Genomic DNA, 144,179 nt, shown 5'->3' with positions numbered 1-144,179 from the left:
GCTGACTGTTGCCATGGTGATAATAAAAGAGCTCAGTGTAAACTATTACAGTAGATTCATATTTGAGGTGAGAATGTTCAAGGAATTCAAGATTTATTCTGATTCTCAAAATGTGTTTTAGTTGCATTGTTTCTCTGTGGAAACACAGAAACATGAAACTTTTCTGAAATGAAAATGGCAAAATTTTACATTTTCACTTGAAATTGTTATTTAAACTTGGTGTCACATATAATCACGCATACTCTTAAAAGAAAAGAAAATCACTGTAAACAGAAAATGTGTGCATTATATGTTATTCCATCTGATGAAATTGCTGTTTTAATTCAATTAATTTACTTGTATTTAAATGGAGATGTTTGGGGTGTGCACCACAGACATTTGCCAGAGTGTGATCCATCCATCCATCCATCCATCCATCCATCTATCCATCCATCCATCCATCCATCCATCCATCCATCCATCTATCTATATATATATATACACATCCATATATATATATATTAGGCTCGGCTAAAGGCTACCAAAATGGAGGAGTCGAATGAAACCACACTGGTGGGGCCAATGGAAGAAAATTTTTATTTCAAGAAACGACCTGACGGTAGCCTTGATAAAAGCGTGGTTCTGTGCAAACTGTGCAAAAAAGAGTTCGCATACCACCAAAGCAACTCAACCATCCGCTACCATCTCAATGCAAAGCATATCGGAGCAAGCACAGAAACCACCGGAGCGAGTACTAGCGCTCGCAGCTCCGGTACGAGTACAAACAAGAGGCGTTTGCAGCCCAAACTCGAACAAATGACTGGCTTCAGGACCAAAATGAGTAAGTCAACCTCGGATAAACTCACAAATTCACTCGCAAAATGGGTTGCTCTGGACTGTAGACCACTATCAGTGGTCGAAGATAAAGGATTAGAAAATGTGCTACAGATAGCAACGTGCGATCCAACTTTCCAGCTGGTGTGCAGAAAAACTATTTCAAGCAAGTGTAGCCCTGTGTAAAAATACCCTATTAGATATTATTAGATACCACACATTAGTTGGAATATGTGAATAAAAATATTTTGTTTTGGGTTGAAATTTGAAAAGCACCTTTTTTTTGAGGAGTTGTTTGTTGTCAATGTTTTATTGTTTTATGTTGTTTTCAGTTCTAAAACTTTTTGATTTCTTTTGCTGGTGTTCAGAGATGAAGTTTGTTTTGGTTGACACCCACATTGTGTTGTAACTGCTGATTGGAGGGAGCCAACAGAAAGGGGTGGGGCTAAGGGTGCGGTGCAGGTGAAGTGAAGTGCCTGCACTCAGTCTGTGTGAGAGAGGCATCAGCAGCAGAAGCTCCACCAGTGAACCAAATGTTTGCAAGTCGACCAATCGTGGGCTTAAGGCAAGCAGTTCTTGTGGCAACCACAGAGGCAGAAGAAGGCCAACAACCTGCCACCTGTTTTGGAACGGTCCTGCTGTTTCTTCTACTGGAGAAAGACTCCTGAAAGACTCCTGCCCAGTTCCTGCTACCCCCCTGCTCTCCCTCCATGACAGAAAACCCCCCCCACACACACACCCCACTCATCAAACCCCTGTGAGTACTGCACCGATCATTTTTCAGCTCCTTGAGCGAAGCGGCCAGAAAGTTTGGGCCTCACTGGACCCAGACGTCGAAACAGGCCGGCCACCAACCTTTTGCCAGTGGTACCGGGTGGAGGGGTGGGTGGTGTGATTAACCATTCAATTATCTTGTTTTGGTGGTTGTTTTCGTTGATTGATGATTTGTTTCATAAAAGAAGCACCTTGAGAGTTACAAGGATTTTTGATTTATTGGCAAAGTAGAAGATTGTTTTTGTTCGAGTGAAGGATTATTATTTTGAGTTCGAAGAGTTAAAAAGGTTCTGCGAAACCAGTTCTGTTGACAATAAGATTTAAACCTCATTTTTTCAACGGTTTAGCGTAAAATAGTTTTTTCATTTTAAGAGAACCCTTGGTTGCAATTGTCTTGCTCTAATTTATTTTTGTTTTATAATAAATGTCCAGATATTTTGGTATATAAGTTGTTGTTGTGTCCCATTACTTTATGTTAATATGAACTCAGGCCCTCTCTCATAGCCTTCACATGAGAATTGGGTTACACAAGGTTCAACAGCTTTATGAAACTGAAAAGCAAGTAAAAATGGATGCATTGCAAAAAGCTGAATTTGTGGCTCTGACTGGGGATCATTGGACCTCCGTTAGTAATTTCAATTATGTTGGTGTTACTGCGCAAGTTGCTGATGTCACAGGTGGGACATGGCATCTCCATTCTTTTGCCCTGACTGTGCAGAAGACACACACCAGACACTCTGCTGACAACTGCGCTGAACAGTTTCTCTCTGTGGCAGAGGAATGGGGAATTCAACCAAAGGTCACCACAATTGGAACAGACAGTGCACGGACATGATGGCTGCAGCAAGACACTTCCCTTTTCAACACATGCCTCACATCTTACAGAGAACCATCACTGTTAGCGTTGCTGATAGTAGGTTTAGTGAGACATTGGCAAAATGTCGCAAGATAGTGGGTGACTTTAAACACAGCCCTGCTAATACTGAGGAACTACAGCAGGAACAAACAAGACTGGGCAAGAACGAGAGCCACTTATACAGGATGTTTCCACAAGGTGGAATTCAACGCTTCAAATGATCACTCGTCTGCTGAATAATCAAGAGGCTGTTGTTGCTGCATTAGACAGACAGAAGGACAAGCTGGTCATGTTGACTCCATCAGAGCTGGTAAAACTCCAAAAGCTGGCAACTCTACTTGAAACATGCAGGTAAATCAAAACAATTTTAATGGGTTTTATTGTTACTGTTTCTTTATAATTTACTGTTATTTTGTAGATAAATATTGTTTTTTCCTTTACTGTCTTCTGCAGATTTGTGACTGAGCTCCTTGGAGGTGAGACATACGTCTCATGTTCAGTGGTTTTACCAGCTCTCCGCCACCTGTTTCAAACCATGGAGGCCTCTGATGAGGACACAGCCTACATGGTGAAATTCAAGACTGCTTTCACAAAGGACCTGTCCCAACGTGTTGCTACACTCAACCGTGAATGGCTCAAGATGGCGACTGTGCTCGACCCACGCTTTAAGGATTAAAAGTGTTTTCCAAGGGGAGCGCGAGAAAAGGTTTGGACCAGCCTTGAGGCTCTGCTGCAGGAACAGTGTAAAGATACCACACAGGAGCCAGCAAGGAAAAAGAGCCTCCTTTTCTATTCCTTGTCTTCAGACTCTGATTCAGATGAGGAAGCTATGTGTAACAGGGCCCTGACTTTGTACAAAGCTGAATCCACCATCAGCAAAACAGACTGCCCACTGCAGTGGTGGTCCGTTCGAGCAGCAACCCACCCACATCTGTCCGTCCTGGCCCGCAAGTTTCTGACTAGCCCTGCTACTTCTGTCCCATGTGAAAAGCTCTTTTCACTTGCAGGTCACATAGTTTCACAAAAAAGAGCTTCCTTGAGTTCTGCCAATGTTAACCGGCTGGTTTGTCTGAGCAACTAGCTGAAGGAGAAGAAATAGGCCTAAAGGTGTTGTGAGGCTGATGGGTGTTATTTTTTGCACTAGAATGTTTATCAAGGACTGTTATTTAGTACTTTGAGTTCCAAAGAGATTTAGGCCAAATGACCATTTATATTTGAAATTTTACTTTTTATTGTGCATAACACCTTTACTTAGATTTGTTTCATTTTGACCAGGGCTATTTTTAATTTTATTTTCCACAGTTATGACATTAAAATTGTTCGAGTTTACTGTATTTTTGTCTATTTATTATTTGATTCATTCATCCACTAAAATCCATTTAGATTGAGGAGTGTTGGTTTTTATGGCAAATATTGTTAAGCACTTAAAATGTAATTAATTTCGATTATTACAAAAAATTTTAATCAAGTCCCACCCATATATATATAAGAGATAAGAGGATGTGCTATATGTCAAACTAAGTGACTTATGGCCCTGTTTGATGTCTGACTGAAAAGGGGCGGGGCTAAGAACCGGAAGTGGTCATAAAAGGTGTAATTAAGGGTTTATGTGACCGTTTTATGATGGTTTTATGACCTTTCAAGGGGTTTTATTGCTTTATGAGGGCTTTGAAGAATTTAATAGATGTTTTACAGCTCTTTAAATTGTTTTATGACGGTTTTGATGTAGGCTTTTCAAAGGTTTTATTGTTTTATAGAGGGCTTTGAAGAATTTAATGGATGTTTTACACCTCTTTAAACTGTTTTATGACAGCTTTTGGTGTAGGGTTTTCAAAGCTGACTGTTTTATTTTATAACTTAATGGAGGAGGAGGAGGATGGAGGAAGAGAGGTAAGAGGGGAGGGGTCGCTGGAGGGAGAGGAAGAGGAGGAGAGGTCAGGAGGGAGGGTGGATTTGCGAATCTTTACTTAAAGGGGACATATCATGCTAAGCTGGTAAGCTGTATATAACGCTAAAAAGTGTGATGATAAGACGTCACTGTCATTGTTTTGTTAGCATTAGCAGTTGCACCGTCTTCATATGTTAGCGCTGTGTGCTCGTTTTAGATTATAATGTAACTTCTGTGTTAAATAGTCGTTGTAATACAGGCAGTATTGTAGTAGTGGGCATGGATGGAGAAGTTAGTGTAAATATAGTAACACACCATTGCGTTACATCCATATGAAGACGTTGTTCTTCAGGTGCATCATCGTCATTTTCATCTCGCTCCGCCGGGTCCGACTCTGGCTCCAACATGTATGGCTGGATGGACAAATCTTCCGTTGTTGACATTTTGTAAATAATGTGTGAATATAAAGTTTCTGCGCCGCTAGATCATTGTATCTGTTCTATCAAACTACAAAGATGGCCGAACAGGGTGGCGTTGAACCGAGTGTCACCTCTGCAACCTGGAGAGGAGGCGGGGTATGAAGTGTCTCATTTGCATTTGAAGAGACCGCCCCAAAACGAGTTGCTCTCAGAAGCACATCAGAAAAGGGGTTGAAAAGGGGCCTGTGGAGCTATAATAATGAGGAATTCAGACCCAAGCATTGCAGTTCTGCTTTATATAGACCACAACTGTATGATTTATATGTAAAAAGGAAGGATTTAAAAGCATGATATGTCTCCTTTAAGAAAGCTAAAACCCTATACACATGGAACATATATTCTATCATTGTTTGTCAATAAAGTATCTTTCCCTCACACGTTAGGTCAGTTAAACTTTTGAAACTACGGAAGGTAAGATGGCCGAGAAGCGGGTCATGAAAAAAACGTATTACAATCCTACCCATCCCGGTAGCTTCGGAGGTGTAGACAGACTTCATAAAGCCATTCAAAACTTTTATTGTTAACTTGCTATATGTACCCGATGGAAGCCACAACAAGTTTAAAAAAACATCAAATACAAACAGCTGAAATAAAATATGAAGGAAATAGATGTAATAAGTACGACTGGCTGCAATGCATAGGAATGGGGTGGTAAGTTTTTTTGTAGGCTTTTTTTGTAGGGTGGTAAGGTTTATTTGCATCCGAAGGTTTAAACAAAACAATAAATAAAGTTGTAACTAACCCTGAAGGTCCCACCAGCAGCATTTCAGACGTGGAGCTCTTTGCTCATTTTTCCATTATGTTGTGCGTTTGACTTCTGCACTGTGGCTGCAGCACTTGTTGATAGGTGCTACACTGTAAATGTTAACATACAGATGAATGAAAAAAGATAATTTAACCAAACTCAGTTTTTACCAACCTGTTTAGAAGACTACTTTTAAATAATTAAGTAGTAAATTGGGGTTGGAAAACATGCTTAACTCGATCTATCCCTGTTACATTAACTTAGGATAAAGGATTTATTTTCCCAGTGTCCTTAGCGCATTCTTTCAGACATGCACAGATCTACTTTTATCCAACAGCATGTCCGCACACGTCTACAGTCACCTGGAGCTCCCAACAATCTCAATTATCGTCAGAGTTGTGGGATGACTTGCATTTCGCACACTGATTTGGGAAGTAAATACTTTATTGTAAACCATTATGTTGTCCGATTGAGACAGGGCTCCTAACTTTAGTCATATTCAGAATGTGACCGTGCACAATTCAAAAGCAGTATTTATTAATGTCTTTTTTTTTTTGATACTTAGAAAAAAAGTATTTGGTAGCTCCAGCCCTAATTACATACAATGCTACAACAACCTGGTGTGCTGATGGTTGGTTACATACGTGTCTTTATTTTGAACCTGTTACTTTAACTTTATGTTCTGTTTCACTGTCCCCATTTCAATTGGAAGCAGACGGTCAGTTGTCCACACACACACACACACACACACACACACCCTCGTCACAGCAATTAAAGGTATTCACCTAATGACTCATAAACTGAACGATGAATCCTTCTATTATGTGTATTTATTTAATAGGTAGGATTAACAGACTGTTACAATATCATCCAGCAGACACTTTTATCCAAAGCAACGTATATTTGAGAGTTTATACGTACAACACAAGCAAGGATCAATTTTGGAGATAACAAGATCAGTCAGATTCATGAGGCTAGTTTGAGTCCGGTTGGACAAAAGGTGACAACAGGCAGTACAGACGTATATTAATGTCTCTACAGTTCAATCATGATAACGCCATTATTAAATGGATCGAGTTTGTTCATTCTAATTTTGGACTGTTCAAAATAAAACCTTAGTAGTTTGAGACCATTGAAAATATTTGTTTAGTGCACGTTTAAATGTGTAACTTAAAAATGGGGCGGGAATGTGGGTGGTTGGATAAGAGGCCCCTGGGGATGAAGAGTTGACAGTCCTCCGACCGGGCCCAGCCGAGCCTTTGCTCTTCCTGGTCTGGGGGAGGAGCTGGTCCAGGGCGTGGCAGCTGGATGGGTGGGCCGGCTCCCGGGCGTGCGACGGGCTTCGCCGTCAGGGTTGGGGGGGCTCTCGGCCCGCTCGGCTCGGGTCCCTGCTCCGGCCGGTCTCGGCTTGGCGGCTTGGGTCGGGGCCGGGGGCCCTATGCCCTTTATCTTTCTCTTGTGGGCTCTTCTGGCCTGGGGGGGATTCCTCTCTGCATTCTCCATCTGGTGCTTTCTGGGGTGGTTCGCTGGCGCCTGCCCGGGTCTGGAGGGCTGCCGTCAGCCGGGGTGGCGATGTCCGGGCCCAATGGCCTCGGGCCCCGGAGTGTCGCTACAGGTCCCCCCACAACAGTTCCAGCCACACCCAGTGGACACACACACACACACACACACACACACACACACACACACACACACACACACACACACACACACACACACACACACACACACACTTGGATTTCTGGGTTTTCCGGCAAATCAAACTTGAAATAAAGAATTACGGCCGTATTTTATTTCCCAATTTTTGTTTAAGAAAGGCATATCGGGTAACCGGAAAGGTTCATTCTATTTCCAATGCTGAAATGCAAATCGGAAAACAAAAAAACAAGCATTTTTCTTTTTTCAATATATGTAGCAGATTTTAAAACAAACAAACAAGAGCCGTTTTCCATTAAAATATATCCATAAAATTGGATTTTGTGTTGTTTTCCTATTATTGATTTTTATATTCCCAGATAAACACGAAGAATCCAATCTATATTGATCCAAAATGCAAAAATGCGGGGATATCTGTATTATTACCAGTATTATAAGGAGAACCGGAAGCAGTATTTTAGCTTTTTTCCCCCGCGATTAGCACGTCTTTAGCACAACAGTAGCAGATTCGGTTGGCAGGAGTCTGAAGACTGGACGAGATGGTGTCACTCGAGCCCTATGGAAATTTAATTAGAGAAATGATTGCTCGAAATCTCTCGCACGCGGACATTTCCATGGAATTATTACAATTAGGTGTGCAGCAAGGATGTTCTGAAATGAGTGTCACGAGATTTTGTGCACATCACAACATTTCCAGGAGGGGACATGTATCCGACACACAATTAGAGGTTGCTATCAGCAGAGCAATAAATCAGGTAGGCCAATGTTATTATTTTCTTTGATTTACAGAGGTGGGTAATAACAAGTTACATTTACTATGTTACATTTACCTGATTACGTTTTTGGATGAATTGTACGTCTAAGATAGTTTTACATCATCTCCATACTTTTTACTTTTACTTGAGTAGATTTGTGAAGAAGAATGTACTCTTACTACACTCCATTAGGCTACACTGAGCTAGTTACTTTTTTCTTTACCCATTCACTATTCTACGCATTATTATTATTATCCCCCTACGAATCAATTTAATGTTTTATTTTGTCAGACAGAGGGGCTTCCGCCATAGGCTCTACCACCTGACTGTGTTTCACCAATCACATTTGGAAATATGTGTTTCTTGTGCTGTAATTTGTTATTTTGTAAATATTTAATTTAATTTTCATTTTTATTTATTCTATTATTTTATTGATTGGAAGTACTCGAATTTACCTGAAGATTAGTATTTTGTATTTTTGTCTGATTAAATGCATGTCTTCACAAATTAATCAGATGTTACTCAACAGTTGCTCAGTACTTCAGTAGTCCCCCCCCCCCCCCCCCCAGTACTTTTTTACTCTAACTCAAATATTATTTAGATGACTACTTTTTACTTCTACTTGAGTTATATTATGCTGAAGTAATAATACTCTTACCTGAGTACAATTTTTGGCTCCTCTGCCCACCTCTGTTGATTTATTTCTAGACTACGGATATTTTATGAACTATAAGTCCATCAAGACGAGGCCTACATATTACAGCTTACTTATGTTGATTCATCAGACAGGGTCAACATATGGTCGAAAGATGATGACCAGCAAAGGGAGTGGTTGCTGGTGAATGCCGGGTGGGGAATATTTTGAGAACAACTCATTGTCCCTATCACGCAATGCGCAAACGTGTAAGTATCTTTTGCAAGCCTTTAATGTTGTGGTATATTGTATAATGTATTTTACTAGCTAACTTTTACTTACTTTCCCCCAAAGGGTGCACGTAACCTTAACCCCGTCCCCTACAGTGCTGCATACATGGGACACAAAATCCACATCGACCAGAATGAAAAATTGGTCATGTTCGGAGTGACACACGTTCTCGCAATAGATGGGTACAGCAGTAAGGTAAGGCCCACGCAACCATGCCAGTCAAGAATAACCTTACGATATATGAAGAAGTTTACAGGTTAGTCCAGTACTTCTTAACTTTTTTTTGGCTTCAGTAGCCCCTTTCTCTGATTTCAGAATCCAGGGCAAAAATTCAGTCAGGCATAATTTTTTGTGAAAAAGTCCATGGAAAAGTTAGTCTTTATACATACATACTTTTTTTTTTTTTACTTTGGATGTCAGTTAAAGACTAACTTTTCTCAAAACTTCACTTTTCTGCAAGTTTTTTTGTGACTTTTTTTAAAACGGCTTGTGACTTTAGAAAAACGGTCGAATCCATATAACAAACATATAACAACATACGTTATATGGATTCTAACATTTTTTTTATCTTTTTTATTTGTGATAGGCATACTGACCCGTTATTTCTCAAATGGGGGTCCGTGTACCCCAAGGGGTACTCTGAGGTACATTTTGGATTGACCAAAAGCACTGTAGTTGTTAAATAATAAAATGAATCCTGAAAAATGCCGTGCTTTCGGTCAATCCAAAATGTTAATAAACCTCAAACCTGAAAGTAAAAGTAAGGTTTTGGCTTTCTTAGAATCTGTGTGCACAATTATTAGGCAACTATAAGTGTGTAGAACTATTATGCAACTGAGTGAAAAATGAAAATGTTCCCATCTCACCTGTTTACATTCTTCTGTTAAAGTGAGAATAATAAACAAACAACTCAAAATTTCCAAATAAACATTTCTGACAGTAAAAAAAATCTGTGACCAATATAGCCACCCTTCTTTTCAATAAGTCACAAAAACGGTGCACTAGTAGATTGCAATATTGTTGGTATATACTACATTGCAGACTCAACATTTGATGAGTCAACATTTGATTGAGTCATGTTTCACTAATTTACGGATCAGCAGTTCTTGAATATGGAATGTGGGACCAGGTCAGGGTGGACCATGGCCGGGAATTTTACTTGTCCCTCTACATGCAGGAGATGCTGTCTAACCACAGACACAACTTGCAAAGGCAACCATATTGCCAAACTCAGTCAACAAAGGTGATGTAACGGTCTCCTTAATGTACAAAATGTGGGACGGGGACAGGGGGCGCTACGAGGAGATCTGGCAAAAAAAACAAAACTTTTAATAGAGTATTGTTTTTATATTATCTACCTTTAAGTTAAAAAAAATATCGACCCTTTTCTTCTTTACAGAATCATATGGTAGAGTGAATGTGGGTAGAGATAAATAACCGGGTAAATTACCCAGTGAAGGAGGCCCTCATACAGCTGCAGGATCAGGAAGTCCTCAACATGGATGACAACGTGACTAGATACTGTACATCTAACGTTACTGCTGAGCTTTGCAAGATTGGCATAACAAGAGCTGTACATGCATGGAATGCACACAGAATCCCAGGTGAGTTAAATAAAAAAAAAACATATCACACAATCCAGTCCTTTTTTGATGAACTTTTTATTTTAAAAATTGACAGTGAATTTTAACATTCATTCATTCATTTTCTTCCACTTATCCGTTTCCGGGTCACGGGGGTGACAGTCTGAGCACTGTCACCCAGATCACAATGCACCATTTAAGAATCTTCCTGCAGGTGGTGAGCCCACGGGAAGGTGGCACCTGGCATGGGACACGAACCCACTACCCCTGAGATTGTGAGTCTCATGCTCTACCAACTGAGCTAGCCGGGGGAATTTTAACAATAATCACATTTTGTGACCTATGCTTTGCTTCACAGGCAAAGGAACACCCAATTGTTCGGCAGGAGGAGGATGTCCAAAAAAACTTGGAGTTGTTGCCACATGCCTCCCAAGCAGCAGACATGTACCAGCAGGATGTTGGCTCTTCACTGACTAGAGTCTCCTGCTTAGGAACTGACCCCTTCTCAACTGAAGAAGACAAAATATCAGCAGAACAACTTTTTGCTGTAGAGTACCCTGATATTTCAGTTTTATTTATTATTCAGTAAACATTACGCAGCAATATGCATGAATATGTCAAATAAAGACAAGTTGGTTCTTGATATACTGTATATTTTGTCACTTTCCTTTAACAAATAAAATCAAACACTTGCTAAAATTGCAACAATAGCAATGTTAAACATTACACAATATTTGTCTTAATTGCAACATGAAATATAAAAAATGTATAAAAATAAAACTTCTGTATCCTCTACAGCTGTTGAACAAGTGCAAAATTACAACTGACTTTAGAACAAGGCAATTAGCTAGTTGTAACAGAGGTAATCAAGCTTAACCCTTGTGTGGTGTTCGGGTCTGTGGGACCCTTTTTCATTTTTTATTAAAAGAAAAATGATACAATTAATTCATTTTTCAAACTGAGACTCACTGACTTTGGCTCATTTTCTGTGAAGAACATATATCAGAATACTTATTTAATGACCACACACCATACACCCCCCTTCCCCTTTTCTATTACATATAAGATGTCCGGGTCCACTGGACCCGGGGATAATAGAAGTGTGGAAATTGATGTTCTGTGTACCACACGCACGCACGCACGCACGCACGCACGCACGCACGCACGCACGCACGCACGCACGCACGCACGCACGCACGCACGCACGCACGCACGCACGCACGCACGCACGCACGCACGCACGCACGCACACACACACACACACACACACACACACACACACACACACACACACACACACACACACACACACACGGGAATCTTTATTTTCTCACACTCTATCTGCTACAAATTGGAGGCGGGACACTATAATTATAGCTTTGCCAGTGTGGTTTCTTATCACAACCGATCAAGATGGCCAAAAGGTACTCTGCGCAGATGGCCCTGGAATTGATTTTGGAAGAGAGAGAAGTTTTTGATGATGATGTAGAGGGAGAGGATTCAGAAGAAGAGGTTTCAGAATTTGAGGATCACATTTCTGAAAATTCATAGTCTGACAGTGACTCTGAAGAAGATGATGAGATTGAGCATCAACCAGTTCCAAAACAAAGACGAGCCACAGGACCAGGCCGTCAGCAGCCATCCCCAGGACCAAGCCGTCAGCAGCCAGCCCCAGGACCAAACCGTCAAGAGCCAGCCCCAGGACCAAGCAGTCAGCAGCCAGCCCCAGGCCCAGAACAAGCCAGTCAGCATGGAGCAAGTGAGGAAATATGGATGTCAAAAAATTCTGAAATTGAATGGTCTTCTCGCCCAAGAAAAGAGCCACCCCGCAAGGCTGCCAATGTGATAAGGATGCAACCAGGGCCAACACGGATGGCAGTTACTCACACACAGGACATCAAGTCTTCTTTTGAGCTTTTCATCCCAGATTCCAACCAGGAAATTATTATTGACTGCACTAAATTTGAAGGAAGACGTGTTTTTGGAGAGAGGTGGAAGGAAATGGACCAAACCCAATTACGTGCTTACTTCGGAGTTCTCATCCTTGCTGGAGTTTTCAGGTCAAAAGGGGAATCCGCAGAATCCCTCTGGGATGCAGAAACTGGCAGAGAAATTTTCCGTGCAACAATGTCTCTGGAAAACTTTCACATCATTTGCAGGATTATCCGCTTTGACAACCGTGATGACAGACCAGCTCGACGGCAGAGAGACAAACTAGCTGCCATCAGGACAGTGTGGGACAACTGGGTGCGCCGCCTCCCCCTGCTGTACAACCCTGGGCCAAATGTCATCATTGATGAACAGCTGATGCCATTTAGGGGCCGCTGCCCCTTTCGGCAGTATATACCATCTAAACCTCCAAAGTATGGTATAAAGATCTGGGCTGCCTGTGATGCCACTTCCTCATATGCTTGGAACTTACAAGTCTACACAGGGAAACCTGATGGAGGAGCCCCCGAGAAAAACCAAGGAATGAGAGTTGTCCTCGACATGTCTCAGGGACTCAGTGGACACAACATCACATGCGACAATTTTTTTACCTTGCACAAACTGGGACAGGAGCTCCTGAAGAGGAAGCTGACCATGGTGGGAACAATAAGGAAAAACAGGTCAGAGCTCCCACCTCAACTGCTGACTTCAAAGAACAGGCCTGTCAAGTCTTCCAAGTTTGTATACACGGCTGACACATCCCTGGTATCCTATGTGCCAAAGAAAGGCAAGAATGTGGTACTCATGAGTACACTGCACGGGGATGGAAGAATATGTGACCAGGAACATCACAAACCAGAGATCATCATGCATTATAATGCCACAAAAGGAGGGGTAGACAACATGGACAAGCTGGTGACGGCCTACAGCTGCAAACGGAGGACTCTACGCTGGCCACTGGTGATATTCTTTGACATGTTGGACATCTCAGCGCACAATGCCTTTGTCATTTGGATGGCACTGAACCCAGAGTGGAAACAAGTGAAGCTCCAGAAAAGACGGCTCTTTCTTGAGGATCTGGGAAAGGCATTGGTAAGACCAGAAATTGAGAGAAGAAAACATATCCCCAGAACCCCAGCCTCTGCAGCCATGGTGAGGAGGATTCAGGAGGAGAATGCTGGTGCCCTGTCCACCCAACCTACAGAACCACAATCTGCAGAGCCTGAAGTAAGTGTGTGATGCTGTTGCAGTACATGTCTGGCACTCACGTCTTGTGTGTGAGAGAGAGAGATAGAGAGAGAGAGGTGTTAGTAAAATTCCTGATCTTTTCATTATTCTAGGTTGTGAACACCAGCAACAAGAAGAAGCGTTGTGAAGTGTGCGGACCCAAGATGGACAGGAAAACACAATATACATGCATCAAGTGCAAAAAGTATATCTGCAACACACAGTAAAGCTCTGCCCCTCATGTGTTGTATAGGCTAGTGGCTAAAGGCCATGTGTTCAATGGGGCTGATGTGTTGTCTTGACTGATATGTTTACTCTGTGTTCATGTGTTCAGCTTGTGTTGTGCACCTAAATGGGTTAAATTTCAAGTTCAAAGAAATAAAAGTCAGTAGTTTTGAAAAACCTTGCTTCACTTGTAAATTTGTTTCCACTCATATCTTGATTTTAATTGATTTTCTTTATTATGTTTTAAATAATAAGTTATAAATGTGACCTAACAAAGGTAAAGGGCAAATATTAACCATATATATTGTTTATACTGCTTGTAATTGGGATAAGGTAAACATTTGTTCAGTATTTTAACATAAAAGTGTTTGATTGTGGGACATTAAAAGCCACAAAATGCAACGGGTTCATCAGACCCACAAACGCTGGCTGAGTAACAACAATATGGACATTACACAAGGGTTAAAGCATAGAATGTGATACAATCACACTTAAAGGGTTAATCCATCTTAATTACACCAGCCAATGTGGAGAGAACATTGTCAAGACTGGTCAGCCTGTGTACATTGACAGAGAACTCATCTGCCCTGCATTTGAGGCACTGGTCGGATGTCAGCATCCACTGGTCAACGCAGTTTTTGCAGCCAACAAAACTTTTGCAGCATACGGCCATCACAGGCTCTTCCATTAGCCCTGTTTGATGAAAAAAATTAAAAGGACAATACATATGCAATATTAGAGTTCAATATATTAGCCTGTCTTTACTTAAAGGAACAGTTCACCCAAAAATGAACATTCTGTCATCATCTAACACAGGTGTAGTTTGTCCATATAACACACAAGGAGGTTACAGCGCTACTGGAGAGCCAGTGGGTCTCCATTGACTTCAACACAGCGCATAGAAAGTCAATAGAGACCCACTTGCTACTTGTGTTTTAACTGGCATGAGGGTGAGTAGATGATGACAGAATTTTCATTTTTGGGTGAACTGTTCCTTTAATCTCCATATTACATATGTGTAAAAGCTTGGCAAGGGATAGTTTCACTATAACATGGAAAAGCAAAAATTAATGATTGATTCACTTGAACATTCAACTAGATCCTGCTTAAAATGTAGATTTTAATATAGATCAAACAACAAATTATGTTACAGACCTTTGCATACAATACAACCAAAGGCCTCCTTCATGTGTGTTATCATGGTGTTGGTCAGAACCAGCATGGTGCTGCTGGCATGTGTTGACAGGTCTTTTATGACTGTGGTGACTTCACTCAGTCCTTGAGCAGCCAAGATCACTTCTTCTATTTTATCATGGACCCCCTGAAGACCTGTGGAGCCTATTCCCGGGAATATCGCCACAATGTCATCATCAGTTATGTACAGGCTAGGAGCATATACCTTTTAAAGAAAACATTGAGAAGCCTTAATCAGTCGGCTACTCGTGTGCTATGCATAGCATCCTTTGATTTTAGCATATTCTCCAAGCAAACGAAAAAAGTGTTACCTACCTGGAATATTCTGGCGATTTTGTCTCCAATCATGTCGTCCTCCTTAAGCGTTAGCCTTTTGTTTCCTTTAAAAAGGATATAACTGGTTGAGTCCATTGCGCACGAGGAATTGTTACCGGACCGACACCAAGTTTAAATTAAACTAGACAAGCACCACGAGCACCACGACCTTCCTGACCCTTCCTGAGAAGCGGACCAATCCGCGCGATTATTTATTTATTTCCGGGTCACAGACTGAAAAGCGTAAACATTGAACATTGAAAATGGAAAAACAGAAATTTATGGCCTTTCCCCGAAAACTAAAATTTGAGTCAGAAAATGCAATAGTTTTTTTAAAAAAGGGTATTTAAATAGTTGTCCGATTTTTGTTTCAGAAATGGAAATAGAAAAAATGGCCATAAATTTGTTGTTTGATTTGCGTATCAGCATTGGAAATAGAATGAACGGAAGGTACACGGACCCGGAAACCATCCGATTTCCGTTTTTCGATTTCCAATTTTAAAATGAAAACCTTTTCCCAATATCAAATCGAAAAACGAAAATCAGATGGTTTCCGGTTTTTCGTTCTCGGACATCAAAACGAAAATCGAATGGCCGGAAGGTACACAGACCATTGTTCCCTGGGTTTTAGGCCGGCCGCTCGGGGATGGGGTGGGGCAGCACGGGGGGTCAGCCTTGGCCAAGTTCCTAGTAACGGGGGCACCCCCCCTACCTTACCTTATTTCACTCTACAATAGGGACAGTGAGGCAGTGCCTAGGGTTAGGGGTCCAGGCTACTTAAATCTGGTCTGTGTCCTCCCCCGACTTTGCACCACCCACAACATCAGGGGCGGAGGATCATGGGGTGGGAGTGTGGGTGGTGGAATACGAGGCTCCTGGGAGTGGTGAGTTGACAGTCCTCCGACCGGGCCCAGCCGAGCCTTCACTCTTCCTGTTCTGGGGGTGCGGCGGGCTTCGCCGCCGGGGTTGGAGGGGGCTCCCGACTCGCTCTGCCCAGGGGCTCTGCTCCGGCCGGTCTCGGCTTGGCGGCTTGGGTCGGGGCCTGGGGCCCGGTGCCCGGTGCCCTTTATCCTTCTCTTGTGGGCTCCTCTTGCCTGGGGGGGATTCCTCTCTGCATAGTCCATCTGGTTCTTTCTGGGCTGGGGCATGGCTCTCTTGGGTGGTTCGCTGGGGCCTACCCGGGCCTAGGGGGCTGCCGGTCACTGGGGTGGCGGCATCCGGGCTCGATGACCCTGGACCCCGGGGTGTCGCTACAGGCCTCCCCACAACAGTTCCGACCACACCCAGTGGACAGTGTGATAACTGTAAATAATATATGTAGCATTAACCCCCAACCCATCCCCCCTACCCCCCCTCGCTCTCTTTGAGCGTTCCCCCAAAACAAAAAAATAAATAAAAATGACATCTTGCACTGGCGAATGATAATACATAACAATATATAGTTCACTATAACATGTGAAAAAAAAAATCGGAACCAAAGTACAACATGGAAACAATACCACTACTAAGGTAACGCTCAAAAGTAACTATTCAGGCCCAGCTAGAGACTGAGGGGAGCACACTGCCTGGTATGAAGTGGGTAACTGTAGGAGGGTGTGGTCGGCGGTGAGGAAGCAGGTCGGAGGGCATGTACTGCATTCCGATGGAGGGTGAACAGGAAGCCTTCCGTTGAGCTGTGCCACTGAATGGAGTCACAAGCAGGGGCTTGGTGCGGCAGGGTTGGTCCAGAACTGCAGCAGGTGCAACTAACTGTCAATAGTTTACGGTCCGGCGGCAAGTCTTGATCTGAAGCCAGCTTTGTGGGGAGAGAGGTGAATTGATTGGTGTAGCCACACCCTGCCTCAGGTGAGTGCACTCAGGTAATCAGATGACTGCACTCCACACCTCACACAGCTTGCAGCACACGCCCACCTGAGAAAAAGGAAAGGAGGGAGATGAAGGGAAAACGCTGGCACTAGGCAGAGCCAGAGGTGTTGTAGCTCCTATTAGCACCTGTTTCGTCATGGCTTCCCCCTCCTCTCCTCCTATTTTTTCCTGCTCCAAATGTCAGATGTTTAGCTACACCTCGACCTCAGTTGCTGACACAGGGACCTGTGAAAAGTGTAGCTTTATTGTAGCACTTGAGGCGAGGCTGAGTCAGCTTGAGGAACATCTCCTCTCTGTCGAGCTTAGGGCTAGCCCTGTAGCTAGTAGGCAGCCGCCAGGTTTAGCTGGAGCGGAGCGTTCTAGCTTAGCAGCGCAGGTAGCTGCTAACTCTAGCCCCCCCTCAGTGGCCCCCGAGCAGCCGGGGGAACAGGGCGGTTGGGTGACTGCCAGGGGTGTCTACCGGACACCCCCACTGTTTTGTTGTTTAGGAGCTGGTAATCTATACAGAGGCGTAGAGAGCCATCCTTCTTCCTGACGCAAATGACAGGCGCGGCGTAGGGGGACTTGGATTTCACAATCCATCTTTTCACCAAGAGCTCCTGGACGTACTCTTTTACTTCTCTGTATAAGGGTTTTGGGATGGAGGCATAGGCCTTTTGCACTGGAGTGTCATCCTTGAGCCTAATCTCCATTTGAAGTGTGGGAATGCAGCCAATGTCACCACTGTCAAGAGAGAATGCTCCGGATTCATTAAGGAGTACCTCCTTTACCTTCACTTGCTGTTCAGGGCTTAGGTGACTGATGTCAACAGGCGGCAACCAGGTGTGAGCTGGGGGTTCACTGGGCGAAGCAATATTATTCACTTCAACTGTCACTGCTTTGGTTTGAATGGGATCAGGTTGTTGTGACTCTGGTGCATCTGTTTCAAGAATCTTGGCAATGTGTTGGATAGTGCCTAGCGGAGTTCTTTTCGGCAGGATAATCTCATGGCCTGAGTGGTTGGAGATGGGTACCTTGATATGAGGTCGTCGGGTGTTGGTTATTTCTAGGAGTCCTTCTCCCACACTCAGCTGTTCCAATGCAGTGTTCTCTTCCACAGGTTCATAGAGGATGAGAGAATCAGTTATGTCAAAGTTTGAGGGCACTCTGCACCACACATGTACTGCTTTTCCTGCCGGGATGATGACATTATCTCTCCCAACACGCACTGTTGCCGGGTCACAGTCAGTTCTCTTTGGGGTCTGAATGAAATTAGCCATAGCCACCACTTGCTCTTCTTCTACACCGAATGCTCTACGTAGGAGACTGATTACTGTGGTAACAGCATCACCATAGAGCTCTCGGCTGTTGATGATCGCTTCCAGTACATTTCCTCCCACTAGGGGTTGAGACAGTGACATTTGACTAACCAGAAAGGGGACCTGTATGGTGAGATTGGGGTCATCATTTCCTGACAGGTTGACAGTGAGCTCGACCCATCCATCATAGGGGATAGCTTGTCCATTCACAGCATAAACGTCCAATTCTGTGTCAAGGAGCTCCTGCAGGGGTCTCACTGTGTAGTTGGGGATGCAAGTGTCAGCCCATTGTTGATCAATGATACTCACTTGTGATCCTGAATCAAACAAAACTGTCACTGGATATCCACTAACCTGGCATTTCAGCTGACTTTTCTTCCCTATCAGGGGTACTTTGTACTTTGGAGTGCTCTGAAAGGCAAGGACTGGGGCCTGTCGTCTGTTGTGTTTAGCTTGCTTCAATGGGTGTCCAGGGATCGGGCTTACTGGTTGGGACCATAGTTGTGCACCGGTCTCTGGCTGTCCCTCTGCAGAGACCGGGTTCCGTTTCCCTGAAACTTACTCCGCTTCAAGCATCCCACTGCGCGGTGTCCAACCTCTCCACACACAAAGCAGTGGTTGCACTCCTGTGAGTCCTGTTCTGTGCATTTTGGGCAACAAGCCGTCTTTCCCTTAACTTGGACTGGGGTTTGATTTAGTAGATGGTGGGGGAATTTGGTAAGAGTGGATTGAGGAGAAGGGTGTGGCTGAGGGTATGGTAGTGCTCGGACTGGAGGTGTCTGTGAGTGGATGACGGGGGCATGTGCTGCTTGCTGATCAATTAAAGCAGCCACCATGTGTGTCAGGGCTTCCACCTGTGCAGTGAGGTTTTGTATGGTTTGATCATTCTTTCTGTCTGCAGCTGTGTCATTACCCTGTTGATCTGCTGTCTCAACATTGGCTGATGCTCATTTTCATCACTTATAATTTCCACCACTTGGCGGAGAATTTCCTCGTCAGTGACTTGACTATTCGAAATGAGAGGTCTTAATCTCTGACGGAGATTACCATGTTTTGCTGCTAGGCCCTGGTAGACTGTGTGGAGAAAAACCTCTTGAATGGTCTTTGGCTCATATGAGACGCCTGTGCTGGCCTGTCTCGACTGGAAGAGAAGCTTTTGTTTAAGTCCAATCATTCGATACAAAAACTGTTGGGGCAATTCCTGTTCAGTCTGTCTGGAACACATTAGCTCCTGAAACATCTCAGTCGTTGCTTTCTCACCAAGGTGGGACCTGAGGAATCCTTTGAGTTCAGCGACAGTCATTTCTTCCTTATTCATGAGCATGTCTTTAAAGGTGCCTGGTTTAACAATCCTCAACACACCTCGGACCACTTCTGCCTCTGCAAAGCCCTCTCTGAGCCCTTCATCCATCTGTTTAACGAGGGTGTTATAACTCATCTCTGAGTTTTGGTCTCCAATCTGGCCTCCATGTACTTTGAATTCCCGTCGTTGGAGGTATGAGAGCTCCTTCAGGGGAACCATCCTCTCTGGAGTTGGCGGTGTCATTGAGTGTGTTTCTGACTGAATTTGGTGGCTCTGCATAGTGACCGAAGGGGCAGCTGTCGCTTCACAATGTTTAAGCCTCTCGCCGAGTACCTCATACATTCTCTTTAAATCCTCAACTGATTGTGTGGTTGTGTTACTAGGCGTGTCAGTGTGAGAATGTTGTATGTTGTGTGACATGTTGTCGGAAGGGAGGTATGATGGATGTGTAGGATGTGTAATCTTAATGGGGGGACCAACTTCAACATGTACCACATGACGTACCTTACATATCAAATCATACAACATCAATAATTGACCCATACCTTCATCCTCAAGCGCTAACAAGGTGTCAGACTGCAGGTAAGAAGTGACATAGTCCATGCAGACTTCTTCATCACTTGGGCTCAACTCCACAGTTTCTTGGTTCTCTGCTGCGATGGTCTTGACAACGTCATAAAGGTCTGTGTTTGAGAGTCTGAACAGGCCTTTTTTTGTGTCCCACACCAGCTGCTTCCGCTCTGCAGACATGGTGTGCTGTAGTGATGATGCTGGTTACCTGGTTTGTGGTGTGTATAGTTGTATGTGTGTATAGGTGCAGTTCTCTGGTGACTGGCGTGCTCCCAGTTCAGCGGTGCGGCCCCCTGTTCGAAGCGAAGACCCTTCTCTGCCTTGGTCTCCCTCCTTGGACAGCCACCGACTGGCTCCTGGATGCAGTACTGCCTTGTCACCCTGGCCTCGTGGTTCTATTATCACTGGATCTGCTCTCTCTCCGGTTGTGAAGAGGAGAGATCCCGGACGAGCCCCCACAAATTGTTACGGGTCCCAAAGCTTGTGACCACAATAACAATGAGATTTTGGGTTCGATGCCTCCCTGGAAAACACAGGTAAATGCTTGATGAATTGGAGACGCGAACCGTTGATTTCCTTCCCAAAAGTTCTTCTGATTTATTCAACAAGCTTATAAAATCAACAAACATCAAACTCCTGTGCATAACATATGTATCTGTGTTCCAGTGTCCTTGTGTTTCAGTCACAGTATAAAACAATAAACACATGACATAGAAAAACACTGATAAACTCAACACATTCATTAAATACAAAACCACAAAAATATAACATTAATTCCTGAAGTCTTAAATCTAAACATGACTTAGCAACTGTTTAATCTATTACAAAATGTACTTATGCAAACATTTCTTAAACTTTTCACACATTTATCAAACATTCAGGATTTCAGAGTGTCATATGCTGCTGATTTAATGTCTATATTCATATCAATATGTACAGGAGACTACACAAATACACACACAGTAAACTCATAGCGCGGGATGTCTGCCATGTGGTAAAATGGCGCTGCACGCACACTCGCGCTGCTGCACTGCTGGCTGAACTCCGCTCGTTAACTCACCAATTACACTGAAACACACCCCCCAAACCACTTTTCACTCCCGATACAAAACACGGAGCTTTCTACCATGGTTCTATGTAAGTTTCAGAGTGTACTGACCTGGAAAACACAGGTAAATGCTTGATGAATTGGAGACGCGAACCGTTCATTTCCTTCCCAAAAGTTCTTCTGAGGAGGTGGGCGGAAACCCACACCTAAGAGGACCCTGAGCAAACAAAACCTGAGAACATTGGTTCCGCTCTCTTTCTTCCTATTAAACTGAGCATATAGGTACTGTAATTGTGAAAAAGATATTATGTATTTTATCTCACTCAGTGAATGTTTTTTTTCTATTTACAAAAAGTGCTTAATCATATACTGGTTTTTTCACATTAACATAAATGGGATACACATTTTGAGTGTATCACAATAACATAGTAACTAAATTCAAGGAAAGAATTCCCACTGCTATAGAATCAGTAGTGAATCTTCCTGACCCGTATACTGTTGCTAGTGTGGCAAGGTGTACTAAAATAGGAAATATAAAAAATGCCCAACAGCGACACCTGGGGGATGGTACCCCAGGAAATACTAATGTTACTATAAAAGTGTCTGAACAATAGATCAACAGGCACCCAGGTTCATTCCGGCAGACAGAGACGTAATTTTATGAGTAAATCAAATAGTTTTATTTTTAATAAACAAAAATAGAACAGAACCGTCAGGGACTGGAACTGCGGAAAACAGAAGGGTTAAGAAAGAGACAACTCTTTAAGAAAACAGTGGAATAAAAGTCTTGTTTTATTACAATTACAGTTTTACAGTATTGCACCTGCAGGTATTCCCCCACCACACTAGCTCAGACATTGAATACCTAACAAACAGTCTGACAGATATGCTAAAAACAACGCTAGACGACATAGCTCCTCAAAAAATGAAAATGAAAAAACAGGAAAAGTCATCCCCATGGTTTAACTCATCAACCCGCTGGCTTAAACAACGCTCTGTAGATTAGAAAGAACTTGGCGTTCAACAAAAACAGACATAGATTATATAGCCTGGAAGGATAGCTTCAAAACTTATAAGAAAGCTCTGAGTAGAAGTAGAACTAATTACTACTCATCCTTAATAGAGGAAAACAAAAACAATCCTCGGTTTCTTTTCAGTACTGTAGTCAAACTGACCAAGAACCAAAATAGCGTTGAGCCCACCATTCCTATCAATATATGTAGTGAGGACTTCATGAAGTTCTTTCAAAATAAAATTACAACGCTTAGGGATAACATCCATCAAACCTTACCGTCCGTTAGCCCCATAACAGAGGAACTGGTTAAACCTAACAGTCATCTGGAATGCTTTCAGCAAATACAACTAGTCGAACTAAATTCCCTTATTTCTTCTGCGAAACCAACTACTAGCCTGTTGGACCCAATTCCTACTAGAATTCTGAAAGAGGCACTGCCACTAATCAATAATTCTATACTCGCAATTATTAACCAGTCTCTAACAATAGGCTATGTGCCACAATCTTTTAAACTAGCAGTTATTAACCAGTCATTAAGAAGCCAAATTTGGACACAAGCCTTCTCTCAAACTACAGGCCGATCTCCAACCTTCCTTTCCTGTCAAAGGTCCTGGAGAACGTAGTCGCTAAACAACTCAACGATTATCTGCACGAGAATAATCTGTCAGAGGACCTTCAGTCCGGCTTCAGAATGAACCACAGTACAGAGACTGCACTGCTAAAAGTTACTAATGACCTTCTAATGGCCTCAGATAGAGGTCTTCTATCTGTTTTAGTTCTTCTGGACCTTAGTGCCGCATTTGATACTGTCGATCATAATATACTTTTAAGGAGATTAGAAGATGCCGTCGGCATTAAAAACTTAACCTTAAACTGGTTTAAATCATATTTATCTGACCGGTTTCAATTTGTTCATGTAAATAACAAATCTTCAATGCATGAACGGGTCCTGAGTACCACAAGGCTCCGTCCTCGGACCGATATTGTTTAATCTCTATATGTTACCACTCGGAAATATTATTAGGAAACACAACATAAAATTGAATTGAATTGAATTGAATTGTGGAGTCATATATTTTTATACCCAGTTGCGGACCTGACTTGTTTTACGCCCTGGGCGAACACCCGCCTCCACCAGACACACCTGAGACGGTGATTCTCATTTCCTCTGGAGTGCGGTGCGCTCTGGCGGCTGGATACATCTCTCACAGCAAAATCCACAACTGAATATAACAAATTCTCCCGATTCGGCACATTCCTGACAGATTAATGATAGAAAACTACGATACGCCACGGTGCACAGCAGCCTGCTGCAGCGCACAGCTCCAGTCTGCGTGCAGATCAAACATGGGCCGGTAATATAAAACTAACCTGTTCAGTCCAGTCAGAGTTGAAAAGAAGCTTTTCCTGATCGACTTTGTGCTTTTTCATGCTGCAGCTCGTGTTGTTTCTTTGTTTAATTTTGACTTACTTCGCAGGTCGTAAAATTGAAATTGAAATTGACTGAGGAGAGCGCCTTTGACGTAATTACATCAGACGCGCACAGACACCGGCACCGACTACGGTGTGGGATGAGGTCCAAACAAGTTTGAGCAGCGCATTTTTCCCCCACAAATCCCACTATTTCACGTTGATGGGCAGCTCATGGGCCGGCGCGGGCCAGACAGTTGGCTCCCTCAGGCCCCCTATTGAGGATCCCTGGTATAGAGCAAGAGGAGACCAATTTTTTTGAAAAGAATTCAGAGACTCTTTAAGTACAAAGGACAGCCTTTCTAAAGGTATTACAACAATTTCACACCACATCCAAAGATGTGGTGGTTCTTCATCTAACCATCTTTGTAAGATTGCATAACGGGCAGCAAAAAGTAGAATTCTCAAGATATATTTTTGCTGAGTAGTTGTTTCCAATCCTAAAACCATGTGACACGGGTAAAAGGTGATATTGATAGCCAATACTTGATTAATCTCTGATTGGACAGATTTCCAAAAGTATTGAATCTGAGGGCAAAACCACATTAAATGACTATATGTTCCCATACTGCTTTTGCATTTTGGGCACAAGGGGGAGCTCTCTGTATCATATTTACTATGAATCACTGGTGTCACCTGTCTGTGAATAATTTTATATTGGGTTTCATATGATTTATTGGAACATGTGATTTTCTTTGCATTTAAATATGGGGTTTTCCATCCTATTTCATCCAGGTGGGTGCCGATGTCCTCATTCCAAAGATATTTGGTTTTCATCGGGGTAGGTTTGGCCAACATATTTTTATACAAGTAACTTAAAGATTTCTTTTTCAGTTGAAGCGCTTTAAGTACTTTCTTTCTCTCCACCCAAACCAAGGTTTGTGTCCCCCCATCTATCTCTCTGTCTTCCCTATCCTTTCCTCTCTTAAATCCTCTCTTCCCCCCCACCCCTCTCTCTCTACCTCTCTCTCTACCTCCCTCTACCGGAACCAGGGTCTGTTTCTTGCCGACTACTCAAACCAAGGTTTGTATAAAGTTGAATTGAATACATAACTTTTGCATTTATACACGTTCATTCAGGCAGTGCTCCCCTTCCTCCCTTGGTTCTAAAGTCCATATTCCCCCTGTAATCAAAACCCTCCTCTCTATCAGTAGAAAGATTCTGTATGTTGTTTGGTAGTTGCTTATTTCTAGCTTTGTGCATTAACTTGGCAGTTTGAAATTCTATCAGACCTGGGAGTTTTAGTTGGGTGAAATTAATAAATAAGGCATTAGTGTGGTCCTGGAAGCCTTCTGAACTAGTCTAATGGCTCTCTTCTGAACGATGTGCACGATGATCGGAGTGATGATTTGTAGTAATTCAAATATGGAAGTAATAATGAACAGTATACAATATGTAGTGCTTTAGATAGACAGAAATAGATTTCGATAGACAAAGTACATTTTCAAGTTAAACAAGAACATGACACCACTAATGTAACTGCGTCACATGAGCGCATTATTTATTTTTTCACACCATTTAATTTTGTTTCCTACCCCCAAAGACAGTACTATCTCAAGCGGAACTATATGTCTGCAGTCGTATCCGGGGGGACATAATTAATAGGTGGATGGACGAGAGTGTATCGGCGTTACCTCAAGGGTTTAAGTTTGGAAAAATTTGGAAAGTTTGGTAAAGTTTGGAAATTGTAGCTTAAGAGCAACATATGACAAAACTTACCTACTGTGTTTATGTAATGCTGCCAATGAGGTTAGTATTTTGCCATTTTTGTTGTCTGTTTAGTGTAGTTTTAGTTAAAACCTGAAATGCTAACGGTGCTAATGTTTGCAGCGCTAATGCTGATGATGCTAATATGGCTACAAGTGCATGTAAAGGCATAAGTAAGACATTTCTGTTGTAAATACAATTGTAAATGCTTCATTTCATGTGTATATAATTAATTCATGTGGTGTTAACGGTACAGTGCAGCGTCTGCAGTTATGCGGTCGCTGTATCAGTCCATCGTGGTGAAGAAGGAGCTAAGCCAAAAGGCGATTTACCGGTCGATCTTCGTTCCTACCCTCATCTATGGTCATGAGCTTTGGGTCATGACCGAAAGAACGAGATCCCAGATACAAGCGGCTGAAATGAGTTTCCTCCGTAGGGTGACTGGGTGCACCCTTAGAGATAGGGTGAGGAGCTCAGTCACCAGGGAGGAGCTCGGAGTTGAGCCGCTGCTCCTCCACATCGAGAGGAGCCAGCTGAGGTGGCTCGGGCATCTGTTTCGGATGCCCCCCGGACGCCTACCTGGGGAGGTGTACTGGGCATGTCCCTCCGGTAGCAGGCCTCGGGGCAGACCTAGGACACGCTGGAGAGACTATGTCTCTCGGCTGGCCTGGGAACGCCTCGGGGTCCCACCGGAAGAGCTGGAGGAAGTGTCTGGGGTGAGGGAGTTCTGGGCATCATTGCTTAGACTGCTGCCTCCGCAACCCGGCCCCGGATAAGCGGAAGAAAATGGATGGATGGATGGGTGTTAAAGGTAAGTTTAAGGGCTAATATTGGATATAGTTTGACAGCCAACTTATTCTGTAAACAACAGTGTAGCAGTCAAGCATGCCACCGTTAGGTTCACCCACAGAGGCACGGAGTCAGAAATGCAGTTCTCCAAAATTTATTAAATTAAAATAAAAACAAAACTGAAAACACCCACAGCGAGAGACACAGCTTCTTTCAGGTCTTTTCATGTGTCTCTGTGCTCCCGCCTGTCACCCCGAGTGTCTGGGCGGCTCCTCCTTTATGGGCAGAGAGGTGAGGCAGCACACCTGATTCTCATCAGGACTTAATCACCTCTCTGCCACAAACAGTTTTATGTAAGTGTTAGAATAGCATAAGTTAGGGTTAAAATGATATTTCACAGGCATTATTAGTAAGAGACTTATGTTTAGGTGCAATTTGTATATTGTTTAGTGATTAATGATTAAGTAGTCTGTGTATAATTGTTTATGCATTTGTTGTGTGTCTCACGTTTTGGGGTTTTGGAGTTCAATGAACCCTGAGCAGTAAACATCAAGGACAATTGTGCTGTAGTCAATCATTACACTGAGGGAGGTACAACCAAAGCTCTGTATAATGTAATGTAATGTAATGTAATATAATATAATAGGTTATATTGCACATGTTTTCTGATGGCCATGGCATCTAACAGGTCCACATTTAGCCTGGTCATCCTGTCATCTTCTGTCCAGCAGATCCAGCATCATCTTGTTCAGGCTTGTTCTCCACTGAACACAGTCTCCTGTAAAAATATTGACAAGCATCTATTAAAGATATTTACAAGAGTCATTTGCAAAAGTTCACCTGGACAACATTAAGACTACCTTTGTAATGTATGTGAATGAGGGTGCGTAAAATTTGGGAGTCTCTGGGGTATTTTTATGCCTTTAGACCATGTAGGTGGAGTCTTCTCTTGCTCCAGACTTTCCACTCTTGCTAAACCTTCATGGAGTCTGGCCTTAAGAGCAGCAAGAGAACCCGCAAGGCAGAGCTGTGATCCAGTTTTTGGGCCCAGAGTGCCGTCGTGCTTAGATGTGACACTTCACACTACCTAGAGGTAGGGAGACATGCGCAGTGAGTAATTCGAGTGTGACGTCATCGAGTGCAATCCAACATGGCGGCACCCTGCTTGTAGTACAAACTTTTCCGTCAGACGGAAGGAAAAAACAAAACAAAACAAAATAACAAAAGGAAAATTAAGATCACCCACAACGCTGGAAGAAGAAACCATCGAAGATCTTCAAGCTTACTTGGACGAGTGCTACGACCGTCTCGTCATGCCGAAGACGCCTCAAGGTGCTTCATCTAAAAGAAAGGCCATCCTGAGAGTTCTCCACCCATGAGTTCCTCGCCGTCCAAGCAGTTCGAGGACATCCTGAACAGCATTAACACCAAGCTGTCCAGCTTCGATGCCCTGCTAGCTCTGGTCGAGGTGCTCCACCGCGAGTTTCAGGCTCTCCGGGACTCGCTGGAATTCAGCCAGCGACAGGTGGTGGAACTGATCACTGAGAACCAGGGACTTCGGGACGAGGTGAAGTCCATTAATAAAGGACTGACCGGGCTGACGCAGGACAACAAGAAGATGAAGGAGTCCATCCTCGAGCTCCAGAGTCGGAGCATGCAGGACAACCTCGTCTTCGCGGGACTGCCTGAGCGGGCGGAAGAGGACGCCGAGACGTCGCTGCGGGACTTCATGCAGGTGAGCCTGAAGCTGCCAGCCGACACCGTGAGCAAGATCACCTTCGCCCGCGTCCACCGCCTGGGAGCAAGACGACAGGACAACCAGCGCCCGCGGCCCATCGTCGCCAAGTTTGACCATTTCAAACAAAAAGAGCTGGTGAAGAGTCGCGGCAGGGAACTACGAGGGACTGACTACAGCGTCAACGACCAGTTCCCGAAGGAGATCCTGGACCGCCGCCGCCTGCTTTTTCCGGTAAGAAAGAAGTTAATCGCTTAGGGATCCCGAGCCGTCATCACCTTGGACAGGCTCTATGTCAACGGCCAGCTGTTCCGAGACCCCGCCGTCACTCCGTGGCTCTACTGATGGTCCTCACAAGCTGAGTATAAGCACTCTAACACACACACTTCACAGGTTTACTCAGGTCCAGGTAAGTGTTTAACAGTAACATCAGTGAACATCATGAACAACGTATATTAAAGCGAAGCTAATTAATATTACATCATTAATGTACACGATGTTTGCTATATTACTGTAGTAATAATTAGTATGGACTTGCACTGTCAGCACTGGGATATAAAAAGAAAAAAAAAAAAAAAAAAAGCACTCGTTACGTCACCGCTAAATGTCACCTATGGGTTTGAATTGGTTCTTTTTCTGTTTTTGGTTTCTCACTTTTCTTTTCTATTTCCACACCCCCTCCCTTGTTTTGATAACAATACATTTCCACTGTTTTCACCACAATAAAACCTCAACATCACAATCCAACTGTCACGATATCACACACTCATATATTGGCAGACACACACTCCTATGTTTGAATAGCCAGTCAGACATAGGGATCCTAAGTACACACGCACATTATATGCATCCACACACACTCACACACACACACACACACACACACACACACACACACACACACACACACACACATGCGGACAGACACATACAAAGATGCACGCATGCACACAAACGCATGCACACAAACGCATGCACATAGTCGCGCACACATGCGGACACATATACACGCACACACTCACGCATGCACACACACACACATGCGGACACACACATACAAACACACCCGTACACGCACGCACGCACGCGGACACACACCCACACATACAGCATTAGAGAACCCACCTAGAAGATGAGTGTAGCTAGAAACACGCTCAGGTTTGTCACCTGGAATGTACGAGGAATGGGCACGCAAATAAAAAGACAAAAAGTTTTTGAATACTTAAACAAACTACAGGCAGACATTGTCTTGTTACAAGAGACACACACACCTACAACAGGACATCACAAATTGATATCACCACAATTCCCTCACACATACTCAGCTTGTTATAACTCCAAGCAGAGAGGCGTAGCTATATTAATCAACAATAAAATACAATTCTCTTGTAAAGACACAATCACAGATCCAGAGGGAAGATTTATAATTATTCACATCTCTCTTCAGAACATAGAGATGTGTATCGCAAACATCTATGGCCCAAATGTTGATGACCCCTCCTTCTATCATAATTTCTTCACCACCCTCTCAACACACTCTGACAAAACACTGATAGTGGGAGGAGACCTCAACATCACCCTCAATCCACAAGTAGACAGAGTTAGTAAAGCAGCAAACACCCGACACTGGGAATCTACAGACAGAGTCCGGCAGTACATGAGTGACTATGGTCTTTGCGACGCCTGGCGCACCTCTCATCCCACTCTTAAAGAGTACACCTTCTACTCAGCAGTGCACCAATCCTATTCACGCTTAGATTACTTTCTGGTGAGTAAATCAGTGATTAAAGACATCCTGGACACACAGACAGACACTCTTCACAAATGGACCCTTCACATATATACAAATAGAGAGCTTTCTGAGCACAGTTGACCTACCAAAATTAAAAGAAGAACAGATCCAAGGTCTAGAAACTTCCATCTCAGTTGAAGAACTGCAGGAAGCTCTCCAGCACATGCCTGATGGTAAAGCTCCAGGACCTGATGGATACCCCACTGAATTTTACAAAGAATTATGGTCTTTACTCTCACCTATTTTTTTCAGAATAATTGAGGAAATTAAAGAATCTTCAACTCTCCCCCAACATATGAACTGTGCAAATATCAGTCTCCTTCTAAAACCGGATAAAGATCCCACACTACCATCTAGCTATCGGCCGATATCACTAATCAATGTAGATGTTAAAATAATTAGTAAAACATTAGCAAGCAGACTGGAAAAAATCACACCCCACATCATACACCCAGATCAAACTGGGTTTATTAAAGGACGACACTCCACTAACAATACACGTAGATTAATTAATCTTATAGACCACTGCCACCACAATAAACAAAAAGCCATTATCACCTCCTTAGATGCAGAAAAAGCCTTTGATAGGGTAAATTGGAAATTTCTACTTGCTACACTACGGAAATTTGGATTTAGAGAAAATTACCTCTCCTGGATAAAAATACTGTATACCTCACCCAGTGCCTGTGTTAAAACCAATGACCAAATGTCCTCAAGGTTCAATCTTGAGAGGCACCAGACAGGGGTGTCCACTCTCACCATCTCTCTTTGCAATCTTTATCGAACCACTAGCAGCAGCCATCAGACAGAACAACAACATAAAAGGAATACGAACAGCAAATGTAACACATAAAATATGTCTCTATGCAGATGATGTGCTAATTTTCCTGCAAAACGCACAGACCTCTCTTCCAGAAACAATAGGGTTAATAGACAGATTCTCCTCAATCTCAGAATATTCTATAAATTGGAACAAATCAGTCATCTTGCCTATCAACTCTACATTTCAGCACACACCTAACACCCCACTAAAACCAGGGAACATCAACTATCTCGGCATTAACGTCTCAGCCAAACTCTCAGACTTGGTACACTTAAACTACACCCCCGTTATTAAAGCAATAGAGGAGGACCTCACTCGATGGAGGACACTCCCAATTTCACTTATGGGGAGAGTAGCAACAATCAAAATGATGGTCTTGCCTAAAATTAACTACATCTTCTCAATGATCCCAGCAAAACCACCAAAAACCTGGTTTAACACTCTTGATTCTCATGTCTCAAAATTCTTGTGGAAAAATAAACCATCATGTATAAGTTTAAAAACACTACAGAACACCAAGGACCAAGGTGGCTTAGCACTCCCAAATTTTTATAATTATTATCTGGCAAATAAACTACTTTATGTTGTAAAATGGATCAATCAGAAACCCTTAGATGGAGGCTGGCTAGACGTTGAAAAAACATTCTGTGAAGATCTCCAAGTCAGAGATCTTCCCTTCTTCAGTCCTGTCATTATAAAGCACAGCTGCTTTAAAAGCATCAATATAAACACATCTCTGACAGCTTGGTGGGAATTTCTTAAAATGAATGGATCTTCACTCATTCCCTGCAAACTCACACCCATCTGGAACAATCCCGACATCCTGCAAAGAAAGAAACCAATAAACTTCCCAAGATGGCAAAATAAAGGAATAAGACACTTAGAACAACTTATCTCCAATAACTCTTTTATTCCATTTAATGAGCTAATAGAAACATATGGCATCAGTCAAAACAACTATCTGGAATATCTTCAGCTTAAGTCAATAATACAAACTAAGTTCAAACTAGAACAGATTAACCTGAATTTACCTCAGACAGTGACAAATCTCCTGAAGATCTCAGCACCTAAAACTCTTTCTAAAATTATCTCAATCCTGTCAGGTTCAAATATCTCAATATCCCTTCCCACCTTCAAATGGGAAGAAGATCTCAACATCAACAGAGACCCAACGTTTTGGTCAGAAATCTGTACAAATACATTCAAAATGAGCAAAAACCCCAATATACAGCTCATACAATACAAGGTCCTTCACAGAGTTCATTACACAGGACAAAGGATGTTCAAGATGGGGCTCACTCCCACTAACATATGTTCAAACTGCATAGGTGATCTCCCCGATACCTATTTACACGCACTTTGGCTGTGTACGCCAGTCCAAACGTTCTGGCAAAAGATTTGTGAAGATTTATCGTTATGCCTGGGCCACCCTATTCCAGTCTCACCTTCACTTTGCTTGTTAGGAGATCTCACAGAAATTAAAATAGAAAAAAATGAGTCCTGCATGCTCCTGGTTTCCCTAAGCGTTGCAAAAAAGGCGATCTTCATGAACTGGAAATCCAAAAGTAATCTGAATATAAAGTTATTTAAAAACTTACTTCTAGACCACATCACATTGGAGAGAATGTCTGCTTGTAGGAAAAATCATTTGACACAATTTGAGTCCACATGGTCTCCAATAATTAAATACACCATGTAGCCCTGTGGGGGGGTGGTGGCTCCACCTCGGGGCTCTGGGGACCGTCAGTGGTTGGGGCGTCGTGGCTTTGGTGGTTGGTGGCTCTGTGGGCTCGGGGGGGTCCTGGCGTCTATTCTGGGGGGCTGCGGCCTGGCCTGGGGAGTCCTGGGCGGGGGTGTGGGGGGGGCTCTGCTCTGGGCCGGGGTTGGGCCCGCTGGGGTGTGGTGGGGGGGCTGGGCGTCGGGCCCCGCCTGGGCTGTCGGCTGGGGGGGGTTGGGGGCGGGTCGTCCGGGCCCTGGGGGTGCGGGGCCTCCCCCTTTCCGGTGGGGGTGCCCGCTGCGGCGCTGGGGGTGGATCCTCCCTCTGGCCCCCTCCCCCGGTGGGGCGGGTTGGCCCCTGCTGCTGCGCTCCGGGTCTGCCTCGTTCCCGGATTGGGGGGAGCGGGGGACGGGGGGGCTCCGGGTTCTGGATGGACGGTTGACTGAGAGTGACCTCCAGGGCCTGGTGTGTGTGTGTGTGTGTGTGTGTGTGTGTGTGTGTGTGTGTGTGTGTGTGTGTGTGTGTGTGTGTGTGTGGGCGAATGAGGGGGGGTGCCTTGGCCACTGGCCTCCGGCTGGGCTCGCACTGGGCCCTGCGGGTCTCGGACTCTGCTGTCTGACCGTTGGGTGGGGTGGGGGCTCCCTGCCCGGGTCCCCTTACGGCGCCTTGTTGGGGGGGGGGGGTGGCTCCCCGGGTCCTAGGCCGGCCGCTCGGGGGTGAGGTGGGGCAGCGCGGGGGGTCCAGCTGGGCCAAGGTCCTAGCGACGGGGGGACCCCCTCCCTCAGAACCCTCCCTGCTTTACCTCACCTTATATTACTCCACAATAGGGAACAGTGGAGCGGTGCCTAGGTGGGGGGTCCGGGCTACTTAACTGCGGTCTGGGTCCTCCCCCGACTTTGCACCACCCACAATTTTAACCACACTTAGTCACGCAGGGTCTCGAGGGGGTAAGCCGCTTTCGGGGTTCTGCCGCTTCCCGGGGGTGCGGAGGGACTCGCCGCCGGGGTTGGGGGGGCTCTCGGCCCGCTCGGCACGGGGGCTCTGCTCCGGCCTTTTCTCGGCTTGGCGGCTTGGGTCGGGGCCTGAGGCCCTGTGCCCTTTATCCTTCTCTTGTGGGCCCCTCTTACCTGGGGGGGATTCCTCTCTGCATTCTCCATCTGGTGCTTTTTGGGCGGGGGCGTGGCTCTCTGGGGTGGTTCGCTGGGGTCTCCCCGGGCCTGGGGGGCTTCCGTCTGCCGGGGTGGCGGTGTCCGGGCCCGATGGCCTCGGACCCCGGGGTGTCGCCATGGGTCCCCCCACAACAGTTCCGGTCACACCCAGTGGACAAGCCCCACACACACACACACACACACACACACACTTCCACTCCTCACGAAAGGTGCTTCTGAAGTTGCTTGTTCTCTGTCATCATTTGCTCAAACTTTACAAATCATGTTCCTCTTTTGTTGTCACCTCTTTGTTAATTCATGTTCCTGCTTCACGTTACTGTCTAGATAGAGCTGCTCAGGCTGGTTAATCTAAGAAATCATTTTACTGTCTGGATAGAGCTGCTCGGGCTGGTTTAATCAAAAAACAGTTGGAAAGTATTTGGATCAGTGTGATAACTGCAAATAATATATGTAGCACAACAAGGGTATTGTATGTTATCCCCCTCCCCCTCCCCCTCTCCCCGTCCCCCTCAAACTTTCTTCTCTCCTTTCTCTTCTCTCTCTCTTTGTGCGTTCCCCCCCGGTCATGTACGGCAGCCATGCCAACTTCTGACAGAGAAGGCAACAGGAGGAGACTCCAGGTCTCTCCCTGTTGCAAGACCAAAAACTGTTCTGACTCCGAAGGCTCTCAATCACATCATATTGTTGGCCCAAGCTGCCGAACAGGACAAGGGCGAAAAAATAAAAATAAAAATAAAATAAAAGAGCTGTGATCCTGATAGAAGTTTGGTCCACATCCTTTCTTGTCTGTGTGTCTGTGTGTCTGTGTGTCTGTGTGTGTGTGTGTGTGTGTGTGCAGTCCCAGCTCCAGCTCAGTACAGGCGATGACATGATGCATAGTATGAGAAAACTTATGCGGCCCAATTGTTTTATCTAAGCAGGGCTTGACATTAAGGATTTTTACTTGCACGGACAAATTGTTACTTGCCCGAAGTTTAATGGAAATTTATAAGCTTGGGTAATGTATGCATTCGAGCAATAAATACATTGTAATATGTTTCTGTAATTGTTTTTGAATAAACTTGAGGTATATTTGACTCCAATGAAAACTAACTTGACAAACATAATAGGATTTCACAAATTATTTTTACAATTTACAATTCTTTCCATGAGAGTATCTATGCAGATTCTGAAATAGTACTGAAACATTTAGACATTTAGCCTATCTGAGTTAATTTACATATTTAAGTTATTTACACATTAACAGAGTAATTTCTATTACCTTAGAATAGTTGACAACAACTGTCTGTATTATATACTGTACAAGTACTGCATTAATGATTTAAAGGGAAGAATTAAATTCTTGTGCATACCAGAGAATTAATGACTAGTTTTCGACAAAAAATAAATAGTATCATACGTTTAATGATACTATTTAGTAACTAGAGTACACCAATAAAAAGACACAAAACTGATGCATGACAGAGTCCAGTGATGTGGAACAAAAACGGACAAAATGTGTATCCAGTTTGTTGTCACTAAAATATTTTGAAAACAAGTATTGAAGCACAATTGATGAACATTCACATGTTCTTATTTCAGGTGTCTGATCGAGGGACAGCTTCAGGGACTTGCTCATCTACATTGCAGTACGGATGCACCAATTCACGTTGTTTCACTTCCAATCCGATCCCGATACCCAAATTTGTATATCTGCTGATACTATTCTGATGCCAGAGCTCTGTTTGCTTTAATATTATTATTATCATTATTGTTGACTTTAGATGAGGCTGTAATAAACTTCTCTCTACAGTAAAGTATGAAATGTACTCAAAAGGCAACTTGGGGTTAGTATAAGGTCAGAAAAGGAAGCAGTACAAACTATTTTTGTTCCATTTGGACAATGTGGGGGTCTGCGTGACGTCTGCATCCCAGAATAAACTAGTTCTATCTTTAAAACCTCAGAATCACTTTATTAATCCCTGGGGAAATTCTATAGCAACGCAGAACCAACAGAATATTTCCAGCTTTAGCGCAGCTCCAACCATTGGGACTATTTTCAGGGAGTTTAGCGTGGAGTAGGACGCAGTCCCGTGCAGACCCCCGTAGGAGGCTGATCAAGTACGCGATTTTAGCCCTATCAGACACGTAGGACGTCGGCTGTAACTCGAAGGCGAGTGAAACCTGCGTCAGGAAGGCCTCGCAAGAGCCGAAATCCCCAGCATAGCTCTCTGGCACCGGAACCGTGGGTTCACGGACAACTGTAACGTGCACCGAGGGAGAGCTACTACTCGCTGTCTCTGGGATGTTAGCGTCGGTCGATTGAAGCCCTGAAGCGGCTAGGGGAGGTACTAACGTGGACAGCTGACCAGTTAAGTGTGACACTTGACTAATTAGTGCATTCACACTAGATACAAGACCCCTAAGGAGCTCATCATGCTGTCCTATGATTGCCTCGTGGCTATCTACAGCCTGATGAATGGCAGAGGCAGCGCCTGCCTCCGTTTTGCAGTCTGCTGAGCTCATGATGGCCAAACCGTACTGTCATGGGACGGAACTGAGGCTCAAGTGCAGACACCAAAACAGGGGACACAGAATTTGAATTACGGATTTATTTTAACTAAAAGGGCGGAAACAAAAAACCCTACTAAGGCAAAAACTAAAACTAAGAAGAAAACAGAAAACGATCGGGAAACTCCTGACGGAAAAACTACTAGAAAACAAAGTACAAACGATCGCAGCCAAAGAGGACGGGCGGAGGAGTCTGGCACAGGAGTGGGGAGACTCAGCTGCAGAGTGGGAAGGTTAGAGGGGATCGTAGTTCCAGGCAGGCAGGAGGCAGACAGGAATCCAGTTACGCATAGGACCAGGCTGAAGTATTTTACGGTTTGGCGTCGGTTCATGTTCAACTGGTGTTTATATAGAGGTGCAGGTGGGGAGGCCACTCCCCGCCGCAGCTGGAAGCAGTTGAGTTTATTGGAGGTGAGGTCATGCCCATGAGGCAGGGAGGCCACCAGATGGTGCCAATGGACCAAATTAGGTTTGAGAAGTGGAGGGCATGACAAGTTCTCTGTATGAGATGATAATGACCTTGTTCTAAATCTGGTTATTGAGATTTCACATCCATCTGATCTGTGGTGAATACTGGCCCAGATGGAAACCTCCTATAAACAACACTTTTCATTCCACCTACTGAACAACGGCTAAGGAGAAACAAAACTCGCAAAAAAAACTACACGTTAGATTCGGATCATTCATTCATTCATTCATTCATTTCTTGTATTTTGGTGTGATTAGAGGAGAAACGTGTGGTGCACCAGCAAGTTGAAGCGGAGGAGGCCATGGCAGCATCCTCCTCTTCCTCCTCCTCCTCCTCCTCCTCCTCCATCCAGCCTCCATTTTACAACAAACAGACACGCAAAAATACCCGCAAAAACAGGACCGATTGAGCCAAACATCGACCGTGTGACCGCGTTGCCATCAAACAGGCGTTGATCCTTGAAGAGATGTAACGAGGATACAAAAGGAACGTGTTTGTGCCAATGTGCGTAGTGATGATGCGTAGCCACATGTGATGGCAGAAAACGAGCATCAGCAACACATCTCATGAGCAGTGGAAATGTGTGTGTGTGTGTGTGTGTGTGTGTGTGCGTGCGTGCGTGCGTGCGTGCGTGCGTGCGTGCGTGCGTGCGTGCGTGTGGCCGGAACTGTTGTGGGGGGACCTGTAACGACACCCCTGGGGCCCGAGGCCATCGGGCCCGAACATCACCACCCCGGCGGCCGGCAGCCCCCCAGAACCGGGGAGGCTCCAGCAAACCACTCCAGAGAGCCACGCGCCAGCCGAGAAAGCACCAGATGGAGAATGCAGAGAGAACTCCCCTTGAGGCAAGAGGAGCCCACAAGAGAAGGATAAAGGGCGCAGGGCGCAGGGCCCAAGGCCCCTATCCAAACCGCCAAGCCGAGACTGGCCGGAGCAGGGCCAAGCAGGCCGGGAGCCCACCCAACACCAGCGGCGAAGCTCGCCGCACCCCCGGCAGCCGGCCCCCCCACCACCCCCCGCAACCCAGCAGGGCAGAGAAGGCCCCAGCCGCCACACCCCGGACCAGCCCTCGCCCCCAGACCAGGAAGAGCGAAGGCTTGGCCAGGCCCGGTCAAAGGGCAGCCAACCTACCCCACCAGGAGCCATTTCATCCAATTGAACTGGGAAGAAGACTCCAGACTCGCATAGCAGCCGTACTGTGTCTTAACATTACTCCTTGTCCATCAGTCGCTCGTTGTAAAATGCCTGTGCATCCTCCGGAGTCTCAAAAGTGAACGATTCATCCTTGTATTTTACTTTCAGGCGAGTGGGAAACAGCAGCCTAAACTTGACTCCTTTCTGGTAAAGGGCTTGTTTGACTTTGTTGAAAGCGGTTTGCTTCTTCGCAGTAGCTGCGCTAAGGTCCGGGTAAACTCCCAGCCTCGCTCCGTGGTGCTGAAGCTCAATCTGTATGGCCCAGCAGAGAACCTTCTCCCTCTCTCGAAAACGATGAAAACACACCACAAAGGGTCTGGGGTTACCTCCTGGTCTGGGTTTAGAGACAAGGGACCGATGTGCTTTCTCCAGCTCCGGAGGCTTGGAGAAGACGCCCAGGCCCATTTTTTCCATCAGCAGCCCAGATATAAACTCGGTCGGATCTTGGCCGTTCTCACTGCCCTCAGGGATGTTTATAATCTGGAGATTGACTCTCCGGGACCTGTTCTCCAGATCGTCCAGGCAGTCTTGGAGCAGCTTGTTCTGAGTCTTCAGTAACTCCACTGTTTTTTTGGTGCTTGTGGCGGGGGAAAACTTTGAGCGCGTAACTGTGAATAACTTTAACGGCCATTAGTTATTCACAGTTTCGCAGAGTGCGTCCACCGAAGTCTGTAAAGGTTTTACCGAGTCCAGGATGAATGCTGCCATGTTTTCCCGGAGCAAGGTCTGTTGCTTCTCCAGTTTTGATACCAGCTGCCGCCGCCATCTTAGCAAGTTTGCTCGCTACAGAAGCAGCACCGGTACGCGTAACTGGACATCTTTGAGTGTTGCTCGTTTTGGGTTTGGAACCATTCATTTCACTGCCGAATCAAAACCGTAGCTGTAATCCGACGTTCAAAACACGACTCCAAAACAGAACGTAGTGCTTACAGGTATATGTTTACAGTTCCACCGGGAGACCTCTTATCACCAATTCTCATTCCATCGTCAACCCTGGAAGTCATTAATTGGTTTTCTGAAATGTAAATGTGTTTCGGGACTTGTAAATGTGTTATGTGTTGAAGTATTTTAAGTTGATAATTCTTCCATGTAGTCTGCCATCTTAGCCTCACTGTTACAGAGACAACAGATTTGTATTCTATGATGTGTTTCCCTCCATTTTCTACCATGTGGTTTCACTCAGAGACAATAGCCTTTTGAAATGTTAAACAAGGATCGATGTGACTCCAGCCTGAGAACTGTATGAAAAAACCTTTGGAGTCTCCCTTGAGCAAAGGAGGATAACTGCAGGTCAAGAATCGTCCATTGTGATTGGCCGGAGTGGTCAAGGGGTCAAGGGTCACAGGATAGAGGATAGAGGAATAGAGGAAGTTAGCCTCTCGGATTCAAAAGTCTGTTGGTACCTCTGAATTGTCCCTCCTATCACCTTCTTTATCGACTATTGTTTAACCCTGTGGATGACGTCACGGGGTTAAGGACAGTGTTGTGCCTGAACGAGTTCATTGAACGCTCGTTCATGAACTCGTTTCTTATTTTGGGCGAACATGAGCTGAACCTACTGTAGTTCTGCATGATGAATGTTAAATGTGAGCGGCGCTCATTCTGGCATTTGTGAACGGCGCTCTCACAGTTTAACGTTGTTTAAGAGGGTGCCAGATTTCCGAGCCTTCCAGTTGAAAACCCGGCTAAAGCACACCGTAAACGGGACTTAACATGTAGGGAGAAAACACCCAATCTTGCAACAGCAGCCACCACAGAGTCGCACCGCCGCATACGTCATCATAATGCGAAGCATTGCAGCAAAAACAAGTAGAAGACAGCAGCTCTACCTCAGACTCTGCCTCCACCATTAACACTTCATCTTCGTATGATTACTTGAAATAATATTATGAAAAAGTCAGTGATGATCCAGGTGGGAAACATCTTACCTTTTGTGTAAACTTTGCCCGCCACGTTTCAAGAAGCAACTCCGTACATCAACAACTTCAACATCAAACCTGAGACAGCACATTGAACCCGGCTAGCTTTTCAAGGTATGTGCAAGTAACTAAAACATTCCTTGAGGGTTTTACTATTTTAAGTTGTAATTTGTTTGTAGAACCTGCCTGGTATATTTTCCTTTGCACCTCAAGGACAACTGTGGTTTTTTTTGTTTTATTATTTCCTCATTCAAAAAGACCATTTAAGCAGCAAGTTTTTCCTCATGTTTTTGAGAATCTACTGTCGGGGTGGGAAGCTGCAGCTGGCTACTAGTGTGGACTGAATGGGTGGAAACAATGTTGAAATGCCAGTATTCTGAGGGTAATAGCTCACAGCAACATATTGAAGAAAAAAAAAGAACTATGAACTATTTAATTTTTGGAACTGTGAATTTAGAACTATGAACTGAAATAGTTCATTTTAAAATTTGTGAACTTAACTTTAAACTAGTTAATGTAGAAATTTAACTTTGTGAGGTGTTAGGATGCTTCCTAAAGGAGTTAGTGAAAGGCGATCACATTGGTGTGGCAGTTGGACTGCACTTTCACTTAGTGACGTCATAATAATCCTACAGCGGCACAAGTTAGTGACGTCTGCCATGATGGGGGAAAGAACTACAAGTTTCTGAAAATGGATGACAAAAGCGTATTTCTACCACTTTCCCCTATTTGAGATTAGAACCACTGATATAATCTCAAATATCACAAGTTTTGTATGTAAATCAAAGGAAAAGAGGAACTAAAGGTTGCCAGGGCCTGGTTGTTCAATACTCGGTTACAGTTTATCCAGTTGTTACGTAAATACATTTAACGGACCGCTAACTTAAACAGCACTGTTATCTTGTTGTTCAAAACTTGGTTAACTTTAGCCGGGTGTTATCTTGACGTTAAAGTTAACGCAGCTCCGGACCTCCGCTAACTTTTTAACCGTGTGGTTAACCCTCACCATGGCGTTCACTGGCAACGCTGCGTTCATGATGCCAGTTCAACAAAGGAAGGGTAGGGTGTACTGTGGACTTAACTTTGATGTAAGTCAATACTGTAATGAAGCACCTTTATGGAGCCCTGGAGTGGCCATAGAATAAATTTTTTAATAAATAATAATAATTATATATATATATATTAGGGATTTCCCGATCAGATCGATAGATATCACCGATATTGATGATTTGTGAGTGATCGGGAATCAGCAAATCCAGCCGATCACCCCACCGATCTAAAAAAAAAAAACTGCTGCCGTAAAGGAAGCCCCGTTTATGACCTGCCGTAAACTGACGTTAGCAGCCTAAATCCATTGAGTGGATAAAATGTCAGCAGTCTGGAGGTATTTTAAGGTTGACAACGAATACAGTCCAGCGGCCAGTTGTACTATTTGCTTCGCCACAGTCCTGAGAGGTAGAGCACCAGAGCTTCGTTTAACACAACTAATTTGATAAGACATCTAAAAAGTGAACACCGGCGGAGTTTGCTCAAATAAAGACGATCATCCGTGGGAAAAAAGATGACATAATCGCCCCCCTCCTCCCCCCACCGCGGTCCGCAACGTCACCTAATAACCACAATAATCAGGGACTACAAGCTCCGGTTGAGCTGCAGAAGCTAGAAGCAGTTGGAGCGGGGCCATAGACCTATAAAACTAGAGTTATATACAGTATAGTGGTTTTGTGTTTATTTGCAGAAGTCAACTTCTAAATTTCTATGTGATCTGTCTTCTGCGTTTTTGTTGTGTTGAAAAAAATAACCCAGAAGGTTACGCTAGTTTGAAGGGAGACTGGGATATTCTGAATAAGTTTTTGAGAGAACTATGTTCAGACTACTTTTGTCAAACAGGTTTTACCACTTTGAAGTGGAATTAAGTGTTTATAATTCACATTGAAATGTAAATGTTTTGTGACAATTCAGGTCAAACGTCTCATACAGCTTTAAGTTAAACTGAAATTTAATATACAAAGAAGTTACATTGTAGCCTAAGAGCTTTTATGTTTAAGATTTATTTATCTATTTTTATTATTGTATTTGCACTTTTTTAAGGACTTATTTTCAACCCAACCAGTCAAAGACACTTTGAAGTGGAATTGGGTTCTTCCGATTGGTTTTACTGAATACTGTTTATGTTGTAGTTTTTTTTTTTTATAGTTTATATGTTAGTCAAACTGATTCACTGGGTTGCATTTAAAAAAAAAATGTTTTATTTATTAATTTTTTTCGCCCTTGTCCTGTTCGGCGGCTTGGGCCAACAATATGATGTGATTGAGAGCCTTCGGAGTGATGACAGTTTTTGCTTTTGCAACAGGGAGAGACCTGGTGTCTCCTCCTGTTGCCGCCTCCATCAGAAGTTGGCATGGCTGCCATACACGACCGGGGGGGAACGCACAAAGAGAGAGAGAGAAGAGAAGAGATAGAAGAGAAGAGAAGTTAAGGGGGGGGGGGGGGGATAACATTCAATACCCTTGTTGTGCTACATATATTATTTGCAGTTATCACACTGATCCAAATACTTTCCAACTGTTATTGGATTAAACCAGCCTGAGCAGCTCTATCTAGACAGTACAAGATTTTCTAGATTAAACCAGCCTGAGCAGCACTGTCTAGACAGTAAGATGATTTCTTAGATTAACCGGCAGACGGCAGCCCCCCAGGCCTGGGGAGGCCCCAGCGAACCACCCCAGAGAGCCACGCCCCCGCCCAGAAAGTACCAGATGGAGAATGCAGAGAGGAATCCCCCCCAGGCAAGAGGAGCCCACAAGAGAAGGATAAAGGGCACAGGGCCCCAGGCCCCGACCCAAGCCGCCAAGCCGAGAAAAGGCCGGAGCAGGGCCCCCGGACCGAGCGGGCCGAGAGCCCCCCCAACTCCGGCGGCGAGGCCCGGCCCACCCACCGCCCTCCCCCAACCCGGCAAGGCAGAGATGGCCCCAGCCGCCGCACCCCGGACCAGCCCCGCCCCCAGACCAGGAAAAGCTAAGGCCCGAACAGGCCCCGGTCAGAGGACAGTCAACTCTCTACCCCCAGGAGCCTCATATCCTACCCCCCACTTTCCCGCCCCATGATTCTCCCCCGATCTTGATTGATAAACCCACACACCCACTCACCCCCCCACAGACACCCACCCCCACCCCGACACAGACTCAGACTCAGACACAGACGCAGACGCAGACGCAGACGCAGACGCAGATGCAGATGCAGACTCATACTCAGACACAGACACAGACACAGACACAGACACTCACATGCTCACACGCTCACACACTCACACACTCACACACTCACACACTCACAGACTCACACCCTCACACACTCACACACTTGGGGGGGGGAGTGATGCCTCTCGCCCCCCAGACCGCCAGCCGGGCCCCCACCCGGCCACCGCGATATCCCATCCTCCACTAATCCAACAGCGAATGGGGAAGGAGCAACGCAACCCCAGCCCCCCCTCGAGCGCCACGCCCAAGGGAGTGTGCCCACCGCATTCCAGCCGCACTTAGCGGGAGGTGCTGGGGGGAGCCACGTCTCCCGCCCTCCCCCCACCCTATGTAATGTTGGATGCATGTAAGGGTGTGTCTTTGTGTTTTGAGGAAGTGGGTGCAATGTGTGGGTCTATGGTGCGGTTTAAAATTGAGGGGTAGCAGGGCCCGGGTGTTCTACCGCTGACAAGCGGCAGAATCCCGAAAGCGGCTTACCCCCTCAAGACCCTGCATGACTAAGTGTGGTTAAAATTGTGGGTGGTGCAAAGTCGGGGGAGGACCCAGCCCGGAGTTAAGTAGCCTGGATCCCCCACCCTAGGCACCGCCCCACTGTTCCCTATTGTGGAGTGATGTAAGGTGAGGTAAGGCAGGGAGGGTTCTGAGGGAGGGGGTCCCCCCGTCGCTAGGACCTTGGCCCAGCTGGACCCCCCGCGCTGCCCCACCCAACCCCACCGAACCCCCAAGTTGTTTAAGTTATCATAAATAAGCAATACAAGACTGCAGAGTGTAATTGTTTTTTTGTTTGTTGTTATGACTGAATAAAGTTTAAATAAGTTCTTAAGTCATTCTGAGAAGAATTTTGATTCAATAAGTGAGTTTTACAATAATTTCTAGCTAAACAAAGCTTCTGCCAATAGTGCTTTTAGCTTCAGACATCTTAGTTGCTCCAAAAATAGACTATTGAGTATATTTGCAATAGCAATGTAAGTATCGGATCGGGAAAGTATCGGTATCGGCCGATACTCAATTCTGAAAAATCGGATCAGTATCTGGGGCAAAAAAGTGTGATCGGGACACCCCTAATATATATATATATATATATATATATATATATAAAACGCATGGAAATTAGATAGTAATTAGTGACCTCAAATTAATAACTCGAGACACCGAGTTACTATCTCTTTCCCTCGAATTATATTTTTGCCGATTCCATCCCGTCATATTTGCTGTTATGGATGCTTTGAGATCAAATAATGCGGACCACATTTCAATTCAATTCAATTTTATTTATAAAGCGCTAAATCACATCAACAAACATCTCAAAGCGCTCTTACAATGATAGAGAACAACAGAATCCAACTACATTAGATATTGGTGTCTTCTAACTAAACCATGTGAAGTACAGACATGTTAAACTCACCTTGATGCAAAAAGAGAGGGTATAAGTCTCAGCAGCTCCGAATCATGTATTCCCTTTTCTATAAATGAATGGGGTTTATTTTTCAACATTTGGGCATTACATAGTGAATTTCTGCTCCTTTCACTTATTTCTGGATGTGTCTGAATCAAATGCTTCAACATGAGGAGGAATGGAGGTGTACAATGATAGAACGCAGCTCTACAGCCATTTTCTAATAACAACCTATGTAATCACACGTTGATCTGCAATAAAAGTTCTCTTTCACATGAAGCACTATTGAAGGGCTCATTAGGTTAAAAAGAATCCAAGCTTTCATTTACAGGAGTATGTAGTTTGTTTAGTGGTTACTGATGAACCAAATGTGTCTCTTCATTATAAATAAGTACTGTGGAGCGTCTCATAGCGGAGCGTAACGTAATCTCGCTGTCAGAGATTAAATTATCTCGTTCCCTCACATTATTATTTTTTTCTCTATGGCCACTCCGAGGCTACGTACAGTCCACTTTCTATGTCATCCTCTCGGGTCAAAAATAAAAAAAGATGAGGCAACATGATGCCTCGTCTGATCATCCCAGCTCAGTCTTCAATTTCCACTTTAATATCCTGGTAGCAGCATTGTTTGTCATGTTTTATGGTAGTTTTATAGACGAGAAAAAAACAATTCAATGCCGTCCACCACAACGTTTAAGACAAAACACAAAAGCACGGAGACTTGAAAGTGGGCGGCCTGGCGTGAACGACGCTAACCACTATTGTTAACCTCACTGTTAACTTTGACGGCAACGTCAACTAACGGGATGACTAACCATGTTTTGAAGAATGCATATTTAACGGTCGGTTAGCTAACGGCAGGTTAGGATATAACCGCGGTTAGGGCCTAACTAGTAGTTAAAATATCCCAATTTTGAACAACTGGGTCCAGGTGAATAAATAATCAATCAAACTGAGAATAGGCTGCACAAAAACTTGACTTTAATGTGTTGGTTTTACAACATCTAGAACATTCCTAGTTGGGATCTGTGTTTTAGATGATTTAACGTTGTTCAAGGAAGATTATTGCTTTGGTAACTTACATGATCCTTTTTCAGACATTGTGAGTATCCGTAAAGGCTGTGCAGCTACAATGTGGTGAGAATGTCTACGTTAAATAAATACTTGTGTTAATTCGTAACTATCTCAGGTCTGTTCTTCTTAAGCCAGGTACTGTTTGAAGAACATACAGAATGTAGTGATAAAATATCTAACAAATGGTAATGTAATTTTGTTTTATGACATGTAAAAATGTTTTACAAAATATAAATTTGTCTCACATTTCATAAAAGTGTCTCACGTGTTGTCATGTTTTGCACCTCTCAGCCACCCTAATTTACAGTTATATTTACAGTTTTGTCAATAATCTACATACTGAAGCGAATCTGTCACTCACTCCAGTGAACACCTACATAAAATCCGTTAGAATGTACTGTGGCTTTAAAGGGGACATATCATGCTAAATCCACTTTTTTAGCCCTTAAATGCATTTTGTTGTATATTTAGAGTGTTTAGAAGTACAGAAAAGTTCAAAGTAGTCTCTTCAGGTGCTCCGTTGATATCTTTATATTCTGTTTTGGTCATATTTTGCGATCGGTTTCGATTTTTCTATTCTCTATTACGTTTTTTGAACAATGACGTCACAGTATTCTCAGCGGAACTGCCAAATTAGGACATCGACATTTCGAGCAATCCGCCATTTTTGTTTCTCGCTGCGATTTTGTAGTCCAACCGAAGTTACGAGAGGATAAGTCGAAATGTTCGGTTGTTGGATGTAGTAACCCACAAGCTTCGTTACACCGTCTCCCAGCATCAGAACCTTTTCGAAGTGCCTGGTTGAGTTTTATTTTTCACAGAAATGTACCCACATCTGTGGGTAAGGTCATTTTTGTGTGCGCGAATCACTTTAAGGACGACTGCTTCAACAACCTCCGCCAGTATAAAGAAGGATTTGCCGAAAGACTTCGTCTGATTGAGCGGTCAGTTCCTTCTATCTATGGAGACGACGAACAGAGCACTTCGGTAAGCTGTATATAACGCTAAAAAGTGTGATGATAAGACGTCCCTGTCATTGTTTTGTTAGCATTAGCAGTTGCACCGTCTTCATATGTTAGCGCTGTGTGCTCGTTTTAGATTATAATGTAACTTCTGTGTTAAATAGTCGTTGTAATACAGGCAGTATTGTAGTAGTGGGCATGGATGGAGAAGTTAGTGTGAATATAGTAACACACCATTGCGTTACATCCATATGAAGACGTTGTTCTGTAGGTGCATCATCGTCATTTTCATCTCGCTCCGCCGGGTCCGACTCTGGCTCCAACATGTATGGCTGGATGGACAAATCTTCCGTTGTTGACATTTTGTAAATAATGTGTGAATATAAAGTTTCTGCGCCGCTAGATAATTGTATCTGTTCTATCAAACTACAAAGATGGCCGAACAGGGTGACGTTGAACCGAGTGTCACCTCTGCAACCTGGAGAGGAGGAGGGGTATGAAGTGTCTCATTTGCATTTGAAGAGACCGCCCCAAAACGAGTTGCTCTCAGAAGCGCATCAGAAAAGGGGTTGAAAAGGGGCCTGTGGAGCTATAATAATGAGGAATTCAGACCCAAGCATTGCAGTTTCGCGTTGTATAGACCACAACTGTATGATTTATATGTAAAAAGGAAGGATTTAAAAGCATGATATGTCTCCTTTAAATCGTCTTTGGTCCCGCCTTCTAAGATTTCGCTGAATGAAAAGCTCCAACACATACCATCTTTGGGATTTCAACCAATCACAGGGCCAGTTTCATCCGTGGTGGTTGTAGCAGGCAGCTCTGTGTGGCTCGTCCTCAGTCCACCTGAAGCCCGTCAGCCGTACCCTTTGCGCGGCGTACGTGCCCGGAAAATGCCCGCAGAGTGACTCTGGAGGACGGCGCGATCGGCCGGGTATAATCTGCTGGATAGGTTGGAGGTTTTTCCCCGGACCCGGGCTCGTCTCCTGCGCCGTATCCGCAGCATTAGGTGGGTGTTTTTTTTTTTTGCTGTCTGTTGGGTTGTTGATAGCGTCGCTCTCTCTTCCCTCACAAGCTGCGACAATCTAACTCACATTTTGTGTCGAGGGGCTTCAGATCGCCCCCATTTCACGGCTTTCCCTCGTTACTGCGGCTTACATAATTGCTGCTCTTAGCATGCTGCTATAATCACATACAAACTAAACCCGTGTCAACATACATGCAAGCAGTCCGGATTGTGTGTTGGCGGATGCGTCCATCTCTCTCAGGGGGAGAACCGAGCTTCTCCAGGGTGAGAACCAAGCCTTTCCAGGGGAGAGAACCGAGCTTCTCCATGGGGGGAGAACTCAGATTCTGAAGGGGTTAGAACAAAGCCTCTTAAGGGGGAAATAACCGAGCTTGTCCAGGGGCTAGAAACGAATCTTTCCTGGGGGAGAACAGAGCCTCTCCAGGGGTTAGAACTGAGCCTGTCTTGGTCTCCATATGTTGACCTGCTGCCAATGTTTCTTGAAACATACATAAAGGGAAACACAAGCATGCATCTCCTGCATAAGCACCCTGATGTAACGCTTTCAAGTCAAGGATTTGAGAAGGTGACACAAGAGAAAAGACAAATAACACTTACTGTAATCAAACAGAACCAGGGTTCAGAAACCGAGGTTCAGACTGAACCGTGGGCTACCTGTACTGTTGCACCCCAAGTCAACAGGCTGCATCTGTTTCTTTCCCCCCAGGGAAATACAACACCCAGTAAGCTCATGCAAATCCAGACCTTATGTGACCCTGATGAGCCCTGAACCCTTTACATCAGGGGGTCTGAACTGGGGGTTCTGAAGCCCTGTTTATAGGATTGTGTTTCAAGTGAAACACATTGTTTTGGGGTTTTTGTTTCAGAAATGTTTCGCTTTTAAATGGCAACGTTCATCTCGGTGCACTAGTGGGTGCTGTTGGTCGTTTTCTTAGGGTTATGTTAGTTATTCGTATGGACTGAGGAAGTTGAATTGCTATTACTGGTTTCTCTCAACAGTAAAACTACGAAGTCCCAGGAGAATATGGACTGGGAGTCATGATTCTCTGGATGTTACCATTGTTATCATTAACCAATCTACTGAGCATGTGCAGAAGAACTATTTACTACGGCCATGGTGCCCAGTAGCAGTGTTTCCGCCGTCTATATAGACTGAGGCTGAGTGTCATTTTCTTCCGTCCACACACTGATGGAGTTGGAGCGTTTTCAAAAAGTTTCACCGTAGGAGCCGTTGTTCTGTAAACAGAAACTAAAGAGGCAACGGAAGTTTTTTCGTTTTCACTGGAAAATTCTGTTGTGTAAATGGGGCTTGACTCACGAGGGCTGACTCAGGGTGTCTGGTTCAGGGGGGCACATACAGAACAATTTGACCTTGCGTGGGCCCAACCAATACAAACGTAGTCTAATGACTCCATGGATACAAACTCAATCTCATAGTTTAGCCATTATTTTTAAATGGTTTGGATGTACCTGAATATTTTTTGTCAACAAGTAAGAGAAAAACAAGTGCCGTTTCAATATTATGCCATTTATAATTTGCCTCCTCTTGCAGAAACCAATTAAATTAACTCCATATGCAGCATTGCGCTTGTTGCATGTTCAATGATGGAGCAGTGGTTAGCACTTATTTCTCATAATGTGATTAACTTAGGCCTGGCCGGAACCTGTACTTTTCAGTGTGAAATTTGCATGTTCTCCCTATTCGTGCTTGGGTTTTCTCTAAGGATTCCGGTTTCCTCCCACAGTCCAAAGATATGCACATGAGTTTAATGCCCGTAGAGTTGAAGTGTATCAAGTTTTCTGTGTCACTGTGTCTCCCCCGTAATGAATGGGCAGCCTGGACTCTGCCTTCACTCATAGTTAGCTGAGCAGAGTTGGCTCCAGCGCCTCATAAGCCTGAATCCGAAAAAGCAGTGGGGAGAATAGATGAATTGTTTATAAAAGTTTGCATTCACCAATTATATGAATTATATTTTACATCATTATATGCATTATATGTATATTCATATGCATTTTTTGTAACAATTCATTTATTTGTCATATCTGGCAATAATCATAGATTTATAGATTTCAGCTGATTTTAACTTTTTTTTTTTCCTCTTTTATTTAGCCCTTTATACTGATCATTTACATGCAGTTTTCTTAAAAACCCAGATCCATTGGTATTTTTCTCACAGAACTTCTGTATGAGGTCATAAATTGTTGGTAAAGCATAAGGGCAACATAGACCAGTGTTCATCTCCAGATATGAGACATTTAAAAAGAGAATCTTAACAATTAGTCTTCATTCACCCAAATTCAGTGATTGTCATGAACGCGAATGAAGAAGGTTTTCCTAATGAATTTTGTGTAGTCCATATGTTACTGTCAAGGCCGGTGAAGGCAGCCGAGGCTGGAAAAAGCTGCTCCTGACCGGGGTAATCACATTTGTCACGCTCGTGCAAAGTAACCCTCTGTATGTGGTCGTGTTGCTGAACTGACTCAAATATTTTTTCAAGAAAGATATTGTTTGGATTTGGATCTCAGACCCGTACAAGAACAAGACAATGACGTATTACTTTTCCATCTTGTTAATACATTAGTGTTATTGTGTGGCCCAGCTCTGCCCCACATTACTGACTGAACAGTTATTTCCACTGACAATCGAAATGCTCCTTTCCATTACCGACTCCAGAGACTCCCACATACTGTTAGTTTAAGTTAATTCCTGTCTGAATGTTTATAGTTTTAGCTTAGCAAGCCAGAGTTATTCAAGTCTCTTATTTGAAATGTCATAATATCTTCATACAAAACTGGGAATCAAGGGTATTTAATAGAAATGTTCGAAGTTATTAAGCAACTTTAATACATTCTCACCTGAAAAAGGAATGCATAAATGTGTAACTGGATTTGATTAAAAGTTCTGGTTGTCATTATTAGATTTTTGATTATGGTCTTATGAAGTGTCAGTAATTCTGACCACCACTGTAAACCAAACACACTGATGGACGGATTATGCGTCAGAGATTAGGTACTCTAGACTACAAACTAATGAAAAGAATCATAGCCTGCAGGCCGACAAGTATGAATCTAAGAAAAAAATACAACGCAGTAATTTCAGAAGTCTATTTTCAGTCTGTGTTGGTGTGTAAAATTCCAGTGTGTCAGTGGCCAAAGGCAGATCTGCTGTGTGCAGGTGGTCTCTAGGGTGCAAAGGACTGTTTTAGGCCACATCCACACCAGGAAAAACAATCTTTTTTCTCCCCGAGGTTCTCAAACACGGCTCAACATGAGCCTGCAGGGCATGTAGTACACATGCCAGGCCTTTAGGGGCGCTGTAACTCAATAAACACACCAAAAACCCAGAAGAAGACAGAACACATAGAAATTTAGAAGTAGACACCTGCTCATAAACTTCTATATAACTCTAGTTCTATAGGTCTATGGGCCCGCTCCTCCGACTTACTAGCGTCAGTAGCTTCTGCAGCTCGACCGGAGCTTGTGCTCTGTGATTGTTGTGGTTATTTGATGACATTGCGGACCGCGGTGGGGGGGAGAGGGGGGCGATTACGTCATCTTTTTCCACAGATGATCGTCTTTGCCGTCTTTGCCGTCCAACACGAGCCGGGGTTTTAGAATTTCCCCACTCTAGGACCCGTGTTAAAAAAAACCAAAAAACTTTTCACACTTCTAAAACACCGCCTCGTCTGGATGATAGGCCAAAAACAGCTCGTTTTGGTTAACCGTCTTGCTGGTGTGCACGGCCCCTTATAAGGTTGGGACTGGAGTCTAAACACTGAGGTCTATTTGAATTCTGAGCATTAGTTGGGGCGTGGCGGCTCTCGGCGGGTCGGCCTCCACAGCTGCAGAGAGATCTCTCGGACTCCAGCTCACTTTGACTCTCATTTCCGGGTTTGAAAAGAACTCACATTGCTCAACCACATTTATTGCATTTAGTCAAGCAGCTGTCTGACTGGTGCTGAGCACAGCCTGTATTTATGAAGCGCCTCCTGAAGAGCCCCCTCTGCTCACGGACCGGGTGACATAAATGGGGCAGCACTCATCAAACTTCCAAGAATAGTAATACTGATATCTGGAGATGTGACTGGATCACCTCCGCTGCTGGCTAGATTGATGGATCACAGGTAGTTGATGGATGGGTCTGCAGCGGTGGAGAGCTGAACTGACTGACCACTCAGGTTTCCGTGGTAACATTAGAAAGGCACGGTTATTTTATTGTGTAGATTAATGTAGTGTTATTACACACAAGTAATAACTAGGTGTTTTTATTCACTTTCTACTACTCTCTCTTGGATAGTAATGAAACAAAAATAAATTTTGATTTTGTTGCAGCTGCCTGTTGTCTCTTTTCTGTAGAACCATACTATAGGTATTGCAACATTTTTGGACTGGAATTTGTGATTGTCCAGTAACATGAAATAAATTTGCATAAAGTAAAAATGTCAGTGATCTGCTAAATTTAGGAGATTCCCATTAATAAAAACACAAATATTTTTATCATTGGACATTGCCATTGATCCTATAAGAAACTATGATGGGACATTTTAGACAGTGGTGGACTGTTGCAGTCGCTCAAATCAGTAGAAATACTGTGTTGTAATCTTTTATGGTTTTTGATAATTCTGTGTTCACCACGTATTTTCAGGTAGTATATTTCCTCTTAGTGTCTCCTACATGTGTGTAGAAATTAGGGATGCACTGATACCACTTTTTTCCAAAATGAGTAGTGTATTAGCATTTGAGTACTCACCAATACCGATACAGAGTACTTAGGCCAATACACAGATTTAGTTTTTTTCCACAGATGTTATGTGAACAATATTTCTACATTTTGATGTGCTGACATTCAAAATTTGTTATTTTATGGCACTGCCACATATACTGTAATAAAACATTTCAATAAAACTTTTAGTGTGTGTGGATGTGTGGCCCCTTTAACAGGTGCACTGCTCCAATGTGCATCAGCGAGTGAGCGTGCATATGCTGAGCGGGTCAAGCAAGAAGCCGTACATAAAAGTGGACAATAACTGCAACAAGTGTTCATCTCAGAAACTGAGTTCCAGGTCCTGCTTTCCACCGGCTGTGAGGCGAGGGAGTTAACCCCGAAGCTGAGGACAGCTTCGGCCCCGTAGTAGAACTTGGTCTCGCTTGCGTCTTCCGACCACGGTCTGGAGATCATGCTTGGTATCGAAGCGATACTGGTATCGGTACATCCCTAGTAGAAATAAACTACTTCAGAGAATGACATACGTATGTAACAGTGTTTCAAATATCTCACACCCACTCAGGATTGTTAGACCACCCATGTTGTCATCCACCTCCTTGAATCATGAATCCGAGGTCTTCCTATGCACCTCCATCTCCAATATTTGTTTTTTTACTATCTGTTATCAGCACGTGTCCAAAGCATCTCCATGTGGACCTTCTTTTGGTTAGATACTTCTTCAAACTCCCGCACTGTTTCTTTTTACTCCTGTCCATCCTGCTCACTCCCATTATAAAGCCAAGCATACTTTCCTTCCAGTCTTTTTGCTCTCCTTCTGTCACAGATCAGCTCTGACCCCTACCTCACCACAGATTACAATCTCATCTGCAAACACGGTTTGTGGAGCCCGAAGTCTCTGGTCATCCAAAGGTGCAAATCAAGAAGGGCCTGAAAACTGAACCTTGATGAACCCCTAACCTCAACCATTTGACCACAGTCTCACTGCCCTTATATAGTTTAATGGTCCTCCTGAATTCCTCTACTGTACCACAATTTCTCACTTGGCGCCTATCCTCTCATATGCTTTCTCTATATCCACAGATACAATGCTGGTTCTTGTGACCTTATCTGTCCTTCTCTACCAGCCCTCTCAAATCAAACATTCAAAGTGCTGGGTATTGAAGCGATCGGTTAATTACTTTAATTAATTTCATCTCTTAGTCAGTTGTCAGGAATTTTTTTAGCATGTATAAGTCTTGATTCATTTGTTGAAATATCAAACACAGTGCTTCTGATAGCTGTGTGCTTGCCAGTCTTTGGTAGATGCGTGCAAACAATTGAGACGTTCTCTGCTGGAGGAACCTTATTTAACGAAACCAATGTTTCCCAACTTTTTCAGTCTGTCTTCACTGCTGTGTTGTAATTAATTAACTAAACCAGAAAAAGAACCTTGCTTTCCTGTTGCTGTGACTTCATACAGGCAGTCATGAATTCAAACCAAATGCTAGAAACAGACTCCATAGCGAGTTCTTATATAGCCAACGTTGTGCAAGCAACAGGTTTCTATGGTTGTAATTTGTATCAACTCACCAAGAGATTGAAGGCTGTAGAATGGTCAAAGTGGAGGTTTCATCAGATTGCCTGTTTCTCACTGTGTGGAATTTTCACATTTTAACCACATCGCAGCAGAGATACTTTTCATCCAATCATTCTGCCACAGACTTGGATATCTTCCTGCTTGATCACAGTGTTGAATCGACTGGTCATCACGAGGCTCTGCAGAAGCCTGATCAAGGTTTGTTTATTTGAGTCATGTCTGTTGGAACAGGGACACATTTATGACACGTCGAGCTTCCAGGAACCTCCGCTTGTTTACCCTGCACTGCAAGTATTTAATCTGCATCGTTACTATGAGAGAAAACATGATGTAAATCATTCTGCATGCATTTGATCAATATCAAGTTTTGGTTTTTGAGGCGCAATGTTTGATGCCGTTTGTGTGGAAAAAAAACCCCACTTGTTTAGAACTGATAAGAATTCAACTCACTGGACTTTTTTAAAGGAATGTACAGAAGCATGTTTTTTTTAGTTTTTGGAGAGGCCTTTTCTAGCAGATGGTCTGATCTGTCTGTTGCCTTGTCTTTTCTCAAAATAGTTAAATATTTCTACAATGCTGACAGTTCACCCAGAGGGGAAATCAGTCACTGTTTGTCATGCTGCTGTGTGTGCACTTAAAAGGAAGTTAGGGTGAGCTTGCTAAATGCCTATTTATTAATTTATTTATTTCCAAACATGTACCAAAAGAGCCCTAAGAGAAACAAAAAGAATTAATTACAAAAAGAGACACTGAATCCAGTGATCACTCGACACATACTCCACTTTTGCAATATATGTTACATGTTCGAAAAGAGGGTAGGAAGAAGTCTAACTTCCTTGATCCTACCCGTTTACATCTTTTTTGTTGCAAATCACACAAAAGAATCATTTAAAAATATATACTTTTAAAATGTTTCCTAATTTACATCAATGTTATTCAATCCTACACCTAAATAACAAAACGGGACTATTTTAAAAAAGTGAATTTTCCGTATGTCCACTGTAAACACCCGCCTTTTGACAACTCTGCTGGAATTTAATTTTAATGTCAGAATAAAGTAATAACTGCATCCAGGTTGGAAGTAAGCAAACACACCATAACATTTTTGTTATCTTGTGTTTGACTAAGTATTTTTAGATGCATTACCACTCAACAACAAAGCATATTTTTTGTGGCGACAGCTTAATCAAGTTTCATGTGCCACACCGCAGCACACAAGGAAGTGAACAGAAATGTCTTAAAGTCTTCAAAGTTCCACTGGATTTATGGATAGGAAGTATTTTGCTGATAGCACAGTAGGCTAAAGCATTATTATGGTCTTGGAAGAATTCAAACAATCTCTACAGCAACATTCCCATGTTCACAGCCCAGATTTTGTCTCAATGCTTTAGAAATTGTATTCATTCCACACACACACACACACACACACACACACACACACACACACACACACACACACACACACACACACACACACACACACACACACACACACAGTCTTAACATTGGCAGATTTACTTGCGAGTGAGTCACTTCTCTGATTAGTGATGTGCCATTCTTTGTTTATAACCTGTGAATTGTGGCATGTGCCAACGTGTCAGCCATGCTTAATTTACCTGACTGACGCATTGCTTTAAGAGAGAGTATTGAAGGAAAAAATAAACTGACTGATATGCAAGCAGGAAAGCTGCAACATGAAAGTGTGACCACTTCCTGTGTAAGCTGCTAGTGTCTCATACTGGTTTGCGGATGCAGCGTGTTGACAGGCGCTGCACTGTCAGAGATGTGAAGTCAAATGCCAAATCATGCTGACACACTTCACTCTCCTCACATTCACAGGGACAAACTGTCCACAAGCGGCAGAATGCCTTGCATTCACTGCATGTGGGCCGATACTAGCTCCACTCCCATTCAATTCAAATCTGGATTAAGCAGGTATGTTATGAATGGATGCTGTGTAACTGCTTCTGAACAAATGGGCTACCGACTAGGCCTGCACAATTTTGGCATTTGAAATATGCACGTTGATTAAGACTGAATGCACTGTCCTTTCATGCTCTGCATATCAACATATTTAGTCCTTCCTGCAGTAGATTTTGTTGAGGGATTCATCTTTCATTATTTCAATATTACATTATACCTAAAAGACAGGAGTCAGACACACTCAAACCTTGACAAACCACAACTCTTCTGAAACATTGGAAATTGCAGATGTGCAGGTAATGGAGAAACATAGATAAGAACAGAAAGAAATGTGACACAGGTAAATGCTAGTGTTTGTTCGAGAGTTATATAGGCCTATGGCCCTGCTCCTCCTCCAGCTAGCATCAATAACTTCTGCAGCTCGACTGGAGCATGTAGTCCGTGATTGTTGTGGTTATTAGGTGACATCACAAACTGCCGTGGGCGGTGAGGGGGGGTGATGACATCATCGTTTTTCCACAGATGATCTTCTTTGCTGTCCACACCTCACAATAGAATTTCCCCATTCTGGGACCCATGTTGAAAAAAAAAAAAAAGCGTTTTCAGGCTTCTTCAGGCCTTGTGTGGATGATCGGCCAACAACGGTGCTTTTATGTGAACCAGTGTTCTCGTGTGGAAGGTCTCCTAATGTGGCTGTTTGCTCCGTGCACTATTCTGCAGATTAACATTTAGTGTCCCTCCATAGTGCATTTCACAGCAGATCTCATGAGCTCATTGTGTTATCTTCTCAGATCGCGCAGGATAAGAGGTTTAATATGACATATAGCTTGAGTGTGGCTGCAGGTTATTATTCAGTCTTGGGTTGATGGGCGGCGAATGACAGTTAAGTTGTGCCTTGTTAAACAATTAATACTATTCCTGTGCTGATTGCTGAAGGGGCTCAGTCTTTTTAAGTGAAAACATCTTTCGATCAATTTTTGTGAACTTGTACGGTGCCTGTTTCAAAAGGCTGACGTGAGTATCTGCTGCTGCGTGTTATCACCACGACCCATTTCAGAAGCATAGCTTGAAACACTAGATCTGATGGGTTTAGTGTTTTCTGAATGCGTTCCTTCTTAATTGTGAAGCAGAAGTCCTGTTCATCTATTTAAGTGTGCAATAATTAAATATTTTCCAGTTTTGGCACTTTTTTTTACAGCCCGGCGTAGGGTTTAATTTCTTCTCCAACAAGGTACCTCACAATAAAGTGGTTTGTGTTTATTCCTTCGCTGGTGATTTCTTGGGTGAACTAATTTAATGGGAAAAGTAATATAAATTCCAAACAGCTTATTAATTTAGAGCAACTGTAAACAAATGTTTGTCGCCACAGGTCCCGTGATTTAACATTAAATCTTTAAGCACAGAGCTTTGCCACAGGGGTGGGTTTTTCATGTTTGACGGAATGTCAGATTTTCCCATCTTTGACTGTGCTTCTGAAGACACAGAGAAAAAGGTCCCTGCAGGTCATAAACAGCACAACAGGTGTATAAGCAAATGAAATTCCTTGGTCACTCACGGTTGACTCAAGGTTTGTGCAAATAATAGGGGGGAGGAAGATGTTTCCCTCATCCCTCTGTAATCCCTGCAGATCAGACCAGGAAGCAGCATGACAGCAGCCATACATTAAGACGTTCTGCTATAACTTTGCTCCTCTCATCCTCTGCGTCATAGCTGGGAGGGATGATTGAGTTAGTTCTGACCACGTGATCGACGTTTGAGTCTGAGGGGCCTCAGTTTGTGGGCTAGGTCCTGATCTTTGGTCTTGTAGGAATGTGTCAGATCACAGATATGACAGGAAACTAGTGGGAGGGTCATTCTGCACTGGGGATTCTCTCTATTTATCACGAGCAGGGTACGTTTAGCTTTGGCATGAAACAAGGGTTGTGATTTGTTGTTGTAGGTCCTCAAAAAAAAACAATCGGCTGCTTAAAGAAGTTGCTGAAGCTGTTACATTTGGGCTGTTCCAGAAATTTGAAATCTGAAAAGGTTGTTTTTCTCAAATATTTCTACATAAAGTACCTCCTGATTTACATATGAGAACGTGTTGTAGCATGTTGCAAGAAGCTGCGGCCCTGTTAACATGACAGTGATTTCAATTGATAAGAGTACATTTTTGTTGTGTTTTTGGCCATTGTGATTCACTGAGTAACTTCACAGATTGCAACATTTTTGAATTGCAACACTACATATCCATGTAAACAAGGATTCTGAAATAAGGATGCACCAATACCGATACCAGAATTGGGAATCGGGCCTGATATGAAGGTGCCATTGGTGAAAAAGGTTTGTGCACTTAGAGGGATTTGTAATGGTGTACCATGGGTTGTGTTCTTGTAGATTAAATTTTTTCCGTCCACAAATGCAACACTTACACATTCACAAATTCTTAATTACAGTTGCGCAAATCCTATTTTACAAGTCACAGATTAAAAAACTGACATGCTCACATTTTTACTGAGATCAACTGATTTCACAGCCAATCAGAAGAGGGGAGCTTGGTTCCACGGCCAAAGCTTGATGGCATTTCATAAGTACTTGTACCGGTACTCGGTATTAGAAAGTAACCAAAGGTTAGTACTTGTACTTGTACTTGTACTCGTCCTTCCATAAAGTAGCATCGATGCGTCCCTAATTTCAAAATATGAAATGCTGAGTTTGGAGAAAAAAAACTTTTTTTTCACATAGATGGCAACATATGGATGATGCAACAGTCTTGGCAATGAAATGTGTCATAGTAGAAAGACGACAAAGATGTCTCCAAGAATCCAATCCAATAAAGAAAGAAAGAAAAGTTAGGGTTGTATCTGTGATCGTACATCGTCGCAATTGGACAATCTGATTGAGGCCCCCTGAGCACACGACCGGAATGTCTCTATAATTTCAATGTGTAAGTTACATTTTGAGCTGCATGCCTGAGCTCCAGGATGCTATTGTAGGGGAATGAACTGCTTATGGCTGATACTAACTCCCTTTGGAATCTGAAGTACTAACTACAAGATGTGGTTTATGTCACCAATCCAGATGTTATTGACTGTATATTATGGTATAATTATTTTAGGAAGTGAATTGAGGCACTTTGAGGAAACATTTGGCTTCACGCCTGAGTGCTGCGAAGATAAGTTGGAAAGAAACTGTTAAATCTTCTGTTCCTTCTGTCTTCCTAACATCCCGTCCTCCTTCCTGACGCACTGACATCAGCTCCACATTCAGCCAGAGCCATTGGAATTGAGTATTGGATGTCTGAGCTCCGAGAGACACAGAAGCTTGGGACAAGCCTGTGAAGGATGAATTAATGGTTAGAATGAGACTTATGGTTGAAGGTCAGATTTGATAGTTTTCTTGTGTTGAGGTACAGTCAAAAGAAGCACTGTTACAACAGACTCTTTATGGATTCTTTATTTACCACTAGGTCACAGCTAGTTAAAATTAGGAGCCGGAGAAAGAGCTCTCCCGGATCCTAAATTACAAAGACTTTAGCATCATCGACAAAAGTGTATTAATCACAAATCACATTGTTATTGCAATACTCAACAAGATTATTATTCTGCAGCCCTAAAAATGGAGCTTTTACACCCTTGAGAAACACCCATGTGTTAACATAAATGTTTTTTCCTATTTGTCCTATAAAATGTATGTAAATTAGGATGGTTTCATTCAGAACACAAGTGATTGAAATAGCCTCATCAGGCTTATCAACTGATAAAAACCTTGGTTTTCAACCACACTGCAGCAATATTTGCTCATCAAAGACAAGAAAATAATATCACCTTGTCATCAATTCTTACCTCTTTTGAAAACTATGGGAAGTTTGTAGGACAAGGTTTTCACCATTTTGGTTTGTATGGCAGCTTTGGCACACTTTGTTGAACTGGTCTTCTTCTAATCCCAATCTTACATCATTGTTGTCTGTATTTGTGTGTAAATGTGTGTAGGAACAGGTGACTATAACTGATCATGTAAAGAATGTGGAGACTACTAAAGCTGTAGGATTATCTTAGCTCTCAAAGCAAACTACAGCTCCCTTGTAAGACATTACAATTGCCGTGAAATGGGCATTAATAGAAGCTCTAAAGAATTTTCCGTAAGTATCTCTAGTTTGTGAGGGACTTTTTTGAACAACAGTAATCACAGATTTTTGACGTCCGTCAATGGTTACATCTATCAGTGGTGAAAATCCGTCTTGTAGTTTGGGTGTAATCCTTAAAAACCTATAAAATTAAATCCTGATCCAGAATCCAGATCACCTACATACTTTAATGGAATCTCCCATGGCATAATATCAATGTTTGGTGAAAAGTTTGACAAAATCTGTGCAATAGTTTTGATAGAATCTTACAGATAAATGTACGCCGATGATTTTATTCCGTCCTTGGTGGTTGTAATTCGTGCTGAAGTCAGTATGTGACAAACTTTTTTTTGTACTTTGTAGCTGTAAAATCAATTTAACAGCTTTTCATACATTTCAGAGAAGTCTTGGAAGTTTTTAAATTCACAGACTTTTAGTTTTTATCCTGCTGGTTTTAGCTCCTGACAGTGTTTGACAGAGTTTGAGTAATTCATTCATCATTGTAACGTTTAATCGAAGAAACCTTTTAACCAGGCTGCTGTTCTTATCATTTCATGTTGGAGCAGAGTGACTGGAGCAGCTAAGCATCCCTGCTTTCCTCATGTCACTTTATCTTCTCACGCACACACACTCCTCCACACCGGGCCTCCGCGAGATTATTAAGTGTTTGATGTGGTTTGGTTTCAACACGGCTCCATAGAGAGCAGCTCAGCCTGCGCTGCTTCCCCTAACAGATCAATGGGAAAAATCTGCTGCCAGGAGGATGAAATATCAGTAACAGGAGAGAAGACCCTCAATTAATTTAATACAAACACATTTCAGCCTAGGTGCGAGGTGTAACACGATGCAGCTCGGAATCTCAACTGCAGTTTATCAAGCTGGCCATCGGAGCCCTTTATCTCGAACCCCAAGCTTGTGCTCTTAAATTGGGATTGCTGTGGTGACACACCTGGTAAGCTCGATGACTGAACACAAGACAACACAAAATGTGCTAAAAGAACTAGTCCAGGTCCTGATCGTTTCCATGTACACTTGATTTTTATACTGCAGTCGTGTACAACCTGTGCTCAAGCTGCTTTACAATGTTGAAGCTAGTAGAGCAAAGGCAGTCATAGTGGACATACTGACCGAAATTATATCTATTATCTGGTTTTCACTCCTTGGCCCCGTTTACACGACACCGTTTCAATTGAAAACACATAATTTTTTCCCAGGGAAAGGAGGCCTGGGCCTGGAGGCCAGGTCACTATTGTTTTTATAATGTTTCTTCTTATTTTTCTTCTTTTGCAGCAAACTTGCATATAAACTCACCAAATTTGGCAATTAAGGAAATGTAAAAAATATCCCGCAGAAGGCTAAAATGTCTCTCTTGCGCCACCTAAAAAAAACAAAACGGCCACCTAGCCTGTAGGAATGTCGTAGAGAGATCAAACCAAAACTCAATTGTTCGTCTCATCGAGACCTAAAATTCACGCACTGGTACCCCAGATCTAAATCCAACAGGAAGTCCGCAGTTTGCCTTTCAAAGTACGATTTTCTACCAAAAAAGGCCTTCAACCTCCTGAAGGAGAATACATTTGTCCCCCTAAACATGCTCAAAAACTCACCAAATTTGGCACGCTCATTAACACTGGATAACATTATAAGAAAATGTAACAAAGAAACCCCCAGAGTGCCAAAATGTGCTCTCTAGTGCCACCTTCAAACACTTAAACGGCAACCACGGCCCGTAGGAGTGTCGTAGCAAGATCAAACCAAAACTCAATTGTTCGTCTCTTCAAGCCCTGCAGATCACACGCTGCTGCACCTGATCTAAATCCAACACAAAGTCTGCAGTTTACCTTTCAAAATAAGATATGGAAACGCTAGCTGCTCTGAGCACGAATATCTATCGACTTCAAAAACCTATTAAATGATAGAGGACACTCTTCTCCTCAATAATCTTGAATATCATTTTCAGTCATCAAATGGTGTTTTAATTAGCCATCAAAGTTCCGAACACCGAACCCAGCTTTCTCGCCGCAGCTTAAACGCTATCTTCTCTGACGGCGAATATCGTATCACCTTCAAGAGTGACTTTTGATCACACATTTCGCCAACCAAACATGCTCAAAGATTGATGAATCTACACCAATACTTAGCTAGAGGTCTTGTGCTTTGAATGAGGGGCTACTTTTGTCTTTATTTTAAACGGTTCTCGATTAACAATAATTTTTTCAAGAGGTCCGCATCAGCAGGGCTCATTCTCTCTCACAGCTGCTCGCTGCATGCCAAGCTGAGACGAAACACACACACACACACACACACACACACACACACACACACACACACACACACACACACACACACACACACACACACACACACACACACACACACAGACTTGTGTTGCAATACTGCCCTCTTGAGATGAGCTGGAAAACATGCAACTGTGACGTAGGAGAGAGGTGTGTTCAGGGAAGAATCATTTGTGTGTAGCTCTATGAATAGTTCTGTGTCTATAGCTCTATGTCTAAAGTTCTGTGTGTTGTTGTTAGCGACCCGGTCAGAGCGAGCCCGCTGACAGTGATTTGTTCCCCGCGATTGTAGTGCAATAGTGGAAATTACGTCTGAGTTCAGCTTTGGAAGCTACCGCCTTGTTGTGAAGTCCTTCGGCGTGTTAACCCGGACCACGAGAAGCAAGTTACATGCTACGAGCCAGAAGTCATTACCTCGCTCCCAGCTACGCTTCGAGTCTGGATAGCAATAAAGGTAACACTTTCGACTCCTTGTTATTTGACTCGGCCATTGGACTCGCAACATATTTTAATCGTCTTGACAGAGTCCATCCCTGTTTTTAAAGCTTGAATCTTTTTTTTTTTTTTTTTTTTTAATTGATGCAAATCCACCTTCAGACGTCACTTGGACAGTCAATCTTCAAAAAAGATGGCTGAAAAAACAGCGCACAACTTGAGCTTGGGGCTTATTTTTCAACATTTGGGCATTTCATAGTGAATTTCTGCTCCTTTCACTTTATTTCTGGATGTGTCTGAATCAAATGCTTCAACATCAGGAGGAATGGAGGTGTATAATGATAGAACGCAGCTCTACAGCCATTTATAATGATGACCTACATAAACACAAGCTGATTAAAGTTCTCTTTCACATGAAGCCATTAAAAGGCTAATTTTATGGCTAAAACATCCAAGCTTTCATTTACAGTAGTATGTTGTTTGTTTAGTAGTTACTGATGAACCAAAAGTCTGACTTCATTATTATAAAGAAGTACTGTGGGTAGAAAATATTAATGATGTGTCTAGTAGCGGAGCGCAATGCAGCCTCATGCAGACCTCAGCCTCCGGTCATAACCCGATAAAGACCTGGAATTGAAGTTACAGTGATGTTAACGGGTGATATATGATTGCCATCGTAATACACTCTGGGTTCACCTTAGGGCTGCAACTAACGATTATTTTGATAATCGATTAATCGATAGATTATTTTTTTGATTAATCGATGAATCAGATGAAAAAAATAATAAAAAATCTCAAATTGTAGGACCAGTTGATATTGAACGAACCAAACACCAAATATGTTTAGGTTATTTAAAAGAACATAACTGAACCAATACAAAGATGTATACTATATATAGAGAGAGATGTATACTATATATATAAGATGTGTAGAAGCTAATTATTAAATAAGATTTAATTTACTTCAGGGACCACATACAGTCCAGTTTCATCTTGAGAGGACCAGACTGATAAAATATTGCTATAATAACCTTAAAATTTACACTTTAAAGTTTTTCTTTGTTGTGGTCACAGTGTATGTAATAAAATTCCCTACATTTTTACAAGATTAAACAGTTACTGAAAGTCAATTTTAATGAAACATTCAAACTCGTCATCCACCCTGTGCACTAGGCTCTGCGGGGATTTTCGGGATGGTTACATTACATTACGTTACATGTATGGAAGTGAGTGTAGCACTGAGGCAATCATGTATCACCCGTTGCCTGAATATTCTAATATTCCGGTCGAACCCAAGTATTTTGGCCGTTTCAGTGTCGTTCAGCTTAAAATTTACCAGGAAAACCTGTCCGTTGTCCGCGTCAGGCAGGTTGTCGCTCATTAAGGCGTGTAAACAGTCAATATGTGTCCGTGCAGTGACGTGTCCAGTACAGCGTGTCGCTTTTACCAGGTCTGCTCCTCATAGGTTCTGCTGTATCGCCTCCGCCTCGCTCCGTTCAACACGCTCTGCAGGCTGAGGTTCTATTTACTTTATATCAGTCAGCCAGCATTGATAAAGTTCTGAAGGTGAAGTGAACGGCTCTGCAACATGGCGAGTGACGCATAAATCGCGCAACACAACGAACCGATAATGAAATTCGTTGCCAACACTTTTAATAATCAAATTTTATCGATTCGTTGTTGCAGCCAAGGGGGGTGGACTGAGTTTAATATTGGGGGGTACACATGTTGCAAAACCGTAGACAGATACGTAAATAGTGTAAGCAGAAATGTCAAATATTAACTACATCGCAAACCACTCAGAAAAACTGTTTCTCCCTCTTTCTCCACAACAAAATGGCTTGAGACTTAAAGCATAATGATTCTGTCATCACAGGACTGTACACTGACGAGCAAGCTAAATATTTCAGTAGAACAAAGACAAATTTAGTAGCACACACAGTTGCGTTTTTTAATATGTTTATATTGGTGAAAATCCATTTGATTGTGGTAAAAAATGTATTTACTGAAGTTGTGTGGCAATTGAACTGGTTTTTTCTTTAATAACTTTCTGACACGTAAAAACAAGACAAATAATGTGACAAAAATTATTCAGCTTAGAAAATCAGATGATTAAAATGCAAAAATGATAACTTTTAACATTATATAATTATACTTCTTAATGTTATGCCTCTTACTAAAACCTTAAGTAAAACAATAGATAGAATAATACACCTACTCAGTTTGAAACTCAATACAGCAAATTCGGACAATGAAAATAAAGACTAATAAATGACGAAATTTGTTCTTTTCCAATAACATATGGTTCAGTGCAAAGGTCTGGCCATCAAAAATAAATCAAAGTGATACCTCTCACATCTAACAGACAGGCTTAGTGCCTCACTGACTTTACCAGAGGAAATGAGAATCACCGTCTCAGGTGCGTCTTGTGGAGGCGTCAGATCATCCATCCATCCATCCATCCATCCATCTTCTCCTGCTTATCCATTTCCGGGTCGCGGGGATGGCAGTCTGAGCACTGTCACCCAGATCACATTGCACCGATTAAGAGCCTTCCTGCAGGTGGTGAGCCCACGGAAAGGTGGCGCCCGGCGTGGGACACAAAACCACTACCTTGAGATTGCAAGTCTCATGCTCTACCAACTGAGCTAGCCGTGGTGGCTTCAGATCAGTAACTGAGTTTAAAAATATATGACTCCACACACGTCAGTTATTCTACCAACAGCTACTGAACAGTTCACAGACTCCAGACCGCTCAGCATTCAGAGAAATTCCATGGAGTTGATCAGAGAGGAGGATGCTGCAGGGAGCAAATGCTGTCACTCTGTATAACACATCAACACACATCACAACTAATCCACACGCTCAGTTACAAACTTCACCAATACAGGTGATTCTTGATATTCTTGGTAGATTTATTGGAGCCAAAAAGATGTTCTAGGAATGTCAGGCCCATTTAAGAACTATATTCAGATGCATTATGTCACATTAAGAATGTGGCAGGAATGATGGAAAATGTTATTGGTAACTGTCGGATAATACTGCGACAAGAAGAGTGGAGGATTTAGCGGAGGAGTGTTCTTCACCTCTGATCACTGACTTAAAGAAACAGAATCCAGAAACAGACTTTCTGATGCAACATACATCAGAGGAATTTCCTCATCTCATCATTTTTCTCACGGATTGGTGAGTGAATTCATTCATTTTTGTTTATTTGGCATCTAACTGATGTATTATAATAAAAATGACAACAATAGTAATAATAAGTTAATCTATATAGCAGTTTTTTTTACTTCAAATACAACAGATCACAATGAAAAACAAATGGATGAAATGAGAACAGAAACCAAAGGAGCACTGAAACAACAATTATGGAATTTAAAAAGAAAGAAACTGTAAATCTCTCCCTGTATTTGTGTCTCTGTCTCTCTCAGTGTATAAATAATTAGATAGTTGGTTTTGCACTTACTTTTTTCAGAGTGCTTTTTTATGTAGCTAACATTTGCAATTAAAACAACTTTTACTGACATCGTGCAAAAAACCCGTGCCCTTGGTTTGGCATGCTGGTCAGATTTTGGCCCTCGGGGGGAAATAGTTGAGGACCCCTGCTTTACAACCTTAATAATCTGCATGTCAGAGGATTTCTTCAGTGTCAAACATGAACCGACATACAAAAGATTGAAAAACACTGACCTGAACCAAGAAGACTAAGGGGCCGTCCACACCAGGAAACCGGTTAACCTAAACCAGCTAGATGACTGCAGTCAGCAAAAACAATATTAACAAGTGCCTGTGTGTGTACCTTTTAAGTAACAAGTGCTCCTCAGCGGTGTCTTTTACCCAGAACTGGATAATGGCTTTAAAATTGCTCTGATGTGTTGATTAGTTCTCTTTGTGACAACTCCAACCTTGTACTTTCTGCCTCCTTTTTTTATTATTATGTCAGTCACAGCAACAAAGCCTTTTTTTCCTCATTATTGTATTTTCTGTCTCTCGGCAACCAGAGAGCAGAGCATCAGCCTCTGGTGATCTGATGGAGTACAGATCATCTCTTAGGGCTTCACAGTGTTTTACACTCTAATGTTCCCATTTTGTTGAGCATGGATTAGGGATGTCATGATCAGCTCATGGTTGACTTTACCAAATTGAGCTTATCAGCTCAGGATTTGTTTTTTCTCTCCTTGATCTCCACAGTAGCAGCATCAGCAACACGAAGGCTAAAACGACAGCGGTGTGGACATTTTTTAAAATAAAGAGTGAACAAAAGTCAATGGCGGACTCGTAACATCTGCAATATCAGAGTTTCAAGAAGTGAAGCATCAGTTCAAACAGCAACATGTATACTGTGTTCAGTAAATGCCTCTTGGGGAGAAGCTTTACATATATAACAATCTTCATGAAGTTAAACATCAAGGGACAAAAATTCTGATGGGACATCCCTGTACTGTGCAGCCATACTGTTGGACTGCTGGTGGCAGCAGATGTAGCTCCGAAACATCTCAAAGCAAATTAATTGGATCAGCTTGGTTATTTGTCTTTGAAGATTGCATTGCTGTGGTGCGCTTCATCAGTTCAACTGCAAGTTACACTTGATGAAGCCAGTTGGAAAAGGAGTGAAACATCTTCTAAATCATAACCAAGTCTGTCTCGTTGACCTGGCTCTATTGTTTTTAGATCATCTTCTCTCACTTGCCTTGTAGTTGGATTGCAGCTGCCTCAGTTTAACGAGATCAACCTGTTTTTTGTTACTTTTTCTTTAATCCAGGCCTCATGGAGCTGGGGACTCGACACCTACTGTGTACCAGGGAGCTCGATCCATGCCCGGTTCCCAGCAAACATCCATAAAGGGTGGGAACCTTGATTGCCCTTCAGCTCCTTTTATCCCACCCCTTCCCCTGACTTGCCCTGGTGGTGATATTGTATTCTCCTTTTGTGGCCTACAATATGATCGGGAAGCTGAAACAGAACTTGCTTGTGGCCTGCCTGGTCATCAGCTCGGTCACAGTCTTCTACCTGGGCCGCCATGCCATGGAGTGCCATCATCGCATCGAGGAGCGCAGCCAGCCAGGAGGGGTCCTGCCTCTGTCAGCGCTGGGAAGGAGCATGCGGACCACTTTACGGACCGGTCAGAACCTCAGCACGCCGTTTGTTTACAACAAAGACATGCCGCTTATTTTCATCGGTGGGGTGCCGCGCAGTGGGACCACGCTGATGCGAGCCATGCTAGACGCCCATCCAGAGGTGCGCTGTGGTGAAGAAACCCGCGTAATCCCACGTATTCTTGCCATGAAGCAGATGTGGAGCCGCTCGGGCCGGGAAAAGATGCGCCTAGATGAGGCCGGGGTGACCGACGAGGTGCTGGACGCCGCCATGCAGGCCTTCCTGTTGGAAATCATCGTCAAGCACGGTGAACCTGCCAACTTCCTCTGCAACAAGGACCCTTTTGCTCTGAAGTCGCTGTCTTACCTGGCGAAGATCTTTCCTCGTGCCAAGTTTGTGCTCATGATTCGTGACGGCCGTGCTTCTGTCCACTCCATGATCTCTCGGAAGGTGACGATCGCTGGCTTCGACTTGGGCAGCTACCGGGACTGTCTGACCAAGTGGAATCGGGCAATAGAGACCATGTATACTCAGTGCCTGGAGGCAGCAGACAAATGTTTACCAGTGCACTATGAACAGTTGGTTCTCCATCCTGAGAAATGGATGAGGACTCTGTTGAAGTTCCTGGACATTCCTTGGGATGACGCTGTCCTCCACCACGAGGAGCTCATCGGTAAAGCTGGAGGAGTCTCCCTATCAAAGTAAGTAGTACTCACAACTTGATACACAGCTTAACTTTCTTTCCCCTCCTGTCACTTCAAGTCTTGATACCATCTTCTGTACAGTGAAATTCATCACGCTCTTGTCATGAGTCTATAAAGTTCTGTGAAAAGATTTCTTTCAGTATTGTTGATAGTGATATTGAAAAATTACTTTTTGATGGATTATACATGTACAATATTCCATACATGCTTTTTATTAAAAATTAACTTGGCTTTTTTGAGATATGTTAAAACTCAAAAATAAGGAGCAGGTTATAGTTTTTTGTTTTTTTTCTGAACCTCCATTTTACAACATCTTTAGGCCAGAAGTATTTTCTTTAGTTTGATACGAACATAAAACTTTTAACAGAACTGACAGATTTGGTCAGCCTTAGCTGAACTTCAGCAATTTCCTATAGCTGGTGCATCTCGGGTGATGGTACGATCATAAATACCATTGTTACTGTTTTTTATCCCCTTTTGTTGTTATGTGTGGGACAGTCTCTCTAATTTTATAAGCAATTATAACACAGGCTGGTGACATGTTTCAGAAATAGACTCCTTCCGAAACAGAGGTGGCTTCATTGTGTGCTTGATTCTTGTTATATTTGAGTTGAGTACACCAACTGGAAAAATGCTGCTTGTGGCTTTTTGTAAATAAAATGTTAGTTTATGGGTGGTGTTTTTATTTTTTTATTGCAGTGCTCTGCATGTGTTTCTGAATCACTCTGAATCATTCTTCATCTCTGCCTCTTCTGGGACATTTCAGACACTCAACCCATTAGGAATGCAGTTTCTGGAACACATCTGCCATCTCTGTGATGACACTGTGTGTGTGTGTGTGTGTGTGTGTGCGTGTGTGCGTGTGTGCGCGTGTGCGCGTGTGCGCGCGTGCGTGCGTGGCACAGACCTCACTTTCACCTCATACAGTTGCAGATTTGTTGAATGGACAAGATTACAGCGGGAGAATAAATATTTGCTGTTATAAGGAGTCTGTGTCAGGTCCACAAGCTCCACATGGTGAGCCAGGCCTGTTGTACTTAACATTTGTGCAGTATAAATGAGCTCAGGCATGCCCTCGTGTACTTAGCCTGTAACTGCGAAGGCTGAAAAGGACAGAAATTATGGGTCACCTATCGACTCGGAGAAAAATGACAGATAGGTAAGCAATGTGTCAGTGCTGCGGTGCTGCAAGTATCACGTTCCTTATAATATGACTTCCCATAGAGGTACTAACTCAAGCCTGCACCTCTGGCCTTGAAACAGATCCTTAACATGTTTATATAAAGCCCCCAGACCTTCCTTCAATAGGTTTCATTTGGATATGACGCATCCCGCAGCTGCACATAGTGGGGAAGCCACTCATTATGGAAATACATGAGATGATGGCAGCACTGGGGGCAACTTCTGACGGTGTCAGCCTCATTTGGCTTCCACTGATTTGGCTGGCTGGAAGCTGTTGGCGAAACAGTGAAGGGCTGAAAGCCCTATCCTTGCTACCAACTTCCTCCTGCCACGTAGCAGTGGAATACACTTCATATCCTCTGGAAATACTGGGACCACATCTTCGTTATTGTGTGCTTTGAAAGCCTGCTGGTTTTTATTAAAGTGCTGTGCATCCATGCAACAATCCTATGACTTCATCCTGCTTCCTCTGTAGTAAAACAAAATAAAAATAGTGAGAGCCAGTTCACAACTTGTGGCTTCTTTTTTATTTTGTGCGACTCCAAAGGTTTTATCAGCAATAACTATCGATCAGAGGTCAGCTATTTCTTTATTTTAAAAGTTCAGTTGGACTGTTCAGCACCAAAAATATTAAAAATCCATCCATCCATTTTCTTCCGCTTATCCGTTTCCAGGTCCTGGGGGTGGCAGTCTGAGCACTGTCACCCAGATCACATTGCACCGATTAAGAACCTTTCCTGCAGGTGGTGAGCCAACGGTAAGGTGGCGCCCATTATGGGACACGAACCTACTACCTTGATATTGTGAGTCTCGTGCTCTACCAACTGAGCTAGCCGGGGGACATAATATTCAAAATATACAATCAAAACGAATCAGTCAGTTCATGGCTTGTGTTAGACTTTGCTTGCAGGAACATGATACAGTTTAAGCAGAAGACAGTGATTGATGCATTTCTCAATGGTGGACATTCACTTAATTGTAATGTGAAAAAGCAGATGTTGAACACTTTAGCTGTATATGTTTGGAACATATAGGGTGGTCCGAAAAAAATCTAACTCAGTAAATCATTGATGGCAGCCCCTTATTCAGTTCCTTTTACCGTTCAAATGAACAACCCAAAATATTTTTTTCAGGTGAATAATATTAAGAATTAATAATAATTAATCATTTTAAGATTAAGATTTTAAAAGGTGGCTCACAGGTCTTTAAATTTGAAAAATTTTACCGTATTTTGAGTGATTTTTTGGGGGGGTGAAAAATAACCTGACTATTTTCCTTGCAAAAAAAACATTCAATTTGCTAATGAAACGGAAACAACAATAACAGCTTTCTTAGGAAATGCATTGCAGATTGTTCAGTTCAATCCTTTATTGTCTATGAAATTAATTTTCTTACTCTACCGAAATGCATACTTTTGTAATCAAGTTGCTATGAATTCTGAATCACACAGTGTATTTACAGCATTTACTGAACATGTGTGTGTTTACCACTATCGTGAAGAGGGCAAATTATGTGAAAATAGATAAAACCTTATGAGGGATGAGCCACCTCTAAATCTGAAAATATCTGAAATTTCACATATGTCAACAGAATGGCAATTTTTTATTTTTTTTTAAATTTGTTTTTGGGGGGGGGCATCATCATCAATACTAGTAACTTTTTTTTGCCTATATTACAGACCACCCTATTATACACATTGTGTACCGCTTCTGTAGATGATGTGCAGTGCCTGAATGGAGGACTGAGGATATAGAGAACCTTGACGGCAGCTAACCTCAATCCGCAGCTGAAGTGGTAATTATTCATCCTGGTAGAAGTATGTTTTTTCAGGCCTCCTCTTGTGACGTCAGCAAGCTGGGATCCTCTGGACTGAAGTTTGCTGATGCACGAATCCTAACCTGTTTGCTGTGGCTGAAGGACTCTCTGGAGTCAGTGAGCTGCCCATCACCTTGGCAGCAGAGGCTCTCAGACGTATCATTTCATGTCTCATCTCAAGTGTGGTTCATGAATTTAACTCTGACCTGGGAAAAGCTGTTACGTCTTAGTTTTATGGTTGGATCAGAAGGTGAGATAAGCCAGACACCCTAAGGATAAGGAGCTGTAAATTCAAACAACCATGTGTCAAAGGGTTTGGGGATCTTTATGATTGTCTTACACTTTGTGAATATTTGAATTGCCATTTCCAAAAGTACCAAAATGCACCAATTGATACCTATTCATATCTACGTAATTGCTACTGGAATGTTTAGTTGTTGTTTGTTTGTATCAGTTCGTGTGTATGGTTCGATGTTGTTTTTGTTTTTTGTTGTTGTTTTGTAATAATCAGATATCTGGGATACTTGTCCCTATTTATATTATTATCATTGATTACTATCTTTATTTATTTATTTATTTATTTATTTACAAAGAACCAGGGTGTGGTGGATGACTCTCTGTACAGCTGACTATCAATATAACGTTTATCCACTACCAGTGAGGTTCTTTTCCCCTTCTGTCTGTTTTCTTTGAGGATCGGGTAAAGCATTTTCCTCCTCTCATTGATCTCCCGGGGAGATTGATCGTTCATCCTGTAGCGCAGGGGTCTCAAACTTGTGGCCTGTGGGCCAATTGCGGCCCGCAGGAAGATATGTTGTGGCCCCCACTTGATATGAAAGTATATTATTAGTGCGGCCCGTGAGGGGAGTGGACTTCCGATGAACAGCCAGACAGCAGTTACCTTCTTTGAGCTTGCCACTCTGGTACGTTCTATCATCTACATCTGCCATGATCCAGCACAAAAAGAAAGGCGTCTGCTACTGGTTGCAGCAAAAGCCCGAAATATGACAACGTGATGACTGTTGTTGTGAATAGCATCAAACAGATCAGAACCAGGGGCTTAAAGTACAGGAGGTTCTGTGCTTTTCTGAATGAAATAGAATGATATGAACTCACAACCGCTTTAATTTAGTAGCGAGCCTTGTAAAAGAAGAACTTCAAGAAGTTAAGCTTATCTTTTATGCTTGTCCTGCAGGCAAGGACATTGGATGAATGTGAACGGTTAGAGAGGGATGCTGCCTCAGGTCATTGTTTTCTGCAGTTGTTTACTGTGGGTTTGGGAGCGCTATGATTCTCTGAAAGCCTGACAGCTGGCAAGACAATTAACATTACCGCATACATCATATATTCTTCCACTGATTCTTCCGCAATTATTTCAAGTGAAAATGCAAAACCTGTGTTTTGAGTGTTCGTTTACATGACGACGGTGGTCAGAGCTCATTAACACAAAAACTTATGTTTTTGTACGATTGCGGCCTAAGTGTTGACGAACAAGTTTGTTTGGAATCTTTTAAAAACATATCACAAACAGAAGTGGCAGTCAGGAAAGTTTCCTTTGTTGGCTGAGGAAAGCCTCAATCCAACACGTTCAGAAGCTCTTCAGGATGTTGTGGTTAAAGCCCAGATACCACGGAGACTCTTGAACATGCTCTTCAAACGTTCTAGTACAATGTGACACTGGAGTCTCAAAACAAGCACCCTTGAGGTCTCCAGGCCACAATGCCCTTGTCTCTTGTAAACACTTCCGCTGTCAGTCATGTGCACACACTATAGAAATCACTTTTAGTCACCAGGTTTGGTTAAACAGATGCACCAGAGTGAAACGCTACAGGATTTGAAAGGGAAAGAAAACACCCGATTAAAACGGAACAATCGTCTGCGTGTAGAAAAAGAGTGATAGCAGCTCTTTAGGCTCCACATGCAGAGCTGTGGTCTTTTACTGAACACACTACCCCCTGCACAAATTGATTTACATCAAACATTAATGAAAAGGGACTTCAAGCAGAGCGGTGAGACCTGGCTCTGTCCTATTCATGGTTAACAAGCACAGTCAGGAGTAGGCCTGGGCGATAAACTGAAAATTTATCGATACCGAAATTTACAAAAATGACCAATGTCATTTTGCCAATTTCGGTATATTCGCTGTTTAAAAACCCTTGTAGCACCACATACGCAATGCAGCATATGTTTCACATGCCTCGTTTACAATGACGTAGCGGGACGGTGTTTGGGCGCTGAGACTCAATTTCACCAGATCTGGTCAGAGCACATTCTAAGCTTAATACTCGTTTTTAAATCGTGTTGATAGGCCAAGTGAAGATTTATGATGAAAACTAAATGTGATGTTGTCGGCCGTTCTCGGTGAGCAGTTGGAGCCATTAAAAAACGTTTTTTTATAAGTTTGTGCACGATTTATGATCAATCACAGTTTCTATGCATTCTAAATACGTAGATCTATATCTTCAATGTAGCTCTATGATCCCTCCCTCCCTCGCTGAATCACATGGCGCCCACAACCGGCCAATCAAAAAAAGAAAACGGCAGGCATATCAGGAATCACTGTTTTATTCAGACTGAGTATTTCAGAAAATGAATGTTATGAAGTAGATAACGGCTTTAGAAGCGATCAAAGCAACTCTTTGATCGTCCAATTCATCCATACTTGTAATCAGCGGGCAGATTCACGCCAGCTGCGGCGATCCGCGCCTCCATCGCCGGCAGAGCGACGCATAGCGACCCGCTGTCCGCCGGGGCTCGACGTGAAAACGCATTTTACACACTAAATATGTAACTTTTTTCTCGAGAATTCGGTTAGATAGGCTTTTTTTCATATAACTGTGGATAAATCTGGTGTTTTCAGGTGCAGTACATACCTGTGCCCTCGCTGATAATTTGTTCATGCGCCAGTCTCTTGACAACTTCAATGTGGCCATTTTCGAGTAAGCTTTTTGTAATATCCATATTTAAAATTTGTATTTTGAATACTTGTGTTTGCAGGACATTTAAGTTATTTTATACTTTAAAATGTATTCACTCATTCTGATATCAAGTAATCTGTGCTTATCAGCTCTTCAATAAATCTTAACAACTAAAAGTACTTAATTTGTATTTTTTTAATTTATTTTCAGACAGTGTAGTTTTACAGTCCTTTACAGTCCTTTGAAGTGGCAATAAATAGGTCCAGGTGAGTCATGCTATCAACATAACTGCCACATCTAGTGGCCAAACATTTTTTTGCACAGTGGAGTAGTTTTTGTCCCATTTATCGTTATCGAGGTGAAGTGCTCAATATATCGTGATATTGATTTGAGGCCATATCGCCCAGCCCGAGTCAGAAGCATACTGTAGTAGAAGACAGTTGCAGATACAACCGTCTGAAACCGACATCATCTTCATTAGTTATCACTGCCTTGCTGTCAGGAGCCGGAACGAGGCCATAATATGTGTTTCAGTATTATTCTGTTATGTACAAACATTTAGTTGATCCCCCAGCTTTTCACCTGTGCAAGAATAGGAAGATCATTAGCCTGGGGTCAAATCGAATGGAAAACTTCCCTCTATTTTCTGTCCCTGAACTCACAGGGAGTCATCAATCTCTTTGAGGTCTTTGTCGTGATGGAAGATGAATCTTTCTCCATGTTGAGATCTCTTCTAGACTGAATCATGATGCCGTTATACATTATTGCTTTAATTTCCACCTTCAACTTTATGAGGCATGATGCTGCCACCACCATGCTTCAGTGTCTACCATGGTGGTCATGAAGCATAAAACATTGGTCAAGTTGTTTTAACTGCAAATGTTAGCTACTGTTACCATTATTACAATTATTATTGTTGCTATCATCATTATTATTATGAGTAGTAGTAGTCAAGGTGGTTGTAGTAATAATTTAAGCCTTTTTTCAAAGTTTGTGTTGAGGGTCACATAAAAAAGCACTCTTGAAGAAAGTAAGTGTAAAACCAAAAAAGGACTCGCAAAATGAACTATCTGATTATTTACACACAGAGAGACAGAGCCAGAAATACAGGGAGAGATTTACAGTTTGTTACTTTTTAAATTCCATAATTGTTGTTTCAGTGCTGCTTTGGTTTCTGTTCTCATTTCATTTATTCTTTTTAATAATTTGAAGTATAAAAACTGCTATATAGATTAACTTATTATTACTATTGTTGTAATTTTTATTATAATACACCAGTTAGATGCCAAATAAACAAAAATGAATGAATTCACTCACCAATCAGTGAGAAAAGTGATGGGATGAGGAAATTCCTCTGATGTATGTTTCATCAGAAAGTCTGTGTCTGGATTCTGTTTCTTTAAGTCGGTGATCAGAGCACTCCTCCACTAAATCCTCCACTCTTCTTGTCGCAGTATTATCCGACAGTTACCTGTTGAAGTTTGTAACTGAGCGTGTGGATTAGTTGTGATGTGTGTTGATGTGTTATACAGCGTGACAGCATTCGCTCCCTGCAGCATCCTCCTCTGATCAACTCCATGGAATTTCCCTGACTGCTGAGCGGTCTGGAGTGTGTGAACTGTTAAGTAACTGTTGGTAGAATAACTGGCGTGTGTGGAGTCATATATTTTTATACCCAGTTGCGGACCTGACTTGTTTTACGCCCTGGGCGAACACCCACCTCCATCAGACGCACCTGAGCAGTGCGCCCTGGCCAGCTGGATACATCTGTCACAGCAAAATCCACAACGGAATATAACAAATTCTCCCAATTCTTCACATTCCTCACAGATTAATGATAGAAAACTACGATACGCCACGGCTCACGGCAGCCTGCTGCAGCGCACAGCTCCAGTCTGCGTGCAGATCAAACATGGGCTGGTAATATAAAACTAACCTGTTCAGTCTAGTCAGAGTTGAAAAGAAGCTTTTCCTGATCGACTTTGTGCTTTTTCATGCTGCAGCTTGTGTTGTTTCTTTGTTTAATTTTGACTTACTTCGCGGGTCGTGAAATTGAAATCTGTGGACGTCTGAGTAGAGCGTGCATTGACGTAATTACGTCAGACGGGCACAGACTCTGGCTCCGACTACGGTGTGGGATGAGGTCCAACCAAGTTAGAGCAGTGCATTTTCTCCCCACAAATTCCACTTTATTTCACATTGATGTGCAGCTGATGGGCCGGCGCGGGCCAGAGAGTTGGCTTCGGCCCGCGGGCCGATTAATGAGAACCCCTGGTCTAAGTTCTACTCTATGCTCTTGAGTGCATCCCATTCGCTGCAGATTTGAACTCCTCCAGCGGAGTCAGAGGAGGTTTTGCCTCCCTTGCTTATCTCCTGCTTCCACAGTCCCTCAGCTACTCTGAGCACTTTTTCACATCAACTATGAAACTCACAGTTTTCAGTGAGATATACTCCAGGGTAGAGCTGAACAAAAAATGTATTTAATCGATTTATCGAATTTGTAGCGAAAATCGATTTTCATTGTACAAACTTGACCGTTGAAAAATGGTCTTTTTGGCATTTTTCTTATTCTGTTCTACCAATCCTTGTGGGTTTCCGTAGTTGCTGTTGCACTTTTGCTTAAACCTGGGTTAAAGCATGAATCTTTTTTTAAATTGACGCAAATCCGCAACTACTGCAACTTTCCACCTTCTCAGCAGTCCAAGACTGGATCTGGGCCTCGCAAGCTCGTCCTTCTATAGGGGGTGGGGGTGCTCGGTGGAACAGACTGAACACAGGCAGGATTTTGGCTGCTAAAGCCAGTTTAAGTAGAAGTAGCTCTATTTGAATGCCCAGTTCTGGGCAGCGAGCTGTCCAGACGTCATTTGGAGGGTGAATCTTCGAAAATGAGCCGAAAAAATACTGCACACCTTGCTCAAAGCCGTATAACTCATGTGTACAGTAGAACCTCGAACAAGGGACCCGTAAGAGCGGACAAATATTTGAGCACATAGAGGTTTTAACTGTTGACTCACCTTAATGAGCGGACAGCCTTCCGCAGCATGGTGCTGCTGTAAAGTTTACAGTCAAACATAAGGCCCATGGGCCAAAACCAGCCACAAAAAGCTCCAATCCGGCTCCACAAACCACCAAGTAAGGAAGTTATATAGGGTTTATAGGAGTTTTTTTTTATTATTATATATTTCACTATTTTGCACCAGAATGTTTCATTAACATTGACTTTATGTTGTATAGATTGTATTCTTTTTTAGTACTAATTGTGTGATCTTGCAAAATTCATTACGTACACTGTGCGCAAAAACAAAGAAAGAATTTCAAGTGTAAATTCAAAGGTTATTATAACATTATTTTAGTAGTCCAGCCACTCAAGATGAAACTGGACTGTATGTGGCTCCTGAAGTAAAATTCTAAAATGTATACCTCTTTGTAGATATGATATTCATGTACATATATATTATATACATCTTTAAATTGGTTCAGTTATGTGCTTTTAAATTAGGGATGGGGCCGATCCAATCCAGTATCGGTATCGGGTTCCAATATCAACGTAATTCATGGATTGGAAATTTCTGATCCATGAAACCTCGTCTGTGCTTTACTCTGCTGAAATGACTCCACAAGTGATTCCCTACCACTGCTCTGCTCGCTGGCTGCAAAATGTGGAATGGATTTCCTGAACGGAGGCGGGTCTCAATAAGACACGGCGTAATGAGTCAGGAAATCCTAGCGTAGTAGCACTGCGGCTATCCAACTTTTCATGACAACATGTATGCTGTTTGGACATATTTTACGCTCAAAACACTGCAAAGCAACAAATCAACGTGCAATGTTTGGAAAGCCGTTGTACAGCAAAGCGGTTGCTCTGCCGCCAGAAGTCACCGTTTTAAAATGCCAGCTCACCGAGGAGAACGGCACTGACTGTTTCTCCGCTGTAACAGGTGATTCACACCTCTGTGAAGCTGCGTCCTACTCCACGCTAAACTCCCTGAAAATAGTCCCAATCATTTGTGCTGCATTAGTGCTGGAAAAATTGTTGTTTGTGCTGTGTTGCTAAATAATTTCCCCAGGGATTAATAAAGTGATTCTGAGGTTTTAAAGATATAACAAGTTTATTATGAGATGATGACGTCACACAGACCCCCTCATTGTCAAAATTGAACAAAAACTGTTTGTACTGCTTCCTTTTCTGACCTTATACTAACATCAAGTTGCCTTTTGAGAGAATACATGCATTCATGTCGTACATTTCATACTTGCTTGTAGAGAGGAGTTTATTACAGCCTCATATAAAACCAACAATAATGATAATAATAATATTAAAGTAAACTGAGCTCTGATATCCGCCTCATGTGGATGATAGGCCAAAAACAGCTAATTTAGGTTAACCGGTTTCCTGGTGTGGACGGCCCTTGAGCGTACTCCCCCGCATACTTACTTTTTAGATGTCTTATCAAATTAGTTGTGTTAAACGAAGCTCTGGTGCTCCCACTTCTCGGGACTGTGGCTCGCTTTACGGCAGCTGGTCTGAAAACGTTATTTTTTTTTTTTAGATCGGCAGGGTGATCGACTGGATTTGCTGATTCCCGATCACTCACAAATCACCAATATCGGCCCCGATCCGATCTCTACCGACCTGATCAGGACATCCCTAATATGAATACATCATATTGGGACACTAGTACTGCATAATGTAAAGTGCTTCACACTGTAGCAGCAATCATAGTCCAATGTAGTCATTGAATGATGTGATTAATGGCTTGGGCTTGGTGAGACTACCAGCACCAGTTGGTTTCTGCAGAATTAGGTCAGTCACATCAATTATTCACATAGAGTATTTTTTTTCTGTTTTACTTTATCTTCAGTGAGTTTGAAAGTTTTGGATCAAAAAGGAAAATCACATAATCCCTGATCATTGGAGTGATATGAAAGAGAACCAGTAAGGGAACAAAATGGGTTGTTGTTCTAATAATACATCAGTACATCATTGCTGATTATTTGTAACATGAAAATGGTCTCCATTTTCAAAAGGTTTTCACTTTGTGTGGAAGAGGAGGCCAGCCATAAGTGGCCTTCGGGGCAGCACAACTACCTTTTTACCATCATAAACATTTTTGCCCCACCTCCTCTCAGCTACTTTGCCCACAGTGCATTAAAGTCAACCCCCATGACACCTGGCAGAAAAAGCCTATTTCCGACTCCAACCACCATCACTCTCGCTCCCCACCAAAGCGCAGCCCCAGGTCTCTATCTCCATGAAAATCTCAATCAGTGGGCTGCCAGGCCCCACAGCGGAACATTGCCTCAGCATTAACATCAATTACCTGGCCTTAATTTAGTGGAGGCCCAGCTTAACAGAGCGACTCGCTCCATTACTTCTCCCAGAGCAGGGAGCCTCTCTTTCCCTCCTCCCCGAGCTCTCCATCCCTTTTGCCATCTTGATGTCTCTATCAGATTCTCTGGGTGATACAGAACACCACCTTGGGTAGAGGGGGCCCAGTGATGAATAATTGACAAGCTGGAGGCCATTAGGAGCTTCAGTCTGAAGGGCATGTGATGGGCAGAAAAGTTTTTTGTCACATCTCATTTAGAACCACAAAGAGGAGTGGGCATGCAGCAGTTGTTCATTGGCGGGAGTGCAAATGACTTAAGCTGGCTATGAAATGTAAATCAAACAGACAGATATTAAATCTTTGAATCGTCATCTTTAGGTTAGCTTGCAGGCCTGAGACGTACATGAACAATAACAACTTGGGCTGCACCGATACCACTTTTTTCCAAAATGAGTAGTGTATGAGTACTTGCATTTGAGTACTCACCATTGTTCTGTCATGATACCAACATTTTGGTATCGATACCGATACCACCATGTCGTTCGATACTTTCAATACTTTTCGGTACTTTTCCAAATAAAAAGAGAACACAAAAAATGTCATTAGATACAGCCTGTCTTAAGACCAATGTCTTTAAATGGTATGTTACTAAGCAGTAATCATTATAAAATTAAATGGCTAAAATAAGATATTTTCATATTATATTCTTTTATATTATTTATTATATTATATTTATAATAGCTTAATTTTTTTTCCAGAGCTACTTTTTCATGGGTGTATAAGTTATTACCTGTCGTTCTTTGAACTCCTTATGCAGGTCTGAGTGCTTGTCCTTCAGCCAAGTTAGTAGTGTTTTCATCCTTTGCCAGACATGTTCTCAAACGCTGTTTGCACAGTGGTGCTTCGGTGTTAATGGCGACACCGTGCTCATTGTGGGCTTTTTCTGCTGCTCTCTTTCTGTTTTCTGATGCACATTTGATAATTTTTATATGGTAGTAATGGAAGTGTTTTAGTGGTGCTGCATCATCATACAATTAAAAAAAAACTGCAATTTATAATCCTGAAAATACGGTGCTTCACTTTTTGCTTGTATAATGGGCCTGCCATAATACTCTGGTCTGCCAGAGGGTCTCCTGCTCTTGATACTTCTGATTCAATCCCGTGACTTTGTCGTTCTCAGGCAAGAATGCAAAGTGCCACTCCACCGTGTGTCTCCAGTTTAGTACTAATGAGATGTTATTGATTGGTCAATGAGCTTCAGGCTTTGCCTGTCAGGAGTCAGGACCACTAACAAAGAAGTGACTCATTTGTGAACTGTGACACATTGGATTATTTTTGCGTGAATGCATATGTTAATGTGTTGTGAAGTGATACTAAAGCTGAGCTACATTCACCATGTTCAGTCTTTATCGGTTTATGTACCACATCAACACGCAGCAGCCTCCTGGGTCTTGATGGAGTTACCTAAAGTGATTCCCCACCCATTTGTTGCAGAGTGAATATTTGGATCGTGGCCCACCTCTCAGGAACCATCTCCACCATCCTCCTGAGAAGACAAAACCAGCTCAGTCTATTAATCATGCAGGAGGCTATACCTGTACAGTGTAAAGATTCAATTGCAAAGTAAATGGATTAGAGGAAAGTGAATTGCTATATTGAAGTATAGAGCCAGACAGGAAACATAGGGATGCAAGCTTGGTTGCAATGCTAAACAGACGTGTGGAGGGGAGCAGAGACCTGAAAGAGCTAGTACTATAACAGCGAGCAGGGTAAAAAACAAGTGTTTCTTTGGTTGCTCTGCACCACAAGAGCCTTTTATACGAGTAGGAATGAGATCTTGGTCATTGGGGGTGGCCTTTGCATAATCGAAACTCAGTCATTCTCATTAACTTTGTGGTATTTCTGTTTCTGTGTGATACACTGGAACTTTACTGACCTTTGTAATCTGCAGAGATTTAAAGTCTGGGTGGACCAAAACTCAAGTGAATTTTAGTGTAATTTTAGAACTGGGCAAGGTTTACACGTTCATTAACGCAGATGTAATATTGAATATGGACCCCCTGGAAAATGGAGCCAGCATCCAAATTCTGCAGCAGAATATGGACCCCCGGGTCCATTTTCAATATGACATAGATATTAAAGGAGACATATCATGCTTTTAAATCCTTCCTTTTTACATATAAATCATACAGTTGTGGTCTATACAACGCGAAACTGCAATTCTTGGGTCTGAATTCCTCATTATTATAGCTCCACAGGCCCCTTTTCAACCCCTTTTCTGATGCGCTTCTGAGAGCAACTCGTTTTGGGGCGGTCTCTTCAAATGCAAATGAGACACTTCATACCCCGCCTCCTCTCCAGGTTGCAGAGGTGATACTCGGTTCAACGTCACCCTGTTCGGCCATCTTTGTAGTTTGATAGAACAGATACAATTATCTAGCGGCGCAGAAACTTTATATTCACACATTATTTACAAAATGTCAACAACGGAAGATTTGTCCATCCAGCCATACATGTTGGAGCCAGAGTCGGACCCGGCGGAGCGAGATGAAAATGACGATGATGCACCTACAGAACAACGTCTTCATATGGATGTAACGCAATGGTGTGTTACTATATTTACACTAACTTCTCCATCCATGCCCACTACTACAATACTGCCTGTATTACAACGACTATTTAACACAGAAGTTACATTATAATCTAAAACGAGCACACAGCGCTAACATATGAAGACGGTGCAACTGCTAATGCTAACAAAACAATGACAGGGACGTCTTATCATCACACTTTTTAGCGTTATATACAGCTTACCGAAGTGCTCTGTTCGTCGTCTCCATAGATAGAAGGAACTGACCGCTCAATCAGACGAAGTCTTTCGGCAAATCCTTCTTTATACTGGCGGAGGTTGCTGAAGCAGTCGTCCTTAAAGTGATTCGCGCACACAAAAATGACCTTACCCACAGATGTGGGTACATTTCTGTGAAAAATAAAACTCAACCAGGCACTTCGAAAAGGTTCTGATGCTGGGAGACGGTGTAACGAAGCTTGTGGGTTACTACATCCAACAACCGAACATTTCGACTTATCCTCTCGTAACTTCGGTTGGACTACAAAATCGCAGCGAGAAACAAAAATGGCGGATTGCTCGAAATGTCGATGTCCTAATTTGGCAGTTCCGCTGAGAATACTGTGACGTCATTGTTCAAAAAACGTAATAGAGAATAGAAAAATCGAAACCGATCGCAAAATATGACCAAAACAGAATATAAAGATATCAACGGAGCACCTGAAGAGACTACTTTGAACTTTTCTGTACTTCTAAACACTCTAAATATACAACAAAATGCATTTAAGGGCTAAAAAAGTGGATTTAGCATGATATGTCCCCTTTAATGAATGACAAAAGTAAGACATTGCGTGATCTCACTGTCTGATGGCAGTGCCTTCAGTCTGCAGTAGACGGAGAGCAGTGAATAGATTGACACTAAGCACTGCCCTCTATATGTACTGTAATCCATAAGGCAGTTGGAGGTGTGCATAGCATTGATGCAGCCGCTGGTTGGAGGTGGTTCGTGGCAATGTATAGCCTTCACGCATTGTTTGCCTATGGAGGATAAATTACGCTTAATGCCATTTAATAGGTATTCGTATCGATACTCTGTATCGTCAAGTAGCTGAAAGTTAGTGCTCATCCTTTAAAAAAGTGTTATCGGTGCAGCCCTAATTTGAAGTGACCACAAATTGACAAGTCTTGAATTGAGATTTTATGTACAGTATTGGTCTGAAAAAGGCTCTTCAAACCAAAGTCTTATTTTAGTTCGCAAGTCTATGTTCCTGGCAATGAGATGCAGGCACCTTCAGTGAAGCTTTTCTCCGATATTACACTTGTTACATAAAAGCCTTTATAGAGCAACATCATTCAGGACAGGCAGCTGCTCATCCCTTGATATGATCATCACAAAATCCTGACAGAACTCTGCATAACCCTAATTACAATATGCCCCAATATGACACCAGCAACCTATTCTCTAGTAGAAATAAAGTCTTATTTGGACCAATGCAATAAAAAAAATGTTTAGATTGAGATTTCTGTGTGAGGGACAATTGCTGTTTACCAAGTAGTTTATCTGTTGTAATTGTACTTTTGTTGCAGTATTTCAAGGATGAAGAACAGCCCACTCGTTTTGCATTTATTATTCAATTTGGTGCAATTAATTGCAGAAAATCACGCAGTGAACCATTTAAATCGTTGCTCAGTGCTGATAATTTTTTGGTGTTAAGTTTCAAATTACAAGCCCTACTGGATGATGGTTGTGGAGTGTTGCTGTTGAAATGGAGCACCACCCAGAATCAAGGACGCGTTCAGTAAACTACAGTATCAGCACACAGCAGGCACTGTAGCCAGTGTGTGGTTCTTTGAAAGGTACGAGCTGCAGTACTAATAGACACATAGTAGGTTTCACCGTTTCTGTGCCACATTTGGCCAGACGACAGTAAAAGGGTGTAAAACAGCATTGATCCGTTCCCTCAACTGACTTCATATTGATTGTACTGATCAGAATTCCAGATTTTCACCGGGATAAATGGACCGCTGACCTTGTTAAATTTTGTTCAGGTAATCGACAAGGAGCCCAGTCTTCCACTTTTCCTGGTGTTGCATTGTTACCAGCTCAGGTTGTTGCTAAGATCTAGAAATATAATGACTGGATAGATATTTGAACAAAGTGGACATGAACAGTTTTTTGGTTTCTGATCGGTGATGATGAGGATCGCAGTCATTCAACCCAAAAGTAGCTGTGTGTGGAGGACATATATCTGAACACTGTCAGGCTGGGATTTCCCCACTGGGAAAGCCGGAGTCTTTCCAAAAACTCAAAGACTGTAATGTGATGTCTCTTCAGGGGGGATATTTGTTTACTGAAGTCTTTTTTGTGAAGGGGGAAGATTAACTGTTTGGGTTTTCAGATTCATTTTGATATTTAATGTATTGTTGATCAAATAATTTTTAAATCTGATATTGTGAAAGCAAAATTTTTAGCATCCTCTGTACATGTGTACAGTGGAATCGAAGCAGACATGCAGTCATCCTCACATCATGTACAGTTTCTGCTGCAGTTTGCTGCACACAGTGTGGATGCAGCCTCCTCTCACTGAGTGACATTGATCCAGTCAGTTACTTGCAGCTCAGCTGATTATCTGAATGTGTTTGAGCTGATGTCTGTCAGACATGCCCCCGTCAGCCGCTGAGAGATCCGATGCTAATGGGACTCCACTCTCTGTCAATTATATGAATCTATCAGGATGCTCCCCGTTTCTTATCAACTTAAAGAGAGTGGTCATGTGCATGCTGGCAGATCTGACATCTCGCTGCTTCTTCCAGAAAACAAAAGCTGCAATTCCCTCCCTGGCTGAATATTTCATTTCAGATGATGAATCATTAATCTGGCTACGAGGTAACAGTGCAATGATGAAGAGGACAAATGCCTCTGTCTTAAACAGAAGAGGCACAGGCCTCAGTTGAATGAAGAAGAAGCCTCCATTTCTGCATATTTATCAATATCTTCTCATTTATTTGATTCATTGACTGTCTGCAGGTCATCTGCCTCAAATCACATTGACTCTGCAAACTTTTGACATTGTCAGTGTGATTTACGTCAAACAAACATCTTCTGTATTGCCTGTGACCACTGTTGGGAGAGACAGGGAGGTCAGTAATGCTAAATCACATAAACTATGATGCATGCAGCCTGGAGATCGACCAGACAGAACCAAAGATAATTTATTCAACAAGTTTAATAGGGACCTTCTGAGAAATGGAGTTTAGGAAGCAATCTTTAATAATGTTTTATGATCCAATTACAGCCAATTAGATGCTCCCAGTGAAGAGAAGTTAGAGATGGCAGGTCGGGGCATGTGGGGACAAGCTGAGCTAACAACGCTCACCCTCAATGACCAGGGAAAGTACCAAAGTGAAATGTGGTCATCAGTGTTCAGCACATGTTTACTGTTTTAGGCCTCGCTTACATGACAAGGTTTCACATTTACACAGCAACGTTCTGAAAACGAGCATGTGCAGAAGGGCTAATTACTACTGCTGTGGTGTGCATGTTTAGTAGCAGCGTCTCTGCTGTCTCTATGGAAAGAGAGCCCAAGCATTTCCAGAAAGTGTCATTTTTGCCTGTCTACATGATGACAGAGCGCAAGTGTTTTCGAAAAGTTATACTTTGGGAGCCATTTTCAAAAAGTTGCGTTTTCAGCTCCGTTGTCGTGTAAACGGATCCCCAAAAGGCAACTGACGTTTTGCACTTTCCTTTGAAATCATTGCCGTGTAAGGGGGACCATATTTAGTTATTTGTACAAGACTCAAGTGAAGGTGTGTGTGACACTGAAGACAGAGCAAGAAAACCCTCAATTAGGAGCTTTACAAATAAACTACGATCAATAAATGTACAATTTGACGTGAAAACATTGACAACAACCAAAAAAATATATAAAATTCTTACTTGCTTTTCAAATGGATCTATTACTATTTCCTCAGTCCTGCATAAAATCAATCAGCCATGGAAGATGCCATAAAGGAGTTATGGTTAGTTTGACAAACTTAAAACAATACAAGGTGAACGTTTTGCCCATGAGTATAATAATGTAGTATCAGATGTTTAAACTGATTGGGTCACCTCAGGTTTTGCAAGAAATACTACAGCTGTTCTCAAATATTTCACTTGCACCTTTAAATTATTTAAATGTGTCAGTTGAAAGACAGTTTGAAGGAGCCTGACATGTAAACTGCTGCATTTCTGGTGTTTCCATGTGTATCAATACGTTGCCATCTGAAACTGATGAATATAAAATGCAAAAATACACAGCAGTTTCCAGTCGATTGTTGTCATGTAAACAAAGCTTACACCACCACATTTTGCATCAATTTTACTTGGAAATATTTTATATTACCTTAAAATATTAAATGCAGAATTTAATAAAAGAAGAAATGTTTGAGTCGTGCTGTTAAACAGAACGATGAAACCACAAATCTTCACTCAGCTCTGCTTGGGTATCGGCGATCCCACCAGCTGCCCATAGGACTGAATGGCCAAATCGAATCTATTGCAATGGTTCCCAATCTTCTTCTTCACAACATCCTGAACAGTTAGGTGACCTCCCCCCACACCCTGTAGAATTACAAAAAAGAAAAGTCCATTGCTTCAATGAAGACATCAGTGTAACTCTATTGGTACACTCTATCTTTTTTGGGGGACTGATTCATGTGTCTCTTTATCCTGATGTGCTGCCATTTTTTCTCCTGCTACTTACACTTTTAATATAAATGCTTAAACTTAGTAGGTTTGTAACATGCTTGAATTAAATCCTGACTTACAGGTTTTTAAGACATAAACAAAATATACACCTAAAAATCTGTAGTATAGTCGCAACTGCCCCCATGAGTCTTTGGCACCCCCCTATAGGTGTGGGCCCCACTGGTCTAGGAAACCTTTCTCATCAATGCCAGATGTTGGTTTCTACCTGATGTCAGAACTAAAACCCTCTCATCTATGTCCTGTTAGGGTGGAGAGGTCCACAGACCAGGTCATCAAACCAGTAAATGTGGAGGCCTTGTCCAAGTGGGTCGGAAAGATTCCAGCCGACGTGGTGAGGGACATGGCTGTCATCGCCCCCATGCTCTCCAGGCTGGGCTACGACCCACACGCCAACCCCCCCAACTACGGTCACCCTGACCCCAACGTGCTGGACAACACCAGACGGGTGAGTACAAAGCGAGTCCCATCTATCATTCTTCTACTGCCTTTTTAAGCAGACTTTGAACATTCAGTGATTGACTGTAATGGAAGTTACAGATGTGTGAAGGAACACTAGATAAATAGGGTTTGTGCTTGCTCTGTGGCCGGGCAGCACCCATAAACTGGATAGGCTGAGCCTGAAAAGACGCAGTGTAATAATATGGGCCCCTTCGCTGAGGGTCCAGTTGTGAGATTGGATGCAGTGTTTAATCTTCAGCAGTGGTTACAGCTTCCTTGAGAAAAAAACTGGCTTTTCATGTATGGAATGTTACACCAATGGAAAAGATGGAGTTGGAGTCTGTATTTAAGGCTTTGACTACTTTGTCGAGACAGTGTGGATCACTCTCATGCTCTTTCTAAGCTATAGAAGGCAACTCTGGAAAAATCCAAGGTTTGTTCGGCTTTGATTTGGTGAAATGCATTATATTGGAGTTCGAATCTTGCTGTGGTACAGTTGGACATCAGCCAGATGGATGAAGGAATGAAGCAAGGTGTCACCTTCTTTCAGCTTAGTGGGAACAATTCAGTTGTTAATTTACCAAGGAACAGCTCAGAGTCTTGGATTGTCTTGGAGGGGAGGCCAAGAGGATCTGGAATAAACCAGGCACTGCCAGCTGGCATCAGGCATTAAAGAGGCCTCAAGACCCACTTATAGAGATTAGATTTCTCACTTGGATTTTGAAGTGGCTCTGGATTTCCCAAGATAAAGAAAATTAGCACTCAGCAGGATTGAACATCCTTTAATTTAGCCTCTATCATCTATCCAACCATCCAAAAGCCCACCCACAAGGGCCTGGAGTCCGTTCCAACCACCACACAACAGAAGGCAGGGTACACACACGCACGCACGCACGCACGCACGCACACACACACACACACACACACACACACACACACACACACACACACACACACACACATCCACAGGCAACCAACACAGAGCCACAGGTCAACCCATTAAGCTTTTTTTATCCAAACTGTTTTTGACTTGAGGTCACCTTCATTTACCAGCAACTGCAGCTGAAACTAAAAACCTGCTGCTATTTAAACATTGGCATGCACACAATGGCAACTACTGCTCCCAATATTGGAAGTACCACTTTGTAAAATGAGACATTTAATAAACAGACACTTCAGTTGAGTGCTGTTAAAAGACCTGTCATCTCCGCAGGTTTAACTGCGGGATACAAGAATTAGAGCTTGAGTAGATTACAGGAAGTGATCACGAGTGCTATGAAGATGAATTCACACGCACACTGTGAAGTTTCCATCTGTATAAGGTCGTCAATGGTGCGGTTTGAACTGACCAATGAATGTAAATCTTAATGGTGCTCTTTTCTTCCGAGGGTCTTAGGGGCCGTCCACACCAGCAAGGCGGTCAACCAAAACGAGCTGTTTTTGGCCTATCATCCAGACGAGCCGGTGTTTTAGAAGCATGAAAAGGTTGTTTTTTTTTAACACGGGTCCCAGAGTGGGGAAATTCTAAAACCCCACCGCGGTCCACAACTTCACCTAATAACCACAACAATCACAGACCACAAGCTCCGGTCGAGCTGCAGAAGCTACTGACGCTAGTTAGCTGGAGGAGCGGAGCCATAGACCTATAAAACTAGAGTTATTTAATAGTTTATGAGTAGGAGTCTATTTCTAAATTTCTATGTGCCCTGTCTTCTTCTGCGTTTTTGGTGTGTTTGGTGATTCACAGCACCGCTAAAGGCCTGGCATGTGTACTTACATGCCCTGAAGCCTCGAGTTGAGCCGTGTTTATAGTGAGATGTGGACAAATTTTTTTTTGAAAAGATCGTTTAGCTTGGTGTGGATGTGGTCTCAGTGGAAGCCGTCTTCACAAATGGTGAAGTTCTGTTCAGAATAGGATTAGTGGTTCAGCTAGGCTCCAATCCAAACTATGTTTTGTTTTGTTTTGTTTTGTTTTGTGGGCCTTATCTCTAATCTGCTGCACTGCTGTCAAAACAATTTGGGCTATTTTTTTTTTCCTATTTTTTTTATTTATTTGAAAAGCAAAACATCATAACTTTCATTGCTTCTTTTTTTACAACGAAGATACTATATCTATAAAATAAAAACAGTAGTGTTGTCAAATCCTTATCTCTCTTGTCTTTCGAGTATTTTAACGTACACTAAGTTGCTAATTTCTGAACACACAAGAACAACCAAACAAAGGGAGCTTAACATTTATGATTTTAGCTTCATTATAGAATGCAGATTAAGAGACTTGATTACACTTACAGGTGGTATCAATTAAAGTCTGAGCGTATGGGTTTCACATACTCAGATCATTTAGTCCAAATCCAATAAAACTTTTCCTTTTTCACCCGGAGGGAGAAAGACGGCTTTTCCATAATGTACACCTCATGTATGATGCGAACACCCGCCATTCCTCAATGGTGGGTGGTTCTACTTTCAACCATTTTCTTGTGATAGTTTATTTACTTGTTGCCAATAGACAAAAAGTACTTTTTTGTCATTGTTGTTCCAATTTTCCTGTATTATGTCACCCAAATAAATTGTTTCACACCGAAGAGGGATGTTTCCACCGAATACATTATTTGAATGGTCATGAACCTGTTCCCAATCATTTCTGATGACCTGGCAATACCAGAATACATAAAAGTGGTTAGCTTCATTATTCCCACAAAGTCTCCAACAACCATCACTGGGACCTTGGTTGTAATGTTTCTTCTGAGATGGTGTAACAAAAAACCTTATTATATTTTTCCAACAGAACTCTCGCCATGAGTTAGACCCGGTTGAGGTCAATTGCAGTTGACTCTCGTCTGAGATCACCATAATTCCCTCTTCTTCCCATTTTCTCTTTATTCACTCTGGGTTGTCTTGTTTAGATAGATGGATGCCCTTGTACAGATTGGATATTATTTTGTTGCACTCCCATTCTTTAATAGAGATATAAATACCTGCAAAAATCCAGATTTCCATTTCCCCAAAGCCTCTTCAAAGTTTTGGTTGAAGTAGAGTCTCACCTGCAGGTACCTACAGAAATCTTCTGTGCCCAAGCCGTGTTTAGCGTTTAAGGCAGGGATGAGCAAACATTGGCCCGCGGGCCAAATCCGGTCCGTTGGTCTTTTTAATCCGGCCTGCCAAAGGTTGGTACAGAATTGCCCAAATGAAATCACATAATTATGACGGCATTATTTTTGACTTGGTCTTGCAATACCTGGCATTTCACCAGAGGGCGCATTAGGCGCAGTGATGCATTGATTTGACTTTGCGGAGCCGGTTTCACAGTGACAACCTTAACTTCCGCTTTCTCGCGTCAGACAATGTTTAGCAAAACTAAACGCAATTTCTAAAGCTATGGTTAGCGATCGTTATTGTCCAGTAGCTGCGCTAGACGTGGGAAAGTATGCTATGATAACAGTCAGCCACTTTAACTACAGTCTGAATATAATGTTGCAACCAGCCAGCGGTGTAGTGGGGGCTTTGGCTTAACATCCAACACCCGACAACAGCTTGTGTATATTGTATATCGCTGCTCCTGTTATTACCAAGCTACCAAACACGTCTCTGAGAGCTCCAGAGCACTGCAGCCTATGGTCTCAACCAGGCCGTGCGGAAGTGCTCGCAAGCGGCGTCCAGAATGTAAACAAGGACGAGGAAGTGGAGCTAAGCTAAAGCTAACACCGCACAGCCTCTCCTCGAGCATTTAACTCACTAATGTGCGGTCTGTGGTGAATATGGTGGACAAGACACAGATTGGCTTCATGATTTAGCATTTGTTGTGGACATACTAACACAAATGAATGAGCTGAACATGAGGCTACAAGGAAAAGACCAGTTTGTGCATGAAATGTACACAAATGTCAAAACCTTCAAAACCAAGCTAGCTTTATTCTCAACGCAAATGTCAAACAAGCCATTTGCTCATTTCTCCACACTGGCTACGCTAAAAGAGGCCCCTCAACATGTGAACAAATACAGGAAATCCCTGTACGACCTGCATGGAAAATTCTGCCGTCGGTTCTCTGATTTTGGAAAAATTGAAATGTCACTTCAGCTGATCTCACGTCTCTTCACACAACATCCTGAAACGGCACCACAGGAGTTGCAATTGGAGCTGATTGATCTTCAATGTGACATTGTCTTAAAGGAGAAGTTCAACTCTCTTAAACAGCATCCTCTGTGCCATCTTCTGGATGTTTGGACATTTGTTGGCTATACATATGTGTGTGAACGGACTTTTAGTGTGATGAACACCAACAAAGCACCACACAGATCCCAGATGAGCGATGAAAACTTCAGATCTCCATCCATCCATTTTCTTCCGCTTATCCGGGGACGGGTCACGGGGGCAGCAGTCTAAGCAAGGAAGCCCAGACTTCCCTCGCCCCAGACACTTCCTCCAGCTCTTCCGGTGGGACCCCAAGGCGTTCCCAGACCAGCCGAAAGACATAGTCTCTCCAGCGTGTCCTAGGTCTGCCCCGAGGCCTCCTACCGGAGGGACATGCCCGGAACACCTCCCGAGGGAGGCGTCCATGGGGCATCCGAAACAGATGCCCGAGCCACTTCAGCTGGCTCCTCTCGATGCGGAGGAGCAGCGGCTCTACTCTGAGCTCCTCACCCTATCTCTAAGGGTGCGCCCAGCCACTCTACGGAGGAAACTCATTTCAGCCGATTGTATCCGGGATCTCGTTCTTTCGGTCATGACCCAAAGCTCATGACCATAGGTGAGGGTAGGAACGAAGATCGACTGGTAAATCGAGAGCCTCGCCTTTTGGCTTAGCTCCTTCTTCACCACGACGGACCGATACAGCGACCGCATAACTGCAGACGCTGCACCGATCCGCCTGTCGATCTCACGCCCCATCTTCCCCCCACTCGTGAACAAGACCCCGAGATACTTGAACTCCTCCACTTGGGACAAGGGCTCTCCACCGACCTGAAGGGTCAGATCTGTTCTGAGAATTGTCACGACGAAACTAACCCCAGACTTTGAGGCGCTGGCAAAAAAGGGTTACCAGCAACACACCATTAGAAGTGAATCTAAGTATTAACACCGTAATGGCTTTTTAGGGACCGAGCACGAAAGGCAAGGGCCCTGTTGTTTTTGTAGTGTTTCTTATTATTATTATTAGGGACCGAGCAGAAAGGACGAGGCAAGGAACCTATAGTTTTTGTAATGTTTCTTCTCCCCCTCCTCCTACTCCTCCTCCTCCTCTTCCCATGGGCTCACCACTCGCAGGAAAGGTTCTTAATCGGTGCAATGTGATCTGGGTGACAGTGCTCAGACTGCCACCCCTGTGACCTGGAAATGGATGGGGGAAGATGGATGGATGGAGTTTTTAAAATTTAAAATAAAAAAAAATAATAAAAAATTTCAGTAAACTTGCTCAAAAACTCAGCAAATTTGGCACGCTTATAAAGACTTGCAATAGAATTAAGGAAATGTAAAAAAAGAATCCCCAGAGTGTTAAATTGTCTCTCTAGCACCACCTACAAAAACCAAAACGGCCACCACGGCCCGTAGGAATGCCGTTGAGAGATCAAACCAAAACTCAATTGTTCATCTCATCGAGGCCCGGTATCCCTGAGATAAATCTGACATGAAGTCCGCAGTTTGCCTTTCAAAGTACAATTTTCACCCAGAAAAGGCCCTCAACCTCTGAAGGAGAATTGAAAACTCATTTTACACACAAAATATGTAACTTTTTTCATGAGAATTAGGTTAGATAGACCTTTTATTATATAGCTGTGGAGAAATCCCGTGTTTCCAGGTGTAGTACATACCTGTGCCCCCGCTACTAATTAGTTCATGTGCCGGTCTCTTGACAACTTGAATGTGGCCGTTTTCCCAGCCCTAGAGGAGACTCTCCTCCTCAATAATCCCGAATATCATTTTCAGTCGTCAAGCAGTTTTGTTTTTATTAGCCGTCAAAGTTCCAAACATTGAACCCGCCTCCTTGCCGCAGCTTAAACGCTATGTCCTCTGAGGGCGAATTTCATATCGCCTACAAAATACTATGAAATGATAGAGGAGACTCTCCTGCTCAATAGTTCTGTTCAACTTTTTGACTAGTCCAGCATTTATTTTTTTGCCATCAAAGTTCAGAACGCCAGATGCTGCCTTCCCCTCCACTCGGCATGCGCTCCTGAAAGGCTGATTTATGCTTGACGCACAGGCGTGACATTCGCAGGCTGCTTTCCTCTTTTCAACACACACACACACACACACACACACACAAGCCTGTCACATTATGCTCATTAAGGCTGTTAAATGATTGACGCGTCCTCAGCGACGGGCGTGATGTGCGAAACATAGATGTGGTTTTCCTGGCAAATTTCAGGCCGAGCGACACTGAAACGGCCAAAATACTTGGGCTGGAACCGCTTATTAGAATATTCAGGCAGTGGGTGATACATGATTACCTGCATACTACACTCTGGTTTCACTTCCATGCGCGAAACGTAACGTAATGTAACGATCCCGAAAATCCCTGCAGAGAGTCGGATCCTAGCGCACAGGGTGGATGACGAGTTTGACGTCACACGTACTTAAGTTTCACTTTCACATAACAGCAGAGAACATAAGGCCCGTGGGCCATAACCTACCGCAAGAGGCTCCAACCTGGTCCCACCAAGCAAGGAGGTTTAAAAGGATTTATACAAGTTTTTTTTGACATTTCATTGTATTTTGCACCAGAATGTTTCATTAAAATTTACTTCATTTTCAGGAACTGTTTGATCTTGTAAAAAATAGAGAATTTCATTACATACACTGAACACAACAAAGAAAAAGTTTGAAGTGTAAATTTAAAGGTTATTATAGCAATATTTTCTTTACCTATTGTTCCTGTAGTGTTTCTTATTGTTGTTTTGCAGCCTGGGGCGGCTTTGAGGCCACATTTGACCCACTAAACACACTCAAAAACTCGCCAACTTTGGCATGCTCATTAAGACTGACAATATAATTAAGGACATGTAAAAATTATGTCCTTAATTCTATTTTCAGGTAGATAACATTTAAAGGGGCCAAAGACCGTGATTGGGCCGACCCTGATGGGCCAGGGGGCGAGGACAGAGAAGGAGGAGGGGGACAAAGGGGGAGGAGGAGCAGGAGGGGGAGGAGAAGGAGAACAGAGCAAGAGGAGGAGGAGGGGGAGCAGGCGGAGGAGGAGCAAGAGGTGGCATGCTTTTTAATGCTAATGCTTGGCTAGTTCGCTCAGCAGATGAGCATGTGAGATAAGACCAGATTCCAGGTCAACGACACCTGGGGAGTAACATGTGTGCTTTTCAGGTAGCTGACATTTAAACGGGCCAGAGGCCGTGATTGGGCCAACCCTGACGGGCCAGGGGGCGAGGCCCCAACAATGCTGCTTGCACCCTGTAGTTTATTATCTGTTAGTAGGGCCATTATTGGTACTCCTTTTACCATTGTGCCTTCGTCTTCCTTCCAACCCGCTGTGTATGTTGGTGAACAAAGACAAACTCAAGGTCTAATCTGGGCTGCGTAATAGTATTTTTGTAGACAGGGAAGACCCATTCCCCCCCTTTTCCTTACATAATTGTAAAGTTTTGTACTTAATCCTTGCCCTTTTACCTTGCCATATTAATTTTGAAATCAACTGGTCCCATTCTAGAAGTTGTTTATGAGGTATTTAGACTGGCAAACATTCAATTCAATTCAATTCAATTTTATTTGTAAAGCGCTAAATCACATCAACAAACATCTCAAAGCGCTCTTACAATGATAGAGTACAACAGGACCCAACTAAACCCTTCCAAAGCAAGCAGGTGTAACAAGCAACAGTGGCCAGGAAAAACTCCCTCGCATGGAGAGAAGTTCATAAGAACTCCCTCTTCAGGAAGAAACTGTTGGGCGGACCCTAGACTCTGGAAGGACGGCCATCCGCCTTGACCGGTTGGGGGGAGAAGTACATGGGATAGGACAGGGAGAGAGAGGAATAGAAGAGGGAGAGAGAGAGTGGCAGACAGGCCAGATAAGTACAAATACTAAGAAAAGTCTATGATGAGCGTTGGTCTGATGATGAACCAATCTCAGTCTGGAGTTTAAGGGCCGTGCCGTTGCGGTGGGGTCCCGGTGCTGTGGTGGGGTCGGGTAGTAGGACCGTCGTAACTCCACTCTGTGAGTCTTGGGTCTGATCCCCTGGATCCTGCTCCCCTCCTGTCAGGGAGAAAAACAGACGGCGGCAGTATCTGGTGGCTACAGTAATGTTGTTACACAGAGAGAAAGAAAGAAAGACAAGAAACAGAACCTCCAAATGTAGAGTTATTCCCTTTAACGGGAGAGAGAAAATCCCCTCAGCAGTCTAGGCCTATAGCAGCTCAACTTAGTGCTCCTATTTTATTCCTATTTTATTCCTAAGGATAAGCTTTATCAAAGAGAAAGGTTTTTAGTCTACTCTTAAATAAACTAATGGTGTCGGCCTTTCGGACCGAGGCTGGTAGTTGATTCCAGAGTAAAGGAGCCATATGGCTGAAACTCCTGCCTCCTGTTTTACTTTTATGGACTTCAGGGATTACCAACAGTCCTGCATCCTCAGAGCGAAGGGCTCGTGGAGGGTGATAAACTTCTAGAAGTTTCTCGATATAGGACGGAGCCTTCTGATGAAGAGTTTTATATGTGATCAGAAGGATCTTGAATTCTATTCTAGATTTAATTGGAAGCCAGTGTAAGGATGCTAAGACTGGGGAGATGTGCTCTCTTCTTCCAGTTCTAGTTAGTAAACGTGCAGCAGCGTTCTGCACTAGCTGTAAGGTCCTAACAGAGGAGTTTGGACATCCTGACATTAGGGAGTTACAATAATCTAATCTTGAAGTCACAAAGGCATGAATCATTGTTTCTGCATCTTTGAAGGACAAGAAGTTTCTAATTTTTGCAATATTCCTTAGATGGAAGAAGGCTGTCCTGGAGACATGTTTAACATGGGAAATAAAGGACAGATCCTGATCAAAAATAACACCCAGGTTCCTAATATCACTGTTAGAGGTTAAGGTAATATTATCTAACCTAATCAGACTGTCTGAAAAGTTATCCCTGAGCTTTTTAGGACCTAGGATTAGAACCTCAGTCTTGGATGTGTTGAGCATTAAGAAGTTGATAGACATCCAGGACTTAACGTCCCTGAGGCAGGACTCTAATTTAACAAGTTGGTCGGCCTGATTGGCTTTAATTGATAAATATAGCTGAGTATCATCTGCATAACAATGAAAGTTAATGTTGTGTTTCCTGATAATATTTCCGAGTGGTAACATATAGAGATTAAACAATATCGGTCCGAGGACGGAGCCTTGTGGTACTCCACACAGGACCCGTTCATGCATTGAAGATTTGTTATTTACATGAACAAATTGAAACCGGTCAGATAAATATGATTTAAACCAGTTTAAGGCTAAGTTTTTAATGCGACGGCATCTTCTAATCTCCTTAAAAGTATATTATGATCGACAGTATCAAATGCGGCACTAAGGTCCAGAAGAACTAAAACAGATAGAAGACCTCTATCTGAGGCCATTAGAAGGTCATTAGTAACTTTTAGCAGTGCAGTCTCTGTACTGTGGTTCATTCTGAAGCCGGACTGAAAGTCCTCTAACATTGAAAGAGGTAAAGCATTCAAGGGAGAATGTTCATTCTGACAGATTCAATCCTTGAGGGCAAGTTTAGAAAGGGGATTATATGCCATCTTTGTATATCTGATTTTATTTCTGAAATCAGAGGTCCAAAATTGGCATCAAACGTTCTTGTGAGGTCTTTAGGAAGCATGACACCTAAATATTTGATGGTATCTGAGTCCCATTTCCATTTATAGAAATCCCTAATCTGATCTGGAGGGTCGTAGTTTAATGTTAATACCTGTGTTATATTGACATTAATTTTGTAGCCTGAAAGCGTTCCATATTCCTTGAGCATTTCCATCACTTTTTGTAATGTCTGTGTTGGTTGTGTCAGACTAATCAACACATCATCTGCGAAAAGGGCCAATTTTTGCTCCCCAGATTTCATTATTATCCTTTTCACCTCTGACCTCTGTCTGATCCATTGACTGAGAGGTTCTATGAACAGGGCGAAGAGGAGTGGTGATGCACAACATCCCTGTCTCGTTCTTCTTTCCTGAATGAAAGTGTTACTCAGGTCTCCATTCATTTTAATCCTGGCAGTGGGTTTATCATGTAGTGCTGCAATTGTTTCAATAACAAATGTGGGGAACCTAAATTTTGCTAAGACTTTATGTAAGAATGACCATCTCAATGAATTGAATGCCTTTTCTGCATCCAAACTTATTGTAAGAGCCTCAGAGCTTTGTTGTTTAATCTCTCTCATCATTTGAAGTGTTTTCCTGATGTTATCCTGGGTCTGCCTATGTTTAATGAAGCGGTCTTCATGTATTAGTCCTGGTAAAATTGGTTTTAGACTTTTTGATATTATGGATATTATGGATATTATGATATTATAGTCGATGTTTATGGGTTGATAATTTCCACATTCCAGGGGGGGGGGATTTTCCTTTCGTTTAGCACACAATTAAATGTTTATAATAGTGTTGGAACCAATTGATCCTGCATTGTCTTGTACCATTCTGAGGCAAAACCATCTGCCTCTGAGGTCTTACCCCTTTTTAGTTTACTAATGGCCAGTTGTAGTTCTTCTTTGGTTATTTCAGAAATTAGTTTTTCATTTTGTTGGTTTGTGACTTCAGGCAGATCTAATGAAAAAAGAAAGGCATCAATCTGTTCCGAGTCATTCAGCAGTGGTTGGGAGTAAAGAAGTTTATAATCATTTTCAAAACATTGTTGGATATTTGTCTGGGCAAGTTTCTATTTTTCTTGATGCAGGGTTTCTTATTTTGTGAATAGTCCTATCTGCTTGTTGTTTTCTTAACTTGTAGAATAAGAGCTTCAGTGATTTACTCCCCGACTCATAATATTGCTGCTTTGTGAAAAGGAGCTTTTTTTTGGATGTCTTGTGTATTCATTTCATGAGTAATGTGTGTAGTCACTATGGGTTGGATTTTTATCCCTCCACACATCCCCAATTCCTAATTCATTCATCAAATTCCCGTCTTTTAGTAATATTTTTTGCAACTGATTATCCATTTGAAGAGTCCAACTTTGGATTTAATGGAGTATAAAAGTCACCACCACATATTAAGATCCCTTGAGTTTTTGTAGCCATTATTTCAAATATGTATTCATAAAAATACCAGTCACTACCAGGAGGAACATACACATTAAGGAGGCTCATAATCGTGCCCTCAATTTTGCAAGTAACTAAGACAAATCTACCCTCCTTGTCTTTATATTCAAATATGTGTTCATAGTTCACAGCACTGGATATCAGGATGGCCACCCCCCTTTGTCTACCTGATTTATGGGAAGAAAAATAAACATGTTTGAAACCCATTTTATTCAATTTAACGTGTTCCAAATCATTAAGGTGAGATTCCTGTAGAAAAGCTAGTTGAATTTTATCTTTCTTTAAGGTACGTTTACACTATGTTCCCAGCAGCCACGGCAGCCCCGTTTCAGGCCACCGTAGACAAAACAGGATGGACATGAGACAACGCAGGGGAACAGGAGGGGCAAACGTAACAGATCACGATTGCCGTGGGCGCCGTGCCAGATTTTTAAAGTGTCCAAAAATTTGCCGCAGCGGCCACAGTGCGGATGAGAAACTTAGTAGCCCATAGCAAAACGGGATGAACGTCAGAAAACATGGCAGCCAATTGCATGGCATATAATTGGCCGTAATAGAACTTAGAGGCGGTTCGTAGTGGGACGGGACGCTTACAGGAGGTGGACCAGGGCATCCTGAACAAAGCAGGAGCCCAGAACATGACGCCCAGGTATAAAAGTCCACCCCGCAAAAACACACCCATCTCCAAGACGGATTCGTGTCGAGCAAGACGCGGGACTTCGTACGGAGAAACAAGGAGCCGCATGTTAACTCACGTGGACCGTGAGTTAACATGAACATAAAACTTTCTGAACTCGCTGGACGAGAGAGAAAAAACATGGGATTACTTTTCTTGGGGTTTTTTTTTAGTTTCTTCAACGGGACCCACACAGCTGCAAGCTAACTTCTTTCCCCTCCAGCTTTGCAGCTCCCCGTGCGTGCCAACCTGAAGCTCGCTTCTGCACCCACGTAAGAAGCACCAGGCCACTCACAGCGCGTTTTGCGGACTCCCCCCCAGTTTCACGCCACAAAACGCAACTCAGGTCGATCCTTTCCCGGGGTGCGCGGCGGTGCATTCTCTGGGGGCTGTGGGCCTGTTGAATGTGGGCCTGCTCGTTCAATCGTCAATTTTTCCGAGACCTTTTCGGATTAACTTCTCCACAAAATCGATCATCGTCGGTGAGTCCTTCTCAGCCCCCTCTGGCACCCCTTAGATCTTTATGTTGTCCCGTCGAGTGCGACTCTCTAAATCCATTAGTTTGTCTTCCAGCTTTGCATGTAGCTTTAGCATTTCAGTTGCAACGTCCTCTATATTTTGAATCCGCTCCTCTGCTTTATCGACCCGTGGCTCCAATTCTTCCATTCTGTTGTTGATTTTCAGGATTTCTCCTTTGATTGCATCTCGTTGCTCTTTGTTTTCTTGACGAAATCCTTTAAGCCAGTCATTCTCAAAGTGTGATACGCGTACCACTAGTGGTACTCGGGGCTCTCTCTAGTGGTACGCCAAAGGATCACTGAAATAAATATAAATGCGTTGACATCAACAGTTATTCACGGTAGCAGGCAAGAATTGATGGAAAGAGGTGAATGTTTGTAACCCTTTGGGCCCTAAAGCTCATTTTGATTTTTTTCACTGCTGTTGCTTTTACGTTCATATCTCACTATATAAAGTGTTTTTCTTGAAAATCTGGTACCGGCGCGTGAACTAATCAGTTGCGGGGTGACCAGCTGTACCAGTCGACATTGTTATGCCCACCTGATGGTGGGCACAGGTGGGCATCTTCGCCTATACAGCTCCGGACAACGTTTCTGAACATGAATTTCCAAGAGTTCCTCCACTGTACCATGAATAACGACATATACAATCGAGTTTTATGTGAAAACGGTTATTCAGCGGTGGTTTCATTTTCAATTGGCTTGAAGCGGGGGCCATGTGACACGAGAAGGGAGGGGGGATCCCAGATCTATAGTAGAATGATAGAGACATTCGCTTGAATCCATTGACCATCTTTTTTATCATAGTTTTATTCTTGATCCTACTGTTCTTCCTCTCTGTGTGTGTGTGTGTGTGTGTGTGTGTGTGTGTGTGTGTGTGTGTGTGTGTGTGTGTGTGTGTGTGTGTGTGTGTGTGTGTGTGTGTGTGTGTGTGTGTGTGTGTGTGTGTGTGTGTGTGTGTGTGTGTGTGTGTGTGTGTGTGTGTGTGTGTGTGTGTTCTGTTTCTGTTTCTGTTTCAGAAAGCAGCCATACAGCAGTGTGTGAAGTTCAGGCAGCCTGCTTTGATTTTTTTTTATTCAAGTACAGTACATTCTTTACTTAACATTTAAGTACAGTACAGTTTTATTTAATCTTTAAGAACAGTTTTTTGTTCATTTGTTTTTCATTTATTTAAGTACAATGTTTCTTTAACTTTTCTGTGCAATATATTTTAATTGAATCATTATTTAAGTACAGTGTTTTATTTTCCTATATTTAAGTGTAGTGTTACTAATCTAACTGTGTAAAATGTTACAATGGCTGACAATATTAAATATACTTCTTTAGGAGTTGTTTTTGATGAATGCTTAGGCTTACTAGGCTAATGTATAGTGTTGGTCATTATGCTGGTACTTGGGGAGCCAAGTATTTTCTGGGTTGGTACTTGGTGTAAAAAGTTTGAGAACCACTGCTTTAAGCTCTTTTAGGATCTGCTCCAGGTCGGCCATTGCTCCTCCATGCGTTTCCCCGGACCCGTATGCTAGTTAACGTTTGCGTCGCTGCAAATCTTCGCTTGTCTTCTTTGTACTTTCCTTTTGTGTTTACTTTTCGGTGCCTTGGCAGAAGCCTTCTCTATGCTTTCGTTCTGGTTGATTTCTTCGGTTTTTATGGAGGTAAATCACTTAATTACTTTGGTTCTGTCGGGAACTCTCTCACTGTGCAGCCATCTCGAAGGTGTTCCGGTCGGAAGTCATTTGTGCTATTTTAGTGCTTCTGAGATCAGGTCTGGAGCTTTTTTCAGTTATCTCAGAGTTTTCCTGAAACGTCTAGTCTCTGCAGCCAAGGAGACTGCTTGTGTCCTTGCCAAATACATTATACATGCTGTTCCCAAACAAACATAGTAGAAGGTCTCTGTTCTCAACCAGTTGCAATCTTTAAAGTTTCTGACAGTAAGCTGGTGTGTGTCCAAGACTTGATATTTCACGTGGCATTAAAATGTGATCTGTGTGATCATATCTCAATGGTAGGATTGGAGCTATAGCCACAAAAATGGAAGTGGCTGAGGATCAACAACAGGAACAATGAAAAACTGAAAGGGAGAGACTGTGTGGGAACAGGAAATAGACAACTTCAGAAATGGTGCTGAATTGGACATGTCCTGAGAAAAGAATGACATTCAGGGAAGATGTTCATGCGTGATGTGTTGCTTCTTGCAAACAAATTTAACTTTAACTGGGTGATCAGATGCTGTGTGACCATATGAGGGTTCAGGCTGGCTGAGATCACATTGCTGCAAAAGTGATCATGGATGAATTGTGACAGCCCTGAGCACAAGAATGATGCATTTGGGTTCACAATGTGTATACAGCAGGTGATGCGCTACACTTTATACAGCTATCAGTTAACACAGCAGAGCAGCAACGACAGCAGCTGCAGTTACACATAAAAGCTGAAGTAAATCAAAGTCAGACTTGTTATGCAGAGGTCGCCCCCACAGTCCTCCCCCACCAGTCTAGACTGAGCTCATGTATCTAGGCGTTCCTTTGGTCAGCCAAAACGTCAGTGAGCATTACTCTGCTTTCTCATCGCCTACATTTGGGCTGTTCTACAGGACAGCTTTTACCCTCACAGTCAAATCTACCACCCCAACTCCCAAAATGGTTGAGACACTGTAATGAAGAGTGAATAAATACAGAATGTAATGATTTATAATGCTCATAAAACAGTATTTTTTTTACCTAATAGATCATCAAATACATATCGAGTATCAAGAGTAAGTATATTTGTCCATCTATGTTCTTCATCTTTAACATCTCTCTATCCAAATCAGGGTCTTGTGGAGCTGAAACTGTTCTCAGCTTCACGAAGGCAAGATACACAATTGACAGGACCCCAGTCCAATACAGGGCAAACATGCACACTCATGCGTAGCCAGAAGGTTGTGGGTTCGAGCCCGAACTTAACTCTTCTGTGTGGAGTTTCCTGTTTGAGTTTGACTTTTCTCAGAGTACTCCAGTTTTTCTTCCTGCAGTCCAAAACGTGTATGAGGGGTTAGTTGGTGATTCTGACTGTGTCGTAGGTTTGAGAATGTGTGACTGTCTCTCTCCATTTGTGCTGTGATAGTTAAGTTTCTTTGCCCATTCTTTGCTGAGTTTAGTTCCAGTATTAATTGATCCTAAACCTATAAAATAGAATAGAAGATGGATTGAAGGAGGTCTTAAGGCCAATTCATACGCCATAAGAACAAGAAGAAAGTTCGGCAGTGCGGGGTCCTGCCAAACAAAATGACGTAATCTCCTTCGGCCAGCTGCCTCTGGCCAAAGAAATTTGTTTCGGCTGTGCCAACCGTCCTGGCCGAACTGTGTAGGTGCCGCACTGCCGAAACTTCTGCACTGCCGTGTGCTGCGTATGCGTGTTCCAGCTTGCTACTGTTCCGACTGTCAATAATATTTTAATCATATTTAGCTTGTAACATCGCTACTGTACGAGCCCCGCAGCTCGTTAAAATGTCGGAGTGCGGGCTTACGTGATGCACCTGAACGCATCACGAAAGGCTGTCAGCTCCTGTAGTTAAAACCGGACCAACATCACGCTCGGACAAAAACTCTCTCTTTTATTACTGAAACAGTTCAGAGAAATGCATTTCTGAAAGCTCTGGAGGCAAGAAATAAACTGTGCAGTTGAAAAGTTAAAACGCGGCTTCACAGACCTGTGACTGCTGTGAGGGGGCGTGGCCTGCGAGTTTCGCAGCTTCTTATCGGACTATGAATAGTCTGATGTCACTGACGAATTTTCTTCTAAAAGGAGTGTGCATGGGGCCTTAAGTCAGACATATTTTATGTGAAATCTCAGTTCCGACACTGCAGACAGACATTAATCATATCTGTGAATGTAATCATATCCCACCCATATCCGAACACAACATGGATATTAAAGTTTCATGGAGCCAATGACATGCTAAGTGTAGCTCCTCCACACGTCTGCACTCTACTTGTTTTATATCACCAAAAGTGTGTAGACAGAGTTCTGGATGTCCATTTGTCAAATTTCATCTCATGTGAATAAGTGAGAGCTTTCCCAAAGAAATGCATCAACTGCATCCTGAAAGTTTGTGTCTTTCTCCTTTTTTTTTAGTGTTCAGCTGCAAGTCAACAGAAATTGTTTTGTTGCCCACATATTAGCAACATGACCCAACTGACACTATTCCCCACTATTTAAGGGCTTTAAGTCCTTTATTTCTACGACCCTCAGATATAAAATCCATTTGACTTTATCATATCCCACCATTTTTTAGGCAAACATTATATATTAAGTAAGGAACATACTGTATTTAGCATGTCAAAATAAACAGCATGAAAATATTAAAAAAAATAACCAAGGAGTTCATGATTAGTTATGATTGTCATCATACATGACACATAGCCTACATTACCTACAATTCAGCTGTTCTTCAGGCTAGTTGTTGAGCCATGTTCTTTGTAACTGCTTTACTGCACATTATTTCACTTTTCACTCTCGCAGCCTTCTGATTCAACCAATACTGTCTTAAATTAGGTCAATTCAGACATCTTTTTCGGAATGTTGCCATGTAAACTTTTGTAAATCAAAAACCAAAAACGATTAGTTTTCACTTGAAACATTGTCATGTGAACGGGGCCTTAGTAAATGATTCCTTGCGTATGACACCATGACAGAAATACACAGAGGAGGTGGTTGTTAGTTATGTTGTCTGCTTCTCATTGGCACACATAGTTGGTTTTACTGCTTCAACTGTACTTGTGTCGGTGTGATGGTGTAATCACTAACTACAGTCATGAATGTTGCCAGCAGTTTTGACTCGTTGTGATGAAAAACATCAACACTTTATTTCCAGCCTGTTCTTGTGTCAGTAGCTTCATGCCATCACACCAGAACCATGTCGCCACATCTGCAGCTGAGAAAATGCTTATTCTGTGAAAGGGATCCAACAGCCACATCATAATGTGTTCTTATTGTGTTTTCATTCTTAAAGGTCTTTCATATCATTTGGAGCTTGGAGATCTGCTTTGCTCCTTGGCTGGTATGTAATTCAGTGGGGGAGTAATTTAGAGTTTGAGTTTCACTCTGTGGAAATGTTGAATGTCATCCTGCCGGTGCTTCGTCGGATCTGTTTTTCCATCAGTGTGAGGGGAAACGGGAATGCAAAGAGAGTGAAGTTGCTGCAATTTGTCACATTGTTGAGAGCGTCATGACTCCAATGGAAAACATTTCAAGACTTTAGGACGAGGGAACTTTGTTGGAGAAAAAAAAGCGCACCAAGACAGAAACTGTGGACAATGAAGCAAGCGCAAGCCTCTTTCTGTACTTTATAGATTATCACAGCCCTGAATTTACATATAATCCTTTATTAAAACTTCATATCTTCAGCATGTATGCTTTTGTCTAGTAAGGCACGTAATTGCTTGTTTAAATAGCCTCCTCACTTGTCGCTACTGTTTTATTCATGTGTGCTAAAGAGTTTTGGGGCTCACACACCAGCGATTCTAATTACTAAACATGATGAAAGTAGGACTGATAGACTTATTAAAAGCAAGCTGGGGCATGTGGTGGCACACAACGAGCTCAGTTCCACGGTCTACAGTACACATAGCACAATGTGTAGATCGACACTACGCACTTAGCTACACGTATTGTAGACACAATAGTATACTGGAACCTTCAAGGCTGTTTGAGGTGTGCGTAGCATCAATGTGGAGGCTTTATCTTCGAAGCCTAATGGACTTTATTAAAACAGGCCAGGCTCACTGGAGGAAGTCAAGGTGGTTTTGTAGAAAGGTGAAGCAGTGGACTTTGGACCACAAAGAAAGTGCCTGTGCACACAGATTGAGTTTGGGCTGGACATGGAACTTACTGCATCTGCCCCTCAGTCATTGCAAAAGGGTGCTGCTGATCTGTGGCTCTATTGCGTAAAAGTGAACTGTTTCTAATGCCATAATGACTTTTTGTAAGATCAGCACAAAGAATTGTGCTTCCTGAAATGTCGGGCACCTCTTTGAAAGCAAATCCTATCTCTGTGCGTCAGGACAGCCATCTGGTCTGCCATTTGAATACATGAAAACCATCTACCACAAAGTGAAGGTGGCCAGACATGGCAGTTCAAGGAGAACTTACTCACTGTTCTAACAAAGTGCAACTCCTTTGCAGTAAATCAGCGTGATGATCAGAGTACAGTCACCTTGGCTTAGGAAACATGGATGCTTCCTGCATGCAAAACAGGGAAGTTCAAAGAGGCTGCTGGCATGAGAGGAAAAGCTGTGGGCCTCATCATCTGACTCCGGTAGTGTTGTTTAACTTCTTCTTTCTTTTTTTACCACCATACCGAAGTTACCACCATAAACATGATAGGAAAAACATGGGGAATTTGACAGGGAGTTCACTGCAAAATAATCACTAAACATCAATAAAATAACATTTATGTATGTACGTACTTCAGTCTCCCAACGATAAGTTGCACAAGATTAAGTTTGAAACGCATCTGTCAAAAATTTTATCATGAAAAATCATCTAGAAGTCTCTGCTGTATCAGAACGACTGTCCAGATGTAAGTGTTCCAGACGTTTTTCTTTTTGGAAAACATTTTTCTTGCTTTTTAGTCAAATCCAGCAGTAACAGAGGCTTTTCTGCTGTAGCAGCTTTCTGTTGTCAGACAGAGACATCTTCTGGTCCCAGGTGGTATTTACAGATATATTTTCATATATTGTATGGACTGGAACATGCTGTCGTGTACGCCGATCCAGAGCTTCCCAAACATGCTCAATGCGCCGATGTTTTGAGCTTCCAGGAATTGTGTACAGATCCTTCAACATGGGGCCATGCATTATCATGCTGCAACATGAGAGGATGGTCGTGGATGAATGGTACAACAATGGGCCTCATGATCTCGTCACGGCATCTCTGTGCATTCAAAATGCCATCAATAAAATGCACCTGTGTTTGTTGTCCATAACATACGCCTGCCCATACCATAACCCCACCGCCACCCTGGGCCACTCGATCTACAATGTTGACATCAACAAACCGCTCACCCACACTACGCCACACACTTTGTTTGCCATCCGCCCTGAACAGTGAAAACTGGGATTCATCCATGAATAGAACGCCTCTCCAACGTGCCAGACACCATCCAATGTGAGCATTTGCTCACTCAAGTCGGTTACGATGATGAACTGCAGTCAGGTCGACACCCGATGAGGACAACGAGCATGCAGATGAGCTTCCCTGAGACGGTTTCTCACAGTTTATGCAGAAATTCTTTGTTTATGCAAACCGATTGTTGCAGCAGCTGTCTGGGTGGCTGGTCTCAGACAATCATGGAGATGAACATGCTGGATGTGGAGGTCCTGGGCTGGTGTGGTTACATGTGGTCTGCGGTTGTGAGGCCGGTTGGATGCACTGCCAAATTCTCTGAAACGCCTTTGGAGACATGGTAGAGAAATGAACATTCAATTCACGGACAACAGCTCTGGTGGACATTCCTGAAGTCAGCATGCCAATTGCACGCTCCCTCAAAACTTGCAACATCTGTGGCATTGTGCTGTGTGATCAAACTGCACATTTCAGAGTGGCCTTTTATTGTGGCCACCATAAGGCACACCTGTGCAATATTCATGCTGTCTAATCAGCATCTTGATATGCCACACCTGGGAGGTGGGATGGATTATCTTGGCAAAGGAGAAGTGCTCACTAACACAGATTTAGACAGATTTGTGAACAATATTTGAGAGAAACAGATCTTTTGTGTATATAGAAAGGTTTTAGATCTTTGAGTTCAGCTCATGAAAAATGGGAGCAAAAACAAAAGTGTTGCATTTATATTTTTCTTCAGTATCATAAACAAATTTGGAAATGGTCCAGATTTTTGTCAGACCTGACTGAGTAAATTCTGTAAGGCACAATTGGATTTCAACATACACACAAGTTTTGAGAAGGTAAATCAGGTCTGTCTGTTTTTGGTTGACGACTCCTCAATATTTTGTCTCCAGTTAGACTTCACCTATCCTATCAAGTTGACAATAATGGACAATCATTTAGTAGAGAGTATTTGAAACTGAAACTCTTGATTAAACAAGATGTACATTACGCATTCGGAGAAAATGCACAGTGGAAACATCAGGAAGCCGCCCTTTACTACAATTAAAACAATTTCCTGGATAAGATTAAGTATGAGACACTGGAATTCATTGACTCAAAGTCACCTGAGTGCCAACAGCTTAGCAGACTTATAGGTTGCTTGAGATTTTTAAACAATCTACACTATATGTGCTCTTTAGATACTAAATCTGCTTCGCTCCACTTCTCACCATGTTGATACTTTCTGAGTTCAACTGTTTCCACCTTCTGTCCACAGAGCTGCATGTCTTGTTGACAGCGTGTTTGAGTCCGATTGTCAGATTTCTCCTGACGACATTCCCCTGCTTCATTGCAGCTGCAGGCCTGGGATCTGTTTGTTTCCTCCTACAGAGGAGAGCTGAGTTCCAGCCACTCTCAACCTCATTTACACAACAAGTAAAAACATAGTTTTTCTGCACTTTTTCACTTGAAACATTGTGTAAATAGAACCCAAGTGTGAAATATCATCTAAAACAAATACAAATCGGCACTTCTAATGACCTGTTTATTTTTTATTATGTATTGGCCCACATATACTTGTATGTTAAAATCCTCGTAATGACTGATATTCTGGGTCAACTCATTTTAATGAATTAGACATGAAAAGCAACAATAAATCATTTTAACAAAAAAGTTTTAAATGGGGATGTACTGTACAAACAAAGTGTTGTAGCTGTGTTTTTGTTGCTGGATGGGTTTCCAAGGGAATCTTACTGGCAAGCTCAGTGCTTATGTAAGAACTCACTGTTTGGACTTTGCTCTTATTGATCTCCTCAGCTCTGCCTTTCTTTTCTCTCACTCCATTTTCCTTCTGTTTTCCCGGTCCTTCCAGTTCGCTTTCTCTCTGCTTCATTCATTTGTCCCAAGACTGTCTCTTTAAATTCTTCTCTTGCCACTCGAAATATTTTCGAGGTTCACAGGAACCGAGGCCGTGCTCCCTGAGTGCAAGCACCCTTCAAATCCTCCCCTGCATTGCATAAGACATCTGGCAGGTAGCCCTCGGCCTGCCACATGTGTAAATGCTCTCTGGCCAAGCCCCATCCAAACATTTACCCCTGCGTCCCGTCTCCTCTTCAGGCCCAGTTTTGCCACCGGGCCTTGCAGGCCGTGTTGAGTGGCTGACTGAGAGGGAGACATGAGTGATGAAGGAAGCTTGACCTTGTTTTTAGTGTGAGTGAAGTACCATCTCGATTAAAAGTAATCCTCGGAAGCAGTGTGGTCGCGGTAGTGAACACGGCCGATGCATATTTCACCAAAACTGCTTTGTATCGTTTTCACTCAAATAGCTAAGAATCATCTGAGATTTTCTCCTACTTTGTCTTGGTGGTACATGGTGTCGGTATATTCATTTAACTGTGAACTTTTAGCTGTCCTGCTTCATAATATCGGTCAACGCAGTAATTAAGTAAGAAATGTGTCTTAACTCATGCAGATGATAAATAAATACAGTTAATTATATCAGTAACAATGTTCTGTTATACTGTATGTGAAAGAGAGGAATGAATGTATTGTAAGGGAGAAGAGGTTGGACCTCCTCCTTCAATCTTGGTGTTATAGATTAAAGAATGTTCTGAAACGTTCCTCAGAGGTTGGGGTCCATATTGACATAACTTGTCACAGTAGCTGCAGATTTGTGGTCTGAGCATCCATAATGTGAAGGTCGTGTTCTTGTGGAGAGTCATCAGACTTTCTCTGCTCCAGTTCTGGTGGTCCAGTGTGAAGTGTAGCGTCAGTTTCCTGCCGGGACGCCCTGTGTGGTCTTATTAGCTGTTGTAGAAGCTTCTGCTCACTGCAGGTTGGAACCAGAGATTAGTTCCTATTGTTTTTCTATCATCTCCCACCAGCTTGTCCATTCTCCTCTGGTATCCTCAGGTTTTGATATCAGCCCAGTTTGGATATCAATGGTCATGTTTGCTACTTGCACCTACATGAAGAACGATCACTTGAGAAGGTAACAAAGGAATTTTTCCATTGCAGATCATGTAATGCAGGAGTGTCAAACTCATTTTCACAGAGGGCCACATCAGCATAACGGCTGCCCTCAAAGGGCCAAATGTAACTAAGACAGTATAAATGTAACTAATTGTAACCAAATATAATGTAATGCCATTACTAATGGCATAGATCGGTTGGTAGAGCGGTCGTCTCCCAATTGGAAAGTTGCATGTTTGATTCCCATCTCTGCCTGCCTACATGCCGAAGTGTCCTTGGGCAATCCATTCACCTTCCCATTGTTCATGAAACAGCCTTTCATCTGCATATATTTTTATATTCCTGGACATTTTTGGGTCATTTGTATTTCTCAATTCTACTTGTTGAAAATTGCATTCAATTCATTTCAATTCAATTTTATTTGTAAAGCGCTAAATCACATCAACAAACATCTCAAAGCGCTCTTACAATGATAGAGTACAACAGAATCCAACTAAACCTTTCCAAAGCAAGCAGATGTAACAAGCAACAGTGGCCAGGAAAAACTCCCTCGCATGGAGAGAAGTTCATAAGAACTCCCTCTTCAGGAAGAAACCGTGGGGCGGACCCTAGACTCTGGAAGGGCGGCCATCCGCCTTGACCGGTTGGGGGGAGAAGTACATGGGATAGGAGAGGGAGGGAGAGGAATAGAAGAGGGAGAGAGAGAGTGGCAGACAGGCCAGATAAGTACAAATACTAAGAAAAGTCTATGATGAGCGTTGGTCTGATGATGAACCAATCTCAGTCTGGAGTTTAAGGGCCGTGCCGTTGCGGTGGGGTCCCGGTGCTGTGGTGGGGTCGGGTAGTAGGACTGTGGTAACTCCACTCTGGGAGTCTTGGGTCTGATCCCCTGGATCCTGCTCCCCTCCTGTCAGGGAGAAAAACAGACGGCGGCAGTATCTGGTGGCTACAGTAATGTTGTAACACAGAGAGAAAGAAAGAAAGACAAGAAACAGAACCTCCAAATGTAGAGTTACTCCCTTTAACGGGAGAGAGAAAATCCCCTCAGCAGTCTAGGCCTATAGCAGCTCAACTTAGTGGTCCTATTTTATTCCTAATGATAAGCTTTATCAAAGAGGAAGGTTTTTAGTCTACTCTTAAATAAACTAATGGTGTCGGCCCTTCGGACCGAGGCTGGTAGTTGATTCCAGAGTAAAGGAGCCATATGGCTGAAACTCCTGCCTCCTGTTTTACTTTTATGGACTTTAGGGATTACCAACAGTCCTGCATCCTCAGAGCGAAGGGCTCGTGGAGGGTGATACACTTCTAGAAGTTTCTCGATATAGGACGGAGCCTTCTGATGAAGAGTTTTATATGTGATCAGAAGGATCTTGAATTCTATTCTAGATTTAATTGGAAGCCAGTGTAAGGATGCTAAGACTGGGGAGATGTGCTCTCTTCTTCTAGTTCTGGTTAGTAAACGTGCAGCAGCGTTCTGCACTAGCTGTAAGATCCTAACAGAGGAGTTTGGACAGCCTGACATTAGGGAGTTACAATAATCTAATCTTGAAGTCACAAAGGCATGAATAATTTTTTCTGCATCTTTGAAGGACAAGAAGTTTCTAATTTTTGCAATATTCCTTAGATGGAAGAAGGCTGTCCTGGAGACATGTTAAGGGACAGATCCTGATCAAAAATAACACCCAGGTTCCTAATATCACTGTTAGAGGTTAAGGTAATATTATCTAAGGTAATCAGACTATCTGAAAAGTTATCCCTGAGCTTTTTAGGACCTAGGATTATAACCTCAGTCTTGGATGTGTTGAGCATTAAGAAGTTGATAGACATCCAGGACTTAACGTCCCTGAGGCGGGACTCTAGTTTAACAAGTTGGTCGGCCTGATTGGCTTTAATTGATAAATATAGCTGAGTATCATCTGCATAACAATGAAAGTTAATGTTGTGTTTCCTAATAATATTTCCGAGTGGTAACCTATAGAGATTAAACAATATCGGTCCGAGGACGGAGCCTTGTGGTACTCCACACAGGACCCGTTCATGCATTGAAGATTTGTTATTTACATGAACAAATTGAAACCGGTCAGATAAATATGATTTAAACCAGTTTAAGGCTAAGTTTTTAATGCCGACGGCATCTTCTAATCTCCTTAAAAGTATATTATGATCGACAGTATCAAATGCGGCACTAAGGTCCAGAAGAACTAAAACAGATAGAAGACCTCTATCTGAGGCCATTAGAAGGTCATTAGTAACTTTTAGCAGTGCAGTCTCTGTACTGTGGTTCATTCTGAAGCCGGACTGAAAGTCCTCTAACAGATTATTCTCGTGCAGATAATCCTGGAGTTGTTTAGCGACTACTTTCTCCAGAACCTTTGACAGGAAAGGAAGGTTGGAGATCGGCCTGTAGTTTGAGAGAAGGCTTGTGTCTAAGTTTGGCTTTTTAATGAGAGGTTTAATAACTGCTAGTTTAAAGGATTGTGGCACATAGCCTGTTGTTAGAGACTGGTTAATAATTGCGAGTATAGAATTATTGATTAGTGGCAGTGCCTCTTTCAGAATTCTAGTAGGAATTGAGTCCAACAGGCTAGTAGTTGGTTTCGCAGAAGAAATAAGGGAATTTAGTTCGACTAGTTGTATTTGCTGAAAGCATTCCAGATGACTGTTAGGTTTAACCAGTTCCTCTGTTATGGGGCTAACGGACGGTAGGGTTTGATGGATGTTATCCCTAAGCGTTGTAATTTTATTTTGAAAGAACTTCATGAAGTCCTCACTACATATATTGATAGGAATGGTGGGCTCGACGCTAATTTGGTTCTTGGTCAGTTTGGCTACAGTACTGAAAAGAAACCGAGGGTTGTTTTTGTTTTCCTCTATTAAGGATGAGTAGTAATTAGTTCTACTTCTACTCAGAGCTTTCTTATAAGTTTTGAAGCTATCGATCCAGGCTATATAATCTATGTCTGTTTTTGTTGAACGCCAAGTTCTTTCTAATCTACGGGAGCGTTGTTTAAGCTCGCGGGTTGATGAGTTGGGGATGACTTTTCCTGTTTTTTCATTTTCATTTTTTGAGGAGCTATGTCGTCTAGCGTTGTTTTTAGCATATCTGTCAGACTGTTTGTTAGGTATTCAATGTCTGAGCTAGCAACAGTATACGGGTCAGGAAGATTCACTACTGATTCTATAGCAGAGGGAATTCTTTCCTTGAATTTAGTTACTATGTTATCAGAGAGAGACCTGGTTAACACGGCTTTAGCCAGAGGTTTATAACTATTTAGCTCTATATTCAAACCATAAGTTAGAATAAGGTCTAAGGTGTGTAGATGTTTATGGGTAGGCCCGTCTACTACCTGAGAGAAACCTAGAGAGTCAAGTGTAGATTTAAAGCTGGCACTGAAACTATCATTTTCTACGTCAACATGAACATTGAAGTCTCCTACCATGATAACCTTATCTTTAGTCAGGGCTAGATCTGACAAAAAATCTGAGAATTTAGTTAAAAAAGTTGAATAAGGTCCAGGAGGATGATAAATGATTACAAATTCTACAGAATTTACTATTTTATTTGACGGGTGTCGCATGGTCATGCTCAGACTCTCAAAAGAACTAAAGTTGGATTTTGGGTTAATATTAATTAGTAACTGAGAGTTATAGATGGCTGCCACGCCCCCTCCTCGACCACTTTCACGAGCTATTTGAGTGTTAGTATGACTTGGAGGGGAGGCTTCATTTAGACTAACATACTCATCTTTACGTAGCCAGGTTTCTGTTCATCCAAAGAGATCAATGTTGTGTTCGGTTATCAGATCATTGACTAGAAGAGCTTTGGATGATAAAGATCTAATGTTTAGGAAACCACATTTAATTTTTTTGTCTTGATTTTGTCTAGTTTCACACTTGATACGGATTAAGTTTTTGTAGTCATTAGAAGTTGTTTTCCTAGGTTTGGATAGTTTTATACTTGTGGTGGTCCGAGGGATAGACACAGTCTCTATGGGATGTTTGACTAAGTTAGCTATGGTTGGTGACTGGGACACCACCCTGACAGCCAGCGGTTAAAAGATGACGTGCGGCTAAACATCTCGTCACTGATGAGGTTTGGGAGGGGGCCAGAGAAAACTACGCATTGACGTTTATACACTGTAATCTTCACGGGTAATATAATGTTTATTTATTCATTCATTTGATCAGGACAACACACATTAATGAACAATCATACACAAATTGTAAATGTACCAAATTGTAGCAAAACTGCAATATCTTTAGCATTATAAAAATAATAGAATTGGCATGCATTGTGGGAAATGTAGTTTATGGTCAATGCAGTTTTACAAGGATGTGGCGAACTGGAAGAAACAAAGCTCACTACTTGATAAAATGATATTTTGCAGTCGGTGCAAAAGTGCATAAACAACACTCAATTTAATTTTGTTAAGCTTTTCTTTCTTAATTGTTAACACCGCTTCCCGTGGGCTCACCACCCCCTCAGGAAACGTTCTTAATCGGTGCAATGTGATCTGGGTGACAGTGCGACTGCCACCTCCACAACCCGGAAACAGATAAGCAGGAGAAAATGGATGGATGGATGTTAACACCGCTCTGCCCGGGACTTGCACTGCAGCTGGACTACGTCCCCCTCCCAACCCGCCGCACAGCGCACCTTGTTGGGCCCTCGTCCCTCCGTGCCCGTGCCTCAACGCAGCGCGTGCGTGTTCGCCGCCATGTGCGGTTTCTCACAGGGGGTTGTCCTCCATCGGGTGGAACACAGGTCGGCGCTGGGAACATCTTAATCTGGACATGCACAAGTGCAGAACTACTTCCGTGTCAACAAAGGCACATGTAATTATGGTATTTTATAGAATGTTTGAACCTGCGCTCACATGTTCCTAATAGACGCGCACCCCAAGGCTTGCACTTGTGCACTGCGCGTCTATTGGGCACAATGTGGTATTCATTTTAAGACAATCAGACCTTTAAGCCCTCGCGGGCCACATCAAATAACGTGGCGGGCCACATTTGGCCCGCAGGCCTTGAGTTTGACACATGTGATGTAATGGATCAGAAGGATAAATTGTACACTTTTGTCTAGTGAGGAGATGGAAGTCAGCATTAATATTTGAGAAGAACGAAAGAGAGACATCAGTTTAATTGTTAGTCAGCCAATCAATGTATTGATGAATCGTTAGTGTACTCGGAATTCATGTTATTATAGTGAGGCCATCATAAAGCTGAGGCTGCAGCGCTCAGCCATGGGATTCAAGCTAATAAAACTACAAAACGATAAATTGCATTGACCCTGAGCTGACCCCGAGACTGCTCCTGCATCTTACATGTACACTAATGACTTATTTCCAATGTCACGTCTGCCTGCTTCACCCTCGACTCTCTGGCTGTGGGGCCGCAGTGTTTGTTCCAGCCTGCTGTAAATGAGGTTCATCGGCCTCAGCTCCTGAAGCCGCAATCAATAGCTTTTAAGTGGCTTAGCAGTTGTTCTGATCCCTGGTGAGAAATGGATATTAAGATCAATAAGTTCTCAGTTTCCCTACACTAACAATAATAAGATGAGTTAGCGGAGAGAGCAGACACAAATGTCAGAGTTTCTTGTCTGTGTTGTGCTAATAATATTGTATTAATCTGGGGTAACTGAAAATTCTTGGACATCGTGGCAGGATTTGTCCTCACAAAGAGTTTTTTATTGTCAGCTCAGATCAAACTATTCTAGCCTCGTCTAATTTGTGTAATCGTACATGATTTATTGTAGACTTTGAGAGATGACAGTAGATGAACAAAAACAAAAAAGAGCATTACCTTTGGACTATTGAAGAAGATCAAAAGAAAACCCCACAAAGGCACATTGACATTCACTGTGGGTGAACTGAGGGTGCCACTATGAGATAAATCAAGACATCATGACCTGCTAATGCTCAGGGGGTAATGGTCATTAGGGCCAGATGGGGCTGAGCCCCACCTGGTGTCATCAGAAAGGACTGCATGCAAAGTATGCTATTCTTTCTTTAAGATTATCTACAATATTTTCTTGTCTGTGAATAAAACTTCCTCTTATATAGCACATAATTACTGTGTGAAGACTGTACTCCCTGGTTATTAGTCTCCTCTTGCTGTTTCAGGCTGTTTTCTCCTGATCCACACCGAAGGTGCATTAGTGGGGCTCGCCCCTCTCTCACCATGCAGTGTGTATTGCATGCAGTAGCGTACTGTATAAGTGTGCATGATCAGGCTGTGGCTCTGTTTATTCAGATCACGTGATTTTGATGCCTCGTGCGGCTTGAAGCCCAAAGCCTCGCCAACAACGTCATTTAGAAGCTCAGAGCTGATGAGCTGGCGCTGATTGAGGCTCTGCTTCACAGAACCGGAGCGAGTTGTCACAAATACCAGCTTGTGAGCAGCGAGAGCTAACAGTTAAGAATCATAATTAATTAGGTCAATTATTTATGAGTACGAGTTTGAAACTCTTAATTCAGTGAAGAAACTGAAGGTATCTAGTGGTAAACTGAGTGACGTGGTGATCAACAGTTTCTAAGAATCTCATAAATTTGTAGCTTCACCGGTGGTCGAGTGGTTGAGCTTCCATCTTTGAAACGGCATGACCTAGGTCGATTCCTATCATTCATTCTTTTTTTTTTTTTTTTTATTGATTTTATTTGTATGTTTTCGATCGGCTATCTCTATAGCTCAACATTTTTACTGTATCAGCTCGTATATGGTTGTTATAATGTTGTGGCTAAAAAGTTATGCACCCACTTTATTTTGGAATTCAGTGATGTCACTAGACCTAAAATAAAATCTTGCCCCACCAAGTATTTACATCTAGAAACACCACTGCTAATGCTATATTGATGCTCTAGTGCAGCAGATATATGGTACAGTAACTTATTTCATGTTCAAGTCTGGGATCCTTCAAAGAGCAGTTCAGATAGAAGCGTTTTGTTTGAGGTAACCATACACTGTCAAAGCCCCCTCCGCCTTGCCCCAACTCCCACTCCGACATGCTGCTTATACCAGCAGCAACCTTAGCTGACCCGGTCAAGCTCATCCCTCCCTGCCTGGTTCAGCTTTCCACAATTTCATTATTTTTCTTCATCTTTCATTCTGCTCACGGTGTGGAAAAGCCTCCATTGTTCCCTGAGTTCACGTGTGGCTTCAGGTAATTATTTTAAACAACAAGAACATTGTCCTGGTTTCTTCTAATGAGCAATGTGGTGCCATGCTAATTTTCAGTGATTTTCAGGTAAGGATTCCTGCTTGACCTTTTCCATGACTGCACACCAAACTGCATCCTGTGGTCTAGCACAGACATCTGCAGCCTCTTCTCCCAAGACTGCAGATTTTACCCACTTTCCACCAAATGAAATTCATTCGGAAGCCATAAAACATATTTAACTGCCAAAATGAAGAGAAGCCATTTAGCTCTGTCGCCGTTTATTTTTCTGGGAAAATCCTGAATACTTATCTTTTGTGTATTTCTGATTTTTAACACAAAACTGAACCAGACCGTCGCCATTGGTATGTGGCTGTGTGAATGTGACCAGCTGTAGCTTGGTTGGTACACTGGTTGTCTCAATTGGAATGTTGCAGGTTCATTTCCCATTTCCCACTGTCTACATGTCAAAGTGTCCTTGAGCAAGACACTGAACCCCAAAATGCCCCCAATAGATGGAGTGAGTGTCTTTCATGGCAGCTGCCTCTGTTGGTGTGCCAATATGTGTGTGAATGTGATTAACAGCATAAAGCTCAAGCAGTGGAAAAGCACAATATAAGTGAAATCCATTTAGCATTATTATGTATTCAGTAGCATGTTGTTCTATGTATACCATTTGTAGTTGATAGTTTGTGGAAAACAGTAGTGAAAAGAATGTAAAAGTAATCATTGTGTTAGAGTATTTGAGTGTGTACTCAGTAATGTGTTTAATGTTACATATTAGCTCATTACGAAGTATATATTTGGTAATCAGCAGTAGTCTGTAGTCAGTACATGTTCTCACTTTCTGTAAACTCCTGTGCTTTAAAATGAGAGGTGGCTGCGACCCTGAGAAGCGCTGTCCAGACTAACTGTATGGTCACAGGAGGCCTCGAGAAAAGACTCGGTGTGGTGTGTAGCATGTAATTGCACCACTAATGAAAAAGTAAACCACGCGCAGCTGGAGCAGAAATGCAGAGTCACTGGAGCTGTAATTGGAAAGTATGTCCCAGTTAAAAAGAGACGAGACTAATGTGTGTTAGCGGCAGAGATCTGCTGTGTTGGTTGTTGAGTGGAAAGATGATGACATGAAAGAAGGCAGGCGACAACGATAATACTCGCCAGGTTGAGCAGTTCACCTCGATAACAATAAATGGACGATAACTACTCGACTGCGCAGAAAAATGTTTGGCCACTAGATGTGGCAGTTATATTGATAGTATGACTCCCCTGGACCTATTTATTGCCACTTTAAAGGACCGTAAAGGACTGTAAATAAATGAAGAAAATACAAATTAAGTACTTTTAGTTGGTAAGATTTATTGAAAAGCTGATAAGCACAGATTACTTGAAATCAGAACGACTGAATCCATTTAAAAGTATCTAAAATAACTTAAATTTCCTGCAAACACAAAGTATTAAAAATACAACCTCTTATGAACAAATTTTAAATATGGATATTACAAAGTGATTACTTGAAAATTCAAGTTGTCAAGAGACTGGCGCATGAACAAATTATCAGCGAGGGCACAGGTATGTACTGCAACTGAAAACACCAGATTTCTCCACAGTTATATGAAAAAAAGCCTATCTAACCTAATTCTCGTGAAAAAAGTTACATATTTAGTGTGTAAAATGCGTTTTCACGTCGAGCCCCGGCGGACAGCGGGTCGCCATGTGTCGCTCTGCCAGCGATGGAGGCGCGGATCGCTGCAGCTAGCATGACTCTGCCTGCTGATTACAAGTATGGATGAATTGGACGATCAAAGAGGAGTTGCTTTCATCGCTTCTAAAGCCGTTATCTACTTCATAACATTTATTATCTGAAATACTCGGTCTGAATAAAACAGTGATTCCTGATATGCCTGCTGTTTTCTTTTTTCGATTGGCCAGTTGTTGGCGCCATGTGATTCAGCGAGGGAGGGGGGATCATAGAGCTACATTAAAGATATAGATCTACCTATTTAGAATGCATAGAAACTGTGATTGATCATTTTCGGTTTATCACCTAGTCCTACTCTGCAGTATTGCAACATCTTTAGTTAGTTTCATGAATGTTTGGATTAGAAACATTGTCCCACATGAAACTAACAATGTGCACTGCCCCCTACTGGATGTACTCATTAACAGCTAACCATGACACGTACCAGTTTACATACAAACAGGACGCATGTTTGGGCATTTATGCCCAGAGACAGATGAGGCGGCCATGTTTTCAAAACAAGCGGAAAAAAACATTGCCATCTGAACATGAAGCTTTTGTGAAAGAAAAGCATTTTCAGTTGAACGTTGTGCAAGCAGCAGGTCCACATTTAAATTTAAAATCAAACCTTCAACAACTCTTATTCAGACTTTTTAACCACCTGATTGCAACGTGTGGGAGATTCAACCGTCACAGGAATGAAATATGGCCGTCACTCAAGACAGATGCCAAAAAATTTCTCCAAGAATCCAAAACATAAGGAAATAAAAGTTTGTAGTTCTTTTTTCATAGTGAATATATTCTTTAAGGTATAACCACTAACTTTAAATAGCCGGCTGTAATCAAACACAAAGTCGTCCTGCCGATCAGGTCAGTTATCAGACATTGTAAAGGCTGCTGGGTGGATGATCTGATTAAGGGTTCTTACACACGATTCTATTTATCAGTGTAGATCTCCATATTTTGAATATTCCCCCCTTGTTGAGGTGATGATGGGAATGTTGAGGCTGCAGACATGTTCCTCTCATCCCGTCTCTCTCACTGAAGAGCGGACAATCCGGTCCACTTGGATTTATGATGCATGTGTGTGTAACCTGCTGTCAGGAGTTCACACGGCTCCATATGTCTCGTAGCCTCCATGAAGTTGAGCAGAGCCGCAAATCAGCACCCAGGAGAAAATCAGAACCATGACTGTGGCTTCAGAAATGATTTCAGATCACTTCCCACTTTTGGCCCTGTGCTGATTTCAGGCTGATGAGCGAGCGAGCGAACATGCAGGCACGCAAGAGGATTGTGAATGATCTTAGTGTTGTGGAGAGAAAGTTTTAATAACTCAAGCCTGACAGGAGCCTCCTTGATCGCCTTGATCGCCTCCCAGTTTGTAGAACACAGCTCAGATTGAACTTTTCAATCGTCACCTTATTACACACCCAGTAAAGCTGTGCTGCTGGCTCTCTGACAGAAACAGCTGTTCATAAAACGGTTGAGAAGAAGACAGTGCCAGGTCCTTAAGGTCTGTGGTGATGAGAAGAGTCGGAGTTGCTGATGTGGAGTGTGAATGCTGAGATGGCTCATGTTTTCGGGGGCAGTTGAAATTAGTGTCTAAGAGCAGGTGGGTTTCACTGGGTCATCAGAGCTTTTTCTCTTTTACTGGGTGTTTGGTTTCTTTGAATTGAACCTGGTCTCTACGTCTGCAGCGGTAAAAAATACGGTACTTGGTTGTTATAGTGAAAACAGTTATTATAAATGCAAATCTTTGGACTGTAGTTCAATAAGTCCATGAAGCGTCCTCCTTACCTGGACCTTTCAGAAAGGTTGGACTCGAGAATAAACCTGTTTAGTATTTTATAGTTGAAAGAAACTGTTTGGTAGAATTGTCCTCACTGGCTAGTCCCTGAACATCAGACCCATCAATAGTTCAACCGCAACCATGACTGTCTTTTTTTTGACAAGTGACACATTTGTCACTTTGGACAGTGAGATACATGAATGGTATGTAAGGTCACATATTTATGTGGTCAGTGGTGGCCTCGAGGTTAGGGAAGTGGACATGGGGTCGGGAATTCGCAGGTTTGAATCCCACAGCTGACATGTCACCCTGACCCCCAGCAAGACCCTTGACCCCCATCAGCTCCCCGGAGTATCGTAATGTAGATGCGCTTCAGAATCCTAGAAATAGGCTTGGTCAATGCAGAAAAATGTGAGTTAGTTATTTAAGATCTAATTCAGAGGATGCTTCACTACAAATGGCCTGAAAACCCCCAGAGCTAGAAACCCTGACAAAGGAACATAAAGAGTCCACAGACGGTAGATATATCTTTTTAGTAGTTCTTTCCTGGAAAGATATTCTAAGAAACACACACTCTTTATTTTCAAGCCTCCTGCAGGACATCAACAACCCCCATACCCCCACCCCCACCCCCCTCCTCCCCTCCCTCTGATCCGACCTTATTTCCCTAACCTCTGTGCCTCCTCCTCCTTTCACCCTGTATCCCCTCAGCTGCGTCTTTAGCGTTAGTTTTCCGAGTTTTGTGCAGGATTTCTCTCTCATTGCCTCGATGAGGTTTGGCGACACAGACTTGATCTCACGCGGACTCCCTGAAGGTTCAAACATCTAAAGCTGGCCCTTTGTTTTTCCAGGTCTTTAAAGGGGAATTTCAGCTACCTGATTTCTTAAAAGAACATTCACAGGTACAGTAACACTTCTGCCTGTCATTGAGCTTCTTTTTTTTTTTTGTTCTCCTCTTTTTATTTCTCCACATTTTTCTGGTTTCTGATTTGAGTTCAACCATGTGTGGCTTGGTGGATGATCACGTTTCAGGTTTCCATTGTCTCCTTTTGTGTTCTCTCCTGAGTTTGTGACCATGTAAAACAGCCTCCTGTTGACTCAGCTTCTCGGCTTCCTCCATGTCTCCGGCCTTCAGTGGCTATTTTGTTTTAGCCTCTTTTTGTCTTCTCTCGGTTTTCAGTTGGCTAAAGAGCACCTCTGCCCTCTTCTGGTAGCTAGAAGAACGTGCACCTGTTTTCTCCATGCTTGAATCGCTTCCACTCACCTCCCAGCCTTGTGTGGGCTGGTCTCAGTGTGAGTCACTTGGAACCAACGGCAGCTGACCTGTCCTCTGTTCCTCCACACAGATGCAGAAGTCTGCAGAGGGACCCAGCCCCAGCTAGGAGCATCAGCAGCTTGTCTCAAGGTACAGATTTACAGATTTACACTCCGACAGTCACAAAATTTCAGACATTGTTGTGGTCCTTTATTGCAGAGACTTCCTTACCAAGACTTTTATTGTTGTGTTTTTTCCATGAATCTTGTCATGATCCTTTTTAAAACAGTTGCTGAATGTAAATCTTTTGTCTAATTTATAAAATACAAATTAAACCCCCTGACAAAAACCATCAAGCCAAGGCCAGGCCATTTCTAAATAAATCATAAAATCTGTTTGTTAGAAAGCGGATTCAGAAACAGTCTTCAGAAAAAGGCTCTGGCTCGATGAAATAAAACAGCACTGTCCTAAATCATAGTGAAGATAGACTAAAATTAACCATGTCAGGTTTTAACTATTGAATGACCATCTGGAAATTATTTATATACTGTAATTTCCGGACTATAAGCTGCTTTTTTTTCACATGCTTTGAACACTGCAGCTAAAACAATGAAGCTGCTAATTTATGGATCTTTACTGTTAAAGAGCATCATGCTTCTGATACATGGGTGATGCATTCAAGTGCATCACTTAACTTTTCTTTTTCTTCTTTTTAGATTTGGTAGGTGCGGCTTATATTCAGGTGCGCTCAATAGTCCGGAAATTATCGTACATCTGAGACTGGATTGTAGGTTGAACATTCTGATAAATAAAAATTCATTTTAATATTTCGCTATAAACTGTTTTTTTTATGTAAGTCATTGTTCACAGTTTATTTTAATTAGTTTAGTCAGTTAGTTTATTGGCTTGTTAAACAAAATATATATTTAATATAATACACATTTTTAAACTTTTAGACATCTGTATCTGCTGCAATCATCACACACAATCACATCAATATTTAGCATTGCAACTTTTAGCACTGTTGCAACAATAATAGCCACTAAGTGTTTCCTATAACCGCAAATGAGTCTGGATTCTGGATGATGGTATTTTGGACTATTCTTCTTTACAAAACATCTCCGGTTCAGTTCAATTTGCTAGTTTCTAAATATGGACAGCCTGTTTCAACTAATACAACAGATTTTCAATTATATTCTCATCTGGGACTGTGAGTTTTGTACTTCTTTCTCTGCATGAATGACTGAGTAGACTGTTGAAGCACTGGCCACTCAGGCCCAAGGCATGATGATACCTCCACCAAACTTTATTGTGATGAGCAAGTCTTTTTCTTGGAATGTTGTGTTCTTTTGCTTCATCACTCTCCTGTACAGTTTTTACAGACACACACACACACACACACACACACACACACACACACACACACAGTGATGCTCTGATCATGCCGGGGCGGCATGGCTCGGTTGGTAGAGCGGTCGTCTCTCGTTCGGAAGGTTGCAAGTTTGATTCCCATCTCTGCCTGCCCACATGCCGAAGTGTCCTTGGGCAAGACACTGAACCCCAAACTGCCTGGGTGAATGCAGTGTGAGAGTGAGTGGTTGGTGGTAGTTGGAGGGGCCGATGGCGCAAAATGGCAGCCTCGCTTCCGTCAGTCTGCCCCAGGGCAGCTGTGGCTAAATACATAGTTTACCACCATCCAGTATGGAATGAATGAATAATGCAATGTAAGGCGTCTTTGAGTGTCCAGAAAAGCGCTATATAAAACCAATGCATTATTATTATTTTCCCTGCAGGGTGTCGGCACCCTCTGGTGGACAGTGCTTCTGAATAAATAAAGTCTCTTCAGTAAAGTAGTTTTACATGATGCCTCCAGTCAGTTCCAGGCTGCTGTTGCTGTCCATGGTTTCATTTTGAAGCCATTTATTGAAACTTCACTAAACACTCAGGTGCAGTTTTAATATCACAGTTTGAGACTCACAGAGGAAACGACAGTCATTTTTAAATGTTTCTCTTCTAAAACAATATTCACAGAAGGTCAGGGATGTCTGGCTTTGAGATGAAGTTTCAGGATGAACCTAAAATCCAATATAACATTTACAGGTGAACTCATTGTGACCTTCTTATTACCAGGAAATACACACATTTATCCATTTTGATATGTCAATAAAAACATTTGAATTGCTCTGAAGCATCTGTGCAACAAACATAGATTTTGTTTGATTTGGTTGTTTACTGTTCAACTGTTTCTGATGGCAAGCAGCCTCTGGCAGCATGTCCGAGGAGTGATGATACAAAGCAGACGTCTCCAACCTTGGTCCTCAAGAGCCCTCTCCTGCATGTTTTTGTTCTCTCTCTCTGCTTCAGCATCTGAATCTAATGATGATGTCATCACCAAGGTTGCAAAAAAAAACCAATAACGAGCCCTTCATTGCAATCAGGTGTGCTGGACCTGGGAGAGCTAAATCATGCAGGACAGGGGCTCTCAAGGACCAGGGTTGGAGACCTCTGATATAAAGACATGAGAGTTAAATAGAATCCTCTGACAGGGGAAGGTAGTGTGGAGGACTGGTGCAGAGCAGAAACACAGTGCCCCCTTGTGAAGTGGCATGTAAACTACACTAAAGACCATCTGTGTGTGTGTGTGTGTGTGTGTGTGTGTGTGTGTGTGTGTGTGTGTGTGTGTGTGTGTGTGTGTGTGTGTGTGTGTGTGTGTGTGTGTGTGTGTGTGTGTGTGTGTGTGTGTGTGTGTGTGTGTGTGTGTGCGCAGGAGTTGGCTGCGGTGGAACATCACGGACATTCATCCACTCATCTCACCACGTGTGTGCGGCTTCGGCGGGTCTCAGAGGTCATGTGACCGCCGCCCTCTTCCTCCTTCTGCTCCTCCTCCTGGCCTTTAGTGTTGTACTGTACTAAAAGAACCGGAGCCCAGCTGTGGGCCCCGCAGAACGTCTGCTGACTGTCATTTCTCAGTGTCACGTCACTCTCGTTCGATGTGTCGAGATGATTTCTGCCTATTGAGAGTGAAACTCTGATTCTGTTGTAAGAAACTGCAGTGAACCCCAAATCAGAAGACAAGTATTTATGAATGGAAAATTAGCTTTTGGAAGATGCAATACCTATTTTGATGTTTCATTTTTTTCATGCCTTTGTATTGTGCAATGTCATGGGTACAGATCAGTTTAACGTATCAACCGTGATAAACGCTTCTTCTTTTTTTAAGAAACGTGCCTCTTCTCTTTCTTTTCTGCTCCTGTACAACCCAGACACTTCTCGCCGAGACACATTCTCCTTTTAAAGCACATAACACAGACTTACATAACATTAAATGAAGTGAGAGAATAAAAGTACAAGGGCAATAATGAAAACAAACAGTGGTGTGAAGTTTGGGGTTTTCTTTTTTTATTATTAAGAATATTAATGTTTTCTATTAAAACCAACCACAATGCCTTGGAAATGAAACATTTGGCACTAAAGTTTAACCAACTGAAAAACTAAGTGTGTTTGTATTTGAAGTTTCCAGTTCTATAAATTGACTAAACTCTTAACAAGTTGTCTCAATTCTGAAATTCAAGTTATGCAGATTAATGTTAAACAACTCAGTGTTTCAACATGGAAATAAAAGTTCAAGCTACTAATTATGCAACATTACCGCAGTGATAAAACTATTGTTGGCTAGCCAGAGATGGCGGTTACTCTCAGTGAAGTGTCACTCTGGCCATGTGAAACAATCTTCAATATCGTCATGAGTTGTCATGAATAAGAAGATCAAGTTTTTGTGCTTAGAAATTTAATCTTCTAAATACTAGTACTCCTAAATTAACTTGACCCTCAGACTTTAGTGCAGGACTCCATCTGATTGGATGATTGGTTTGGTTAAAGTACTTCTTGTTTATATTTTGATTGTTTACACCAGTCAGCTATAACGTTACGACCACAGAGTTGATGTGAGAACACAAATCATGTCTATCAATGGGTAATGTTGGCCAGCAAATTAACATTTTGGGTCTATTTAATGAATAAAATGTACTGAAATGCCTAGGGATGTTTTGGGTACTGTCCTTTCATTTTTACTTTGACATCCACCAGCAACTATCGTTGCAGAACATTTTCTCGGAAACCTGGAAACCGAGCCACATTTGAACTAGAATTTTGTAACAGGACTGGCTTCGAGTGGAGAAGTTGTTTCGTACTGTTTTCACTCTAGATGGTGCCACGACATCTGCAGAGGTTCACATCTCCAAGCAACACTGGCAACTTCTACACAAGCATGGTTCATTTTAAACACCACAACTAGATCAATCCTGTTTCAGTCAAACTGATCATGTATGATACATTCAATTCAATGTGTTTTTATTAATGTAGCAGTGATCCCAACTTAACTATCCATCCATCCATTTTGTCCTGCTTTCTCCAGGTCAGTCTGAGCACTGTCACCCAGATCACATTGCACCGAACCTTTCCTGCAGGTGATGGGAACGTGGCGCCCGGCATGGGACACGAACCCAGTACCTTGAGATTTTGAGTCTCATGCTCTACCAACTGAGCTATTCAACATGAGTGTCAAGGATGTGTTATGTGTATGAATTGCAGTATTTGAGTGTTTTCCCTCCAGCAGTACGTTTCTCCACTGTTTCCTCACTTTGACTTATTTTTCCTTCAATGAGTTTCAGTGCTGTGAGATAAAATGTACTGTAATCCATGCAAACACGTCATTACGCTCTGTTCAGCAGGGAGCTGTTATATTTCTACTGCAGTTTGATGACTTTTCAAAGACGTTTAATGGTGATGAACAAACATCTCAGAGTCTCCCGCTGCTGCTGAAGATCTTCACCACCTAGTGAAGTTCAGGATGATTTGTTCCTTCTCTTTTGGAGTGTAACATCCGATGCCTGCACACAGGAAGTGCTTCGTCATTGTGATAGCAGCTGGTACACATGAAGGACAAAACATTTCTCTGGACTCACCAACGTCTGGTCTCTTCATTGTTCCGTCAGCTGTTTTCACCAGCAGCTCCCAGTAGGTCCGGTCGTCAGAGTTTCCAGCCAGACCGTTGACACTCTGCAGGGAAGGACCATAGTCCGGATGCTCCGTGAAGGTGAACCTGCAGGATGGAGCAGGAAGTCACTGATTTGCTCTTATTGAAGAGGATTGACCAACGGTCAGACTCACCTCTGACCTCTATCACGTTAGGGTTCATATTGTCTGGCAAACGTCTGCACTATATTGCTTTGACCTCCTGTACCACTGTAAAACTTCACCAAATTATCTATAGATGTATAAAGTCTACAGAAAGCTCAAGGTTTTGCACATTACAAGAGATCATCAGTCCCAGAGCGCCACTTTCATCCGGTGGGTCACATTGTTGACTCCCAGAACGCTCTTAGGCGTTGACATGGCGTCCTCATGGGGGTAAGTGGAAAAGGGGACGACCGTAGATGATCTGGCGAAGGACATTTCAACCTCAAATCCGCTCTGGTCAAACTTCTGGTCAAAGTTACTAATGATCTTCTCATTTCCTCAGACTGGTCTCTGATATGGTCTTTTTAGATCTCAGTGCTGCATTTATACTATTGATCAGAACATCCTATTACAGAGACGGCACTAAACTGGTTTCAATAATATTTATGAGACAGTTTCCACTTCGTTCATGTTCTTGACTCTTCAGCTCAGACTAAAGTTAAACATGGTTAACAGGTTTCTATTTTAAGACCTATATTTTTTACATTATACATGTGTACCATAAGAAATATTATCAGAGAACAATCCATTGACTTCCATTGTTATGCAGATGACACACAAATATATTTATCTATAAAACCAGGTGATACTGATCAAATTTTCTTAAAGACATAAAGGCCTGGAGGAGCCGTACATTTCTTCTTCTGAACTCAAATAAGACTAAGTATTTGACCAAAGACTAAACATGCAGTAACACTGGATGGCATTGCTTTGACCTCCAGTACTACTGTGAGGAACCTGGAAGTTATTTTTGATCAGGACTTAACCTTCAACTACCACATTAAACAAGTCTGCAGGACTACCGTTGTTCACCTGCGTAATATTTCTAAAATCACAAACATGTTGACTCAGGGTGATGCTGAGAACTTAATCCATATCTCATAACTCCCAATAGCTGCTTATAAAGTTTTCATTTGGTGCAAATTTTTGTAATTTTTGACAGTCCTGACAGGAACCAGATTTTCGAAATCGCCAAAATTCTCAACTACTAACTCAATCTGGTGTGTGGTTTCTATTAAACAACCTTCTAACTATGAGACGAGCACTAACCAGTGCGCCAATGAGACAACTGACTATGACAATTGACAGTGCTTATAAAGCATTTACCCATGCACATAGTTGTATTCACAAGATGAAAGGTTATCGAAGTGGCGAGTTTCTCCATGGAGACTTAAAAAGTTAATGCCTTGCGACCAAAGCAAAAAATGGTCACAACTCAGACATTGTGCTTTAAACTTCACATGCCTGTTGTGATCGCCGTCCCTCATTATTTTAATGACAAATCAATAATTATACAGGCAGTTAGACTTAACAGACAGCTTATGGCCTGTCTCTTTCAACTGATTCTGGGTGTCTTAGATGTAAATAATTGTTATAATTTCTATCATTTTTATGTCATTTGTCAGCTAGTTCTGGCTTTTGAATAGACATCCAGATTACCACCTGGTTAAAACGTCTATTTTCGACTAGTTCTGGTTGTCAGATAGACGTCCAAATTACGGCCTGGACGGACAGACGTGTTTTGGACGTCTATGGACATTGCTTGCTCTACCATAAACTTTCTTTCATTTTCTTCCGCTTATCCGTTTCCAGGTCGCGGGGGTGACAGTCTGAGCACCATCACCCAGATCACAATGCACCGATTAAGAACCTTCCTGCAGGTGGTGAGCCCACGGGAAGGTGACGACCGGCGTGGGACACGAACCCACTACCTAGAGATTGTTAGTCTCATGCTCTACCAACTGATCTGGGGGCTCGCCATAAACTTCTTCTGCAAATAAAAAAAAAACGTTCAAGTTCCTCAACATTCATTTTAAAAATGTTTCACTCATCCACCAATAGGAGAGTTTCATGTTACTTTAAAGTTTAATCTTATATTTTCTTTCTGGGTTTAATTACTCAAAGCAAACACAATCTAAACTTGTTTGTAGGGAAGAGTTTTGTTTCAATTGATATCATTTAGAAAAAAAAACAGTTTGGCACTTTGCCCCTTCCAGATGTGAAAGAAGTTGGTTTTAGAATAGATTTCAGGCTCTTAATGTTTGTTTTAAAAGGCGGTGGTGTCCTTGGCCCAGCTTACCTATCAGAGACGTTAACTCTGTGAACACAGCAAGATGCTTCGCTCTTCAGGCCAGACGGAGATATGAACTGATCCTGCTGTCGAATTTAGATTCCAATTGGAAGTATTTGGGGTTTTTTTTATGTATTTTTAGAGATTTGATGAATTCACTTTGTGTTTATGGATGTACAGCACTTCAGGTAATTGCAGGTTACTGTACAGTGCTATACCAATAAGCTTTGATAGAGTGGTATGAATGGAACCAGTAATTTCCTGTTGAGAGTTCAGACTCTTACTTGAAGTTTTTGTTGGACTCCATGAGTCTCCTCAGAGCTCCCAGCAGGATTCCTCTGTACGCCACATTAGTGGTGTGAAACTCTGGAGCCGAGCCCAGCAGGCTGTTCACCACCACCACATCCAGGGGAACCAGACCTGCAGAGAGAGACAGATGTCCCATTGAATAATAACTAACTTTGCACTAAATAAAATTCATTTCTAGCCACAAAACACGTTTAATCGGAAAAGATCACACAGCTTATTAAGTTCTTGAAGTAGTTTTGCTAAATGTAGATTCATGATGTTTCATGTCTATAATTTAGAATTAATAGACAATAACAGGATAGAATGGAATAGAATAGAATAGTTCTATTTTGTCACTGAAAGCAATGTTAAAAGTGTCATCAGCAGTAAAATGCAGTGACAGCATTCTCTGTGGCAGCATTAACTACACAAGAATAAACTACTAAAAATACCAACAATAATAATAATACAATTAATGTAGCCATTTTAACCTATTTAGCTGAATTTATCTGATCCAGTTAGTTTAGTTGTTTTAGTCATATTAGTCACTTTTTGCCATTTTAACCATTTGACCTGTTTTTGCTTCATTCTTGACAGTTTCAAACAATTTGGTGACTTTTTTTAAGCTAATCTGGCATTGTTTTCACCAATCCTTTCTTTTTTTCTGTTTTTTATTCATTTTAGATGTTTTAGTTGTTTTAGCCTTTTTAACCATAGCCAGGAGAGTCCTTATGAAAAAAAAAAACAGATATACAAAGAAACAAACTAAATAATAATAATGACGACGATAATAATAAGAGAAAAATTGTTCTACATATAATTTTCAGAACGCTTCCGAGAGCCAGTCCAGAAGAAGTAAAGAGCTGCAGGTTACAGACTCCTGAACTCCACTAAAGATCAGCGCAGCAGTGAGCAAGTGTGGATCTTACTGTCGGCGAGAGTCAGAGGAAGCAGCAGAAGCAGCAGAGCTGCAGACAGCAGAGCAGGTGGAGTCATGGTGGCAGCTTTACCTGATGTTGTTGCGCCACTCCCTGGGTTTTATTCCTCTCAGCACTGTTTACGTGTCGCACCGCGGGTGTTGATCTTGGCTTCAAAAACCTTTTTGATAATATTTTCCACTGACTCACTTCAAGCATCGCATGAAGGTCACGATGACCTGCTGAAGCTCAGAAATAAACCCGAGACGTGAACAAAGAATGCTGCAATGCTGCCACCTCTGAGATTCATGCTGTCAATCATGTATGTACACGGAGCTCTCGGGTGGACTCACACATCCGACGTCTGGATCATACCAGGCTTTCAGCTCGGATCATCTGTTTGATTCCCAGCAGACGAATCTGGTTAAATAAGCTTGTTTATTCTTCTTGTTGCAAACACAACCACATGTGGACAGAGCAGTAAAGAAGATGATTGGACGGATGTGTTTTCTGACAAAACAGAACCAAACACCCAACGTGATTGAGACGTTGTTTTATTAGGGGTAAATCTGGTCATTCAGTCACAGCCTCGATTTAGCCCAAATATAGTCATTGAAATTGGGTTGTAATTGGACCATCCGATGTGGTCAAATAACATCACAATTTCAACAGATTGACCAGATTTAACCCCAATACCAACGTTTAAATCACATCTGGTGTTTGGTGGTTCGTAAGCATGTGAAGTTTAATGCAGACTGCACAATGTCTGAGTTATGACCATTTCTGTTTCTTTGGTCGCAAGGCACTGAACTTTTGAAGCCTACACGGTGAAACTCACCACTTTGATAAATTTTGATTTTGTGAATAAAACTATGAACATAAATAAATCTTTTATCAGCACTTGAATGGGATAAACGGTGTAGAAGATCACTTTTCAACCAAATTGAGACATCCTTTCAACAACCTGAAGAGACAACTTTTCACTTTGCCCTTTCTACAAAATTTTGAAATAGTTTAGACGGAAGCCAAAGGCGTGTTTTCAATGTCTTTTAAATCATCTTTTGCTGGGTCGGTAAAGATTGTTGAACCATCACAGATCTGTACGAATAACAAAAAAAGCTGTTTTGTTTCATTAAAAGTCCTGAAATCCTTGCAATAGAAATGTTTCATCACTGAAGAAGAGGAAGTACCAGTTTAATCATGATTTACCAACAATGTCACCAACTTTGACACATTAGAAAGTTAAAGAATATATTCATCCAAATAAAACAAGTTAAGACCAAACAGAACAGCGTTTGAATTGAATCATTTTAGAATCTTGACATCTTTGAAAGAGATTTTTGCATAAAATGCATGAGAAAGATCCAGGAGTAGAGTAAGTAAAGTGGGTATGTGTGTTTCCGCAACCCTGACTCACATGAAATTATGTTGTCCACTGCTGAAGAAATGTAGTCATTTCACAAAATTGCACAAAACAGCTCGGAAAATGTCACGTTTTATCTGCCTTTTTTATTTTATCCCTTCCCGTTCATTGTTAATAGCGTCCATACCTATTAGAAAAAACTTAGGTTTGTTGAGAAAGCTGAAAAAATACTACATCGGTAATGATCACAGCCACATACATGCCACCACAGGCTAATGCTAGGTTAGCTATGGAGAAGCTACACTTCGCCATCAACCGGCAACTTGCAGCACAACCAGGCAGCATCGTCATAGCAGGTGGAGACTTCAACCACGCCAACCTGAAGACTGTCCTACCCAAGCTCCAGAAATATGTAAACTTCCCCACAAGGGAGAAAAACACACTTGATCAGGTCATCCAGTTCTTGTCTCACTTTGACCAGCGAAGCAGCGACCCGTGAGCCGCCCCTCAGCCTACTCCACCAGAGGCCGACGCCCCCATCAAGCTGCAACAGCACCAGGTGAGGGCCACCCTGCGTCGGGTCAACGCGAGGAAAGCCACCGGTCCAGACATTATTACAGGAAGTATTCTTAAGGCCTATGCAGACCAGCTATCGGAGGTTTTCACCACCATCTTCACCCTCTCTCTGCAACAGTCTATGGTTCCCACCTGCCTTAACAATCTCTAGGTAGTGGGTTCGTGTCCCACTTCCCGTGGGCTCACCACCTGCAGGAAGGTTCTTAATTGGTGCGATGTGATCTGGGTGACAGTGCTCAGACTGTCACCCCCGTGAAGCAGAAGAAAATGAATGAATGAATTAATGAATATGATGGTGTTTTCTCTTTCCTCAATCCACTTGGCTCTGGACCTTATAAATATTCTCTGAGCTTTAGTCAGATACAATCTACCTGGATGTACCTTCCAGTGTACCTGTGCTTCCCAGAACTGGACATTTTAGCCAACTTTAACTTTAGCCAACTTTAGCCACTGACGTCATTTTGCCTTTTAAATATGGCGGCGACCACATACAAGTATGGCGGGGACCGTAAACAAGCATGTCGGCAACCACAAACAAGTATGACGGCGCCCTTACACCGCCATTATTTGATACCGCACTGGCGGGGTTTCAATTTTGAGAATAGTATGGCGCTGACCGTGTGCCATTATGTCGGCGACCGCTAACAACTATGTCAGCATCCGCAAACAAGTATGTCAGCGCCCGTAAGCCACCATCTTGATACCGCACTGGCGGAGTTTCAATTCTGGAGAAGCAAGGTTGCACTGCGGATCATGTACTCTTGCCTCCCACCGACAGTGGCGCTGTGATTGTGCTTTTGAACAAAATGGCGGCGACCTGCAGGAAGCGGCCATATTTCATGTACTACCGCCTCCCACCGAGAATGGCGCTGTGGTGGTGATTCAGAACAAAATGGCGGAACAATGTGGCGGCGATCATAAGGAAGCAGCCATATTGTCGGCCATTTTGGATTCCCCACTGGCAGCCTCTCGCTTTCGTGTACGTATCTTCCTTCACGTTCAGTCCATTTCGTCACATCCTGTGGGCCGGCTTCTATATACTGTACGTCACTTCCGGCGCGTCATTTTGCGTCATTTCCGTCCATGCTTCCGCATAGCACAATTTCAAGATGGCGGCGACCGAGAAATAAATATGGCGGCGCCCGCAACACCGCCTACTTGGTTTTCCCCACTGGCATCTCTTGGCTCCGACCGTTAGGAAGCAGCCATATTGTCGGCCATCTTGGATTCCCCACTGGCAGCCTCTCGGTGTTCGGGGCGCTGTAGATGAGGTGCAGCGGAGCAGACAGCGGGGGACAGTGACTGCAGCAGCCGGGAGGAGAACATCGAGCATGACAGAGACGCTTCAGCAGCCACGGTAAGAGCCGTGTTTGTCACCTCCTGTCCGGGTCTTCTGTCCCCGCACCGCTCCACGGGACCCTGCGTCTCTTTCCGGGTCACAGTCCGGCTGAGGAGCCCCCCAGAGCGGGACCACCGGCTGTTTAATTATAATGTAACACTCTTCGAAAGTAATCCAACTTGCGCTATGTTTTGTAATTTATCCTAAAGTCTGCATTTTTATTCTCAATAAAATAAAATGAATTTGGGTCTGAAACTTTTGGTTCAAACATTTTTCAAATTGTTTGAATTTATTCTTGTGCAAAAAAAAAAAATATTGGGAAGCCAACAATTTGGGGAAAGAAAAAGAAAACGGTACTTTCACTTGCAGTTAAAAAGTTATGGTTACACATTTTGTTTGTTGTATCTACATGATTAAAATATGAGTTTATATTTTTTCTATATATTTTAAGTCAGGAAAGAGGAGAGTAAATTAAAAAAGAAAACAATATCAGTTATTTAAAATGATTCACTTAGATATTTCGGAAAGAGAGAAAAAAAGATTGAACTATCAATTCTTTTTTCTTTTTTTATTTCTATAACGCCAAATACGACAGTTATTTCAAGACACTTTTACAGAGAAAAAAATATAATTCCACATAAGAAAAAAGAGGAGATGGAGTAAAGAAAAAACAAAATTTTTATAGGAAGAAACCTGCAAAACCAGATTCAGAGGTGGAGACTTTATACTGTTCCAGTTAGGGTTGGGGGATATGCAGTTTCCTTCTCCATCTAAGAATGACAGAAAAATAGAAGAAAGAATGACAGATTGTCGGTTGGAGTCAAACCCTGGTTCAACATTTAGCTAAACCCAGAGTTAAATACAAGTGGTGTGGAAAGAAACAAAACTTTAAAAAGACAATACAGTGAAAGTTGAAATTAACAGGACTAAATTATATATAATATATATATGATATAATATATAATAACAGCTAGTTAATCACTGTTAATAAAGAAAAAGTCCAAATAACCATTTCAGCGAAATTATAAGTATTTTCTGTTGTTTGTCCTCAACAGTATTTGGCCACTTTCTTCTCAAGATTCTTCTCTCTTTTTGTGTGAGCAGATATTCATTTCTACATTATTAAGAGCCAAATCACACAATTAGATCTGTACACATTGTCTGCATTTTGTATTATAAGTCTGTTTTTATTTCACATATAGCACTTTTTCAACTTACTTTTAGAAACAAATGTCTTATTTTATGCTCAACTGGTTCAGTAGAGTGGCCACCAGCTCAGGTTGATTTGCAGACACGGAATTTAAAGAAAGCTGCAAACTTTAATTAAAACCTTTTAATATTGTAGAATCTCTCTGAAACTGGAGAATGTGTTTAATTCAGGAAATTTATCTATGATTAAGAATGTCTAAAATAGTTAAACTGATTAATTATTTTAGCTGTTTTATGCCCCGTTTACGCAACGTTTCACGTGACAACCCCTTGTCCAGTAAAGAAAAGTGTTGCAGTAACGCTACAGTGGCACACACACTGACAGTGATGCAGTTAGTGGCCATGAGGTGGTGCTGCTGCATGTTTCTGTAATGAAACCACATATACCTGTGTGCAGATAACAATACGCTATACAAGTGATTCAGAATTGCGCCGACATTCATATGGACATTCATATGAAAGAAAAGTTCCATCTTGGGAGCCGGTATAAAAAAAAATGTTGCAGTGACTCCAAGCACCGTGGTCGTGTTAAACAAATCCCCCAGGTATAACAAAATAGTTGTGGTTACAGTCTTTTTTGTTGTCATGCCTATCAGATGAATATACTTATCTTTTCTTTTTAAAATAATGAACTCTCAAAAACCGGCGAGTATTACATATGCAAAAATATCAAGAGGAGGTGAACGCTTGTTCGTACAACAGCAGCATCTTAAACACCAGAGAAATGTGGACCAGCAGAGTTCGCCCGATGGATCCAGAGGGATTTTATTTCGAGTAATATTACATTCTATATGCTAAACATGTGTAATATACTTATGGTATGTTTCAATGTGCTTGCCAATCAGCCAATGAGATGGCGTCTTATTGTACTAGTTCTGCCTAGTAGATGAGTGCAACATCATAAAGCTGGTCAACAAATGAAAAAAATAGCAGGTGTGGATTGGGGGAAAGAGAGAGCGAATATCAAAGCTTAAAAAGAAGTGCTAGTGTTCATCACAAATCGTGTCACTGTGGTGATTGTCACATGTAGTAGAAGAAACAAAGGTCAGGAGTATTTTAACTTCATTAAAATTGCTTAAAAGAATGCTGAAACTTAAATATCACATCATACAGTATGAAACCAGACTTCATTATATCAAGGTGCTTCGTCCTTTAACGAAGATTTTCACACATTTAGAAGATTAATCTGATTAAAGGTGGTAGAAGAGTGTTCGTTCCTTCCTTCCTTCCTTAGACTTTCGGCTCTTGTGTGTGAAACTCTGCTGTAGCTTATGACGCTTCCCAGCAGGAATGTACAGGAACTTTGAACACTTTCTTCCTCCCTCCCTGTCTTTGCTGAGTGTCTTCTGAATCCCCAAAATCCTGCGAGAGCAGCTGCGTTAACCTACTTCCTCTGGCCTGATCTTCAAATCCTTACCTTCAGTGTTTCTGCTGTTTCTATTTTTTTTTTTTTCAATTCTTTTTTTATTGGTATTTTCATGGCTCACAAAATTCTCCACATAGCATTTTACCTTTAGCATTCATCAGTACATTACAGTTAAATCTCCACAACACATCCAAACCTGTATAAATAGTACATCGATGAATGATTGGTCCTTCCACCATCTTATAATCCACACTCTAACTAAAATTTTATCAATAAATAACTGCACCCCCTAGAACAACCCCCTAGATCTTTATTCAGATTGTATTGTATCTTTAACTCTTGAAAATTGTTCACGTCTCCCTTTTTCAAAAAAGTGCTTTAAGCCATTTGTTGCCCATCCTCTAAACATCCCATCCCAATTTTCAGGCACAAAATCTGGGTCAAATGCACATCATCTCAGAACTTTTGTCACCTCTCTCAAATGATTTTGAGCCTTCTTCCACAGCTTAAGTGGCAAAGCAACCCAAGGGTTTCCCATTTCTTTTAACTTATTCCTTAGCCCTTTATCTCCTATTGCAGCTTGAATTGGGAACTCCCCCGTCATGTCCTCCTCAATCTCCTTCCATCTTGACCTCTATTTTGGATTACGCAAACATTAATGGTCTCAATTGTGCAGCCGCAATTGTAAACTCTGATATATAATTCTTGGTCTTCGCCCTTCCCAAATGTATCTCAATATAAGTTTATCCCACTCCTGAAACTGTTGGTCTGACACATAATTTTTACTGGTTCAATACGAGACCCAAAATTAAGAAAGGGCATTGAATCCCATCTCATTATGTCTTCTCTAATTTCTTTGTTCAGGGGCAAAAAATTGATTGAGAACAATTTTGACAGGTCCTTAAGTATATCAACCCCGAGATATCTCATGGATTCAGCTTCCCATTTCAAGTTATAACTCGTCTTCACAATTTCTGAGGGGTTGTAATTAAAAACTAAAATTTGTGTTTTTGAGACATTCAACTTATAACCTGAAAAAGATCCTTATTGTTCCAAAAGTGAAAATAATTGGATGAGAGATTATTCTGGGTTGGATGGCTGTAACAATATGTCGTCCGCAAAAAAGGAAATCTTTTGTTCTCCTCATTTCATACATATTCCTTTAATATCATTATTTTGATTAATCCATTAACTCAGGGGCTCGATTAAAATTGCGAATAAGAGTGGGCTAATTGGGCATCCTTGCCTTGTTCCACGTTCCAATGTAAATGGGTTTGAAACTGCTCCATTGATTTTAATTCTTGCCTTCGGGTTATCCTAAAGTGCCTGTACTGTCCTAATAAAAGAATGGTGAAATCCAAATTCTTCCAAAACTCTAAACAGAAAAGACCAGTTTATGCAATCAAAAGCCTTTTCTGCATCTAACCCTACGAGTACTGCTGGCAACTTACTGTCCGTTATATGACTTATTACATGCGGGGTCCGTCTAATATTATCTTGGGTTCGTCTCTGACATACAAATCCTGTTTGATCCAAGCCGATGATATGTGGTAACAGTCCCTCTATTCGCTTGGCTCGTATATGTGTAAAAAATTTATAGTCCTGATTCAAAACACAAATCGGTCTATAACTACCACATTCAGATTTATCCTTCCCCTCCTTTGGAATAATTGAAATTATCGCTTCCCTCCAGGAGGGAGGTATAGTGTTCCTCTTAAGGACCAAATTAAAGGTAGACTGCAACATAGGGATCAATGAGACCCCCATGACCCTGTACCACTCTGAAGGAAACCCTGATTTAAGATGAGCTATGGCTGCTGTAATTTATTTTTCAGTTACTTCTTCTGTAAGTCGGTTACTCTGTTCAATGGTCAGTTTAGGGAGTTAATTCTGCTTGTAGTTGATCCAATTCTTTTTGCTTCACTTTAAATGGGAACTATATCCAATTATCTTACCTTTTAGCACTGCTTTACATGTGTCCCACAACATTGGAGGCGAAACCTCACCATTATCATTTTGTTCCAAAAACTCTGTAAAATTTGGTCCTCCATATGATTCAATATATGAATGTTTAATTTCCAGAAGGTGTTTCTCTGGTATTGTTCTAAATGCAGTTCCAAATATAGAGAGCTATGGTCTGACATATCCATACTCCCTGTGTTGCAGTCACCAACCCAGTGAAAATCCCTGTGAAAGATAAAAAAAATCGATCCTTGAATATCCCGAATGTGGATTAGAGAAATATGTATAGTCTCTTTTCGAAGGATTTACCTCTCTCCAGACATCTATTAACCCAATGTTTTCCATTGCCACATTTAACCTTTTGTTTACTTGACTGGGCTGACCAACCTGTACTTTTGAAGAGTCAAGTTTAGGGTTTAATCTAATATTGAAATCCCACCCACAAATTAAAACATCTTGAGATTCCACTATTATCAAATTAGATATTTGTCTAAAAAACCTCCAATCTGAATTCGGGGGAGCATAAATATTCAACAGAGTTATCAATGTTCCATTCAAATTCCCTCTAAAAAAATGTATCTCCCTTCTGTATCCTCCTTTTCAAATGTGAGCTCAAAATTAATCTTGCTAGAAATTAATATTGCCACTCCCCTCCTATGGCCTGCTGCATATGATGATGAGAATTAGGGTTGCAAAGGGGTTGAAAATGTCCGGTAAATTTCCGGAAACTTTCCATGGGAAGCTAAGCTGTGGAATTTTTGAAATATTCCAAATTGGAAACTTTGAGGTAGCTATAATAAGCTAGCCTCTTAAATGGTCAATGAAATGAAAAATAACTTACCTAACTTACCAGCTAGCTAGCAACTGTATTTTTACTGTTTAATTTTTGCAAGTTAAACAGTAATACCATTACAGAGCAAATATATTTACCCCATAAAAAGATTATTTTTTTTTAATTACTTGACTTTATATAATCCGCAGCCTCAACTGTGTGGCTTCAATAGTCTTGTGCTTTGGGCTCAAAAGTGTGGCCTCCAGGGTTTAAGCAAGCAATCATCTGTGCATGTGATGGAGGAGTCCACGGTGCATGCAGGGGGCGTGGCCTCAATAGCCCTGCAGTGCTGTGTGCATGTGATTGAGGAGTGTACTTGCATTAAATCTGGTAGTTTTAGCCAAGATTATGCTACAATATATTTTCCCCAACTATATTTAAGTTCCCTGCAGAGGGCCAAACTTCAATTTAGTAAATTTCAGTTTTATTCCCATAAATTCCTGTTATTTCCCATTAATTCCCATTAATTCCCATGGGAAGTTTCCAACCTTGAAAATTCCCGGAATTCTGCCACCCTAATGAAAATTGATAATTAAAGCTCATTCTTTTTAATTTAGCATGTTCTATATCTGAAAGATGTTTTTCCTGCAGGAAAGTCACCCCAACTTTCTCTCTTTTCAGTTTATTTAAGCTCTTACTTGGATTGTTTAGGCTATTTACATTATAAGTTGCTATTTTAACTACCTGCATTTAGATTCTAGTAAACAAATGTAGAAGAAGAGAAGAGAAGAGAAGAGAGAAACAAAAAACCTCCTTATATAATAACAATCCAAAGGTTTACCACTAATCAAGTTTGTCACAGGTAACACCCCAAAGGCTGCAAAGAATGGCAGCTGAACACGCCCCTCAACGGGGAACACCACACGGACAAAAACAAAAGAATCCAAAGTAAAGACTTCCAATAGTAAGGTTTTCATCTCGACCTTAGTTAAGCCCCGATGACATGAAGGCTTTGAGGGAAAACCTCCCACACCCACCGGTGTGAGGGACCCCAGGCACTTGTAACAGGTTGTGCATAGTTCTGATCATCTGGCTCCATGGCGAGGCCCCGACAATGATATTATAGCCTTAGTTATAGCCTATAGAATGTTCTTGTATTGCGAAATCCTGGTTTGCAAGAGTCGCCCCTTTTTCCACAGAGTTTACAGGTCCGTCAGTCAATTGGGATCCAGGCGTTTAAAAACCTGCAGGTTCTGTTTGTAGCTCCCACCTTTGTCCATCCTCTCCCGGTTCCCCGGTCTCCTGCTCATGCGCCACATGAACCGCTGCATCTGCTCCAACAGGGACTCCAGCTGTTTAATAACTGCCACCGTGAACCCCCTCCGCACCGTGTCCCCGGTCGCCTCCACCGCCGATCCATACAGTACCGTTCCCTCTGATAAAAAACCCGGAACCGGGTTGGGAAAGGAGTCTCGAATCGGATTTTCTTTTCTTTTAGCACCGATTTTGCTTCTGCATATTCCCGTCCTTTTTTTAAAACCTCCGGTGCATAGTCGTCGTCCCAATTAACTTTTTTTTCGTGCAGTAGAAATCTGCGCTTCTGCCAGGCCAGTAGTTCCTCTTTCATCCTGTACCTGGATAATTTGGCTACGATCGATCTCCTTGGCGCTCCCGTTGGTGGCTTCAGCATCAGGACCCGGTTGGCTCTCTCCACCCGCAGTTCCAAGTCGTCCTGCAGCCCCAGTCCCTCCCGGAGCAGCTGCTCCACTCAATCCGCCATTGACGGAGAGTCCTCCTTGGCCCTCTCTTTAACTGTGGATTCTTATGTTTTCTCTTCTGGAGCGGCTCTCCAGGTCCATCAGCTTTTCGTCCAGGTGAATCTGTAGCTTCAGCAGCTCCGTCACTTTTATCCGGGTTTAAGCCGTGTCGATCCTTTTTTCAGCCTTCTCGATTCTTGAGTTTGTTTTGTTTACTTCCTCTCGGATTTCTTTCAGCGGTTGACTATTGTCTCTCCTGAACTCCCTCAGTTCTTTCAATATGAGACCCAAGCCCATTTCTTCCACCGGCTCCTCGTTATTACCCAACCGTGTGTCCGTGGAAAAACTTTGTCTCTCTCGGCTAACTCCGACTGCTTTGTCTTTTTCAGCTGTTTCTTAGGCATCCTCAAGACCCACAATCCTAAATCCACTTATACGTAAAGTTTTAAAGATATTCGAGTTGTAGTGGGTAAGTTTTATCTCCAAATGTCGGCAGCCCGTTTTCCTACGCCGCCAAAGCCTCGCTCCCCCAACCGGAAGTCTCCGTATTTCTGCTGTTTCATAAGAAGAGAAGGTCTCAATCCGAAGCTGCTGCTCGCTGGCAGAAGAAACATAGTCTTCTTCAAATCTCTGTTAACTCTGTTCCCTGTTAGTTGAGGCCGGCAGGATTTGAAAGATTCAAAACAGACATTTGACAATGTTTCAAGTGAAAATGCAGCTTTTCCACGATTTTGTTTCAGAAAAGTTTTGTATTTACACAGAAACTGTAAAAACACTGAAAACAATGTAGTTATCATGTTCGGCCACTAGTGGGTGCTATTGTTTATTCTTGAATGAAATTCCACATACATGCACGCAGAGACTTGATACGCTGTAAACATAAACAATGGAAAGTACACGGACATTCACATTTCACAGACGATCAAGTTGGATTGTTATTGACGGAAAACATCTATCTATCTATCCATCCATCCATCTCTCTACTACCCTTTAACTACTTGCTGATATCGAGTACATTTAAATGACATTAAGCCTAATTTATACTCCATACGCAAACGATATGTGAAGGCTATGCGTCGACACTACACACACCTCCAACAATCTTGAAGGCTCCAGAGTACTGCTGCGTCGACAGTACACATACGGCAGTGTGTAGATGCTACATGTCTGAGCTGATTCAGGCTTATACCCCCACTCGCTCTCAGGCCAACTGATCAGCTGCTCCTTAAAAATCCCAGAAACCAAGCGTGAGCTTAGAGGAGAGTCTTTACAGTCATTGCCCCAAACTTTTGGAAGTACTTTCCTCTGTCCATTAGACAGGCTCCATCCCTGCCTGTTTTTAAAACACATCTTAAAACTCACCTGTTCTCTTCAACCTTCAATGCTATGTGAGCTGCTGACTTTTTATTCTACTTATATTTTTAATGTCTTTTGCATTACTCATGTTTAAATTGTTTTAACTTGTTTTAATAGTATTGTGTGCATCTTTTATCTACTTCAAAAGGTGTGATTGTAGACAAAACAGTACCTAGTGGTGCTCTCCAAGCACCGAGAAAAAGTAGGAGAGCTGATTGGTTCGTGAGATTTTGCTATAAGTCAAGAGCTTCTGCACTGATCAGCCAAATAACGATGAAATCCAGACTCTGAGGGTTCAAGCTTTGGTGGAAGATCATTAGGACTTCAGTGAAAGAGAAGAAACCTAAAGTGTCTGTGAACTCATGTCATTTTACCCTACAAAAAATAATAAATTCTATCATACTAAATACAAGAAAACCTTTTTCGAAACACCCTGGAGGAAGAAATTCCTCTCAACAACTGTCTGCCTTTAAAAATCCATGTTTGATGTCACTTCTGCTTCTTGTTTACAAATGCCAGTTAAGATGGACACAGAAAAAATATATAATTTATAATTACAACAAAATAACCCCAAACTAGACTTGAACAGTGAAAATGGGATCCATCTTATTAATTGGTTTCGTCTATATTCGTCAAACCATAAGTCGCTGTATTTTCCGTGTGGTTTTTGCTGCATAGTTTCTCTCATTCTCTCGTCAGAAAATGTCACTTTGACTCAAATCTATTATTCTGAGCTGTGGAATCTTAAATATGAAGTTCATTGCAGTCAAACCATTTAGGTGGAATAATTTTGTCTCATCACTTTAATGTCTAAATTCAGATGTGTGGACTTGGCTGCTGGATTGGATTTTAATGGGCCTTTAATCCTGCTGCATTTGTGGCATTGAAACAGTGGTGCAGTAGATAACCTGAAGTGCTACGATCCCAGTTCACCAGGTTCGTTCTCTGTCTGAGTGGTCTCAGAAGGCAATGTCTCATCGGGATCCTTTAACACCCAGACAAGGCTTTTCTTCGGCGTCTTGTCACTGAAATGTCTGGATCAGGGTAATTCCCATACATTAGCATGGCTCGGTGCTTGGTGGTGGACCTGACTCTGCAGATTTTTTCCCAAGCTGGAGACTCTGGACGAGGGGTTAGGCACTCCCACTCCCAGCAGATCAAGGGTAAAAAAGAAAAGTGGATTTTAATCCCCAGGAGGATTAAGGGCCCCATGAGTGATTAAACAAGACTTCTGTCTCCAAAAGGACAAATTACTGTACCACCTCGGAGTTGGGAACCGTTCTACAGTGGTCTGCGCAGGACAAAGTAGATTAGACGTATCTCCTTTTCAATGATTATTAATCACCCTGCAATCACAGGGGAGGCTACATATTTTTGCTGCTTAGGATCCTGCTTTGACAATGGATGTGGATTTAGTCTGACGTTGGGAGCTCCTAAGCTCTACTTTCCCAGGAAATGTATATGCATTTACACTGAAGCTACGCTAATCATGAACCGTCTCCAAAGAAGGTCATCAGGTGATCCAGGGCTGGACTGAATGAAACACACTTCATCAGAAGAAAAAGCCGTGTGTGTGTCTCTGTGTGTTTGTGAGGGACTGCTCACCTGTCCAGGCCTTCACACTTTGTTAGCTGGGATCCTGAGGTTGTCAGAGGATGTATTCCAGCACCTGATGGAATTTCAGATTAAGACATAAATGCTCTGAAAACCTGAATATAAAGCAAGTTGTACAAGAAAAGGCCCTGGTAACTAGAAGTGCTCTATGGTCTATTAATGTGTTTGACTTGAGTGAAATCCTTTTATTGTTGTATCTAAGCAAGTTTCCATTTTGTTTGGTTGGCATGCTTATTGTTGGATCCCTTAAAGGCAAGGCAAGGCAAATTTATTTATAGAGCACCATTCAAACACAGAACAATTAACAGTGCTCTACAAAGAAATTTAAGAAATACAGAAAAACTTTACAAAAACATAACAAATATATTAATAAAAGAAATAAAATAAAGCTTTGAAAGAAATTAAAGATAAAAACAGCAGAAAAGCTTTAAAAACAGCATAAAAAGTAGAATAAATAAGGTAAGCGATTTATTAAGATAAATTTAATAAAGTAAGTAAAATCTATTGTTTATTCAAAAGCCTGTGCAAATAAGAATGTTTT

At 42.4% G+C, this 144,179-nt stretch overlaps 2 protein-coding genes and 1 long non-coding RNA gene across 5 annotated transcripts; 2 read left to right on the top strand and 1 right to left on the bottom strand.

Annotated features, from left to right (window-relative positions):
- The first annotated feature begins 1,297 nt into the window (after positions 1-1,297).
- On the top strand, positions 1,298-4,813 carry LOC308107598. 2 transcript variants are annotated; one of them, XR_013935217.1, is made up of 3 exons: positions 1,298-1,570; positions 2,364-2,794; positions 2,897-4,813. It is a non-coding gene; the product is annotated as an uncharacterized lncRNA (long non-coding RNA). The 2 variants fall into 2 exon arrangements; XR_013935218.1 differs by having other exon boundaries at positions 2,306-2,794.
- Positions 4,814-47,281: 42,468 nt separating this feature from the next.
- tpst1 (tyrosylprotein sulfotransferase 1) lies at positions 47,282-125,854 on the top strand. Of its 2 annotated transcripts, XM_080459010.1 has the most exons (6): positions 47,331-47,500; positions 67,346-68,381; positions 87,195-87,393; positions 121,407-121,457; positions 121,902-121,960; positions 124,578-125,854. In XM_080459010.1, exons 2-5 carry the CDS (start codon positions 67,525-67,527, stop codon positions 121,935-121,937), a joined length of 1,143 nt encoding a protein of 380 aa, XP_080315136.1. In that variant the 5' UTR covers positions 47,331-47,500; positions 67,346-67,524; the 3' UTR covers positions 121,938-121,960; positions 124,578-125,854. The 2 variants fall into 2 exon arrangements, with proteins under 2 accessions (XP_080315137.1, XP_080315136.1); XM_080459011.1 differs by lacking the exon at positions 121,407-121,457 and having other exon boundaries at positions 47,282-47,500; positions 124,578-125,851.
- A 732-nt stretch (positions 125,855-126,586) lies between these two features.
- On the bottom strand, positions 126,587-130,403 carry LOC308107126 (cobalamin binding intrinsic factor-like; the record flags this gene model as incomplete). Its single annotated transcript, XM_080459261.1, has 4 exons — positions 126,587-126,699; positions 126,775-126,911; positions 129,404-129,539; positions 130,337-130,403. 4 exons carry the CDS (start codon positions 130,401-130,403, stop codon positions 126,638-126,640), a joined length of 402 nt encoding a protein of 133 aa, XP_080315387.1. The 3' UTR covers positions 126,587-126,637.
- Positions 130,404-144,179: the final 13,776 nt, after the last annotated feature.

This window comes from Lipophrys pholis, assembly GCF_963383615.2.
Source record: "Lipophrys pholis genome assembly, chromosome: 3".
Taxonomy (NCBI): Eukaryota; Metazoa; Chordata; class Actinopteri; order Blenniiformes; family Blenniidae; genus Lipophrys; species Lipophrys pholis.
This window is presented reverse-complemented; position numbering and strand designations above follow the sequence as displayed.

What these genes read in the sequence shown, in the direction of transcription:
- tpst1 (XM_080459010.1), top strand. Translation starts at nt 67,525, where the DNA reads ATGATCGGGAAGCTGAAACAGAACTTGCTTGTGGCCTGCCTGGTCATC. An exon ending in TGCTGGACAACACCAGACGG is followed by an intron (nt 87,394 to 121,406) that starts GTGAGTACAAAG and finishes TTGTTTTTCCAG; the next exon opens with GTCTTTAAAGGGGAATTTCA. An exon ending in TCTTAAAAGAACATTCACAG is followed by an intron (nt 121,458 to 121,901) that starts GTACAGTAACAC and finishes TCCTCCACACAG; the next exon opens with ATGCAGAAGTCTGCAGAGGG.